This window comes from Rhipicephalus microplus, unplaced genomic scaffold (assembly GCF_043290135.1).
Source record: "Rhipicephalus microplus isolate Deutch F79 unplaced genomic scaffold, USDA_Rmic scaffold_72, whole genome shotgun sequence".
In the NCBI taxonomy this organism is placed as follows: Eukaryota; Metazoa; Arthropoda; class Arachnida; order Ixodida; family Ixodidae; genus Rhipicephalus; species Rhipicephalus microplus.
The window spans coordinates 518,639-642,272 of record NW_027464645.1 but is presented as its reverse complement, the minus strand read 5'-3'; the positions used below and the strand labels follow the sequence as shown (position 1 = coordinate 642,272).

Genomic DNA, 123,634 nt, shown 5'->3' with positions numbered 1-123,634 from the left:
AAAGCTATAGCGGTGTGCCTTTTCCAAGGATAAATATTGTGTGCACACAGAATTTTCTCAAGTGTGTCTCATCTCGTCAGTGAAGGCTTCTACCTTCTTGAAAAGGTATCTCCATCCATAACCACACATAAAGCCAATAAATGAAAAAAAGGAATAAATAAAAACAAGAGATCGACGACATTGTAACATCACTCACACTTTTCATTCACGTGTACTGCTTGTAGTGCAATAAAACTGTCCACCATTGCTGACCCCTTACGTGCCACGGTTGTGGTTTAGTGCCCACGTTTCTTGTCAAAACGACCAAGTGAAAACACAGTGCTTTGGTTAGGTTCTTTTCCCAGTAATTTTTCCAGTAATTCCAGGCATACGATTGGGGTATTATATGAATAAGGACTGGAAATGCTGTATAAATTGTCTTTCACGAAGAATGCCGCAGCAAAAAAGTAAACTTGCAAGAATTCACAACAAAACATGGCACACAAGGGGTTACAGAGAGGGCTACTTGTGGTCTGCAAAAAGAAAGTGTCCTTATGTACGCGTACATACGGAAAGAAGAGCAATAACGCTGCTATACCTTGTATACTACTGGCATTTAGAAAAATTTGTCTGCACAGGAATGCATCATACATAAAACAAGACATGTAACAGTTTCACCTCAAAAAAAGGTACATTGAAGGTCAGTGACCTCTCACTGGGAAATTCTACCGAGAAGCAAAACCATAAGTGGTATGCAGCCTTAAAAGCAGCAGCCACAAATGAAAAGCAATAATTTGAAAGCCAAGACTAGGTAAAGGCTCCACTGATTCGCCTTTATAGTGAGAGCTGGCATTCTTATAGTATGAGGCCAGAAAAGCCACACAAATATTAATCGCTACAGTACTGCATGAACAAAACATTTATTAACACACTTGGGTCGGCTACGGAAAATGCCAGTGTCTGAACTACGTGATACGTTGTAACAACATGCCTTAACTGTTCAAATCACACCCGTTTGCATTCAGCAAGATTGAGCGAATGCCACACTCATATGTGAGGTCTGTTCTGTCTGGAAAGAAGCATGTTTGTCTCAAGCAAACACCTCTGCTCAGGCACTTTGCAACTACAAAGAAGAAAAATTATAGGAGTGAGGAGCAGCAGTGATAACTCACACTTTCATGCTTGTGTACTTACTGGAAGCATGTAGAGCAGGAGAGGGGAGGGCACCGGATAGATTTTCGCTCAATGCAAACTGAAGCATGCATAGCTTGAAAGTACCGATGCAGCATGCCTGGCTAGAGTGGGTTGCAATGCAGTTTAGCCAATAGGCTTTTATAAACAGCACCAAATTTCACATGCAAGTAGACATGCAGCATTGAATTCACAAACAAGCAACTATTGCGAACTTCAAAACAAACCAGCAATTAGTTGCGAACGAAAAAAAAAAAAAATGCACACACACATGCACACACACACACACACACACACACAACAATAAATGTGCTTAGCGCAGTGCAGTCAATCTATGCACTCTTTGATGTTTATACTTAATAAAAATCAAAAAAAGAAAAAAGTAAGGGGACATATATTGAACTGAGCTCAATCTCGGAGGCATGCCAGAGCAAGCTTCTCAACAACCGGGTGCACATGTTAAATAAATTAAAATAGGTATTGAATGAATTGCATTCGTACCAACAGCAGTTCCCTCACACATGACATACACACAATTTTCTGAGCATGTCAAAGGGCAAAATGAGAGTGCTCATCAGCATTTAACATCTGCCAATGCAACCTCAAACTTAATCGCCAGCCCTACTGGTAAAGCTCTCCATAAGCACTACAAACAAGTACAGTGACATGCAAAACAAAAAAATATGACCAGAAAAGCAAGGGGGAAAAAAGTGTACAGAGATTTGTGCTACCAGCAGTTTTTGTGACATAATTGATGCACAAGGCAATAAAGGGTAGCTTGATCTCAAAGCCTTGCTTAATGTAACACACAGAACAATCACAATCCCAACACAAAACCACAATACAGATAAACAGAAAGAAACCTTCACATTTAACATTAGCAGAAAAGGTGTGCACGCAAACCGACAGTGGGAGTTGTCATCGAAGTGTCCACACCAGCAGTTTGTGATTACCTTGCGACGCTGTACAGTTGTTTTCAGTCATGCCTGGAGGTCATGATAGTGATGACAACAATAACACTTCCAAGTGATGGCTTAATGCATGTTTTGAAGCAGAGGTGTGCTCCTAGCCACAGCGTTTGTAATGAGCACATGTGACAATCCTAGTGCTCAACTTACACGCTCAACTCACACTCGCTGCTCACAACGAAGCAGCACACTCTCTAGCTTCCACCACAAAGGGGAACGAATGTTTCTGTTTTCCCTTATTTAGCAGGGAGAGCCAGGGCAACAGTCAAGCTATGCCCAGTCGCAATGGACACAGTTGCGCACAGAACATGACGCGAGCTGGTGCCCGACGAGAACACTGAAACCACCAATCCCATCAGAGCGCTCCAAGAAATGTCTCATCGAAGGTCCAATGTCCTGACAACCTTGGAACAGTCTTCGGCCCTCAAAGATTGGTGGCAGTCGTATGGAGGAGGCGTCGGTGAATCATGCAGGGGCTCTTCGTCCATGAGCGGGGTACCCGGGTCGTCGTATTCGTCGAATGTCGCTTGTTCCGGCTCGGGTGCCGCTGCAGGGACCGGAGGCGGCTGTGCAATCTGCTGGCAGTATGTTGGCATGCCCATCTGTGGCGGAACTGGGAAGGTAAGTGCCACAGAATATGGAACGGGGGCACCGCTGGGCATTGGCAGGTAATTCATCGGGGCTGCGTCATAGCGTGGTGGCGGATGGGCCATGGACGGCAGGTAGGCGGCAGGGACTTCTCCGAAGGGTCCCACGATAGTATGATGGGGCATGACAGTGGGAGCTAATAGCTGGGGGGCGACTGGAGCCATGGTTGATGGAACCATGACCGGAGGTGCGATGGGTGGCAATGAAGGGCTCAACAACGATGCCGGCGGCTTGGTTATGTCCCTGTACATGGGGTTCGATGAAGGCCCTAAGTGCCTTGTGAAATCGTCGTAGCACCTGATGGGAGCGACTGACGACGACAGCGACACTGAAGGAGGAGCCATTCTCATGTGCGCCACTGGTATGTGCGGTGCCATCGTTGTGCGCACGATACAAGATGGAAGAGAAGTTGGTATCATGGGCCTAGGAAGTGGTGGTGTACCAGAACGATGGCATGTCGGCACAGATCTGGACATAGCAGAGGGCGGGATTCGAGATGGAGGCAGAGAAGCTGACGTAATCATTGCAGGCCTTTGTGCACTGCACGTCAACAGGCTTGACACGGGCTGTGTGGAAAAGGACATCGAGACGACTTTACTGGCTGACGACGTTGAAGAGACTGCTGGCGATGATGACTTGGGTGCAGTTGTGCCTGTTGTGTGAGGGAGAAGAAGTTCTAGAGGAGAGACTGCGACAGATGATGTAACTATCGAACTGCTTTTTGGGGCCGAATGCATAACTGTAGAAATTGTGGAACCCATTCTGGAGAACGAGGAAGACGTAAGAGAACCAAGTTTAGATGTTGCATGGTGCGCTACGGTGGTCAAGCTGGAACTTGCTTTTGATGTCGCATGTACAGAGGCTGCAACCGATAAACTGCTTCCCTTTATGGCTGCTGTGTTTACCACACTACTTTTGGAGGTTGAGACAGCAGATGCACTGACAAAGTGACTGCTCTTCGGGCTGTGATGAGAAACTCCAGCTGAAGAACTACTCCTTGATGTTAATGTCATGGCCATTGATGAGGGATAGCTTTTGTTAGTGACAGAGTTCGACATGGTGGTGACACAATTGGCTTTGGGGGATGACAGCGCTGCCACAGTGGCAAACGTATCAGTTTTAGAAACTGAAGCAGCAATGTTAGCAGCCAGTGAGGTGCTAACTGTTGATGTTGTAGTGCTGATGGTAGAACTTATTTTTGATGTGGATTTTGAAGAAGGTGCCACACTCGTGATAGTACTGCACCTTGTACTTGATGCTGTATTGTTCTTAGTTGACAGAGTATTGCCGGCAATGGTGCAGGACTTTGAAGTAACTGCAGTGGACGCTGTAGAAGTGCTCTTGGAAGTAGCAATGCTGCTTCCAGTAGAGAAGCTTTTTGAAGAGGCAGCACTTGCCACAGAATTGCTCTTCGCAGATAAAGCAGCAGCCGCTGTTAAAGAATTGTTCTTCAAAGAAAATGTACTTGTAGTTGTTATTGAATTGTTTTTGGAAATGGCCGTGTATGTTGCTGCAGAAGAGGTTTTTAAAGCAGATGATGCTAACGACGAGCTAACCTTGGTTTCAGCTTCTGTAGACGTAGCGCAGCTAGCCTTGTCATTTTGTGTTACACCTGCAAGTACTGTCGAATCATTTTTTAAACATGAAGCTACAGTAGATACAGCTCCAGCATTTTTGACGGGAGGAGGTGACATCAATACAGTAGAACAGCCAGTTTTGGTTGATGCCGGCGATACCACAGCACTCGTCTTGAGTGCCGACAGGCTTGCAGTTACCACCGTGGAAGCGCTCAACAAGGAAGAAGCCACACTTGACACTTCAGCTGTCTGCACAGGTTTGACTACTGAAGTCTGTGGCTTCTCAGTGGATGATGCAGCGGGTGGCTCGCAAAGCGTCGACGGTGATGTCAACACCTGAGCATTGTTATCACAGGTACCAAAAGTTGCATCATTCTCTACAGGCTCTGCTTTTATTTGACCATCCACGTTATCTGACAAAACCAATGTCTGCTCGGGTGTTGTTTCAACTTTGGCCTCCTGCTCTTCTTTGACAGGAATCTTCAGGAGCTGCGGCTTAGGTCCGTGCGCTGAAGAATGAACCTTATGTGGCTGTTGCGATTTTGATTCGTGAGACGAGGCCTTAAAGTCTAGCTCCTTAGCCTTCTCTTTCTTCTCCTTGTGTGACTTGTGTTTGTCCCCGCTGTGTTTCTTCGGGGTCGATGACGACGATGACTGTACGGCAATTGTTGCTTCCTCCGGTTTTCTTTCACTCGAGAGTGCCTTTCCGGGCTCCAGCTTAATCTTTTTAATGGATGATTCTTTGTGCGGCTTTGAATCCGCTTCCCGCTTTCGGGGCTTGGAGTCCTCGGTTTTGACCTCTTTCACCGTTGTGTCTTCGGGACTTGAAGCCGCCGTGGCGGGAGATGTCGTCTCCTGCGGATAGTACTGGCGCAGGCGCACATGCCAGGCCACACTGGCCACGGCCGTCACAGTGCGAAACTGGTGCACAATGTTCCGCGGCAAGAAATAGATGTCATTGTCGCACAGTGAGATGCGAGAATACCGGATACCTTCCCTGCGCAGCTGGTTCAGCTTGGCGTCTTCGACCCATTGCACGCACTGCACCGAAAACAAATGAGAGTCAAAAACTTTTCTCCCTGACAAAGAAAACTGCACTGGTCTTAATTTTCTTCAAAAAAAAAAAAAAAAAAAATGGTATGGAATAGATGCATGTTAGGCCACGAGAATAAGGCCCCAGAAGAAAACTGCTTCCTCCAGAAACACATCTCTGTTATAAATATGGTTTACTTTGAACAACACCACTTGCAATAAAACAACAGGTCTATTCCCATTCCTGTAGAATCAACACATTAGGGTCTCTTTAAATTAATAGGAATTTATCATTACTACGAGGACGTACAGGACAAAAGCGGTATTCCTTAAAACAAAAATGCCTGGAGTGAAATGGATCTTATACGAGAAGTAGAAAACTCTGCAATCAATGACTTTCAGCCATAAGCACATTCTAAAGTTCTTGAATCACAAACTAGGGAGTTTCAATGGCTAGTACTCGCCTGCGAAACGGGCGGCTCGTGAAGGTCCAACTGAAGCTTTTCCACCAGCTGATTGAAGTCACCCGCATGGAATGCGACTACATCCTTGGTGATGCGATTGGTTTCTCCTCTGTTGTACAAAATTAAGAACACTCAGCATTACTCATTTTCTTTTACCCATACTTTCGAAAAAAAGCATCAAGGAAATCAGAGGAGAGGAGAAAACCTTGCATTTAGACTTGTATTCATCACAGAACACCTGGCAACTTTCAGAAACACTTGCTTTCATGCATGGCAAAATATGTAAGACTATTGTATCAGTGAAGCGAAAGATATTATACTTAAGGTGTGCCATCAATACCCGCTACTCCAATATTGGAAATGGCCTCCCTGATTAATCATGTCGGGACTGTCCTGACGAAGTAATTGAAAAGTAGATAAAATCTTCACAGTTCTTAACTCTGCTCATTTAAACACTCCATTTAAAGTTTAGCTTGAATATGAACGACTAGTCAAATGGATTTGGTGACCGTGACAGCCACAACGTTCCTCACCCTGTGTTGCAATGGACAGCCTTGAGAACGCCCACAGCAGCAGTGGTGAGTCTATCGAAGCCCTGCCCAACGTGGTCCGCGTGGCACTTGGTGCGGTCCTCGAAGAGCATCTCCCGTGGCTCCGAGGCGCGAGGAAGATACTGCAACTTGCGCAGTTCGTCTCGGCGCCTAGCGCCTGACCCAGACACGCTGTTACGCTTGTTTGGCGATCGAGTCAGGTCGGCGGTGGGGACGAGCTGTTCGCCGGGACGCACCCACAGAATGGGACCATCGTTGCTCTCCTGTGTGACAAAAGAGAGACGGTCAGCTTGAAGCCAGTGATCTTCTGATCTTCAGTAGGTGTGGAAATATATTCAAGAATTTCTAATAAGAAATAGAATAGCACATATTCAAACCGCCGAATATTTTTTTAACTATTAGCACAGGCGAAAAAACACCAGAGGAACATAAGTTGGAAAAACAAAGAATCATATTTCTTGTTTCAATAACTGAATTATGAATATGCATGCAATTCAAGCTTTTACAAGACTAGCAAAAACTTGCTCATCCCCGGAAAAGGAATTTTTGTTTTGAAGGGCCCCCAAACTACCCAGAGGACAAAATTTAGTTGTGTTGTTGCAGTCCTGCATGAGCCTACAGTGAACACACGTAGCCACGAGAATGTTTCGAAACAGTGCTAGAACAGCAGTTACACGCATCTAATGATACAATAGAGGCCCTCGCTCATTTCGCTCTTTCCTTAACTATGATCCCTTTGTCTGCTCCTCTCGCCTCCAGGCCGAATGCTCCTCCTCAACGTGCGAAGAGGAAGAGCGGTGAGCACACGTACCTGCGAGCAGAAAAAAATGTTGGCATCGCGGCAGACACTGAGGGGCTGAACACTGCCAAAAAGCCCAGAAAGGGGAAGGGATCATTTCTTAGAATTCGTGGGTCGCCTGCTCGTAGCACTGCCGCGCTTGACATTGTTGCTTGTGAAAGCATTTTGAACTCAACGTGTGTGTTTACTTGATACAATTAAAAAATTATCGGAGGTGGTTTAGAGGCCCTTCAGACTCATGTGTTGGCCAAGCGAATGCGTCCTCAATGCACTATCACCATCGTGAAATTCATTCACGAAACATGATGCAACATAATGCTCTAAGAGTTATTTAAAAGCTGGTGACCAAGTACCACCTCGAATACTCAAGTAACAGCTGTGCTCAGCCTACAATTAAAAAGTACCATGAAGGCTGTAGTCGCTGCAGTATGTGGGCTTATCTTAGTTCATGTAACTGCAATAGATCTTGCCGGCTTGATGTAACAGTAACATTTACTTATTAACGTTCGTGAATATTTGTTTCATCACAATGTTATGAATTTTTAGGGCTATTTTAAAAACGGTTGCCTTTCTATTAAAAAACTACTGCGTTTGAATTAGTATGATTGCTATTCAATTCATATTTGATTTGGTTCTAAATTTAACTATTTGCAAGCCCCTAACCATTGGCACTCATTTAATAGCAAAATTTAGTCGATACTGTGAGTAATCTGAACCCACAGATGGCATGGACAAAAATGACAAGCTCACTGGCTTATATTTCTTGGTCCGTGACAGTTTTTCACTAGTTAACTAATGTAACAAATTTACTGCTAAATGCAAGGCTTGCAAATCTTTTTAAACGTTGTCCAAACAATGATCAGACTGCACATGCTACAGAAAGAGTGGTACACGTTTTAGAATTTATTCGAGTGCACGTAATGGTGTTGGAAAGTACAATGATGCAAATTTCGATGACTATGCTAACTGCTATTGTTACGCTGTGTGGGGTACTTGCTCTGCTATGCTGAAGTTTGTGAAATAAAAGTTCAATCCTGTATTCCTCACAGTCTCAACGTGAGTAGAAGTCCGATTCCCTGCAGTAGTGTTCATGTATCGTTCTAACAGTTCTTGTGTTCTTCTGCACTCTACACTCTAAAATGTTTTGCCAGAGGCTTAATAAACAGCACTGAGTAAAGGTGCCTGAACGATTTGAAAAACTGTTTGTTACGTCACCTGAAAAATTATATCTAACAGACCTAATAATGGTGATGTCCCTTCTTACCTGCGGAGACTCCATATGAACTTGAGAGAGGGGACCCCAAGGCATGGTGAGGTACAGGAAAGGGCACTTCTCGAGTATTTCCAGAAACTCGGGAAAGTAGCCACCGACTTCCTCATGCACAGTGCCTACCAGGCTCATCTGGTGCAGGGGGCCAGCGCGGTACGTGCCACTGCTGTATGTCCGCCCAACCTGCGCACAATGGAGACGACATTGCTGTGGTGACATGCATCACCGGGTGAAATGGCTTGCTCCCGAGGATGACGAATTGTCGAACAGAGAATGTCACCAGAGCCAATATTTTGATGTCGGGGCCGCAATGGATTAGGTGAAAATGCATGTATGTAAGCTTTCCTGTAATATACTTATCTGCGTGATGCTTATGTAATTTAGCCAAAACTGCTTGTTACATATATACGACTGTCTTCTATCACAAACTTAAATTATTAAGCTCAAAAGTAATTTCATAACTACTTTTGCATAGGCATGCAACTTTTACAGTGCTGGTTGCTAAAGCCATGCAGTTTCAAGTAAAAAAGTAAACGGATCTTTCACACACTTCTTTTCTGATAAGCAGGGCCCAGAGGTTGCCTGCAAGTTACAGTCATATAAGAAACCAATACGTCAGTGACAGTGATGACACCCTACCGTCAAAGGAATTAGACTCAGCGTTACCACAGTCCGAAACAGTGACAGCGCACATCTCGTTTCCAGTGGCTACAAAGCAGGCAATTTCGATCGACTGACCTCACCTTGTGAACTGCTTGTATCTAAGCCAAAACTATACTTATTTTTTAATGTGGTTTCGTGCAGTTTATCACAAGCTCTCCTTGTTAAGAATGAAAAATACTCAAATCAAGACTGCTTATTTGTGTCTATTCTTACATTCTGTGTCATCTGTATCCATAATGCACGCGCTTGCACTGTCTTAAGCTATCGTGACTAATCAACAAATCCACCATTACATATTGACCAATATCCCTTGCCACACTGTTGAAATTTTAGCTCTAGCGACATTTTCTGTTCAATGATATATAGCATCAAGCCTCTTCAACTTACATTTAATCTTGTTTAGAGAGTCACCACGAAGTGGCACTACAGACAGTGTAGAGAATGAAAGAAGACATACAAAGTGCTCTTATGGTACTAGAAGAAATGGTACAGTAAGGACATTGATTGATTTGCGGTGTTTAACGTCCCTAAACTACCATATGATTATGAGAGTTGCCGTAGTGGAGGGCTCCGGAAATTTCGACCACCTGGGGTTCTTTAACGTGCACCCAAATCTGAGCACACGGGCCTACAACATTTCCGCCTCCATCGGAAATGCAGCCGCCGCAGCCGGGATTCGATCCCGCGACCTGCGGGTCAGCAGCGGAGTACCTTAGCCACTAGACCACCGCGGCGGGGCGGTACAGTAAGGACAGAGACAAGCTAAGTGCCCAAATATCACAATTTTATAGATGCTGCATGGCAAATTTTGTATGGCTTTTAGGCTTCGCTATAGCGGGGGTGGAAGTGGGCTTCAGTCTTTTGGAGCAGCTTTGGAGCAGTAAAAGGGAAGTTTTGAATCAGCTCTGGAGCACCAAAAGGTGTGTTTTGGAACTATGCAAGTTAGTTTCGGAGCACATTTCTAGGGTCACACATCACTGTTAACTAAAATGTTGTTCATGAAAAAAAAAAAAAAAAAACCGAAAAATTCCAGTGATTGTTCCTAATATTCAATACTGATGAAGCAACCAGACATACCACAAATTATATATATCCATGAGTGACAAGCTGCAAGCGCCATGCATGAACAGAAATACAAGGTGACCGAACCGCTCGGAATATTAATGACTGCATGCGAATGCGTCCTTCGTGAATCCAATGCGTGTTGCTCGGTCGATGATTAAACTTGGCTAAATTAGGCATTGTACGCACAAAATACCGTTTATGCACAGCTTGGTGCAGCAAGACAGATTGGCGCAAGATGGCACAGCACTTTCACCCCTGCTATAAACATTGGTGCATACTACCTCCTTCTCTCTATTTCTGTCGCCTCCAGGAGGGTGTTACAAGCTCGTATGATGTTGAATCCAATGGGCTCAAACATCCATAATATATTTAAATGCTAATCATAATCAGTCCAACAGTGCTCTCTATGTGGGCTGCGTTGCTTAACTTGATGTACTTGAAGGTACATCAGCTACGTCAGGTACAAGTCAGTCAGAGGGTTTTGTTTCGTGCTTCAACACTTTTCCAATTCTTTAGTCCTGGCAAGCAAAACTCTACGAAGGTAAATTTTGCTTGCGTCAATTTTTCGATAGTCGATAAAGTGGCCCGCCACATATTTCTCTAGAAAGTGCGATTCAAGTGCACTCTCATTTTTGACATTCTGAAGTCACGAAAACTGGTACTGCATTACCTTTCTGGCCACAGCAGAACAGTGAAATATTAAAACTAACCCCAGCTGCATAATCTTATTGCAGGAAGGCAGACAGATCCCCATTAAAATAAACATTAAAATAAAAAAATAACAGTGTTTGTGAAAACCTACAGCTCAGCAAAGTGTTAACACATAATGATGACTAAATTACTTTTTTTCGGTAATTAGACTTTTGTGGCATTATCGCTTTTAGTGCCAATTATTGTTGTTTTTGGGCATGGATAATTGGTTAACCATAAGAAGCGTTACCATTTAGAGTGGTATGTTGTCTTCGGGGCGTCCTTGAAGAACACAAGACGTTGTAGTAGAAGAATAATTTACTAAACTCACAAAAAACTCTGAAAGGCCAGACAGGCTACAAACGCCACACAGGCCAAAGTGCACAAGCATCCATCTGTCCACGTCATCTTTCACACTAGCAACAAAAGGGCACGTGCATTTCCAGCAGGTATGAATCCGTTGTGTTAAAGATTATTACAGTTCTTCGGAGTTTCATATTAGCTGGCAGTCTACTGTATTTTCATAACACTGTACTATGAAATCGGCAGAACTAAAACGGCATTCCCCAAACAGCACCTACCATTTCCTGAAACTTGAGCATGGAGGTAGTCTCGATGTCCGAATGCCGACACAAAACGCCGCACTTGACCACCAGGTTGGGATGGTGCTCGGCAAAGTAGTCGACAAAATCAGGCATACCATGCGCTGCACCGTGAACAATGCCCATGACATAGCGAGCCACACCTGGTGGATCTTCATAGAAAGTTTCCTGCAAAGAACGAACACAAATTGAATCTTCGTAAAATGTCAACATAACTTGTGGAGGAAAAAAAAAATTTTACAGTTTTACCACAAGGGCGGAGCACTGAATAGGACAGCAAGAAATCGGGGTATCATAAGACAAAAGGCTGGCAGCTAACTCTATCCGCAAACACGCTCGCCATGTTCTATGCCTTACACACTAACTGCAGTGAAAGTACATCATGCTCAAACCCCCCTCTTTAGGGGATGAGAATGTGAGCACGGGTGACCAAACCATGTAGGTCAAAGTTCTGGGTGGACGCACGCATCCCACCTCCGGCAAGCAAAAGATGAGCAGGACATTTAAAGTGAACCCTTCTTAGCCCCATCTTGAGAGTAATGGTGAACAAGCCTCTGCCAAACATAAGCACCTGAGAGCTCTGCATACCACTAGCAGTAAATATGAATAGCTGGCCACAACTGTGATGGAGAAAGTATGCTCTATGGCAGCATGATTTAAAAAGTTGCATGACGGAGTGAGGGGTAGTTAATTCAAATTCCTGGTCGTGCATTTCAAGAAAAGTTTTTTCTAGACTAGTGAATTTTATACATACATATACACACACACAGAAGGCACAGTGGTGTTGATGGCAAAGACCCACCAAGGAGTGTTGATATTAACTGCCATCACATAAAAACAAGTGTCAGAAGTGACCAAGTGAGCAGTGGTAATTTGCGACACCACTGCCATGTCGGGTAGGTTATGCAAACTATCCTCAATTAATGCTGTTGTTCTTGATATTACGATAGCTTGCTTACATTTTTTGAAGTTTCTATCAGGCCTTAAAGGGCCAGTAAACAACACCGAGGTTCAAAAATTTTGATGAAGAGAAATATGCACCCTTTTGCTATGTTAACATGCTGCCACAAGATTGTTGCGAACACGTGCTATAAAAATGATCTTACGGGGGTTAGAACATCAGTTTCGGCCGGTTTCAAATTTTCACACGGCTGCTCTCCACCCTTCTCAGCGAAGAACAGCCTGTCACCGTGACTATGTCTACTTTGGCAACGTGACACGACGTCCGTGATAAGTCATCGGCGTGGCAAACAACCGAGCCGCTTCCCCCACATGAGCACATGTCATAGAGGTGTAAGCAGAAAACTGAGAGTGAGGAGCACTTTATCCCTTGCGGTGAAGTAGTCATGACGCCTTCGAAACTTTCGTTCTGGCAATATTGCTTCGCCCTGATTCTCGGGCTCTACAAAAATGGCATCGCCACAGTTTCAGCCGCACAGAACAAATCAACGTGCTCATGACAAAGAACGAATCGACGAGCTTAGCGGTGCGCAAGTTGAGCATGGGCAAGCCTTAGTCAGACTGTGTGTATGAAGTCGATTGGTCAGGCGACAGAAACAGGCATGGGATTGTTTTCCAAATAGAGGGTCTGTGCGGCACACACGTGCTATAATATTCGGCAAATGTGATCACCGCGGTCTACTACAGTGTCCACTGCTACAACTTTTTAAACTAGCCTGCACAAATAAGTCTTACCATTAGAAAACTGCCCCTAAATGGTTCCTTTTGTGTTTGGCCAAATAATTTCCTGTAAGCAAAAACGAGTATACCCTAAATAGAACTATGCAGTACTTTGCACTTCTACGTACGTGTGTGCGAATATAAAAAAGAACAAATATTTTAATATTTTTTCAATAATCAGCACCAACAGGAAAGCCTCAGAGGAACTAAACCCTCAGAGGAACTAAACGATAGAACAATGGGAGGTCATTTTTCGAGTTTTAATAATTGAACTACTATAACAAATGCAGCCCCAAGTGTTACGGCACTACTGACACTATAGTGATTACCGGATAAAGGCATTATTGCTTAAAAACGCAGTGTAACCGAAGCGAAGAGTCATCACTAAACTATCACCTTGACATAACTTCGGTCATTATTACGAGAAGGTGGGAACTACGACTGCATGCAGCCACAAAAGCGCACCTTTGTCCATGCTAACATGAAAAATTCAGCAGATTCCACATACCATGGGAATCGATGTTAAGCAAAGCATCTGGGCAGAAAGTGACCGTGTTGCAATTTTTCATTGAGCGACACGTCAAGAAAGTACGCTAAATATATGTATAAATATTGCACACACAGATATGTTGAAGAGTTGCAGATGTTTATACAACAAGCTTCACTAACACAAGCCATTTTGAACTCAGTACACACTAGGCACAGGACATGGCTATCGCATTCAACTCTTATTAAAGACGACGCTTTAGGGTCCCCAATTTTTTTTTTTTTTTCAGAGCACATGGCCAAAGATTCTAAATACCTCCCAGAGTCTAAAGCATCATTCGGGCACCTCATAAATACATTATATTTATTACTAACATATTGTTATGTAATAATATTTAACCTGCAATAATCACTTCAAACTTCAAAAAATAAATAATTGAAAAGATGAATGGTTATTGAATGCAAAGTAAGATGAGCAACACATATTTAAAATGCCAGCACTTGTGGCAAAGGCGATATAAATGAGGTGAAGCCAAGTGCCAAATTACAAAAGCAGCCACAATCACATGTAACTATTGCCAAAGCCACAGGCTATAATTGGCACAAGTTTGGTGTGCTATTTTCTTACTGCGCTAATATAACCCCACTGAAACTTTAAAAATAAAACAAGCTAAATGACCTATACACTTAGTATGCCACTGTGGCATAAATGAGGTCAAAGTTAATAAAGTGGTAAATGTAATCAGTCACAAATCGAAGTATAATAAAATAATCTCACATTTTACAAAGCAGTCCATCATGTACAAATATGCATTAACAATCCTAGAATAACCCCCCCCCCTTCCATCAGCTAGTATACAAGCTATATACTAGATAACAATACACACTTGCTATTTTTCATACTCGCTAAGCAGTCACACGATTAAAGTTACTGTTTTCAGTTTCCCAGTCCCATTTTAGAGCAGTTACTAACAAATATTACACTTTGGAGAAGCATTTATCTTTTGGAGGAGTTTGGAGCGATTGCAGCAGCACTTCCATCACTAACAGCCAGCTTATGAATATTAGCCTAAAATCACTGAACAATGCTTTAAGGAGGGCTACACTTTTTCTTTCACCCACTCTTTCAGATGGCCTGTATCTCATACAGGGTTGCAATCTCAATATATGAGTGTTTGTCATCCTTATCAAGTGCTTTAGATAAACTGCAAACAGCTTAGACCAAAAAAAGTACAGCTCCGCCTCTGATAGTGACAATACACAAGGTCAGGCAAGCCAATGAACAGTGCTTGCTTTGAAACCACTAGCGTTTGTTCATAAATCAGATGTTGCTTCGAACGAAATAATAGTAATACAATTGTTAGGATTTTATGTTCTACGACCATGATATAGATATGAGGAATGGTGTAGAAGAGGGCTCCGCAAATTTAGCTGATCTGGTGCTCTTTAGAGAGGATAAAATGTAAATAATTCACCCAACTTCTGTAATTGTAATTTGACAATGGGGGTGAGGGCAAGATACTTTGTTCAATGCATAGAGTTTCAAGCACTTTCTTTAAAACGATGCCAAGAAGAAAAAGAAGTTGGAATGACATCTGCTGCTCTTCTTTTAAAAATAATGGAGACCAGCACGGTATCTGCAAAGATTTAGAGCCTGATTCTGACTGGTTCATGGATAATCTTTTCATTCTACTGCAACTGCTACTTTATCAACTGTCTCGGGTCAACTCAGGTACCGGTGTTCTGTTCGTATTTTCTTGAACAACACATTCACACACGCATACTATACTCAAGAAGCACACCACACACACAGTGCACATACACCTGCTTATTGCATGTGCAATGATCCACCAAGTGGTGCCAAACCCAGCCCCCCCCCCCCTAACAAGCAACAAAGAATAAAGAAAACAATAGACCAGCTAGAAGCACTAACTGATCTAGCATTGCTTGGTAAATCACTGCACATGCAGATCACTCGATAAGTATATATGATGATAATTGATTGATATATGGGGTTTAACATGCCAAAACCACTATATAATTATGAGAGACGCTGTAGTGGAAGGCTCCAGAAATTTCGACCACCTGGGGTTCTTTAACGCACACCCAAATATGAGGAGACGGGCCTACAGCATTTTCGCCTCCATCGAAAATGCAGTCGCCTCAGCCAGGATTCGATCGCACGACCTGCGGGTTAGCAGGCGAGTACCTTAGCCACTAGGTCACCACAGCGGGGCATATATGATTATCAGTCATGCACAATAAGCAGATGGTAGTGAGCCCTGTGCGTGAGGTGTGTTCCTTGAGTAGATGTATGGGTGAATATGGGAGTGTTTTTCGAGCGAATATGACGAGTTACCAACTAACCCAAGTTCTAATAAGCATTCTCGGCGACACTGTACTCGAAATTTTGCCATCGACATTTTTAATGATCTAGCTTTTCCCCCCACCTCCCCTCCCAAAAAAACCTTCATCACAGACAGTAAAAATCCCCTAGTGAACACGCAATGAGATTAGAAGCAGAAATCTTGTCAATTTGAGAGGCAAAGTGCGATGCAGTGAGCTGACTTTACAACTTCTGGGTTCTTTTAAATCTCATAAGGCCTTAATTGTATTGTAGATACCAGAGACTTTTTCAAAAAAGAATTTGTAACGTTTGAGCGCCACAGGTGTTTGTGACAGCCATCCAACGAACTCTAGCCAATAGCAAAGACAAAATAGAAACTTTTCACGATGAGGTGAAATCTTGTTAAGCAGTATGAGGTCAATAAGCACACACTGTTATTCAATAAAATACATCGCTGTGATAGAAGCTGTGGCTTTTTTTTTCTTTTTCTACAACAGTGAAGCTCTTAAAAAAAAAAAAAAAAGACTGAATGCGACCTGCAATTCAAGTACTACAGCCTATCTCTAGTACCCTCCGCCATTACGTACCCAGAGGCTGTAAACACTTCATGAAGCAGCAGCTCCAAGTAAATTCAACATCAACAGATGACCAGATGCGATGATAAAATTCTGGAAAGCTCAACGTGCGAAGCTTTTTTCTTCATTAAAGGAGAATTCAAACAGTTCTGCACTCCACAGCACATAATGTATCGCACGTGAAACAAGCTAAGCCCTTTATAGTGCAAGGTCTACATACAGTACATGTGCCTGTGAATCCTTGAGGCATAGGTTTTGTAAGTGAAAGATCCATGCTTTACTGTCTGTTCCTGTAATCGTAAATTTCGTGCCATACTTATAAAGTAAATAAATAAAAATTATGAGGTGGTGAGACTTGCAAAGCCAGAAATGAAAGAACTAACACTGCAAGAGTTGCAGCTGCCCTAAAACATGAAGACAAGCAGATTGTGCGAGTTGGTGAGGTTCCATGATGAAAATAAAACAGCGCTTACTTAAACACAGGACGCAGGGAAGAAAGGGGACACACACAGCGCTGAACACCTTGTGTTTAAGAGCTGTTTTATTATTTTTTTTTGTAATAATACATAACGCAAACCCTAGTTTGCACACAGTTTGCAAAGCCTGAAAGCTATCGCAGCAGTTTCCAGATATCATAGACGTTAGGACTACTGTCGATTAAACTTTGGAATGCAGTGCTATTTCGACCTAAAAGACAGATCCACATAAACCTCCACTAATAAGCGTGTAGTCTAGACTGACTTGACGAGCCAGACGGCAGGTGATCTTGCCGGGAGACGAAGGACAAAGCAGTGCTCAAAATGGGACAAGATAAAGACACAGATGCAGCGCTGAACAACTAAGGTTTATTGCAAATCAACTGCAATAAATAAGAAGAAGGTATCTACAAAGAGATACCTGCTCGCAGTTAGCAATAAGCCTTGCTTGTTAGTTCAGCACTGTGTCTGTGTCTTCATATCGTTCAGTCTTAAATGCTGTTTTATTCTTCCTCTACTATGCACCATCCAGCCCCAAACACACTGCCCAATATCATGCCGGGAGAGAATGTGGTCAAAGACAAGTGTGGAACTCTTTAGTGACAGATGTATCCTTCATTTCTGAACGGAACAGAGGTTAAGTCTTCTACTATGAAAAAACACAGTTCACTCAGAACTCCACGATATGAATTGTGATCTCATACGCCAATAAGGCGGTAATTGTATAATGAAAACTTCTGCCATCACTTTGATATGATAAAGCTAGTGACTACCGAAGTGCAACGCAGTGAATACACTGCCGACTCTAGTCTATGCAGATGTGCAAGCCAATCATGTTAGTGCACTTCTACAACCTTCTGGAACACCACAAACTCAATTTCCTGATGTTCTTTAAGAAATTATTACATTTTATAGTGCAAAGAGACAGTCAATAAATGTGCTGCATATTTTTCAGAGCTGCTTTCACAGGGACGTTTGTTTCTTTTTTCAGCCAAGTGCAGTGATCAATCTTCTTCGACCAAACAAATGCAAATAAGAGTATTGAAGCAACATTGGGGACGAGTAAATACTCTGAACATTCAAATACTAACACAATACTGGCTCATCCGTAATCAATCACTATTACAGACTACAAGTATTTATAGCTATAACTATGTGTTGTATTGAAGCAAAAGCATAATTTAGTTTTTTTTTTTTTTTCGTGGGGTCAATGCTAGACTTCTAAACATAAGAAATGATGAAGCTCATTTCACTGAACTGCTAGTCAGCCCAACTTTCCATACTCTGCTGTAGCAATTAATTTGCCAATGAACAGTTTACATGGCCCTGATACTCAAATTGAGCAGATAACATTTCACTATATACAATTTAACAGCAAATTTGACTAAAGTTCAGAATACTAAAGATGTAAATTCAATCTCCTGTCAATAACGTGAAACTTCCAAAAAGATATTTGATACCATATACAATTTAGTTATATATTGCTCTTTGCATATACATAAGAAATATGTCATATTCCAAATCTTGACATTACCATCATACTGTACAGGTGAAGCAGCACATTTTGTTGAGGACAAAAGGAACAAAAATGACAAGATGCTCAATCATTCTTGTCCCCTTTATCCTCATTGAAGTGCACTACTTTGCCTATACGGTACGGCGATCGATCATCAACTAACCCAACTTTCAAACTTGTTAAAGTTGATATTGGAGTACTATCAGTTTACAGCTCACCTTGAGAAAATCCTTTGCCAACCGCATCATGTCAGTTGGCTCGAGGTGGCAGATCTCGTCCCAATACAAGTGCAGCACTTCCCCGCCTCCGTTGGGGTGCACTTCTCGGCGCACAAAGCGTCCCAGGCGCATGTGTCCAAACTCCAGAGAAGCAGGCATTCTCGGGACAAGAGACAGTGCACCGACGACCACAGATGGAGGGCCCAGAGGGGCAGAAGAAGAAGAAGCCGAGTGGGCATTGCCATGGCGCTCCTTTTTGCACTGAATGCCCACATTTCGCTGCGAAGCACACTTGCGTTTACACCGACAGCACATGCTACCGCTGCTGCAGTTCTTGACAGGTGAAATCGTCAGCGGGGATGACAAAGGTACTGAGGATGGTGGCGTTGACGATGGGGGTTGATGATGCGAGTGCGGATGCGGCGGTGCGATGGTGATGCAAGGTGTTGTCGTCGGTGGTGGAGCAGGAGGAGGTTTCGTCTTGTGCGGGAGCTGATCCTTCTTGCTGCTGCTATGTCCGGACGACTGGAGTGGGAAGGAAAGGTAACAGCATGTGAGGAAACACGAATTAACACAGACTTCTTGTCATTCTCAGCTATTGCCACGTGTTTTGGCTTCAGATAAGCCAACCTCATTTAGAGTAAATCACCAAAAAATTTGAAAAAGATGTCATCAGAGAGCGGTTTTCAATTCTATGCACAGATTTCCTATTATTTAAGAAATAAGCAATGGCACGAGAAGCAGATGAAGAAGCATATATGCAACAGAATAAAAGCATGACATGTGAGCCACAGAATGTCTCGCATATCTAACATCAAACACAGAGTGTCAGTTTAGCACACCAATAACAGAAGGGCAGTAGCGAAAATATCAAAGGGCTCCTGCAACAGTTCTAAAAAACAAACGGTACTTTGAATTTAGGTTTCCGTAAACACGCAAGCCAAATATTACCACACTACATGCAGCAGGGTTTTTACATATGAGTGTCCAAGACAATGAAATACCACTTGCCCTCTAGTTCACAAAACCCAATTGAAAGGCTAGCAATCAAACGCAGGAGCTTCGGAGGCTACATGATAGTGGTCTCTTCCAAATATTTGACCAAAAAGAAAACAATGCTGCAGAAGATGCTTGGGAGGTGAGTAAGACCCCAAAACGGTCATTGCACTAGCTATACGATTATATTGTTTTGAACATCTCTTCCAGCCCATATTGATAAAAATAGAGAACATTGTATTCTATCAACATAAAAGAGCCGTAGGTCAAGACTTGAAAATTGTCAAGAACTTTTTACCAGGTCATCGCTACTGAGCACAATAAAAAATATTCATATGTATGCTTTGAAATCCACTTCATCGTGATAGCACTTTCACTGGGACTTTGTCACAGAATTAGAGAAAGAAATCTTTGTGCTCCATTTTTTTTTTCTTTTAACAATCAATTGACCATAACTAGATCAAGAAATATGAGCTTTGAAAGGCAACACTGCAAGTCTAAAAAAATTTGGTGTTTCTGTCGAGAGTTCCTTCAAAACGCATGGCTGAGTTTCTTGTTTAAAGGGGCCCTGCAACACTTTATGAGCATGGTCATAGAATGCTGGTGATCTGTAGATGAGGCTCCCAAGAACACACGAGCCAAATATTATAGTGCATATATATATGTCACAATAAATTTGCAAAGTCGGCTAAAAATTGCTCCCTTTTCTTTCGACAAATGATGCTACACGCTCAAAAATCACTCATCACAGCGCATAGGCATACCAGCCAGAGGGAAAGGGAGCGCGAGCCCCCCATTTCCGACAGTGGTCACTCTTGGCTGCACGCTGGAGAAACGAACAAGTATGCTGCAGTTTTCCATCACAACCGTAATTACTCAATTATGTTTTTACGGGGGAATGATATTGTTATGAGGCTATGTTACAACATAGTGAAATTTTGGCAGCATTGCTGCTTTGATAATTTTCCTTGTGTGTGTGTGTGTGCGTGAGTCCCAGCTGACGAGTGAGGTAGGCTCGGCCCACCACACTGTCATAGCGATTGGCTGATTTGAGCATGCTCGTTACTGGGGCAGCCATGAGAGGCAATGACTTGTCTATGCATGCAATTGCACTGAAAAACTGCGTACTCGAAGAACAAAAAGAGAGAAAAAGTGCTCAAGGCCACGAAGTGCACATGCCATATTTTCTTTCCTCCTGCCATCTCTTCACGCATAGCTTCCAGCGATCTTATAGGAATGAGAGATGAGAATGCAATTGCAGTGTGTGACAAATCTTCATAACTTCACTCATACTGAGCAGATTCTAAAAATCTTTACAACAGTCAATAAGCTCCTTTACTGAATCCATTCTATCGCTACTTGAAAAAGTGTTGTAGGGCCCTTTAAAGGACCCCTGGCAGCGAAAGTCTCATTTGCGATATTTTTTTTTTACTGTAATTTGTAGCTTTGTGTCTGGTAATCCCAATATTGAATTGTGAATGGTCCAATGTACTGTATAATTATTGCTAGCACCATTGAGACCAATTTTGTGTCACTTCAAAACCCCCTCCTTAATTGTGCACTCAGACTTTGATGCCGTTGAAGCCGCAGTTTCCAAATCGGATCCCTACTCACCGTAAAGAGTGAAACTACGCACGTTCAAAAATGTTAAATATGCCCCCTCCCCCTTCCCACCCAAGAAAAATAAAGCATTCCTGGCCGAACCTGCCAGATCTACGTGGAGAGTGGTTCAACAGCAGAGGGAAAGAAGTGAGGAACAATAGTCCCCCCTCGGGGGCCAGACAAGGTATAGTGTGCATCCTGCAAATTATCTCCGATGTTAGCAATACTTGCTTTACTCATAGAACGTCACATGGGGCTTAATCTCCGAACCCAGACGAGTGCTCATGCTTATAAATTAGGAAATTACACCATCTCCCACTAAAGCTAACAGTGAGTAGCATGTGAAGCAGCGAATGGGTCGATTTTGTTTCGATCATCAAGGGCACCTTGCTCTATGTTAACGCATCCTTACAAGTGGAGCACACTATGACTTCACTGTAGTTTCTGTTGCTGTTACTCGTTCCAAATTCTTACCGAACGACGTCACACGAGTTCACTGCTATGCCATGTGGGAGCACGTGGGTTCATCGCGCATCTGCAGAATCTTGTTTCTGTGATGCCATCATGTGATTGCTGATAGGATGTATGGGGAGAGGCCACAGCTTCTTACACAGCCACTTACGATGGCCCGAACGCACTAGCGTGTACCAGCGCGTTCTGACTAGAGTACAATGCGTTGGTTCATCACGCGCCTGCAGGATATCATTCTCCGATGCCATCACACGACTGCTCAGCTTGAGTCAATAGCCTTAGTGAGTTGAGGCCAATCATATTTTGGTGAACTTGAGTCCGGATGAAGAAAACTTCGGCGAGCCTATGTCTGAGTGAGCCAACATTATCGCCGGCCCATGGCCATGTACACTGAACTTCAGCACTGCTAACAGCCTTATATCAGCTCACCTTTGTACTCACATTGAGGGTGCTGACACCCCCTGTAAAGTTGTTTGCACGGCGTGGTGTACGTGTCCCGCACATTGGCCGCATTTCGGGTTCACAACTATAAAGCGGTAGGTGGCGTTATGCTCGCGAGCATTTATCACCACCACCATTATCATCATGGTCAGAGCGGTAGTGCCGGCAGTGACGCCTGGCAGCACAGGAGAGATGAGCAGGCATCTTTGGCACGTAGCGCTTGGCGCAAAAGGTTGATTGATATGTGGGGTTTAACGTCCCAAAACCACCATATGATTATGAGAGACGCTGTAGTGGAGGGCTCCGGACATTTCGACCACCTGGGGTTGTTTAACGTGCACCTAAATCTGAGCACACGAGCCTACAACATTTCCGCCTACACCAGAAATGCAGCTACCGCAGCCGGGATACGATCCTGCGACCTGCGGGTCAGCAGTCGAGTACCTTAGCCACTAGAGCACCGCGGCGGGGCTTGACGCAAACAGTTCTCTATAGCGCTGGGTCTACCATAGGCCCTCGTGGTGAGTCAGGCCTTGGCGAAGCCGCCTTGTGGGTGTCCTTGTGTTTGTCATGTTGAGTGTTGTGTAATTTTGTGTAAGATTATTTTAGTGTGTTGATCACGATTGATGTATGATAAATCGGCTGACGATATCATCAATCTAAAAGTAGTTAAATTATTGTGCGTTGTTTGGTTCGGTCCGACCATGTCTACTCTGTGTCCATTCACTGTAAGAGCATGGCGCTTTCCACTTCGCGACCCCACAACGTCTACTAACATACTTCAACACACTAGCTCAATCTTTATTGATCAAAGACGGAAATTAGGGAGGGAAAAAGTACCTTAACCATTCCCCTCAGCAAACACCTTCATGAAAATGCTTTTACTGGATTGCAACTACTGATAACTCACATTTTAATAAATATGAGATCAAAAGGTGCCAAGTGGATTACTGATTATGTGAGATATTGGTGTTAAAGAGCATTGAGCATTGGTCCAAAAGGCTAATCATAAACTAACTGATTGATCAGTCGACTCACTCAGACTATGATTGAGCTGTGAGTTATACTTTTGGAGAGTACGAGTGAGCCCCATGGGCAATACATATATCATGAGTAAGTCTGAGTAAGCCCCCCCATTTTCCGGCCACTTACTGTAAGCCAAATCCACTAAGAAGACTTGATAACAAAGCCTGCACTTCAGCCCATTGCATTAACGTAATTAGCAATTTACACCAGCACAATCATTATGTCCATGCTGCAGCTCTTCAACACAGCACCAGAAACTCCCACTGTTCAATCAATAGTTGCATCTACTGTAGACCATCCTACCAAGTTTCTACGCCTAAAAAACACGCAATTGAAACAATTAATAGGGTTACAGTCAAATTTTACTCACAAAGACGTAGTTTTAAAGGGGCCCTGAAACACTTTTTCGAATAACCATGAAATAAATTCACTGGAAGAGCATATTACCTCACGAATTCAACGCCACAAAAATTTTTTAAATCTGTCCGGAGCAAGTGAAGTTACGAAGGTTTTTGTCACATGCTGCAATTGCATTCTCTCTCCTCTCATCCCGACAAAAGCGCTGGAAGCTAAGCAGGGAGGGATGGCAGGGCCAAAAGAAAAAAGTAACGCGCGCCTGGTGACCTTGAGCACTTTTTTCTTCTTCTTCTTTTCAATTTGAATGTGCTGCTTTTTGAGTGCAATCGGGCGCGCACACGTAGACAAGCAGCGGCCTCTTGCGGCGATCTCTGTAACGAACGAGCGCACCATGTTCAACTAGCCAATGGCTGATAGATGGGCTAGCTACATGTAATTTGTGGGCATATTACGTGATTTGTTGAGGAGAGAGAAAGCAATTTTTAGCCGACTTTGATAATTTATTGTGATTTCCAGGCTACGTGGTGCGCTATAACATTTGGCTCGCGTGTTGTCAGGAGCCTCTACTACCGATCGGCAGCATTTTCTGACCATGCTCAAAACATGTTGTAGGGCCCCTTTAATTTCACAATCACAGCTATAATAATGGAGAACAAAAGCAGGACCAAAGTATCATTTTTAAATTTCACGATAAAATCTCTGCATGCGCCATTAGAGATTTCTATGTTCATTTTTTATATCTCGGTGAAAATAGTCCAATGAACTTTTCTGTAACCAGCTGTGTTCAGTCTGTGGCCCCATTAGAGGACAGCATACTTTATTTTTACAAATTAGGAATAATCCAGGTCCCCGTAAACACTGCCAATATCACTGACGCCATGGTACACAATTGGTGCAGGAACTTATAAGATGCCACCAGCATTTTTCCCTCATATGTTTTTTCGCTTACCAAACATCATCTCGCGGAAAGACCAACAATTCTGGTATTGTGGGAGAATTAAACTACTAAAAAGAAAAAGAATCTGTTTTCTATATAGAATCTCGTCAAAGGTACCCAGTAACACCTTTAAAAGTAATGATTGGATGTTTCATTAAAGGAGTTTATTGCCTCAAGCTTCAACTGCAGCACAAAATTTTGGAATCTGTCAAGCATGATCAGAGTTCAAGGAATTCGCGGCACGCTTTAAATGCTTTATCTCTCCTTTCATACCAACAAGCGTGCGCTGGAAGCAACGCACAGAAAACGTGAAAAGGGGGTACATTTGTTAGCAAGTGTCATTGTCTTCAGCATCTTCCTTTTTCAAATGAGCAACTTACTTTACATGTGATCTCATGGCAGCGGCAGCAATTATACAGCTAAAAATCCTCAATTCAGCAAATGGCAGTAGACTTTAAATTCATGGCATCATATGTAAGCCCAAGAGGGAACAACATCTAGTCAACTTTGAGGATTCATTGTAATTTCTTAGATGCTGAGCTATAATGTTTGGCTCACATACTCTCAGGAGCCTTGGCTACAGATCGGCACCGATTTATAACCACACACAAAGTTTTGCAGGGCCCCTTTAGAGGGTACAGACACCATTTTTTGGAAGTGTGTTCAAACTGCCATACAAATCACCTGTATCCAGAGACATTTCTGAGTAAGAGCGAGGCTTAGCAAATGCTGGCAAGATATTTCATTTCGATATTAAAGTCAGTTTTCCCATGGCGCACATACCGGCATCGGGACTAACTTGACGTCAAATTACAGTACGAACTCTTGTAGCTTCACGCAGCAGTGTCGTTATATGTGATGTCAAGCACCAAAACTTTGAAAATGGCTGCATGCGCATCACCAACAAAGCCACGGTGTAGAGCAACCGTGGAAAAATCACATCTCACGTGAGCATGTGGTGAGAAGCTCATGCAGTGTCCTGATGTCTGGGTACAGTAGGGACCGAAACTAGCTTCCAAGAACACCCTCTATTAACTTTGATCTGATATGTTGGGTTTAACGTCCCAAAACCACCATACGATTATCAGAGACGCAGTAGTGGTGGGCTCCAGAAATTTCGACCACCTGGGGTTCAACGCACTCTATTAACTTTTTGTTTTTTTAAGGGTGCATTCATGTTTAGCAGTACATTTACTGGGCTCTTGAGGCCTTCGCCTTTCATTTGAAGGGGGAAAAAAATGCTACGACTGATAATTTTTGTATCAGTGCAGTCTTAAGAATGCCCAAGAAACGCTGCTCTGCTGAGCCAAAACTGAACGCAAATTTTTAGCAATTTCAGTTCCTCTCTGCACACATTTAAAATGCGCAAAAACAGGGGCACTTCAGAAGAGCAGCTGTGCTTTTTTTTGCAGGTGCACTCAATGCGGACTAAAAAATAAAAAAAGTTCACCAACATATCATGAAGCTTTTTGAAGTAAAAGGCCGTAGCATTTTGTTTGCTTCTACTTTACCGTTAAGAAGCACCATGCGAGGAATGCTGACAGGCTAGCAAAAGCCTTGACATGAACGGCAACACAAAATGCATTGTGGCACTGTACTTATTGCTGAAAGTATTTTTTCCCAGCAATGGCATAAATTAAGAATAAGAACATGGACAAGCTGGTTTACATGCATGGTAAAAATGAGCAGTGCGAAGAACTGTGTAAATACAGGTAAGGCAGGCCCGAGGAAGCAAAAGAATGACGAACGTGAGCACCGACAGATGCATGCGTATACAGAAGATAACCTGAAAGTCAAACACCGCATCAGAAACACGTGTCGCATATGTTAGAAGGTTTAAGGCTGTCAAAACATAGTGTCGGAGAGTAGTCACATCAGCAAAACGTCACATCAGCAAAACAACAAACCAGCATTAAACAGCGTTTCAGGACTATCACTCTCCCCTGACTGGACACAGTGCTCCCCATTAGGTCTTCAAACAGGCCATTAAATGGTTCTTTGCACAAAAACAAAGGCAACTGCAGGCAGGATATGCATACATTAAATATTAAGTCTTTAAACTCCATTACCTAAAAATGTAAAGTGACCAAGCAGACTGCATGACAGTCATGTATCGAGAAGAACAACAATTTCATTGTTCGACTTGACTGCACCTAAACACAAGGATAATCTGTAGTAAGGACAAGAAGCCAGAATTCTGCCTGCATAAGTGTTCAATCAAGGTAGCACAATCCTACTGTGGAAGAATTTTTGTACAGATGTAAGTGGATCACCGCCGTGGTAGATCAGTGGTTACGGTGCCCGGCTGCAGCGGCTTCGATCCCTGCCATGGTGGTCGCATTTCGGTGTCCACTATGACGTCCCTCATAACCCCATTGTGCTTTCGAGTCATAAAACACCAGATCTTATTGTTCGAAACAAGTGAATTTTCTAACTTCTATGGGCCAAGAGCTTGCACAATCAAATGAATGCCTCAATATATCTGGCAAACTTAGTGCTGCAGTCAGTAAGTACAACTCCCCGTTTCTTCACTTTATACTACATTGGTAGCAGCGGCCCTTTCATTCTATAAAGAGCAACAGTAATTCAGATTCAAAGAAATCATACAAGAAAAAAAGAAAAGAAACAGTAGCGTAAGTAGTGCTCAAACAACATGCTTGTTGGAAAGACTAATGTGCATCTGGAAAATTTTCAGATTTGTTGTCGCACACACATGGAAAGAAGAATCGCTGCACATCAGTCAAAAGTAGATGAAACCAACACAGGACGAACCTTAAAAAGCTTAATGAACACCGTTCCCTTTAATAAACCAAAGCAAACCCAGCTAGAAGAGCGCACAATGGTTTCTTTGATTATTTCAATGACTGGTGTGGCTGACGGCAAAAGCTTTGATAAAAAAGAAATGGAGAGAAGCTACTACTAAGTACACTAAAAATCACGTGTACTTAAGTGTTTTTATGTGACACCTCCTGAAGTGCTTTAATTGCATGTGACGCTTACTCACTTAAGGTGACATCGAATTTACTCTCAGGACACAGGTATAAACAGACACACACAATGCTCACCTTGGCTGCCGTATTGCTCGAAATCTTCAATTTTTTCTCTGGAGGTTCCGTGTGTTTGCTTCCCTCCTTGGAGGTACACTTGGCGCTGTGCAACTCCTCGTCCTCACGGTGCTTGTGTTTCTTGCGCCGCTCCTTGCGATCAGTGCGGTCAGAAGAGTCAGCCTTTTTTCGACTCTTCTCGGACTTCGAGGCAGCTTCCCCGCTGTTCGATGAGTGGGACTTGGAACCGGACTTTGAAGAATTGGATGACTTCGTCGACCGCTTCTTCTTTTCGCCGTCTTTTTTGACCTTCGGAAGCACAGCAGTCTGTTCTGATGCTGGCAGGCACAGTGCTAAAGAAGAAGTTGAGAGAAGAGCCTGCTGCGGCAGACACACAGGCGATGCCGCTGCAGTGAGCACCGCAGTTGACGGGGGCCCAGGGCCAGGCATTGGCTGTGGCACAGTCGGCACCACGCAACCGTTCGACAGCACTGCAGCATCTTTGCTGGGCAAAATAGAAGGCTGCGCAACCGTGCTGCCATTGAGCCGCACTTCGCAAACCTTTATGGACTGCAGCGTCTTAGGGATGGTGGCAGACGCGGGGGAAGCCACCTCTGCAGTCTGGGGCACCGGGAGAAGTTCAGCTGACGGCATCGTCTGTGAAACTGCTTCTTTTCCTGGGAAAGATTTGAGAAACAAAACTTACTGGAATGCGCATGAGCAGTGTTGAAAGCAGGAGCACTCCACTACAATTGCAAATCACGAAGCTGTGTCGGGCAACACTTCATGTTTAAGGATGTTTTTCATCTCTTTAAGCCTCCATCTACACCTGACCATCTCGAACCGCATCTCTTATTATGTAGACTATGTGTAAAGTTGGGACAATGTTAACCTGGAGCATTATAAACGTCTCTTTCAAAAAATTACACATGCAACCTGGCATTCAAACCTTTTAAAAGCTCACCTTGAGCCAGTGAAGAAAATTTGATGTTCCAAACGGTAATAGAGGCAAACACTCGCTTGAGATAAATTATGCCTTCGCATAAAGTGCTTCCTAGAGCTATAATGCCAAATATCTGAGAGCTACGCCATATACTACGGCCCAAAGGCATAATAAAGTTTCTATGCGCAGCTTCTAGCCAGGAGAACAATCACCAAAATACCCCATCCATCGCTTTTCCTGCGTTCTGGTTAAACAACTACTACCGTTTCCAAACAACTACTGTTTCGGCGAAACACTAACCGAAACCCGAAATACGCGCACACTATTGCCGTCGCCTCACAGTCGAAGTTCACAAGACGGGCCCAGATTGCTGCAGCCATATCCACTTTCGCGGTAACTAAGATATGCTGAGGGTCTCAATTTTCAGCGCAGTGCGCACGACCCCAAAAGGTCACCGTGACGACGATGAGCGAAAAGCCTACGCTCGGCGCTTCCCAGGATTGCCGCCACGCTACACATACTACTCAAGATTAAGGCAGTCATAACAAGTCCAGCCACGTGGGTGATAGGCGCTTCAGGAAACGCCAGGCGCGCAGTCCGCCCGCCAAGGGGGCACGCATGGCGCGTATGGGGAAAACGTTTCCGAAATAGCAACGCGGAATTTGAAAGGACGCCTCGCTTGGGCGGGAGTTTGCGTACCGCGTGCCATGGTCAGCCGTGATCGCGACTGTGCGCACCTGAAATCAGACGACGCGCAGGGCTGTGTTCCAAAAGTACGAAACCTGAAAAGGTGCTGCGAGACGAAACTGCACGCTGTGAAACCGACCCCGTTTTAACGCCCACAGAGACGGGAGAGAACAAAAATCGAATCGATCGTTTCACCTACAAAGCTGTCATCTGCCCCCGATCCCGACCGAGTGGGACAATTTACCGTTGGTTTCTTTTTTCTTCCAGCCTCCAAATAAGTGTGAACTCGCGTGTGGGCGGAGCGAGGAATCGGGACTTCTTTGTCGAAATGAAAACAGTTCATGTTCAAAAGGCTACCTTCGGCCACGAAAACACACAACCAGCGAATCGCACATCGTCAGTCTCGGGATCGGAACCACGACACAGGATATACAGCTATAAAGGATGCGAACCACAACAGTGCAAAATGCCCAACGCCCGCCGAAAAATATATAAAGAAAATAAGCGATAACAACACCAGCGTGACTTGGGTCAACACAATAAGCCGCGATCTCGCTCGTAATCCCGTTTGTCTGCGCAGATATTGCTACGATGCGTGCAACTCGGTGCGAGCGATTAGTGCGATCGGGGAATAGATGTGGAAAACCAGCGGTCGCTCGCAGACTATCCCAAGGTTGAAGCTTTTCACGCCTGTAGGGCTAACGTCGCCCAGTAGACGGGCGCACGGATGTCCCGTCCAGGGCGCCTGCGCGATTAGCCAGCTCGCGAGAGTCTACGCTTTCAACGGTACCTTGTGCGCTTTCCATGTCGCACTCAGAAGCGTGAGCTGCTACTGCGTCAGTTTCGTCGTCATACTCGGACGGCGAAGAGTCTGTGGTGAGGTCCGTGCCGTACGCCTCACTCGGGGGCAGTCCAGGCAGATTTCGGCAGCTGTGCTGCTCTCGCTTCTTCAAATGGCTGCCGCCGCTCGGGTCGGTGTCGTCAGCCCTCTCCAACGATGGCTCGGACGTGTGGTTTTCGCGGTTGGCACAACGTTTAACACAATCGTCGATGACGTTGTGGCAGCTTGAAGCCATTTTGCGTGGCCTGCTGCCTCTGCAACAAAACGCATCCAGCGGGACGGAATACGAACGGGTTTCGTCGTGTCTCGTACCATTGGACGATGCGAACGGCTGAAAGTCATGTGACGTGGCTAGACAGCCGCGCAACCAATCGCGCACGGCGTACCAGGCGTACTACTGTTTGCTTCCAAAGAGCAGCAACGTCGGGCAACGTTGGTTTCTGTTTTGTGCGCTTTTGCACGCATGCGCGTGGTTTACATCAGAGGGCGCCCGTGTCGCATGGCTTTGAATTGCCATTATTTTTCTTCGGTGGATTCGTGTAAACAACAGTGACAGCAGTAATATTTTTCAAGGAGAGATGACTGGCTATCCGAGCCGCAGTTCTTGCCCATATCGCTAATAAATGCCAAGAAAACACTCCGCTTTGACGGCTTCCGCACGAGTCGTGAGCGGCGGACAGCGCGGTTTTTGTACACCGTACTTTACAGCAGCTACATTAAATGGTGGGGACAGAACACAGCGTAAACTGGACGCCACACTGCTCGCTATATGTTTGAAAATTATGTGCACTCTAAACACACTCGCAAGCACAGTGGATGTTTTCGCTAAATTAATAAAACTTACCCCAAATGAGAAATGCGATAAAGAAACGTCCACCCCACACAAAAATGAAACTAACCTGTGAATTTTATGGCAACAACGAGCTGCATATTATTAATTGAATAGCTGGCTATTAAAATAGTTAAACGGCCGCCTGTAACAAGCTACACGAAATAGCAAAATCGCCGCGCGTTTGGTATATAATGATATGTTGCCTTCAGCTCCTTCGGCGCCATTACGTTTACTGAGCGAGCCAATGAGATTCCTGGTTAGATGGGCACAGGTAACGAATAGGAACGCGTCTTGCATGCCGGGCGCCATTTGACTTGCGCATGCGTATTGGGAATCCAAGTCAGGCCAAGTCTTCTCTTGCGAGTCTCGGCGAAGGCAAGCAGTGTGGAGCCCGTATTTGTGTGATTTGTCGAAGTCGCGGGCCACCGTTCACGATGTCTACCAGCGCGCCTGCACCGAAGAAAGCGAAGAAAGCCGAAGGGTCCGCGGCGTCGGGCGACGGCGATGAGAGCAGAGATTACGATGCTGAGACTCAGAAGGCGCTGGAAGAAATCGACGCCTGTCAGAATGAGATAGACGCGCTCAACGAGAAGGCCAGCGAGGAGATCCTGAAGGTGGAACAGAAGTACAACAAGTTGAGGAAACCGTTCTTCGAGAAGAGGAATGACTTAATCAAGAAGATTCCAAATTTCTGGGTGACAGCCGTATCCTTTCCTGGTAAATGTTTCGTTGCATGAGAGTTTTGTTCTCGAGTTAAGCCTAATATGGTGCACCCGGTGGCTGGCTGCGCTGGCACATGCTTTGTTCGATGCACATTTTCGCGCGCGAGGCTCTATAATGTGCTCGCGAGAGTGTTATTTTCTTTGGGATGTGTCTGTGTGGTTTTGCTGCACGCGAGGCGTTTAAGCGCTGTTCGTGTTTGAGTCCAACTTGTATTTGCATGAAACGTGTTACTTGTCTTCCCGCCAATGCCTTGCGATGCCCGGTAGCCGGCACGGAGACGCGAAAGGGCGCTTGATTTGCCGGGCTTCTGATAGTAAAATGCGTAGCCATTCATGCTTTGCTTGTCCGTAGCTGTCTGAAAACATTCTTTCCGGGACTCGGTAGTCGCGTTGCTGCACCGGGGCGGTATTTCGTGGTGGATTCGTTTGTTTTCAGGCACTAAGCCTAACGCGCTAGCGACGTCCATGTTTTTCTACGGGGGCTGCATGCTTTGGCGTGCTGGCACCATGCATTGCTTTGCGCACTTGCCTGTAACGCTGCGCTGGCGCGATCCCCGTGCCCCAAGGATGTGTTAAGCGTGAGCTTAGTTCAGCGTGATGCCGATTCCAGGTTTTTCGGCCAGTTTCTCGGCGAAAAGTGGCCCGATTTTGGAGTTGTGACGATCGCGATTCAGGGGGGTGGTTGACGCTGTCTAGAAGAGCGGCAAGCGCTTCTGCGTGCTATTCACCGGTGCCACCCTTCGAATTGAACGATCTTTTCGCGGTTTTTATTTATTTGCTGTCCGCCGCCGCAGAGACGGCGTTTGTTGTTTAGCGCCACCGCACCGGCTGGGAACGCGTGGTAGGCTTCGGCCGCGTGCTGTACCGCTTGTGTTCAAAAATGCCTGCTCACCCTCGCCGAGGCGGCTAGCACGCCGTGACCACGTTGTGTGGCGCGATTTAGTGATGTGATCGGTTCGCACCTTTTTCGTTGTCATCTGTATTCCTGCACAGTTCTGTTACTTCTGTACGATATTTCATGTGCGCGACTGTTTATTTCTCTCATGATTGCGACAAATTCGAGCGTCGCCAAAGGGGCAGAGCGAAAAACTCGTGACCAACGCGTGGCTGCCGGTCCCAACGTTGCCAGACAGTCTAATCGAACTGTTCCGTTTCGGGGCGAAGTGCGGCTGATACGCGAAAACAAACACAGAAAAGGAAGTGGCGCGACCTTCGGATGAAGTATAGAACAGCGACTTTTGTTTAAACTGACCGAAAGCGAGTTTTGGAGGCTTCAAGCGTGAAACACTTCCATCTTATTGTGTCGTATTTGCGTGATAACATTGGGTAAAATCTCAGATTACTTGTGGACTGCTCAGCCATTGATTCCTTGACGGAGCATTGTGCACGTGCAGTTTGTGAACCATCCACAGATCTCGGCAATCCTCGATGAAGAGGAGGAAGAGAGCTTGCACTTCCTTTCCAAGCTGGAGGTGGAAGAGTTTGAGGACATCAAGTCTGGCTACAGGATCAAGTTTTACTTCGACGAGAATCCTTACTTCGAGAATGATGTTCTCATCAAGGAGTTCCACCTTGGCTCTTCTGGTAAGTGCCTCTGCCTCATTATTTAAAGAAAGAGACTTGTATACAAGTTAATTGGGCCTAGCGGTTTGGTTATTACGTGTCTGCCTCTGCCTAAACGACAGACAGTAGCCCTTGTACGCTAGCAGTTTTCTGCCAGCCAGCTGGCCCAGAGTTGTTTGCCACTTCTAAGTTAATATTGCCTCCCATTGCTCAATTGCTTTTTTTTTTTTGGCCCTGTTAAGACGCTTGAAAGAGCAAGCCCAGAGGATTTGCTTCAGATATGCAGCTGCACAGTTGGGCCACTATATTGGTCTGGGTAATTACGGCTTTAGTCCAATAGATTTGGATTAGTGTTTGTTTGGAGGCACTGGACCGCTGTCTGCAACCTATTGAATGCTGGATGCGCGAAGGGATATCAAGCCCTCACAAATGTATAATGCTTAATTTCATTGCAACTGTAATACGGTAGCAACTGGGGCGCCTTGAAAATACTTGAAAAAATTACACAGGTGCAAACAACTGCTAGTTCATTAGAAAGAATACTCAAGATGTCTGGGTAACAATGAGGTTATCACCTTAATGGCATTCCCCTTTGAGTAAAACAAGAAACACTGCAGTATTATCATGTACGATCTCAAGTGCACACATTTTGGGAAAGGTGACAGCTCCTGTGTAATTTATTATTAGTGTTCCATTTGTGGGGGTCATCTTGTCATTGTAGCCAACTCTGCGTTTTGCTGTCATTTCTGGTTGAGACAGCTCGATTAGTGTGTTCTCGAGACTGTGTGAACCACCCAGCCTGTTTTGGAAGGTGTGTGCGGATTTTCAAACTGCTTACATTATAAAGTACCACTCGACAAGTGTGTTGAATCTTCCCATCAACCCCAGTTTTTAGAGGAGCTTCTGTAGGGTTGTTGTAGATGCGTCTATATTTGTTGATGTGCTTGCCTGGCAGTTAGTACATGTTCTTGCTATAAGTTTTTATAGATAAAAATGTGCTCACCTACACTACATGCTAGGTTGCCATGTTCATACCTGCCAAGTCCTGTCTCCTGGATTGCCTGTGAGAATCCCAGATTTTGACCGCAATTTTTTTTTTTTGTATGGTTGTCATGAAAATATCCCGGAAATGCAATTTCTGTGTATGATCTGGCTGCGTTGACAAAAATTCAGGTCAATCTACTCCAGGCTTTTTGCAAACCCACTTCATCTTATAATAAACGAGCTTGGGAGGCGTTCATCTAAACGTATATTTGCATCTCGGTGATGTGAAACTGCCGCAGATACGAGCGAGTGGGGCATGCGTGTAATTGTCGTTGCCACAATTTGTCGACAAAAGGCGGCCGTTCTAGCCGTGATAATGTATAACGACGACGTAACTAACAGAACTCCAAAAGTGTTTGCGCGTCCACCACTCACCCAGTCAAAGCAACACTGCTTATCGCAAACTTTGTGGACAAAACCGCAGCAGATGCGATTATAGATAATTTTGTGTGCGTTGCCGCGCGTCATCTTGTGCGCATCACCGCACATAAAGCTGCGGCCGCGGTGACGCGATAGCAATATATGAGCTCCAAGGGTACACTGCTAACGCAACGGTAAATAAAAGCAGTGAAGACTTTAAAGGGGCTAGAAGCGTTTTGGCGTTCCTGTCCAAAAATATCTAGTAGTGAGCAAGATATTGACCCACCCTTTCGCGGCAGCCAGCTGCGCTCCCTCCCGGTGCCCGTTGCGAAAATCTCCTGGATTCAGAATCGTTGAACTTGGCAAGTATGCATGATGGATCTCCATAGGTCGTGGCAGCCACATTAGCTTGCAACCAAAGCACTCAGTGCCAAGGCAAAAAGCCTTGGCCCTATTACAGTGTTGCATACAGTAATGGGAATCCGCAGCCATCCTCTTGGATTTTGTACCCTGTGCTGGTGCCTGATCCTCATTTGTGTTGCCACATGTCTGATGGGCTTGTTTCTCAAGACAAGTCTCTTTTGTACAAAGTGGAGACTGGTTGAAGGCTTCAAGATGCATGTTAGAGACTCGAGTGAAGCTAGTTAGTATAAATTATTGGTTTGAGATATACATAATTGGCTTAGGGAGAGACAATCTGCAAGGCAAAGAGACAGAACCTAATGCAAACATGGCAGAGAGGGATTCGATTAACACCATTTTAGGTGTGCAACTGTTGTGCAATATCTGAAAAAATCGTGGTGAAGGGTCATTGCTCCAAAAGCTTGAATACGATCTTACAAATGGTGCTGGTATAAAGTCGCATACCTGCCAACTCCTCCAATTATCCAGTAAATTGTACGAATTTAGATTGCAGTTACGATTTTACAAATCTTGTCTGAAATTTTACGAGAAATATTTCATTTTCAATTTTAAAAATTGAAATTAATAATATAGCGTAGCCTCTGCGATTGGCTACGCCGCCTTGCCGTAGCTAGTCGCGGAAGCCACAAAAATGGCGATTTGCTATATTCCGCGACCAGGAGAGAATATGTATTGGTGTTAGCATCACATACCTGCAGAGTTTCCCGCATTGCAGACTCCCGGATTTCAACCGTTAGTTCTGTTTGTACAGTTGCCATGAAAATCTCCGAGAAATTGAAATTCGTACGAATGCGAGATCTGGCCGCATTGACAAATATGCAGGTCAGTCCGTCTCGGGCTTTTTGCGAGTCTAGCGTGTTTTATTATAAACAAATTTGAGAGGCGGTCATCTAGACATACAGTGGAGTCTCAACGATACAAAACTGCACAGATACCAATTCGTGAAATTTCCCAGCCAAATTCATGTGCTCATTGGGCCGAAGTTTGAATGTTCTGAACACTTTTCCTAATCATGGCATGTGATATGAATTTTAGTATCGAAACCGTCGAACAAAGGCCGATCGAGAGCGGCGAGCTCATAGCTTCGAAAGTACGCGTGCAGCCAACGCTCAACCAGTCAAAGCAACGCTGCTTTCTACAAACTCTGTGGACAAAATTGCCGTAGTAGTGATCGTGCAAAGCAAACGACTTGGTTTAGAAGATACGCGGATTGAGAACAGAACTACCGTTTGCTGCAACCCCTGCGCACAAAACCACGGTCGCGGCGATGCAATAGCGATCTACGAGCTCCAAGGGCACGTGGCTGACGCAGTGGTTGAATACAGGCGGTAAAGACGTAAAAAATAAAGGCTAAAAGCGTTTAGGCGTTCCTGTGCAAGGCATCTATACTCCGTTTCATACATCATGTGCAACGCTGTGAAGGCTAGGCAAGTAGTCCGTAAAGAAAACACGAGGTGTTGCTCCGCGCGGTTTCGTAGCCGAGTGGTCTGACGCGTCGCTCTGGAGAGGGAAACGCATCCTGGTACGGGCGTACACATTTGCAATTACTTGCTTGGCGTGCTTTGACAGCTTTGATGTGCGAAGCTTCGAAAAAATTCGCGCAGGAGAGGTGGTCGAGGACGCAGAGCTGGACGCCATTTTTTCGAAGCTGCCACAAGAAGTAAAAGAAAAAACGACGGCGCGGGTCACGCGGAGAGCGAAAACCTGATACGAAAGCGACAAACATAAATTACCAACTCGCATATTTGGATTGTTTATCCGACAACACAGGCGTTTGTTTTTTAACCTGATGACAAATATGTATGCTTAGAAGTTTCCCGAGAAGCATTTATTGATTCTCGTACACCCCAAGCGACGCACTACTTGATGCACATGATGCACATGCACATGATGTATGAAACGGAGTATAGTAGCGGCCAAAGCTGTGACCTGCGCTTTCGCTGCAGCCAGCTGGGCCGTCCCGTCCATTCACGTGTGAATACGTGCGCCAGTTGATTCGACGGAGATCCTTTTTTTTTTTTTTCTTAGTTGTTTTGAGGAACCGAAATTTCGGGAGCATTTGCACTCCCCCTTTGAGACTCAACGTAGTGGGAAAATGACACTGCAATGCCGATGTTTCCGCTTGCGTTTTTTGAAGCCCCCCCCACTCTCTTCTTTTTCGTAATGTTTTTTTTTTTTTTTTTTTGCCAAAAATGGGGGATTCATTCAGCACATCAATTTGACTTGTGGGGGCAAAACATGATTATGCTTGTTGTTAAAGGCAAATCCATCACAGCTAGCAACGTTTTTAAAATCGGTAGCCCCCTCTCGCTCGGGCATTTTACGAATGTCTCTGTTTCTAGGTTGACAGGTATGCAGTTGTCAAAAGGCATGTCCAAAGAATTTGTTTTGAATTTGTTTGGAACTGGTGGAAGGGTAGACAGGGGGGATGCTGCTGTGGTGATGTGTTGCAATGTGTTCACCCTAGGGGACCCAGCCTCCCAGTCCACACCCATCAAATGGAAGGAGGACATGGACTTGACCAAGCGGCACAAGCAGCGGCAGTCGCAGATGAAGAGCAGTCGCAAGAGGGCGCACGAGCAGCCGCGCACCTTCTTCAACTGGTTCACCGATCACGGGGATGCGTCTGCCGATGACATTGCTGAGGTACAACTCCCTTAATCCATACTGCCAGCAATAACAGTGCTTGCCTGCAGTGCTTGAAATCCTAACTTGCTATGCAGTGTTCTCTAAGGTAGATAAGTCTGGTGTAAACCTTGCCTTGCTTGTACCTTGATAGTTACAATACTGCTTTCATTGCAAAGCGGTGCAGTTGGTAATATAGTCGAGCCCGCTTATAACGAACCTAAGCCTGGCGCGGCATTCATTCGCTGTATCCCGAATTCGTAGTGAATGAAACACAGCTTTTAAAAAGTTGCAAGTGAGAACACAAATATTTGCCCAAAAAAGTCTGTGATGCACGCATTTCGAAGAGCAGAAGCGATAAGGGCGGTCTTGAGTTTATTTTAAACTCCAGCGTGCTCTTGGCTGAGGCCCGTGGCATAAGCTGCTTAAAGCGCTGGCTCCAAAGCTTCGTCCGTCTCGCAGTCCGGTTCTTCCAAATCGCTCTTGCCGCGTACTTGATTAATAATGCCCTAATCCGTGGACGTTCCGCGGTGTAGGCATCGTCATCGGCTATAATTAAACCATCGCAACTGATGTCCCACCCGCTCTGCCAGGTCGGAGTCGACCTGGCAGAGTTTCACGTGCATGTAGCCATCACCGCCACCCACGAAATATTCACCATCTCCACAGCTGAATACCGGAACGCCCGAAGCGGCAAGTTGGCTGCCAGGGGGTCAACGGCTATGGGTGAGCGCTCTGCAACGCCGCACCTAACGTGCAGATTACGCCCAAGCCAAGCCGTCACACTCTCGACGTTTTGTTGAGCGGCAGGAAAACGTGTGCAAGGCCTCCTGTCCGCCATCCTGACCACACACGCACATTGAGAGCGAGCAAAACGCTCACACGCAACACACATGCAAGAATGCATGGCACAACTCTGGGCCCGTTTCTAGTCGAAAAACAAAACTTGAATTCGAGTCAGCGTGGCTGGCGTTGCGGAGCGGTGGAGATGGCCGAAGGAACTGTGTCAAGAGAGGAGAGCCGATTTGCGAGAGAAGGGCATGGAGTTGCGATAGTGACGAGAATGGAGGATACGGCGAGAAGGAGGCAGGTCAGGCAGCTTGCTTGAAAGTTCAACGACCATGGGAATGATGGGTTGTACACACATTTGCTTAGTCTTCGTAGTTGCGGGCGGCAAATCGTACTTGCGGCTTTGTTTATTGCTGTGTTTCGGTTTTGTTTTGAAAAGAAGCTTCAACCCTTTTGAACTTCTTGATCAGATTTGGAAAGGCAAGTCTAAAAGAATAAGATGGTGAAGCGCAACAGCTGAACATTTGCTAATGTTTTTTTCGTAAGTAAACAGCTCTAAGCCACACGGAGCCAAAAGCAGGCCAGAAGTACGAATATTAGACAAATGTGTGTACTACCCATGTCACACGTCCCGTTAATTAGGTCCGGGCTAATTCCAAGGGCCGAAGTATCGGCCCCCCGAACTGCACCACGAAAGCGTAGACAATTTAGAAGTGGTCCTATTTGACGCGCCAGCAGATGCCCGCTGTGGCCCAAAGAACAAGTCAGAGCCTAGAGTTGATAAACAAAACAAAAATACCGTATTTACTCGATTCTACCGCACCCTCGATTGTAACGCGCACCCGATTTCCACAGCGGAAAAAAAAAAAAAAAACTTAAGACATCGATTGCAACGCGCACCCATTTTCCTCGCTGGCCAGCACGATCACACCACTCGAAAAAAACGACTCCTTTCGGGAGCGTCTTCCATTTAAATATGAGGTACGGGCGAAGCTTGTGCCCATCTGACGTGTAACAGAGCATTGCCGTCACTGTAGTTTTACCGTGGACCGATGCCAGCACGCGAACTTGCTTCGCCCCCTTCTCGCCGGTTGTGGAGCCAGGCATGTCGAAGTAAAGAGGCGTCTGATCGGCATTCCCGATTTGCCCAAGCAGGTAGCCGTTGTTGCGCTGCAAGTATAGGACGAACCTCTGAAAACTGTGAAGCTTTTCATCGTACTCCTCCGCAAAACTTTTCGCATATGCATGTTCCCCTTCGGAGGGAAAAGCCTTTCCTCTTCATAAAGCTAGTTAGCCAGCACCTGCTCGCTTTAAACTGGCTCCGCATCAGACCTGTTTCTAAGACTAATTGCATAGCCCGCACTTGGAGCAGTTCTGTCGTACGGGCCGCTGTGCCGCTCGCTGCTCAAGCACATACTCGCCGAGCAGCTCTTTAATTTGCGGAAACCGACCCTGCTGTGGTCCACTGAAGCATTTGCGTGAAGCTTTGCTGTCGACAATCTTCTGCTTTTGTTTCCGCCGGTCCCGCACGCACGTTTCGGGAACTCCGAACGACCGCGATGCGGCCCGATTTCCATCCGTTTCTGCACACGCGATGACTTTTCTTTTAAAAGCGGCATCGTGGTGCGCTCGAGTTTTTGGAGTCAGCCCTTCCACGCCGTCGATGCTAATGCATTACTAGATGACGAACTCCTCAGCACACGTACGAAGTGCCGCACATGGGAAACACGTAGGCAGAAATGGCTGACTCGCCATGCCGACGCACGTAGGGGGCGGCCATTTTGGATTTGCCAATGGCAATAGATTGACCGTAATTTTTTCGTTCGTACTCGATTCTAACGCGCATGCGATTTATGAACTCGCTTAACCGGAAAAAAGGTGTGCGTTAGATTCGAGTATTTATGGTATATTCTCAATTATGGCATAAAACGATGCACAAATATGCACACTCGACAATAGTTGAATACGATATGTCACCAATCAAGGTACTACACAGTACAATTAGCCACACTCTAAACAACGGACACAAGCAACAATATGCAATACAATGCAATCGCATGCATCGAACAATCAAGACACTTAAATACTATAGAGTTCGAAAACTTATTCAGTCCTAAGTCCTTGGAACTAAAGTGATTGATACTCTTCCGAGAACCACTCACTCAAAGTCCAGCGCTGTTGTCGTTCTGCTGCCTCCGAAGTTTCTCCTCCAGGAAGACTCGCGTCTTCAATTGGCTGCTCTTCAAGCACCAATCTTCGCCGGTAACACGTCGGCTTCCCACGCGTCGAGATTGCAGGACGCGTCTTCGCTCTCTGGCGGTATCTTCTGCTTGTAGCACGATTCTTCACTCCTCAGGTGGAAATCCTCTTCATTACCTTCTTTGTCGCTAAGGACAAAACCTTCGCCGACGACACGGCGGAACACCCTACGCACACTGGCACTAACTTTCTTCTCCTGATCTCCCATCTCTGCTGCTCATCGTTTCTGTCGGCGCGATGCGCAACGAAGGCTGGGGAAAGCGCGAGATTTTTCAAGGGCCGCTCGCAACACATGACACAGCTCTGCATCACCACGCCCCTTTACCTCGAGAACCTTCCAGGGCTTGCTCGGCCGCCGATGTGGGGAGGGCGAACTACGCTTCCGGAGGGTAGAGAGAGATCGTATGTAGACGATGTTGGCATATAGTCTGGTCACTCCGAGCCGGCGATGTCAATAGCAGTCATCATCATCAGCCTGACTACGTCCACTGCAGGACAAAGGCCTCTCCCATGTTCCGTCAGTTAAGTCGGTCCTGTGCTTGCTGCTGCCAATTCATACCCGCAAACTTCTTAATTTCATCTGCCCACCTAACCTTCTGTCTCCCCCTAACCCGCTTGCCTTATCTGGGAATCCAGTTAGTTACCCTTAATGACCAGCGGAAATCCTGTCTATGCGCTACATGCCCTGCCCATGTCCGTTTCCACTTCTTGATTTCAACTATGATATCCTTAACCCACGTTTGTTCCTTAATCCACTCTGCTCTCTTCTTGTCTCTGAAGTTTACACCTACCATTTTTCTTTCCATTGCTCGCTGCGTTGTCCTCGATTTAAGCTGAACCTCTTTGTAAGTCTCCAGGTTTCTGCTCCGTAGCTAAGTACCGGCAAGATATAGCTGTTACATACCTTCCTTTTGAGGGATAGTGGCAATATACCTGTCATAATTTGAGAGTGCTTGCCAAATGTGCTCCACCCCATTCTTATTCTTCTAGTTGCTTCAATCTCGTGGTTCGGCTCCGCGGTTATTACCTGCCCTAAGTAGACATAGTCTTTTGCAATTTGAAGTGCCCTATTACCTATCTCAGAAGCGCTGCTCTCCTTGTCTAACTCTGTAATCATGAGTTGCAATTCGTCCCCTGAGTAACTCGGCAATGCAATGTCATCCACGAAGCGCAGGTTACTAAGGTACTCTCCATTAATTCTTATCCGTAACTGTTCCCATTCTAGGCTTTTGAAAACCTCCTGTAAGCACGCGGTAAATAGCATTGTACCCCCCTGCCTTACACCTTTCTTTATTGGTATTCTGTTGTTTTCTTTACGAAGCACTATGGTAGCAGTTGATCCTCTGCAGATTTCTTCCAGGATGTTTATATATCCTTCATCGACGCCCCGATTCCGCAGTTTCTGCATGACTGCTGATATTTCTGCTGACACTACCAGAGATCAAAAACAGTGGAGATGGTCGACCGGTCTTGGAAAGATGGGTGGCAGTGTGAAACTGAAACACCGGGGGGGGGGGGGGGGGGCAAAAGACCAAAGGGTGTGTAACACAGAGTGGTAGGAGAGAGCGTCAACTAAAGCAGTGGGCGCGGAGGCAGGGTCCGCGTTTAACAATAAGAATCTATGGGCACCTCGCCGATGCCTCATCCATAATCGAAAGTGGTTTCCCGGGAAGTCTGCAGAGCGCAGACTCTGTTCGCTATAACCGATCGTAAGTGCGATTTTGTGTCACTGAAACAATTTATATTTTCACGGTCATGCAAATATTGTTCGTTTTAAGCGAAGGCTTTTTTTAAGTGGGTTGTTATATGTAGGCTTAATTGTAATTACTCTGTGTATACATGTCATTTTGGCATAAGGTCCGGCACCATCTCGAGGTTCAAGCGTCTGTACGCTGCGCCTCCTGTGCAAATCGGAGCTCAAAGTGCACTTGTTTATTTAATAGAATTGGCACATACTTTAATCAGCCCGATCCGGTCACTCATGGTCTAGTTGGAATCTCTAGTTGTGAGGTGCGATTGAAGGATTACCCCCCTCTCATAGCGCGTCGTCCTTAGTGCTGTTAAACGTATGCTACTGCCCCATTTTCTTGAAGCTCTTCTCGACAATGCTGAGAGAAACCAGGTCCCACAACATGGTGATACCAGAGAACCTAATCTTCGACGTATAGTTGAAAAATTTTGTGGTGGGAAACCTGCGCAAACTGGAAATTATGCACTTATGTGCATACGGTTTCACATCGGGGGGGGGGGGGGGTTGAAGGTTGTTCAAAGGGTCCCCTTTCCTAGTATGTCAATGTACAGGGCTTGCTTTGCTTCTCGCCCCTCGCCCCCTCTTCTCCATGTGCACGCACATTTGAGTGAGCGTGCGTGCTGTTGGGACTTCATGCTGCAGCTAGCTTGTTGGTATAACATCCTTGCTGTTTTATGTCACTACTTCTGAAGAGGATCCTGTGTTGTTTATTTTGGGCTTATTTTGTAGGCTTGTTGCAATTGTAAGAGGGATTATGTAAACTGAGGGAAAATTGAAGAGCTAAATTTTCTTTCTCTGTATGTACCATGAGAAGCCCATGTGTGCTAAAAAACAGAGGTATCTGATCCAAAAGCAGAATTTGCCTGCTTCATTGGCTGCTCCAAAATGCTGGCAGGCATTCCCACCACTTGAAAAGGTCCTTTCAATGGCACGAAACCGTTAAAAGATTTTCGAGATAGTAATAGTATATTTTTTTAAGAGGGCTTTGAATATCTTTTCATAGGTCCTTGAAAGTTTTTGAATCTATATGAACCCTGGTTGGGGAAATGGCAGCAACTGCTGAAAACAAGTGTGGAGGTCCTAAACCCCACTGTGCGCTTGTGGTTGCTGTGTACCGAAACAACCGACAGTGTCTGAAATGTCTGTCTCAGTCATGTTAGATATGTGGGAGGGTGAGGAATCGCCCCTCCCCCAGATGCCATCTCCCGAATTTCCATCCTGCTAGGCTGGCAGCTACGAGCACACATTATTTTTTAATAAGTACATCATGAGTACACATTTCATTTTAATAAATACAATATTTTCTTCCTGGATGTGAAATTTTGTCCTGTTATGATGGTTTTTAATACTAATTTTATGAGCGTTTTCCTAAGACCTGACAAATAAGGACTGGCGCATATCTGTGGGAAATCATGTTTTTGAGGCTCCACTTCATAGTTTTGTGAAGCTGCAGCTAGCACTCTGTGTCAAGGCCCCATGCCTTGGTCACTTTTTTCATGCTGCAAAAGCATTCTGTTGCAGCCACCTCTTGGATTGTGCCATGTGGTGCTGTCCTCATAATGGGCTGCTACATTTACATTTTCTGAATGGCTGGTGCGGTCGAATCTCATTAATATTCGAACTCACGATGAGGTCCCGTCAAAGCTATATTCCAATGGGCGAAACCGCCCGGTAGTTCGGACGTGTGCAAGCACTCGCGGCGGGTAACTCGGATGTACCGCGCTTCGAAAATGCTCTCAGCTCAACGCTGCGTGCAAAGGAAAGATGGGGGGGGGGGGGGGGGGGAAGGCTGTGGTAAAATGTTTGCTCTTTCTCAAATGCCGATCTGCGACGCGCCTGTGCCACGCTTCTCCCTTTTCCGCCCCTGCCGCGTTAAGACCCTTCTCCTTCCAACGCGTGCGCAAAGAAAAGGGAGATAATAAAGCTGTCACGGAGTGTGGCTTTCTCTCATGCGCCGTGGCCACGCTTCCTGCTTTCCTGTCCCTGCCATGTAACCATTTTCCCTTCAACAATGTGTGCGAAGAGAGCAAAAAAAAAAAAGCTGCCGTAGAGTGTTGGTTTTCTCTCAAATGCCAATTGACCAATTTGAGAGAGAAATGTCTTTATTCACAAAGGCATGAAGAAGGAGGGCGTGCGAGGAACCCCTAGTCTGGAGTCCCTAGGACGACTCCAGTGACAAGTCAGTCCCACTGTATCAGAGCTAATTCAAACTTGTATTAATTCGAACAAATTTCCGGGCCCCTTCGAGTTCGAATTATCGAGATTCAACTGTATCTTCAAAACTCACCTTGATTTCATGCATGTGTCCGCATTGGGATGGGGGGGTGTTTTGGTCCCCCAGCAACCCTAGGGACTGGAAGCCTGTGTTCAAGAAGCCTTCATCATTAACATTATTTAGGAGTATCTCACTGCTGCCAGCCTTGTAATTATCGTACAGTACCTGCTACAATCGACATGGTCAGTGGTCAGGGTGACTGTTAGTTGACGTTATCAACTGAATCAGTCAGTCACGACTAGATCAAAATAACATAAAGCAAAAGTCAATGCTCTGTGATACCACTTCTGCATCTCTTTGTTGTAGATACCTTGTTGACTGTGGATAGCTGCTAGTGATTGCGTGTCAGAGCAACTCTGCAGTTTTGTTGCAAGTCTGTGCCTCTGTTTGGTGCACCGAAATCTTGGCAAGGGGAGATGCGGGTAGAAAAATTACGTATCTCCAAAAATTCTACTTTTGAGGTATCGTTTTTAAAATTATATTTAATCATTCAACTATCATTTTCCCAAATGTGCCAGCTCAATTCTAACAAGGAAATGGTAAACAATCTATCTGCTTCGGCAAAGGTAGCTCGTGAAGTGACGAATTCACGCATGCAACGGCTATTTTTGAAGATCCGCCACTCAACGTGTTTTTGTCCGCCATCACGATTTGTTTTGTGACGTAGATCAAGCCTTCTAGTGTACAGGCGTCCTCCTAGTTTTGTATTTTGGCACGAAATTAAAGAAAATGGTTTCAAGTCTGTTTTTAGCCAAGCTGCAGCAGCTCTGAACATCTCTATTGGTCACATGCTGCCCTACCGAGGCCGCCATTGGCTACATCTGATTGACCACGCTCGTGGAACGCTTGTCATGTGTTATATATTTTTTCTGAGTTCACTATGGATCACTCAATGCAAGACTTCAAGCACAGAAGTTTGGAAGCAAGAACCAGTACCGAGGTTGTCGCCGTAAGCCGATGCGCAAAGCACACCCAGGGGAAATCGGCAGTCGCCTTTTCCTATCTCTCTCTCCCTACATCTTCGTCTTTCTTACTTTTTTAGCTTCTGTTTACTTCCAATTTTCCTGGCGGCAAGGGTTAACCCTGTGCAAATAGCCTACCTTGGTCTAGGCGCATTGGGTTATGGCAGTGTTGTACGGCTGGCGTCTGCAGTTTTCAGCATCTGTAAACTTGTAGCGTCCCCTCGTTGGGCTCTGTGGTGGGTGGCCGCCAACGCTGCTGAACAAAAATAAGACAGGCATGCACAGAGCATTCCCCTTACTATCTGATCGTACCGGCTTAAAGCGGGTACGCACCGATGATATAAACTTTTTTAACCAGCCCAAAGAAACATATCCTCACTATCATGTTATCCACTGTGAAAAAACTGAAAAGCAAGCCAGAACCGTCTCTCCTTTCCTGGTTTCTAGGTGTCTTACCGAAACTCTTGGCACAGGATACAAGGTAACCAAAATGGCTAGTGGAGACCTTCTCCTCGAAATCCGTGACAAAGAACAGTTTGAAAAGCTAGACCGTCTTTCAGATTTCGGTGGCATACCAATAACCATAACACCACATAGATCGATGAACACAACTCGCGGAGTGGTATCTGACATGGACTTACTTGACTTGACTGAGACTGAACTTTTGGAGGGGTGGAAGAGCCAAAATGTCACTAATGTGCAGAGAATCATTATTAGAAGAGATAATAAGGAAACACCGACGAAACACCTAGTACTCACATTTGCATCCAGTAAACTACCGGAATCTATTCAAACAGGGTACACAAAGACATCTATCAGGCCGTACATACCAAACCCTCGTCGTTGCTTCCAATGCCAGAGGTATGGCCATGGCTCTAAAACCTGTCGTGGTCGCCAGACTTGTGCGCAATGTGGAGTCCTAGGCCACGTGTCTGAGAACTGCAAACAACCGCCACACTGTGTAAACTGCGAAGGAAACCATGCCGCATACTCGTGCTCCTGCACATACTGGAAAAAAGAAAAAGAAATAATTACGTTGAAGGTGAAGGAGAACATTACATTTAAGGAAGCACGGCGAAGAGTCGCTCCATTCTATGGAGCTACATACGCTGATGCGGCGCGTCAGGGGGCACCGCCGCACCAGCCCTCGCCACTCCTTCGGCCCGCACATACCGAGCCGGAGGTTGTGGCACCTGCCCCCAAGGCGGTTGTAGCCCAGGCTACACCGCCTACTCCCAAACAGAGACCGGAGACTCCAGAGTCCTCGGGTCTCAAGGCCTCACCTCACCAGGCGAGGCCCGAAATTCGAACTAGCAGCCCGTACGTGCGGGCATCCAGTGCCTCCGAGGAGGCAATGGATACGTCGGTACCCGTGGTGCCGAAAGAGCGGCGTGGCTCCTTGGAGCGCGCCAAGAAAACAAAAAAGCCGATAACAGGGCCTGGTGACGGCCCTGTTAAGTGAACTCAAACTACCTGTCTAAACAGCCACTCGCTTTTCGTACACACAGCACTATTTTACATTCACCATGAACACTCAAATTATACAATGGAACGTCAGGGGCCTTCTCAGAAACCTTGACGACATCCAAGAGCTCTTACACGAACACTCTCCAAAAGTGCTGTGTGTACAAGAAACACACCTTAACTCAAAACACACAAACTTTCTTCGTAAATACGTTATTTTCCGAAAGGACTGTGTTGATGCTATGACATCATCCGGAGGTGTTGCCATCATAGTGAATCAAGGAATTGCATGCACACACTTACAACTCCAAACATCCCTTGAGGCAGTGGCTGTTCGAGCAGTTCTTTTTGACAAACTGATCACAATCTGCACTATCTACATCCCTCCTAGCTATCAGCTGCAAAAACGTGATTTACACTCTTTAATTGATGAACTTCCGGAGCCCTATGTTCTCCTTAGAGACTTTAATGCGCATAGCAGGCTATGGGGTGACTCTCGGTATGATGCGCAAGGTCGACTGATTGAACAGTTCCTTCTCTCCTCGAGCGCGTGTCTCCTAAATCGAAAAGAACCAACCTATTATAATCTCGCCAATAACACCTACTCCTCCATAGACCTAAGCATAGTATCTCCATCTCTTGTGCCTCTACTCCAGTGGAAAGTCGTCAGTAATCTGTACGGAAGTGACCACTTCCCCATAGTTTTGAGCACAAATACAGTAACTGAGTGTCCATCACGTGTTCCCAAGTGGCTCACAAACAGGGCCGACTGGGAACACTTTTATACCATCGCTCGTCTAGGTTGGAATGACATAAGTACTTTGAACATTGATGCTGCTGTCAAATACTTCACAGCATTTTTAATTGATGCTGCAACAAAATGCATCCCACAAACAAATGGACACCCTGGAAAACGGCGTGTGCCATGGTGGAACTCTGAATGCCGAAACGCGCGCAAACAGCAAAACAGAGCTTGGAGGCTGCTTCGGAACTCAGCGACAGCCGAAAATCTTGACACCTTCAAGAAAATAAAGTCTCAAGGCAGGAGAACGCGTCGGCAGGCCAGAAGAGAAAGCTGGCAGAAGTTTTTGTCAGGGATCAATTCATACACACAGGAAGCTAAAGTCTGGAACATGGTCGGTAGGATAGCAGGAAAACAAGTACACACACTTCCACTCGTAAACACTCAGGGTGACACCTTGGAAGATCAGGCAAACTTCCTCGGTGCACACTTCGAACAGGTGTCCAGCTCATCCCACTATACTGATACTTTCCAAAAATACAGAACAAGAATAGAAAAGCAGAAACTCGAACACAAATGCACTAGATACGAGGCATATAATCAAGCGTTCAGTCTAGCTGAGCTGCGAATGTCTCTAAACTCCTGCAGTACTTCTGCTCCAGGTTCTGACCGTGTCGTTTATGAAATGTTAAAAAACCTACTGATCGAAACACGAAAAACCTTACTTTGTTTGTACAATGCTATCTGGTTTTCTGGCACTATCCCTAACTCCTGGAAAGAGGCTATTATAATTCCCATTTTGAAAGAGGGCAAGGATCCTTCTTTACCTTCGAGTTATAGGCCTATTGCACTCACAAGCTGCTTGTGCAAAATCTTCGAAAAAATGATAAACTGCAGACTTGTACATTTCCTTGAAACAAACAATTTGCTCGACCCATTTCAGTGCGGGTTTCGAGAAAGTAGATCCACCACAGACCACCTTGTTCGTATCGAGGCACAGATCAGCGACGCCTTCGTCCATAAACAATATTTTCTCTCTGTATTCCTCGATATCGAAAAGGCTTATGATACTACATGGCGTTTCGGAATTCTAAGAGACCTGTCCCACCTTGGCGTGCGCGGAAGAATGTTCCACATAATCGAAAGTTACCTGTCAAACCGGACATTCCGTGTCCGAGTGGGCACGGCTCTTTCCCAAACATTCGTCCAGGAAACAGGCGTGCCACAAGGTGGTGTACTTAGCTGCACACTTTTTCTCATCAAGATGAATTCCTTGCACTTGTCCATCCCTCGCAATATGTTTTATTGTACATATGTCGACGACGTCTAGCTTGGCTTTAGATCTTGCAACCTGGTAATGTGTGAGCGACAGGTTCAGTTAGGTTTAAACAAGGTCTCCAAATGGGCAGAGGAAAACGGATTCCGACTGAACCCACTAAAGAGCACGTGTGTCTTGTTCTCCCGAAAGAGAGGCATGCACTCAGAACCTGACATTGAATTGAACGGTCAACGTCTGTCTGTCAATGTGGAGCATAAATTCTTAGGATTAATCTTGGACAACAAGTTGACCTTCGTACCGCACATCAAGTATCTAAAAACAAAATGTTTAAAAGCCATGAATGTTTTAAAAGTGTTGTCACGTACTACGTGGGGTAGTGACAGGCAATGTCTCATGAATCTGTATCGAAGCCTCATTCGCACCCGCTTAGATTATGGGGCCATTGTTTATCAGTCTGCAACACAAAGTGCTTTGAAGATGCTGGACCCCGTGCACCATTTGGGCATCCGCCTTTCTACGGGTGCTTTTCGCACCAGCCCCGTAGAAAGCCTTTATGTTGAGTCAAATGAGTGGTCGCTTCATCTGCAGAGAACTTACATGTCCTTTGTTTATTTCCTTAAGGTGAAAGCAGATAAGAAGCACCCCTCATACTCCACTATTATTGATTTGTCGAGCTCCATTCTGTTTCAAAACAGGCCTTCGATGAGGCAGCCCTTCTCAGTTCGCCTGAAAAGTCTAGCTGAGGAAACTGGAGTCTCACTTGAACATAGTTTAATGGCTCCTGTAGCATATCTGCCACCGTGGCAATGGCAGACTATAGACTGTGATGTGTCCTTTCTTGAAGTTACAAAACATGCGCCTATTGCCCATATCCGAACATACTTCCTGGAACTTCAACACAAATACACACGTCCTGAGTTCTTTACAGATGCCTCCAAGTCTAACTCCTCTGTGTCCTACGCTGCTGTCGGCCCATCCTTTTCGGATGCTGGCCGTCTACATCCAGACACAAGTATCTTCACAGCAGAAGCCTACGCGATACTTGTGGCGGCTAAACACATCAAGCAATTACAAATACAAAAAGCAGTAATTTATACAGACTCCCTCAGTGTAGTAACGGCTCTGCACACTCTTAAAAAACACAAAAACCCAGTCCTTGTCTCACTTTACTCCATTTTATGCACACTATACACACTCAAACAACATGTTGTAGTGTGCTGGGTGCCAGGGCACCGTGAGATTCAAGGCAACGTGAGGGCGGATCAGCTCGCTGCATCCGTCCACAAAAGCACTGCCCCTACACCCATATCAATCCCGGCCGTTGATCTTAAGCCGTCTCTCAAACGAAACCTCAGAGTATACTGGCAGAGCAAGTGGGATACACACACACAAAACAAACTACACGTTATTAAGCCACACCTTGGTCATTGGCTGCCCGTATCGAAATCGCGTCATACAGAGGTAATACTAACGAGACTCAGGATAGGACACACATACACGACACACACACACACCTTTTGTCCGGTGGCGATCCACCATTGTGTGACAGATGTGGTGAAGTATTGACAGTCCTTCACATTTTAATTGAGTGCAAACAATTGGACACTGTAAGAAAACAACACTTTCCATTACCCTACCGACAACATATACCTTTACACCCTGCAATGTTCGTCGCTAGGGAACTGCTTTTTAGTCACAAATCATTGTTAGCGTTTTTTAAAGAAATTCATAGTTTTCACATCATATACCCGGGCATCCCGTAGCATGACCTCCCCAGAGAGGTTTTTGCTGCGGTGGTTACACAAGAAAGCACTTGCCTCACGGCCCTTGGACGCAAGGGTATGAACGAGTGAGGCACTTGTGCTAATGCCATACATATCCACCATCGTATTTTATTATCACCAACTTTTGTCATCTATTCACACTGCACACACCTTTCACGACATGGTCATGATTTTATTACTTGTATGTTTTTACCCGCCTTACCGCGAGGAATTTTATGGCCCTTATACAGCCGCTTATCACAATCATTGTCCATGTTTTTAGTAAGATGAACTGGCGCTCTTTGGCCGTGAAATGGCCCTTGCGCCATAAAACATCAAACATCATCATCATCGATGCGCAAAGCAGCGGTTGAAGAATGCGAGTCACCGGCTGCTAGGCCCAGTCAATGTAGCGGGGATACACGCCAGCTTGCGGGAACTTTCTCAACCTTTGCCGCTGATTGCTCGTTTTTCCTATGTAAGCCAATGTGTGGTGCGCTGGATACCGGACCATCCAACGTCTCACAGTGGGGAAAATCGTGCAGTCTGTCTCACGCTTGACAGTGGTTCCAGGAATGGCAAGAAAATGGAGAGGATAGCACCAGGCTTTGCGGACTGCCGTTTCAGTAACACACCAAGCTTTAGCAATATTGCATAGCTCGTCTCAGTCGCTATTCTCGAAATGCTTAGAGCACACAAAGTCGCCCTTTGAAAGTACCCAGGTTGGCTGCGATGGGCACGCAGCTCGAATCTATATACTTTGAAGCTTCAGCTCTGTCGTAAAAGCATGACATGGTTTGTCTCTGCCGATGCTACTTCTTGCACACCCTAGCGCAGAGCAACGTTGAGGCATTCTGTGTTGTGCAAGATGTTTCACCGTTCACGTTGCACAGTGGCACACAACACAAACTGCACATTCTCAAACATGGACTCAAGCTCCACTTGAGAAAACAAGTACACATCTGAGAGTTACAGCGCGGCTATGGAATCCTTGGCTGCTGGTCATCAGCTGCATGAAAAGCGTTTTGAGAGAGTCGCGCAGAAGAAGATGGCTGGGCCAGTTGCAGTGGATGCTTGTGATGTCAGTCGGTAGCAGATTTTTCATTTGAGCATGGTTGGTGTGTTAGCATCTGGTGGGTCTCGCATAACTTCCTGTCTAGTTCATGGTGCGACTGCAAGGCACGCCAATTTGCGAAAAGCTTATATCTTGGCGGCGAAAATTTTCTTAGTATTTTTTTAAAGGAATCAACAACTACTCAGAACATGATTCGAGATTGTCCCTCATAACGACTCAAAGCAACCCTGCTTTTCTCTGGAAAAGTGAAGTTGTATTTCTATTTCTTCATTGAAAAATTTCAAAAGTAGCCTGTGGCACCACCTAGTGGCAGAAGCTTCATTTATTCGATGTGCCCTGTCATGTGAGCTTAAACTAGTTACTCTGTCAACAATTTTCCTGTTAGTATTGAAATATTGTTTGGTTCTTTATCCCCTTCAGGCGCGAATTAAATCTGACGTAGCGAAAAAAAAATTTTGTTCAGATTATGAATACATAACGCTATTAAAGAAGGAATCCACAAGAAATTCAGAAAAAAATTCATTGGTTCAATTTTTCAATGGCGTCCACATATGTGGACATTGCGCCTCAAAGCAGTCATATTGTCACGTGACCGTTACCCAAGCGCGCGCACGAAGACGCAGGGAAAGGAAGACGACGAAGGTGCGCCATGGCTTGTGCGTGGGTTTTTCGCCATACTGCCTGTTGTATAGGCTCTAGTAAATACATATTTTACATCTCGCTTTCCTTGTTGCAATACCCATGAACGGTGGAGAAGAAGAAAACAAACGCTTTTATTTCGGAGGCTCGCAAATAATCATTGCAGGAACACTGCTTAGGAAGTCTTTTCCGCAAAAATAATCAGAAAGAGTCTATTTGGTATGAAACAAATAAAAACAGTCGTTCTGAGATGTCAGACAAAGGAAAATGTTGCATTTCCTGCAGCGGACACGGCTTTTGGATGTGCATTCCTCTCTCCGGCAGCGTTGTGCGTTAGCCATGTTTACTTGCTGCGGCCAATGATTAATCCCATCATAGCGAACAGTGCTGACTGGTAGTGGTGAAGCATTGGGTACCTTCTTTTTCACTGTTCGGGAGTTGTCATTGCTCGGACGTCCACGCTTCTTTTGTGGCTTATTGCTGTTCAGCAGGCAATTCGCGACGTCTGTTTGGAACGCCATCATGTCCAGTGTCTCTTTTCTTAGTAGCCCTGCTTTATTGGCATCCCTTAAGTATTCAAGCCAACTGTTGGAGAGCGCAAAAGATGCAAAATGGGAAATCACTCTCACAGGCCACTTTTTCGTTCGCGTCCGCATTGGGTAGAGGGACATGATGAAGTCTAGTTTGTCTACTCCACCCATGTATTTGTTGTAGTCCAGGACTACCTCTGGACAGTCAATGTCAACGTGGACCTTTTGGGATTCGCTCCATCTTCTCACGGTGCCAATATTTCCAACTCCAAGGTGGGTAGAAGCCATGTTGACGGTCCCGTTGTCTTGCCAACGAACAAGGACAACTTCGTCGTTCTGGGAAACCCGCTCATCATAGCTTCCCCGTCCTTCTTTCTTCATTTCCTTGTCTGTTTTCATGACGCATCCTGCCAAGCGGTTTCCCCTAATTGTGCCACTAGCCAAAATGCCGATCTTTTTTAACTCAAGAAAGAGCTTCACGGACGTAAAATAATTGTCCATGTAGCACTTGATGTTCTGTGCCTTCGGGAGGCTTTCAACAAGGCGCATTACGACGGAGCCACCAAGGCCAAGATGTGCATGTTCTTTGCTCACTCCCGTTCCCTTCCCTTGGTAAAACTCAAAGTCATGTGCAAGACCGTCAAAACTGCAGCGTACAAAAACCTTCACGCCTTCTGGGTTCGGTTTTCCTTTCACAAATTGCTTTGCAGCAATGCGTCCTGTGAACGGCACCATCTGTTCATCGATGCTATTCTGTTCCAAGGGAACAAGCTGTAAGCAGCGGCTTCTGACAGCTTCTAGCAACGGCCTAACTTTCCAAAATTTGTCTTGGCTGTTCGGGTCCCGTTCTTCATTAGCGTCGCTTATGTGGAGAGCGCCTCTGATTTTGAAGAATCGCTTCACGCCCATCGAATCGGCTATTGCGGGAATCCTCGTTGCAGTTTGCCAATACATTCTGACGCGTGGGTATTTCAGAACACCCATCAGCATGAGCATTCCAAAAAATATTTTGATCTCTTCTTTTGTAGTGGCTAATACGGCACCGTCTCTTTGCAGGACATACCTGTTTGTGAATTCAGCAAGGTCTTCAAATATCTGTTCGGTGAAATACTTGCTAAAATACACAAGTGGCTGCTGGCATGTCGAGGCTACTTCAGGATTGTAGTGGCAGTCAACATCACTTGGAGCAAAATCTTTCTTCACCCATTTGAACTCAGCCTTCGTAGATGCCGCAGGTGCGTTCGAGCTGACCGTGGCGTCTGGTCGTGCAGGCAGTGCAGCTGTGGTCGTGGATGCGGTCACCTGACCATTGGCAGGCTGAAACAAACAGCGTAAATTAGGGTCAAAGTACCTTTAGACAGTTTGGTGCCATATGTTTCCCGAGAACACAAAATAATGTCTCACAATCTCGAGCAAACTTACTATGTTTTCTTCATTTTCTGCTTCCAATTCGTCATCTGAAAAGTCGCCATCTGAGATATCTCCATTTGATATTCTCATGAGGATTTCTTCTGCTGTCGCATCATCAACTTTCTGACGTTTTGAAGCATGATCTTCAAGTCCTGGAGACAAAAAATCACACATAACCATCATATCTGCGCACACGGTGCGAAATGGCTGCCCTGCAACAAAGGCAGCACTAAGGCGCAATGTCCACGATCGTGGACGCGGTATTTTACGCACCCTTTTTGACGTTATAAATAGTTTCTAGTTGCAAAAGTCTTGTTTATTGGCATGAGGTATCTCTTAGCTCTTACTGACAAGTGCATAATTTCATGCCACCTCGAATGAAACATAGCAAGGGCTTGAAAAGTGAGAGCCACTTACGTGCGCCGCCGTAAAACGTGGAGGCGTCCATCTTTGAGAGTTGTTTTTGTAGTTATTTTGTGTCAGCTGCGGCAGATGGCGCCACGGGTCGCTGCAGCAACATGTAGTGATAGAGAGAGCACTGGTTGCGCGCGAGATTCAAAGTAAATTTCGAGATATTGAGCTGTGAAGTTGGCGTCCACAAATGTGGACGCTGCGCCTGAAGGGGTTATAGTTCATATAGGCCTGCGTTCATATGTTCATATAGGCCTGCGTTAGTAGTACGCATTGAGGTGGTGCTGCCTTCGCATGGCGTAATAATCCCATGCTTGTCAGTGCGTCTTAAGCAACTTTTCTGCGGGCTCATGAAACTATTTTAGAGATTTTGGAGCGATGTGGTTTTTATAACTACAATTTGTCTCAGAAATTATGTATAGTGCTAGTCTGCACAGTTGTGCAGTGACATTTTCAGTGACTTGACTTTGGGGTCCGCTGCCGATGCATGAAATGCCCGTGTACACAGTTGTGAGGGGCTAGCTAGCAATGTGCTTTGTTGATTGCGAAGAAGCGCGTTGCCACGAGTGCGCTAGTGCGTCGTTCTTGTCCGCAGTCTCGCTGTCAGCAGAGTTGGGCTTGAAACAGACTCCGATGACGCGCCGCGCTTGTAGACAGAGCGCCCCCTCGTTGTAATCTGATGGTGCATTCGCTTACAGCTTCGTTGCTTGCAAAGAAGCACGTTGCTACGAGTGTGCTAGCGCGTCGTTCTTGCACGCAGACTCGCTGTCAGCGGAGTTAGGACTAAAGACAACTCCGATAACGCGGCGCGCTCGTAGTAATCTGATTGTGCATTCGCTTACAGCTCCTAACTAAACGCAATTTTATCCTAAGTGATCGTCAAGCCCAGAACACGTAACGAAGTTGAGATTTTCAAGGGCCATGTCCGCGCGACGCACAAGTAGAAGACTATCTCGGGGAGCTAGCATCGGGCCAATGGCGAGGCGAGCTGAGGCAACATGGCGGCCACAGCCAATCAAAGGCCTTGAAACGATGTTCAAGCATTCGATTTTTGTGCACGTGTTTTCAAAGGGAGGGGCCAAATGAGGCGGGAAACTTATACATGAAGAAATGCTCTTTTCGATGAGCCTAAGAAGCCAGGTCCCGGTCACGCCATCGCAAAGCTATAAAAATTTTTTGAGAATCACTGTTTTCTCGCGACTTCCAGGAAAAAGTTTGCTACCTAGGGGGGTGAAACAGATTTTCTGAAGCACTTCAGCGCCGTTTTCAGTTTATATATTTTGGAAACAGAGAAGGGGTTCCAGAAACTGAAAACTTGATTTTCAAAAAATATCTATATATTTTTGCCATTTCTTTGCGATCCCAAAGCTGCGTCTGCCCTCAAGCTCGAAAGAGAAAGAGAAATAACTTTATTGGGTTGAAAAAAAAAAAAAGCAGGGGTTTAGGAGCTAGATGGGTGGGGCCTTATGTCCAAGGCTCCACTGGCTTACGCCGCCTGCCGGACGTGGTCCAGGAGTGCTAGTTGCACCTCCGGGCCGAGCTAGCGAGGAGTGCCTCCCACTGCTCCAAAGAGTTTTCCATTCTATACATACGCTGTAAGTGATCGAGTTCATTTGGCCGTTTAGCACAACTCCACAAAATATGGTGAAGGGTCGGTGGCGAGTTGCGACACCACGGCCAATCGCGCCCATACGAAGTTGGATGAATTTTGTGCAGTCGTAATAAATTTGGATAAACTCCCATTTGAATTTTACGGAGGTCTATGGCGTATTCCCCTTAATGAGACTTGTGGGGGGTGCCATATTTCTGCCGCGTGCATCGCTGGTGAGCAAGTAGCTCCTGCGGAGCCATCGGAGCCGGGTCGGTTTCCTCCTCCTCGTGAAAGCAGTCGTGCGTAGTGCTGGGTAGTGATAACAGCGAGAAAGGCTGCTGCTCCGCTATGTTCGTGAGTGCTCGAGCTAGAGCGTCCGCCCTCTCGTTACCCTCCTGGCCTGCATGTCCCGGGCACCAGACCAACCTATAACGGTTGCTCAATGCGCCGCCTAAAAATTTGCAAATGTTTATTGGGAGGCGGCCTTTCGTGAATAGCCGGCACACCTCTTGCGAATCTGAGAGTATGGTGATGTACGTCTGGCCGTCGTTGCGCTCGCAACTTTTAATCGCCAATGCGATGGTGAAACACTCGGCTTTAGTGATCGATGTAGTGTACAGTAATGCGCTGGGCTCCATGCTTCTCGTGTCGCTGCTTACCATTGTGACAACGCAGCGCTTCCAATTATACCTGGAAGCGTCAACGAATAACATGTTCTCATTGCCTCTTTTTCTGATCCATTTTACACGCTCCTCTCACCTTTCATGATGCCGCTCCTTGGTCATGTTCCTGGGGATAGGGGCGATCGAAATATGTTGTCAGACTGGGTCTGGTACGTCTACCAGCTCCTCGTCCGAGTTATGGGGTTGCAATGGTATACCCACCCTCATCAGTATCTCTCTTCCCGACTTCGTCTGGCTGAGACGGTTGCGCTAAGAGATCAATGTTGTTGCTTTCAGTTCAGCGTACGTGTTATGCAGGCTGATCTTGAGCCCCGCCGCGGTGGTCTAGTTGCTCAGGTACTCGGCTGCTGACCTGCAGGTCGTGGGTTCGCATCCTGTGTGCTCAGATTTGGGTGCACGTTAAAAAACCTGAGGTTGTTGAAATTTCCAGAGTCCTCTACTACGGCGTCTCTCATAATCATATGGTGGTTTTGGGATGTTAAACCCCACATATCAATTAATCTAGGCCAATCTCGAGAAGCCTGTGTTGGAGTGCTTATCTGTAAGCCTAATGCTGCCTTGTAAGCCCCTCTGATGATAGAATCTACTTGCCCTTCCTTGCTCTTGTTCATTGTGTGGAAAGGCAAGCTGTATGTCAATTTGCTCATTACGAGCACCTGCACTAAACGGACAGTCACTTTCCTTCATGCCCTTTTTGTGGAAGGTGATCCTCTAATTCATCCTGGCCACTTGTTTAGTTGCCGATTTAAGAAGACCGATAGTGTGATTTTCCCTACCATTGCTTTGAACCCAGGATCCGGGCGACGGTGACTTTTTAATTTTCCCGTTTTTCGATTTCTATTCTTCCATTACATTTGTAGCGTTTGCGGTGTAGTTTGATCACCTCCGATATTTCGGGTGCGCAGCTGAGACCACTGGTTCTGGCAAAATTTTCTACAGCCAGTGCCACTTCTTGCAGTCTGCTCTTTGCTGGCCAGGGACCCCCATGAGGCCCACAGACTAATGTCGTCCGCGTAGAGGGTATAACTTAGCCGTGGTACACAGTCCAAAACCCGAGAAAGTCTATGCATGGCGATATTAAACAACAGAGGGGATGTTATGGCTCCTTGATACGTTCCCTTGTTTGGCATTCGGAATGGCTCAGACCTAACGCTTGAGTTACCAATTGTCGCCTCCCGATCGGCGAAAAAATCCTTTATGTGGTTATATATTTTTATCCGCAATCAATTATATTTAGCTCTGAGAGTATAGCATCATGAGATATTGTCAAAAGCTCCCTTTACGTCAAGAGCAAGCAGCAAATGCTCTCCACCTTTGGGAACGCCTTTGAGGACCTCTTCTTGTATCAGGAGGAAAGCGTCCTGTGTTGAGAGACCATTGCGGAAGCCCAGCATGATGGCCGAAAACAGCCCCCTGTCCTCTATGAAATTCTGAAGTCTGGTGTGAACGACCCATTCGAAAAGCTTCCCCATACATGACGTAGGTGATATAGGTCTGAGCGCCTGCAGGGAGGGCTTTTTTGCGGGTTTCGGAATGGTTATAATTTTGGCAGTTTTCCCATTCTGCAGAGACCTTTTCTTTGAGCCAAAAAGCTCGGAATTACGCTGTCTAAAGTAGTTACAGAAACTCCTGCAAAATCAGAACGACAACAGTGGCATCACTTTTGAGATTAACTATTGCAGCTATGAGCACTACGAAGGGTAAACTTTGTCACACTGGCAAAGACTTTGTTGGGGAAAAATCTGTTGTAGGTCCGTTTAATAACGGCCAGTTTGTTGGCATTCATGGTGTTTTTTGGCTTGAGTGTGGAACTGCGGCATTGAGCGCCAAACTCTCTTACCTGCACCCTCCTGCACCGCTGCGACAGAATTCGGCCGCGAAATGTGAAAGCCTTCAAGCACCGTGCCTGAAAACGTGACTGAAACAGTCTATTTGGTTTGATCGAAACGGTTATAGTTTTCGGTTTTGTAAAGGCTGTGATCGCTCCAAGAGCAGCTGTAAACTTAGGTCCTAAGGGCGTTGTCTCGATCGCTATGTGCTCACGCTAGGCATCAGCGCGATTAGCTTGTAAACCCTTCCACGTGCTGCACTCTCAATGCGGAGAGACTGTGAGAGGAGCGTCTCTCCCAGTGTTGTTGAGTTGGGCGATATCGGGTTGTAAGAATAGTTGGCTGCCAGCCCTACGATTTGTAATCAAATTCGATGCTTCGCTATTCCAGTGAAACTGTTATTTTATATATATATATTTATCTGATGGCAGCGTTCGGAAAAGAAATCAAGGATGGCAGTCACGGCGCTCAAAAGGAGGAGGTTGGTGTTTGTTTCCCGGAACAGCTTAGGAAAGCCAGGTACACAGTGCGCATGACTGCTCATAGAGCTTATGTGCGGATTCTCATTAATTTGGCCTCTGCCCTTATGGACAATCGCGCGTTCAGGTGGAAAACTTAAATAATTGGCCTCTGCCCTTATGGACAATCGCGCGTTCAGGTGTAAAACTTAAATAAACATGGGCAGCTGTACATAACTAAGAGAGTCTCAGTTGCACTGCATGTGTGGAGCTATGAATGGGATAGCAGCAAATTGTAAGGTTATACGAAGTGAGACTGGCAGCGAACTGATTTGAAATCGGTGGTCTACGAATATACGACCACTTTAAGAACAGAGCTACACTTTTGCACATTCTCTTCGCAATGAGAGGGCAGCACGTAGAAGTGAATGAGGGTAGCCCGCTGATGGCTGCCAAGCTAGCGTCCCTTAGAAGCAAAAACTAAAAGTGCATAGTTATTGCTGAAACGACCCTTACCCCCTTCCCTCAACCGTTTTTTATAATGCTCGTTGAAGGCAGGCAGAGTGCTTCTTTTCCGCTTCAACTACAGGCTATATCCAAGCAGTGGAGATGGGCTACATTGTTTGCCTTCTGTCTCAGCCGCGTTGTCACCCCTGCTCTCTTCCTTTTACTCAGCGACAGAACTTACGATTCCTCAGAGTATGTTTTCAATTTGGAATTTTACGGAACATGACGGTCCATATAATTTCACAATAATGAGGCTATTGCACAATTTAGCTGAGTGTTTAAAAAAATGCAGCTCTAAACAGGACTAAATCTGCTCTGAATGTTCTTACTGCTCTAAACTTGCTCGAATAGGCCCACCTAGCTGCTCCACGCCAGGAATGTAAAAACAGCACAAAAAATATAGATAAGGACTTCCGCTGTTTTTACATCCCAAGCATGAACCAGCAACTAGCCCAACTTTCGCTATTATTGCTCCAAGCATGCTGCAAAAGGCACTTTTGCCTGCTCCCAATCCCATGTACCCTGTTCCACCCCTGTTAGCCAGAAAATGTGTTTATTGAAGCTTCAAATATTAGTTTTGGGAATAAGCGTTACAGGCAAGAACTATGCGAGCAGTACAAGCCTGCAAATAGCTGGGATAACCGCCAGTCTGAGGTCCACATACATTGTGATTTCTGTCACTGCCCTTTACTATTTCTATATTCTCAGAGAGAATGGGCAAATCAAGGCCCGCAAATGGTACAGTGAAGCACGTCTGCTTTTCTGTAGGTGCACATATTACCGTATTTACGTGCACAATTTGCGCGCCCGCACCCCTAATATTTTGCCAGCTTTTCAGAAACAATATATTTATTTGCATATTTCGCGCTCCCCGACCCGCCCGGGCCAGCTCGCCGGTGCGTGCCTCTACAAAATAAGAAAAAAAAAGGTCCGCAAATTATGCGAGTAAATATGGTAACTGATGAGTCATTCTTGCACTGGCAGCAGCGAAACTGGGGTGCTTCACGGGTCACTCGTGCATTGATTGCCTTGTGGTTTCTATGGGCTGTCGTTTCCGCTTACAGTAGGCTCTCGCTAAATACCTGAAGGGACTAGACAAATGGGTTCGATTTAACGGGAGTTTCATTAACTCTGAGATGAACGGCGGTGGAAAATTCAACTGCAAAACCAAATATGCTAAAGGCAGCTGTTCCATTTAAGCAGCAATTCCGTTTGGATTTCTGTTTACGGAGCGTCTATTGTACTTGTGGCGAAATCGGCATTGGGAGTCTGCGCATGGTGCCGCAATTTTTCTAGTTGAGCAGCATTTCGAACTAAGTTTGAATTATAGGGGTTATACTTTATGGTCATGGAAACCCTTGTTTCAGTGTGCTTTTTAAAATGCAAATAAAATGAACTCTCCAGCTACTTTTAGTCAAAAGCAGAACCTACTACAGCACTATCACAGTGAAAGCTGCAAGACTGGCTTTCCAGTGCCCCCCCCCCCCCCTTTTTTTTTTTCACATTCTTTGGGTAACTTCTGCTTCTGGGTGCATACTATCAGGGTACCCACTAGCTCAAAAATTATAACTTCGGTGTTGTAGGGATGCATTCACTGCGCCATCCTTCGGAGAAGCATAGTACCCGCTGCATGCTTGCAAGAATTTTTCGATTTTCTTGTTTGTTTGTTTGTTTTTTTTTTCATTTTTTCCTTTGCTGTGGCCGATAGATTAAGAATTCTGCCTGAAGCTTTCCTGTAATGGGGTTAGAGCATTCGATGACCCATTTGTGATGCGATTCGCATTTTGTTATGCCCCTTTTTTTTTTTGCTTTTCTAAAAAGTTTTAGTGCTCGTGCTAATGTGATTCTTTTCCTGACATCAAGCCTGCCTAAGGCCAATTTGTCCCGGAGTTCAAGCACAGCCATGGCTCAGTGGTAGAGCGCTGGCCTGGCACGCAGGGGACCCGGTTTTGAACCCCATTTTGTCCCTGTTGTCTTTTGTTTAGTTGGTTTTTTTTATTACCATATAAACCGGAATATAAGTCGAGATATTTTCAATGAAATAATAAGCTAAAGTCGCCCCTCGTCTTATATAGCGGTGTCTAGCCAAAAGTGCGACGCTCTCTGGCAACATGTGGCTTGCATGTGCTTGTGAAGCCTGACGCAGCCATATCCGCATCCAAATCCAATCTCCGTCTGTTTTCTTTGTGTTTGTGATTTGCTTCCGAGTTTTCGCTCCGCTTGACATTGCGCTGCATTTTTAGTGGCCTTTTTTTTTAGTTCACTGAATATGTCTAGCGGTGCGTGGAGGCAGTACTCAGCGGCGTTTAAACTAGATGTTGAGTTCGCAGAAGCGAACGGGAATATGGCTGCTCATCGCTGCTTTACTGTATCGGAAAAAAGCGTGCGCTATCGGAGGGCGCAGAAAGGAAAGCTGCAGGTGTGCAATCCTCGAAAATTGTCGTTTCGTGGACGAAGTGCCGTTCATCCTCAGCTGGAGGATAAGCTAGCGGACTTTGTGCGAGAAGTTCGTGCGCACTCGCTGCCAGTGACCGTGGATACCATTCGCAAGAAAGCCGTGGAACTTGCTCGATAAGCTGGGCTCACGAGAGAAGAGTTTCGTGCACCGAACTCTTGGGTGCGTCGATTTATGCGACGCAAAGGATTTTCTCTCCGGTGCCGCACATCCATCTGTCAAAAGTTGCCGGAGGAGTTCGAGGACAAGCTCATAAATTTTCAGCGCTTAGTGAACCGGCTTCGGGAGCAGAGCGACTACATTATGGGGCAGATTGGCAACGCCGATGAGGCCCCCGTGTGGATCACGCAGCGCGGCGCCAAGGATGTGAAGCTGCTGTCTACTGGCAACGAGCACTCACGCTTCACCGTCATGCTGGCATGCACGGCAGATGGTAGAAAGCTTCCGCCCTTCATCATTTTCAAACGCAAGACAATGCCGAAGGAAGTGTTCCCGCCCGGTGTTGTGGTTTGCGTCAACAAAAAGGAATACATGGACGAGGCCATGATGCTCGAATGGATACGAGTGGTGTGGAACTGTCGGCCAGGTGCACTGCTGAGTCTTCGCAGCATGCTGGTGTTGGATGCGTTTGGTGGCCACTTAACCGACGCAGTGAAACGCACACTCGGCGACGGGAAAACGGACCTCGCCGTGATACCAGGTGGTATGACGTCCACCCTCCAGCCGCTCGACATTGTGCTAAACAAGCCGTTCAAGAACCGAGTGCGGCTGAAATATCAAGAGTGGATGTCCGGCGACCACCCCAAGACACCGACGGGCCGCCTACAGGGGCCTCGGCTTGCGTCTATTTGTGGCTGGGTGCTTTCCACATGGCGCTCCTTGCCGGATTCTATGGTGGAAAATGCTTTCATAAAATGTTGCATCAGCAACTCTCTGGATGGCACTGAAGGTGACGCACTGTGGGAGGCGGCCAGCGACAAACTCTCGTCTTCAGAAGACAGTGGTGCTTCGTCGAACGAATAGGAGCAGTTGCGATGGTGGTTGAGGGAAGCTCCGACGATCGGGGGGCGGTGCGCCCAATTTGCAAATAAATGTGGTTCGGCAGTTTCGGTTTGTTTTCCTTTTTTTTTTTTTTCGGTGACCTGAACTTGGGGGGTCGACCCTTATTCCCACTCGACCTATAGTCCGGTTTATACAGTATTTCACGCAATAGTGGGTATGAACAAAGGCACCAGACAACTGTAGCACATGCGACTCTTCTGATCTCTTAACAGCTTTCACTGTAAAGATGTAAAAACTCATGGTTTCAGACCGATTCGGTGCCTTCTTCAAGGGTGACAGTTTTGGCCAGCTCCATAGCTAGCAGAATGGCATTGCTATCGGTGTGTGAGAATCCCGTGGCATTGCTCAGAAAGAAAAGGAAGCAGCTGACACCTCATGATTTTTTGAGAAACAAGTCTCTTTCTTCTACTAGCTCAGATCAGCTATATATTTCGCGATGTGGTTATAAAATTTTTGCTCTGAAAAAAATTTTTCCATGCACGGTCGATTCCATAGTTTCTGTGTTCGTCTGTTATAGTTATTCGTCTGTTTTAGTGTTCGTCTGTGTCAGTTATAGAACTGCGAGTTAACTCAAATTCAAGTGGACCTCTCAATGTTGCTTTCAAAAAAGAAATGCTGTTATTTCATAATGGAAGTTGTAGTTGCGGGACTTGCCTCTTGTGTGCTCTAGTTATCATTGAGCCAGCTCTTTTCATGAACTTCTGTTCCCAAGTTCTGCGGGGCCTAGACATGTGTCCTCAGTATTCCTATTTCCAAAGTAAGGACATGTGTTAGAAAAGTCCTGCAAGCAATTTACACTCGGGGCAATTGTAATGAGTGCATGCTATATCCCCCACCTCATCTTACATGCGCATATGCATCTCTTACAGGTCATCAAGGACGATATGTGGCCGAACCCCCTCCAGTACTTCCTTGTCCCAGACATTGAAGTGGAGAACGGACTCGAAGGCGACGAGGACGAAAGGTGCGTGATCTTCTCGGGTCATATTGTAGCTAATTTTTACAGTGTTTTAGTTGGCTGATCATATCCCAATTCTGATTGCCCTTGCGTTGCGTGAAGTTGGTGGTGCAATTCATCATTCACGATCGCTACCCAAAACTTCACATTCTGTCTGTCACTTCACAGGGTTATTTTCACTCGGTCTTAACTTGACATGCACTGCTGTGATCTACATCAGCTGTTGGCACTGTTTGATGGTTATTTGTTGCTTTTTTGCAGTGATGAAGAGGAGGGTGGGGATGCAGTAGTTGTCGTAGAAGAGGAGGGTGAAGGCGATGAGGATGATGAAGATGACGATGGGGAAGATGATGGTGGTGAGAATCCTGATTTGTCCTACCTGCTGCTTATGTGTAATCTACTCGAGGAAGCCGTAGCAGCTAATGTGCACTGATAATCTCTTCTTCGTTTACACTGCCATTGAACCAGCGTTGAGAGCACCGTGAAGTTTGTGGAAAACGTTCTGTGGATACGGTACGCATACCTACGAAGTCTGCCCGATGGCCAGGCGACTCCCGGATTTGGACCGTTTCTTCCTTTTTTACGGTTGTCATGAAAATCTCCCGGAAATCGAAATTTCTGTGCGTGATCTGGCCGCATCGACAAAAAAGCAGCTGAATCCGCTCAAGGCTTTTCGAACCTACCCCATTTTATTATGACTGAGTTTAAGAGGCGTTCATCTAAACGAACAGTAGAATCTCAGTGATGCGAAATCGCGGCAGATAAGACTGTGAGATTTTCCAGCCAAATTCTACTATATGTCTATTGAGCCTAAATTCGAATGTTTTGAACACATTTCTTAATCACAGCGGGTGATACGAACTTTAGTGTGGAAATCGTCGAACGAAGGCCAAGAGCAGCGTACTCAAAGCTTCGGAAGTATGCGTGCGACCAACGCACGCGCTGTCTTCTACAGTGCATGTGATTGTTGTTGCCACAACTACAGTACCCCAACTGCTGTGGACGAAACCACGGTCGCTCTTGACGCGATCATGTATGGCGACGACGTAACTGGCAGAGCCCCGAAAGTGTGAGCTCGACCAGTCAACACTTCTTTCCGCAAACTCTGCGGACAAAACTGCAGATGTGATCCTGGATGACATAAAACGAGTAAGCTTTGAAGGCGCGTGTGCAGCCAAGCGCACGGGGATTGTAAAAGGAACTACCGTTTTCAGGAACCGCCGCGCACAGAACCACGGTTGCGGCAATGTGATAGCAATCTACGAGCTCCAAGGGCCGCAGAGGTAGATTAAAGGCAGTAAATACGTAAAAAAAAGTCACAGTTTCGCCGCAAGGGCAAAGCAATGAATGCGACAGCAACAACTTGGAATGTCACGCTGAGAACGGCAAGCAGATCGAAACATGCAGTGCGCTGCTCACGCACAAAAAAGATACACACTGGACGAGAGCGAACTAACTACGTTTCCCGCTCTACACATAACGTGCTGTTTAAACAACTATGCACGCTACATAACCACAGGTATAGATGAGTACAAACTAACAATTGTCCCAGTTATACTTAGCTGTTTATGAAAAGCATGCTCCTTTTGCAAACAAGACCTGAGCAGAGACTGAAGTGACCTGTGTGGGCCCGGCAACTAACGCAATCGTTCCTGTGAAAGCCGAAGGCACACGATTCTTCCCACCAAAGGATAAGCGCGCGCACACAAGCATCTACCCCCTCCCACCCACCCGTCCGCGGGGCAAAGTACGCGTGAGAGAAAAGCGCACATCCTAGAGTGTCTACATAATTGCTATCACAATAAAAAGAGGCCAGACTCCTTCTGGAGTTCCTGTCAAAAGAATCTAGTAGTAATCAAAGCTTTGATCTGCGCTTTTGTGGCAGCCAGCTGCGCTGTCCCGTCTGTTCACGGGTGTCCCAGGAAGACATACGCGAGCTGTTTTGTAGGAAGTAGATTGTATGAGTTGTGTTTTCTTTGAGACTCTCACCTTAGTGGGAAGCCCTACCCTCGTGTGTTCGGCCACTCCAAGCCACTATAGGAATGCAACGCTGATGTTGCCACTTGCGATTGAGACCCTTCCCCTCCTCCACACACCCTATTGTTTTTTTTTTTTTTTGCAATGTTTTTTGTTTGTTTTTGATTGTCCATGTTTTTTGTGTGTGTGTGTTCCGAGGGGGGGGGGGGGGGGCAAATAATTGCACGAAGTGTTTACGATTTCCGGTAGAATCCGCTGATTTTTATGCAGCAGACAAAGTTCCGTAAAGTGGATTTCATTGCGGAGCTGCCCTGATATGCCATTGGAGCAGACTTGCTCCTTATGGAGCAGGAAAAAAAAAGCATTACCGGGAGTGCTCGAAATGTGCCAACGGATGACACAATATGTTGTAAAGCATGTGCTCTAGACTGGTGTACCAAATGGCATCCCACATTTCTCGCTTACAAAAGAACTGCGCTGTTAAAAGGGCCCTTAAATACTTTTTCATGTGACCATAAATGAATTCACTGGAAGGGCTTATTTTCTTACGAATTTAATGCTGCAAATATTTTAAGAATTCGTCCGGTGCGAGTGGAGTTAAAGGTTTGTCACATGCTGCAATTGCATTCTCTTGTTCCGACGAAAGAGCTGGAAGCAGGGAGGGATGGCAGTGCCACGGGGACACATCACGCGCGCCTCGTGACCTTGAGCACTTTTTCTTCAAATGCACGGCTTTTACGGTGTGATTGCGCGCGGACATGTAGCCGCGTCCCGCGGCGATCTGTAATGATTGAGCGCGCCATGTTCCGTGATTTGTCAAGAGAAGAGAAAGTAATTTTAGCGGACTTTGATAATTTGTGAATTCCAGGCCGCATGCTGCGCTATAATATTTGGCTCGCGTGTTGTGGGGAAGCCTCTACTACCGATCGGTAGAGTTTTCTGACCATGCTCAAAAAGTGTTGTAGGGCCCCTTTAATATACACACTCCAACCTTGATAGAATGAAATATTGGTTATAATGAAGTAATATAGATGCAGTGTTGGGAATATACCTTTATAACAAATTTTCGGTGTTATTTAACACATTTTCGTGTTAGATGCAACTTTGTTACAATAAGGTATGATTGAACTTTTTAGACATTCTCAAGAATTGATCTTTTATTCTGGCATGAAACTTTGTTTGCCTTCAGTGTACCTTTAAGGGGAGACGCGGGTCGAAAAGTCGCGTTTTTTTTCCAAATTTCACCTTTTCTGTTTTTTGTTGCTTTATCATCTTTATACATTATATTTTGACATCTGAAAATATCACAGCGAAATAAGCATCAGAAGTCAGTGAAAAACGCGTCTGAGTGAGCGGCAGTGACGCGCGGCATCACGAAATTTACACAAAACGGGCTGCTGTTCGCGTGCTCGCGGGGCCGCGAAGAGAGCTGTCCGCCATATTGCGGCCGCTGGCTCGTGTAGAGTTGTCCTTACTCTCCACGATCCCGGTTCTTGAAGTCTCGTACGTTCACGAAAAATCTAAAAAAAAAGCAACAAAAACAGTCTTTTCCCGCCGTTTCAAACCGCGCGCCACTAACGCAGGGCCGCCATTGGCTGACAGCACCCGTGTTTTCTTGCCGTAGTTCGCTTCACTGTTTTCCGGAGTTATTTTTCGCTGTTTTCGTGCGATGGCAAGCCCGAAAAAGGCCGTTGCCGACCATCGGAAATACAGAAGTAAGAACAAGTTCAGAGGGAAGCGGCGGAGGACGTACAAGAAAGCCACCGCCAACGAAAATGTCCGCGACGGGCCAGCGGCCGGTAGGCCTAACATCGACCACGGCAACGTCGACCATGGCAACTGCGACGACGAGATCAACGCTGCAGTGAATTTTGTGAGTGCATCGCAGAAAAAGATCGCGTTATTCGAAAACGACGTCAGGCCGAATGCCGATCGTGCCGAAAGCGTAGTGCTGTGCGAGTTGGGTGCATTGACGGCCGTCGTCGCAGGCGCGGCATGCCCCGTTTGTCACGAGAGTAAACTCGCAGTTCGGGCACCGAATAAAAAGCGGAAAGGCCTTTCGGCGTTTCTGGAGCTACACTGCGAGAATGCGGAGTGCTCGGAGAGCATCCTTTCGTCCGCGTACTCGTCGAAGCGGGTCGCGTCAGATGGCGGCCGCGGTGCAAGCAGAAGCTACGACAGCGGGAGTTCGCGTGACGCCTTTGCCGTGAACCTGAAAGTGGTGCTTGCAGCGCGTGCCGTCGGTATCGGGCATGAGCAACTTTCACGATTTTGTGCAGTAGTTGGATTGCCAAACCCTATGCACCATAAGACCTTCCATGCTATCGGCAAAAAGATTCACAGTGCGGCAGTGAAGGCTGTCTGTGAAAACATGCAAAGGGCACGCAGCGTCACCAAAGAGGTGGCTGGTAACAGTGACGTGCCAGTCATGTTTGACGGCACATGGCAAAAAAGAGGCCACAAAAGCCACAATGGTGTGGGAACTGTAGTGTCCTTGGACACTGGTTTGTGCCTGGACTATGAAGTGCTTTCCAACTTCTGCCTGGCGTGCAGTTTGCATAACGACATGGGAGGCGATGAAGAAACATGGCAGGCGTTTCATCATCCCGTTTGTGAGAAGAATTGCGACTGTTCTTCGCATGCCATGGAGGCCGAAGCTGCAGTGCGCATTTGGCAGAGGACTGTGGACTATGAGACACCCCTGCGGTTCACCATCTTCCTAAGCGATGGAGACAGCAAGGCCTACAACGGGGTCTGTGATGCCAACGTGTACCCTGACACTCCAATTGAAAAAGAGGAGTGCACCAACCACGTGGCGAAACGTCTGGGCACCGGCCTGCGGAAGCTGCCAACGCCACTTCCACGAGGGGAGAAGCTGAAGGAGACCACCATCCAGAAGCTTCAAACTTACTTTCAGGTGGCCATTGTGAACAATCGGGGAAATGTCCACAAGATGTACACTGCCATATGGGCCTCATGTTTGCACTCGTGCTCAACAGACGGTGCTGGAAGTCACAAGTTCTGTCCTGCAGGCCCAGACTCGTGGTGCAAGCACCGACGTGCTGAGGCGCAGGGCCAGCCTGCACCGTGCCACACCCCCCTCCTGACCAAGGCCCAGGGTTTGGCAGTCCTCCCAATCTACAAGCGTCTCACAGATGCGAAGCTGCTTGCCCGGTGCCTCCACGGCAAGACACAGAACGCGGCCGAGTCCCTGAACAGCAAAATATGGCTGCTGTGTCCAAAGACCCGGTTTGCTTCCCGGACTGCTGTGGAAACAGCCACAGCCATTGCAGTCCTGTGGTTCAACCGGGGCCACGCGAGCTTTGAAAAGGTGCTGGAAGAGCTTGGGGTGCTTCCTTCGGAGGCCCTGGTTACCCTCAGCGACCGCCGAGACAGCATGCGCATGCACAAGATGAATGTGCGTCAGACCGCTGAGGCGAGGGCACACCGTCGCAGTGCAGCCAAGAGGGCCCGGGTGGAAGAGTCCTGCCGCACCAGCCGGGAAGGGAAAACCTACGGTGCTGGAGAGTTTTAGACAACTGATATTCCCTCTGGACATGTGTGTATGTGTTCAGCACAAGTTTCGTGCTACTGCGTTTTTCATTTTTGTAAATACAGACTTTCAAACTTTCAAACGCGTTTTTCTCATTTCGCAATTTTGGCCAATTTGCATTTTTTGCGGGAAGTGTTTCGGGCACTTAGAATGGTCATACGACGACGAAATTTGGCACACACATTGAGGAGAGTGCGTAGGGTGCCGATATCTACTTGAATCAGCACAACCTATCAGCTGTAAATATCTATTAATAAATTTAATGGTGGTCGAGTGGAAAAAAAAGGGTAGTTTGCTACACAGATGTTTTTTTCATAGTTTCAAAGTTGGAGCACAATTTCTAGCTAGATATCGGCACTCTATGGCTAATAGGGAGCAAAAGGAGCCATTGAACAACTCTCTGCATGAACATTTAGTATGCGCGAAAGTTCCCGGAAAACTTATCAAGTTTCACCATTACTTGAAACACAACTCCCAAACTATTGCACTTATGTAAAAACTGATTACAGATTTGGAATCAGGAGGAAAAACTGCATCAGTGGTCCAATTTCTGAAGCTCTAAGTTGAATAACAAAAAAAAAGTGCTTTCGAGGAGCGTCTCCCCTTAAAAACACTCCTTGTGCTTGAAATGATCCATAGCCTTCCATTTTGAGGTCATAGCCAAAGTCTCTTTGAAATGTTGAATGTTCATAAACCCAACCAACCAACCAAGTGCTCTTTTGCTTTGTTGCAGGGGACCTGGAAGGGGAAGGTGGTGACGGGGATGACTGAGCCTGGGAAGAGTGCGCATCGGGGTCGATGGGGGCAGGAAGGGGAGGACAGCTGTGCTGCCATCTGGTTTGTGGAGGGGGAAGGACAGCCCTCTCCTTCATTCATTGAGTCATTCATCTCTTCACCCTGTGGGGAAGGGGGGCCTGACACATACATACGGAAAACAGTTGCCGTTACAAGGTGGGCATATGCTGATGTATTGAAAACATACACAAACACACACACACCATACTCCAGTGACACCTGCATGCATTACCTTCTTTTTCGCGACCACCACCACCAAAACCACCGCTGCCAGTCCTCTCTTCTCTACAACACCAAGTCCCCGGAAAGAGCATTTGTTGTTTTCTTTGTTGCCTTTATACTCTCCCCCCCCTCCTTTTTTTCTACCACATGTGCATAGAATTCAATAACTTTGTTTCAGCTTTTTTTTTTTTAATAATGTGTTTGTTGTAGCTCTTTCCTTCCTGGACAATGAGTTGCTCTTTCTGGTCTGCCATATTATACAAGAAAGGAAAGGCAGAATTGTGCCACTTAGTTTTGGTTTGGTAGCATCAGCAGGCCTGCCTGCCTGCCTGGACAAAGGCAAGTGAGCGTGTATAGCTTGCTACTTATTTTTGTAGGCAGTCAGCAGCAGGTGCGCAAAGCATCGCTTGCTGTGGCTGACAACACTATTGGCTTGTTCTCGCTTTTTATTTTTTGGGGAGGATTCACTATCGCTACATCAGCTTTTAACTGGGAAGCGTGTGGCTGTATGCAGTACCTGCAAGGCGGGCTTTTTTCATTCCATGTGTTGCAACTGACGGAGCAGGCTTGCCTGCTACCAAACCAAGACGAGAGCAGGGCACCGTGCACAAGGTTTGCTGGGGGAGTGTACGTATATAATAGCGCTACAAAGCTACTCTCTCGAGTAGTGCTGAATGGGAAGAGGTTTTCGTTCGCTTGCTATTTCACTGGCCTATCCCTCTGTGAGAACTGAAGCACTGGTCCCCCGCAACTTGTCACGGAACAGTATCATTATTTGTCTCATTATAATGTAAATGTGACTACTGATATTTCGCCTTGCACATTTGTATGGATGGAACAAGTGGCATTTCTGTATTCCTGATGTCCTTTCTTTCCCATTGTTTTGTTTGGTTTATATAAAATACTGAGAAAGAAATGACCTCTTCCTTTTCACAGTGTGAATTTTATATTGGTGTAATGGTCATTAGTATAAAAATAAAAGCTTTCCATCCCATCTCTTTTCTGATTTTTGGCTACGGTAGCTGGTTCAAAGGTGCCCTCTTGGCCGAACATCTCTTGTGTAAACATTCCAAAAGAATGTTTTCTCCTTGATAAGGATTTAGTAAAGGATTTCACATTGTTTTTTTAGCCCAGCTACAACTACAGAGGATTATTGTGAAACTATCTGGAAAGTAGTGTACATGGCAATCTTGGTAAACCTGCATATGCGTAGCGCTGCTTTTTTGGTTATTAAAAGATATTTTCTAACTTGCTGAACATTTTCCTTTACGAGTGCAACTGATGTCTTGCATCATAGCTTCATTTTGTAAGTCCGCTGAAGTGTTTATATGCTATAGGGGTTGGGTCAGCTTATGAAGGCAGTAGACTATTTTACACTATTGACATTTCACAAAGCATCCAACAAATATAAATTAGTGAGTGGAATTTTCAGTCATGTCCAGGCTTACATTGTCCTTACCTCTATACGATCTGGCCTACAGACACAATTTATTTCTTGCCACATGCGCGGGGGTGGAAGTGCTGCTCCGTTCTGCACCAATCTGACCTGCTGCGCCAAGCCCCTAAACGGTAATTTGAGCGTTCAACGCCGAATTCAGTCGAGTTTTATCAACCGAACAACACAAAGGGCGCAACGCCGTCCATATCAAATTAGTTCGGTGGCATATTTCGGTTCATGCACGAATTTTGCAAATGTGGTGTTTGTGTGTATACCTCATTTTGCGACTCCATGGTTTAACAGCTAAGCTGTTAGCCAAACCATATAAACTGAAAAAATAAGTCACCGGTGAAGTGATTATGGCAATAGCAATAATTTGTGAAGGTAATGCAGCACGCGCTTTCTATTTTTGCTATCGCACCATTACGCATGTAAGGCTACCTTGTGCAATCCCCTCCCGAATAACTGGGAACCATCTAGATAATTTTAGAACCTTCTGATGAGATTAAGTGCACAACGCGTACATTAGAGTTTGTTCTGGAAGTTACGCACGTGCTAGCGATAATACAGGAATCTTCGATGGCACGAGTAAATGCCGATGCACTTTGCTGCTTGGCAGATTATCGATGGCCGACGCTCTGGTTTGCAGCTATCACAGGTTTTTTTTTTTTTTTTTTTTTCGCCCAAATAAGGTTCACTTGTGAAAACAGTGGCTGCTGCATTCGTCAACCTCGCGACCCCATGACAATACGAAGGTTGAAAGCTAGCACTTTTGAATCCGAAATCGCGACACTGTGCAAAACGTTGGTGTAAGAAGGGCCGTACGGCAACTTTAGGGAGAAGTGCTCTTATCGCACTATCTCCCTAGAGAGTGCACCATGTCGAATGGTTAACTAGCCAAGCGCTGATGCTTGTGGATAGTGGGTGCGCCAGCTTATCACAACCACACCCTTAGAATCTAAGTTCACCGTTGCTGCTCGAGCGACCCTCCCCCATTTCCTCCGCATATTTTTTCATGCTCGTTAAAGACGGGCAGAGCGTTTGCTCTGTGCTTGAGCATCCGACAGCAGGTCTAACACATGGTGAGATAGTAGACACTTTAAGTTGGCCGTATGTAACTAGCCTACGTACGCAGCGTGGCTAAAAGAGAGGTGCACATGCGTGGTATTTAAGTATCTATTCCATAGATACGTCGTACGGCGGGGAAAAAAACGTGGCGTGCGTAAACAGGACGAAGCGATATCTCGAATGAAGTTGGAACCAGATCGCAAAATGGCAGCGGTAGCATGGAATGCAGAGAGCAAAAGCCGGCCTAAATCGGGTATATTTTACTTTGAGGGAATGTTGCGCTGCTATCGGAAGTACAAACTAGCGATCAGTTTTGGCATCCGGAATAAACCGACGTATACCACTATTCCAAATGATTTGCCTTGGCTTTGATGCTACTGGCCATTGTGACGGCCGCCGCACGAGTGTGCTAAAAAGCACCCAAAAGCTGTTTTTTTTTTTCTACTAGCATACGTCTTGTTGAATCAAATGTATCTCGGTACGGTCAATACGGTGAACTAAAAGTGTCGTTGGGCGCTTCGCATGCACCATATCGTGCCGCGTACGTGGGCTTGTTACGTACGCCCAACTAAAGGTGTCTTGTATCGCGTGCGCCGTCGCTTTTAAACGATGTAGATCGGCCGCCGCCTCATTTAATCTCTGCTTGGGCAACGCTCACTACACCAACTTGCACAATTTTACGTGCGGGTAGAATGTATGATGTGCGGGGTACCAACTTGTAGTTTATGCGGAACATGGCGGCGACGGGAAAACCCGTCGAGTGCCCATGTAGTTCCTACCCTAATAAAAAAAAATCTATAGCTTAGCAGTGGCGTGGCAAGCCTATCTAAATTTATTCGCGGTTCTCGCGTCGGCTGTAGCACTTCAATGACCGGAACTAAAGTTATTTATATTTATTTTTATAAAGCCCTGTTGGTTTAGTATGAAAATAACTTTTATTAGTTAATCTCTAGTCTTGGGTTGCTGTTCATGTTATATGCGGTCTCTTAATCACATTTTGAACATTGCAACATTTTAACAATTAATTCTTTTTTATCTGTCTGAGTAGCTGTTCAGAGCGCCGCTTATGTTTTCTTCTTCAAGTTGATGTGCTTTCAACTTTATTGTTGTAAGGATTAGGGGGGGAGGCTAAGTATGGCTAAGAAAGCACAGAGAAAACAAAAATTCTAATTAACAGTGATGTGTGACCCAAGAAATCTGCTCCAAAACTAAATTTTGATGCTCCAAAGCGCGCATTTTGGTGCTCAAGAGCTGCTCCAAAACTGTGTTATTCCTGCTCCCAAAGCTGCTCGAAAAGACTGAAACCCGCTTCCAACCCTGCATGCTTTGCTGTTTTGTTTGGCTGATAATCACAGGGTGGTGGTATGCTAGAAAGACTTGGACACAAGACAAGTTGCAAAGAAGAATTTGTTGCGGCACCTTCAATACAGGCGTGCAAGAAACTGCAAACGGCCGCCATTGTGATTGAGCAGTCCCATGTGCTTGGCCGACATGCATACCACCTGCATCTTATAAAATGTTCGCATAGAAACGAAACGCCCATCTCTCGTTGCTCTTTTCACTCGTGACAACTGCCACGTTCTTGCATTTTCTTTTTTCCTTTATGCACACTGATATAATCCCAGTCTTCCTTGAACATTTTGGAGCTCGTCATTGAAGGTCACTGCCGATCAACGGCGTTTTCGGTCCAAGTTGGGCAAGAGTTGCATTGCCTGTTTAAGCTTGTCGGTCAAATTCCGACTACTGTACCAGGAGAGCTTTTTCTTTCCTTGTGCAATCTTGCTGTGAGAGCTTTCCAATGGCTGTTCGCTTGCGCAGAACAGCGTGGCAGTCTTGAGGGCGTTAAGTTCGTAAAGTGCACAAACATGTTCGCTGGTCAACACATATACCTGTCCTGATCGGCTGCTCTCTGTTGTAGTTTAACTTAGCAGGTAAAGCAATGCTCGAGGGCACAGGTTTTATACAGTGTGTACGAAGATTCAGGAGCTTGTTGTACCTATTGTGATGCATCTTGCAGTTACATGCTTAGGTCGGCAAAAGGATGTACAACTCGCTCGTACCTACAAAAATGTTTTTCCGACTCTCAGACTTACCAAAATATTATTTACTCGGACAGGCTCGCACTTCAATGCGAGTGTGGCCCTGTATTCACAAACGTAACAAACTTATCCTTAAGTCAACCTTAGCCATAAGTCTGCCCTTAAAGCGTTTCGACAACCTACCTTGTGTTTATCGCAGAACTTTCCTTTTACTTCTGTGAGGCTCAGTTGGTAGCCTATGACCTACCTTCGTCAAACAATATGGCAGGGGACGTCGACTTTGCGTATTCTGTTTATTATGTCGACCCCAAAGAAATATTGAACAGCTCAGCGTAAGCATGCACGTCACCGCCGCGGCAAGTTCTGAACCATCAACGCAACCTGATGGAAACCTGCGACAGGCAGGAATTTTTGTGGTGCCCCCGCTTCACAAAAATGTAATGTGACTTCAGAAAAATGAGGTATCTAATAATTTGCTAATTACCAATAAGTGCTGAAACAATGCATTCATTATTTTGAAATGCGATATTGAGTGCTTTCGAACAATGGTATGTGAATTCGTCATATGTGTGTAAAGTGCATCATAATACGTGCCACCCGTGCCTGAAGAGCTTGTTATCAAGTTCTTAGTTGCTTCTTCAGCAACGAGGCTCCCCTCCCCAACCGGCACCCTGATCATGTTCCTTCGCCCTATGGAAGGCTGTTTGAGGCGCACATGTGGCAATGCTTCGATGTATGGCTCGATACCCAGACCAATGCCACTCCCTATGCCAACTTTGCGACAAACCAGGAGCTATCCCCCACATCCTCCTCGCATACCACATTCGGGCGACGGAGCTGGCTGGCCCGTTTCTTCTCTCCAGCCGCGTTCGTCTTGATCATTCGCGCGTAGATGGGATGCCTAGACGGATGTCATCGATTTGTACTTAATACGGAACTTGACGATGACGTCAAAAACCCGCTGAGTGCCCATATATCACTGTCGCAATAACACGATATTGGTGGATACGAAAGCAGTGATGAGATTCGTTGAACAAGAGTTGCCAAGTACATAAAACAAGACGTGTGAAGAGCGAAAGTTGCGGTGGATTGTTGGAATCTTTTATGCGAAGCATTCGGTGAGTAGGTGCTTACGGCCTTTTTTTTTTTTTTTCTGTTGTGCTTCCAGGTCCGACATGACGTCGCTGACCTTACAGCACTGATGCCGTTACATCAAAACAATGCGCACTGCGATGCGACGATGTGCATGTCAAGTATGTTGGCGTGTACCTTCGTGGTCGAGCAACTGTTGATTAGCTGGCTAAGTCATTGTAGTACACTTGTTGCGTTATAAAAGCTGATAGCGAACATTGCAATCACGATTGATGTCCCGACATGGCACATGTGTACGTGTTGGTGCAAAGAACTAGAGCCAACTAACTGTTTTATTAAAAAGAGCACAGCATCCTAGCCAACTTGCAAGCGCATACACAAGTCTCATTGATAATTACCGTAACATGCGACCTTCAGCTATCAATATTTATCTGTATAAATTATAAAGTCGTATATACGCTCGTGTAGGGTCTTTCTCTGGAGCTACTTGACTGCCACGCATAATGCAGGGGTTGATTCATCCTCCCCATTTACGTATCAATGCTTGCGTGTGTTTGTACAGTCGTAATCGGACTTGTCTGGTGTGGTCGAGCTCGCGGCTCTGAACGCTGGCGCCGTATGCAACGTCTACTTCGCGTTGTCTACAAGCTCACGTTCATGCTTTAATTATAGTTCAATGGCGTAGCATGCAGCATGACTGTTTTGTTTTTATTTTAAAAATATGGCTGACTGGCCGCTCTAGACAAGTGCGTGCACGTGTACTACATCCATCTGAGGTGAATGCGGAGCCCTTCACGACTCTGATAAAAGTAACAGCGCTAACACACATGACGTCCCACAAGAAAGACAACACACACTAGCGCTGACGCCTGATTTATTGCTCCAACCAAGAAAAAGGCAGATCCCTCATGCCTTGGGAATCTACTTTGTGCGAAGCATGCGGAGGAAAGGTGACCGTATTGTAATTTTTGTTTATTGAGGGACACGTTATGAAATGTATTTACAAATTTTGCACGTACAGGCATATGTTGAAGGGTTGCAGATATTTGTATAACCAGTGTTGTAACTTGCGCAATGATGCCAACAGCGACATGAGTATTAGCAACACCAAAAGCGATAGGCTGATGTGAAGCGTCCGTACTAGCGAGGATGGTGGCCCTGAACACTGCTATATAAATCAACGCGCATGGCACCTAACTACCATTGATGCTCGCCCGACGTGACGGCTGAATGATAGGACCACATATTTAATGTTTATAAAACTTGATAGCCAGCACTGCAACCACAGTCGACGTTTAACCAACATTAGAGTGTATTTGAAAAGTAGTTCCGAGACCTGGCGTGGCTCTGGGGCAAAATGCTTGAATGTCATGCAGAATGCTTGGGCTCGATTCCTGCTGGGACCCTGACATTTATTGTTTGTATTTGCCGCGTCGACGTTTCCGACGTCAGGTTTTTCTTAACACCCACGTGGGTTCTCGTCGTTCTTGCATAGATATCAAGTGACAATCTGTGGTACATACCTGCGGGTGGCCATGTGTTTGACGACGTACGCGACGGGATTGACATTATTGACGTTTTGACCAGCGCGTCATGTTCGTTAAACCATCTTGCCCTCCCATACTAATTTTGGTTCACGCGAAGTCATGGGGGTGATCACGAAAGCACACATACGTAAGCGGCTCTATAGATAGATGCGCAGATAGACGCCAAAAGTACTTGCAGTACGCAAAGAAATTTATTGATTGATATGTGGGGTTTAACGTCTCAAATCCACCATATGATTATGAGAGACGCCTTAGTGGAGGGCTCCGGAATGTTTGACCACCTGGGGTTCTTTAACGTGCACCCAAATCTGAGCACACGGGCCCACATTTCCGCCTCCATCGGAAATGCAGCCGCCGCAGCCAGGATTCGATCCCGCGACCTGCGGGTCAGCAGCCGAGTACCTTAGGCACTAGACCACTGCGGCGGGGAGCTTTAAGGAGGATTTTCTAACTATTAACAACTTTTAGAAAGTAAGGGTGTATAGGGTTATCGAAACACCTACGGCCCATACCACAGTCTACCAGATCATAACTGGGACTCGCTGGTTAAAATGTCATTGTATCTTATGTGAGTTCAGAAGATATGCATCTTTTTGGGCTATCGACAAGCGTACCATAACTTTACGCCTCTCAATTTTTTTTTATATGGGATAACAATATCCTCAACGGCGCTGAATGGAAGCTTAAGGTACTATGTCTGTATATACCAGATGTACAGAGTGTAAGGGCGCGAGAGCGCACAAGAGAAACAAACAAAAAACAAAGCGGGTGCTCCATCCATGGTGATACACTCCATTGCGAGTGTGTCGTTTGGCGCCCTATGCTGATGTGCAAATGTATCATGTTTGACTAGTATATCGTATATTTCACTTTTGTTTTTTCCTGTAGTAAAGGTATTTGGGCCATTAGAAACACCCTATAGTATGGGAGTTCTTATACATGAAAAACGCCCTATTCCTGTAGTGTATGGGATGTTATAGACAGGTGTAAACTGTTTTATTGTGTAATAGTGTTCTTTCGGCTTTCGATGCATATATGCATCGACAACCGAAGGAATAAAGCAGCTGATAATCTGTGCTCGTGTATGCCGTGTCTTTTTTATCTATAGAAAATGCACTACATACGTACATTTATATCTATAGTTAAATGTGATATGTGGGACGCGTTTGCGCTGTTACTTTCACTTCAGAAATACGTATACAAATCAGGCCCAAATGAATTCATATTTATTGAAGGTGCTACATGGCATGCATATCCAAACTAAATGTTTGTGGGAACGAGTGAAGCCCCCTGTCTAGCCGCTGAGACATAGTAAGGATGGAGAGCGCGACAGGTAGACAGCGAGACGCCTCTACGAATGAGCGCGGCCACGCCGGCACCTTTCTTTCACCTCCAAGCGCACTCAGGCGGCGGTAGCCCTTGAACTACGTGTAATTTGCAAACCGCAGCACGCTTCTACGCAGGAGATGTATTCGCACGCGCCGGTTTGCGCTCGTGGAGTAATTGAAAGTGTATATGCACACGCACGCACTCGCAGCCCGAGCCTCGCCACACGTGGCGGGTATAATACACATGCGCGCCGCCCTATTCGCGGAGCCACGCTGTTCGGACCGACAGCCCTACCTAACAAGCGGTCTGGACAGCCAGCCTGCGCAAGAGAGGGCAGCCAGGACAGATGAGCGCGCGCGGTTGAAACAAGCGCGAGCGGCTGCGGCGCTGCCTGCCGTTGAGGGCCCCCTTGTTCCTTCCGGAGCAGCGCGCGCGAACTCCCGCTATCGAAACACCTGCTGCTGTTGTGGCGGCAGGCCCTCTCGCTTGTGCCCGTGCGGTGAGCGCAGGAAACCGCGCAGTGTCTGTGTGGTACGTGCCGCTGTTAGGACGACCACGTCTTGAAGTCCGGCGAGCCGCGTCTTACGCGCGGCTCAATGCGTCGACCGGGCCAGCGTTCCTCGCCGGCTGTTGGTGCCAGGCAGGCAACAACGCCAGGATGTGCGACGGCGAATCGTCGCCTCCGGCGCACAAGCCGCCGCCGCTGTCGCGAGCGCAGTCCATTGTGGACGAACTGCTGGACGAGATAAACGTGGGTCTCCACAAGCAGAAGCCCACGCGCCGCTTCAGCGCCGACAGTGACGCTTGTGCCACCGACTGTTCCGTACTCAGTGCGGCCAGCATTAGGGCCGAAGTCAGGTGTTACTCGAAGCAGCAGCTCGCGGCCAAAGGTACGTACTTGTGTCCAGTATGACGCTAGCATCGTCCCACGTGGTGTCTTACGTAAGCGATCGTGCCTGTGACAGTTGGCGATTTGACTGAAGTGTCGTATGACAATGTTGCCGATATGTGCTTGTTGGTTTATCGTAAGCTGGCTTGTAGCGTAACATAAAAACAAAACAAAGATGAAGGTACAAACGTACGCCAGCGATATGCCCGTTTGTTACTTCGTATTTGTCTTAATTTGTTTCCGCCCTATGCTACAAGGCAATCATATTGTCCCGGAGTCGTGAGGTCGACGAAGGCAGAGACTATAGGTCGAAGATGAAACCGTTTATTTTGGTCGGACTTGTGACCAGTTAACGAAAAGTCAGATTAGAGCGATACACACTGGTATCGATAGCGGTGAACAAGCCGTCGGCCGTCGATCATCTGACAAGCGGTGAAGCGCTTCGGCATTTATACACGTGCCATCGAATATTCTAACGTTATCGCTAGCGGCCACGTAGGTTCCAGAATGAGCTGTAATGTTCGCGAAGTGGGCGTAATCTTAACAAAATGATCTCCAGTTGTCCCGAAGCTTCTAAAACACTACATGCGGGTTTTACGCTGAGAATTACTGACAGTGAAACGGGGCGATAACAAAACTAGAGGAGGGAATGTGGCAATATGACAACCGCGCAGGTTGATTGCCTCTTCTGGTCTGGTCACCTGCGCCTTCATACTGTCTGCGGCGTATGCCAGATGGTGACAAGTGCGTTCTCCGCGTGTATCGAACCGGCTGGAGAAACAACACGAACGACCTTGCATGCGGTCCGTGTACACGCCGCAATCTGGTGTCTACACTGCGTACTTCCGTCCACGTTGTTGTGAACCTCGTGTCTGCTAGACTTCGAGGCGGCCGATTTCCGCCGGAAATGTGGAGCGCAGCAATCTTTTCCGTGCCTTGCCCCCCCAACCTCCCTCTTCCTACTACCTTTTCGCGCATACACGTATCGAAGAGCTCTGTCGCACTCCTGTCAAGACTTCTTTCGCATAGTGTATAAGTTCTTGCGTTGCAAAGCTGCGCTTGTCTGCTTGTGCTGTTAGCAGGACAATTTTTTTTTTCTCAGGCGCTGCTGTGTATGCTTGCCTTTTTGCCGCAGACCATGTCCGGGGAAATCGTTGCGGCGCTGTGCCACAGCTGTCGTACGATATGTTTGTTGGTGTTACTTTCGTATAGGCTGTTTCTTTTCGCGTGATAAATAAGGCTTTTCAGTCGGCGTTTGTGGTCGCAATGCGTGCAGAGAGGATCCGGATAGCACACTTGTGACTGTGAGGGCGCGTGACGTCCGTACCGGAGTCGGGGAAAGGTAGATTGAAACAGGGTCGAAGGACGTCGCTCATTTCTGTACTGCGGTGTCGCCGATGTGCCAGGGCGCGCGAGCTCGTCGCGAGTGTTGGTTCGCGTTCTCAGGCTAAATGGGGGCCTTGGTAAAAACATTTATTGTAACAACAAGGGATGTATGCAGGCACACCACCTTTGGAGTACGGGAACTTATTGGCGTCGGCTGCTGCCTGGGCTCGCCGGACCCAGGCATCCCGGGTTTGGCTGGGGAGAGAGGGTATTGCAGTATTGGAAGGGTACGCCCGCGCAGTGTGGTACACTGAGACGTTACGGCTTATGTCTCAGCCAAGTCTGTGAAGGTATGTTCCATCGTACCATAGAGACTCGTTTAGGAAAGGCTTGTCCTTAGCCGTATGTTCGAGAAGGTGAAAGGGAAAGATCTATGGACGGTGGCACGACAGAAAGTATTGATTCCTCGATGACCGTTTGATAAATTGATTGATTTTACTAAATTGGGTTAAAACACCTCGAAGTTTTCAGGGCGCTTACGAGAATACATCATGCAAGATGGTCTCTCACTATGCACTCCTCATTCATCTTTTGTTGCCTGGGACAGTGGTTCAAGTGAGGATTTTATTTTCAGTGGGAGAATCGTCCAAGGCCTATGCATTCCAGCTCGAGCGTGTGCTTGTATGTCAATATAAAAACCGCAAAGAATATCGGGGGTCTGAACCACCACCTCTTAGAGGCTACGCGTATGTCCTAAGGCTGTTTAATGAAGGCGCAACCAAATGAATACGTAAGGCACTTAAGCAAAGGAAAGCATAGAGGACATTTTTTTTGTTGCTTTTAACTCTAATAACATAATAATACTTGTTGGGGTCTAACGTCCCACAACTACGATACGATTACGAGAAACGCCGTATAGTGGAGGGCTATTGAAATTGCGACCACCCGGGGTTCGTTGTGCACGGGCCTAACCTAAGTGCACGAGCCTCAAGCATTTTCGATCTATCGAATCTATCGGCCGCGGCGGTTGGGATTCGATCCCGCTACCTGCGCGCCGACTCAGCAGCTGAGCACCACAACCACCGTGGCGGGTCTGTGTTTAAGAGCAGCGCAGTAATTATGACAAATATACAACTTTTCGGTGGATGGCATGTGAACCGATAATCATCGGTCACCATCCACAGTTTTTTTTTTTTTTTGTTCACTTTAATGGATTTCGTACATTACCGTTAAAGACGGCAAATAGTCTCCCCCATGCTTTCATTGATTTACAGTTGTCTGTTGTTCTCATTCGGTTGTGTCTAACGAACAAACAAGCACTTTGAATAATAGCTTTTGTGTGTTTGTTGAGAATGACTCCTCTAGAATGCTGGCGTCGCGGTTGAGCCCACGATACAGGTGTTCAGCGACAGGGCGTCATAACCTCTCAGCCGCTGTGACGATTCTGGCATCGGTCACAGAGAGACGTAGATAGGTGTAAAGGCGTCGGTTGCTAATGGAGCGAGTAATTAATTGCTCGCACGGAATCATACATTCTACACCTTCACCAATGTGCAAAGTTCCGTTTCTATAAGGCAAACGTGCGCAACGCGGGGAAATGTGCGGCTGGATTCCCGGCCACACCTGCTGCATTTCGATCAGTGTAAAACGGAATAATAAACGTCTTTGTGCCTCAATTTAGGTACACGTTGAAGAACTCCAGGTGCTCAAAGTTAATACGAAGGGCCGCACAGTGCGTTTATTTTGGATTCGCACTCGAAGTATCGAATGCCGGCACAGCCTCGTAATTGAGCTTTTATTCTGCTAGACAAACTCCATGTGCATTGGACAATTCATTCTTTGTTTGTAAATGATTAAAAAAACTTGTTGCGGCGACCCAGTGGTCATGGTGCCCGGCAGCTGACTCGAAGGTCATGGGATCGAATCCCTGCCGCGGAGGCAGCATTTTGATGGAGGCGAAATTCTAGATTAAGGAATCCCAGGCGGTTGAAATTTCTGTAGTCTCTGGAGCTATGACGTCTCTTATAATCATGTCGTGGTTTTGGAACGTAATACCCCAGAAATTTAACACTAAATAAGAAAAAAAAACAGTACGCTTGCTATTCTAGAGCGGTTTTTCTTTTTAATGTTTACATTTCATGGACACCTGGCTTTCCACAACAAACACGTTTACGCGGAGATAAATGCCAACAAAAGGAGGGGGCCGGCGACAATGTCGTGCGACAACCTTTACTATATTGGAGCCATTTACAATCGCAAGTGCGATCATCCGAGCGGCTCGTAAATGCGATGCAAACGTGCGATCCCGGACGGCGCATGTGCGAGATTGCGACAGTTCACAATATATGCCGTGCTGCAAATGCGCTATAATGCATGTGCACGTCGGAAGTTCACGTATACGTACGCCACATGCTTCGAGTTGGAGCAGCTATGACTGTCTGTGGTGGCAGCGCGCCGCAGTAAATAAATAGGTACCTGTACCCCTGTTTGCTGAAATGCGTGGATTTGAAAAAAAATTTTTTTTCTTGCTGTTTTACTTTGTTTTTCTGGTACGTAAACACATCAGAGATGGCTGTATGACAACTAGACAGTTTTTTTTTTAATGCAAACGTGCACATTTCCCCGTAAACATATTGGCACTGGGAGCGGCGATGGCGTAGTGGTTAGAGCATCCGCCTCGCATGCAAGAGGTCCGTGGTTCAAATCCCGGTACCGCGCAGTTCCCAACCGGATTAAAAAAAAAAATCCGCGTGTTGATGGAACTGCATTAAAAGGCCTGGGGTGCGGCCTCACCGGCAAACACCGCCGAGAACGCACTCCCTCACCAGAGAAGGATTGGCCACCCTGGTGCAGTATCTGGCCACTACCTCCCACATGCTTACGTCAAATAACTCACGGCCCTCAGTCCCCAGCAGCTGCGAAGCAACTGACCACGGCGGCGGTCAGATCTGCAACGCAGCAGAGGGAGCTAAGAATCTCTGGATCCGGACAGGCCGCCATTGGAACCTGAACTTGGCAACGTTTAACGCTAGAACCTTATCTAGTGAGGGAAGTCTAGCTGTACTATTCGAGGAGCTAGAGGGTGTTAAATGGGATATAATAGGGCTCAGTGAGGTTAGGAGGACAGATGAGGCCTATACGGTGCCACAGAATGGGCACGTACTTTGCTACAGGGGCTTGGCAGACAGAAGAGTACTGGGAGTGGGGTTCCTAATTCACAGAAACATTGCTGGCAACATAGAGGAATACTATAGCATTAATGAAAGGGTGGTAGGTATCGTAATTAAACTGAATAAAAGATACAAGATGAAGGTAGTACAGGCTTACGCGCCTACATCCAGCCATGATGACGCTTCAGTTGAAAGCTTCTATGAAGACGTGGAATCGGCAATGAGTAAGGTAAAAACACAGTATACTATAGTGATGGGCGACTTTAATGCAAAGGTAGGGAAGAAGCAGGCTGGAGACCAGGCAGTAGGAGATTATGGCATCGGTACTAGAAACGCCAGAGGAGAGCTACTAGTAGAATTCGCAGAACGCAATAATTTACGAATTTTGAATACCTTCTACCGAAAACGAGAAAACCGCAAGTGGACATGGAGGAGCCCTAATGGCGAAAACAAGAACGAAATAGACTTTATAATGAGTGCACACCCTGGAATCGTGCAGGATGTGGAAGTGATTGACAAGGTACGATGCAGTGACCATAGAATGGTACGGTCTCGAATTCGCCTAGACTTGAAGAAGGAACGACAGAAACTGATACGCAAGAAGCCAATCAATCAGCTAGCACTGAGAGGGAAAGTACAGGAATTCAGAGTGTCACTGCAGAACAGGTACTCGGCTCTTAGTGAGGAAACCAACCTTAGCGTAGACACAATGAATGATAATCTGACGAGTATCATTATGGAGTGTGCAGTGGAAGTTGGAGGCAGGGTAGTTAGACAGGACACTGGCAAGCTTTCCCAGGAAACGAAGAACCTAATTAAGAAGCGACAAATCATGAAAGTGTCAAGTACAACAGACAAAATAGAACTGGCAGAGCTTTCGAAGTTGATTAATAGACGTAAAGTATGCGATGTAAGAAGGTATAACATGGAGAGAATTGAACACGCTCTGAAAAACGGAGGAAGTGTCAAAGCATTGAAGAGGAAACTTGGGATAGGCAAAAGTCGGATGTATGCACTAAGGGACAAAGAAGGCAAAATAACTACCAATATGGATAGGATAGTTAAGATAGCGGAGGAGTTTTACAGGGATCTGTACAGTAGCCGAGACAACCACGACCTTAATACTATAAGAACTAGCAGTAACCCAGATTACACCCCACCAGTAATGATAGAAGAAGTCAGAAAAGCTTTGGAGAGCATGCAAAGGGGCAAAGCTGCTGGTGAGGATCAGGTAACATCAGATCTGCTGAAAGATGGAGGACAGATTGTGTTAGAAAAACTAGCCACCCTGTTTACGAGGTGTCTCCTGACGGGAAGAGTACCAGAGTCTTGGAAGAACGCTAACATCATCTTAATACATAAGAAAGGAGATGACAAGGACTTGAAGAATTACAGGCCAATCAGCTTGCTCTCTGTAGTATACAAGCTATTTACAAAGGTAATTGCTAACAGAGTAAAGAAAACATTAGAATTCAATCAACCAAAGGAACAAGCAGGATTTCGAACAGGCTACTCAACAATTGACCACATTCATACTATCAATCAGGTAATAGAGAAATGCTCAGAGTATAACCAACCACTATACATAGCCTTCATAGATTACGAGAAGGCGTTTGATTCAGTAGAAATATCAGCCGTCATGCAAACACTGCGGAATCAGGGCGTAGATGAAGTATATATAAACATTCTGAAAGAAATCTACAGGGGATCAACTGCTACCATAGTGCTTCATAGAGAAAGCAACAGAATACCAATCAAGAAGGGTGTAAGGCAGGGGGACACAATTTCCCCAATGCTATTTACCGCGTGCTTACAGGAGGTTTTCAGAAGCCTAGAATGGGAACAGTTGGGGATAAGAGTCAATGGAGAATACCTTAGTAACCTGCGCTTCGCCGATGACATTGCATTGCTGAGTAACTCGGGGGACGAATTGCAACTCATGATTACGGAGTTAGACAAGGAGAGCAGAAAAGTGGGTCTTATAATTAATCTGCAGAAAACGAAAGTAATGTACAACAACCTCGGCAAAGAGCAGCGCTTCGAGATAGGTAATGGTGCACTTGAAGTTGTAAAAGACTATGTCTACTTAGGGCAGGTAATAACCGCAGAGCCGAACCACGAGATTGAAGTAACTAGAAGAATAAGAATGGGGTGGAGCACATTCGGCAAGCACTCTCAAGTTATGACAGGTAGATTGCCACTATCCCTCAAGAGGAAGGTATATAACAGCTGTATCTTGCCGGTACTTAGCTACGGAGCAGAAACCTGGAGACTTACAAAGAGGGTTCAGCTTAAATTGAGGACGACGCAGCGAGCAATGGAAAGAAAAATGGTAGGTGTAACCTTAAGAGACAAGAAGAGAGCAGAGTGGATTAGGGAACAAACGGGGGTTAAGGATATCATAGCTGAAATCAAGAAGAAGAAATGGACATGGGCAGGGCATGTAGCGCGTAGACAGGATAACCGCTGGTCATTAAGGGTAGCTGACTGGATTCCCAGAGAAGGGAAGCGGGTTAGGGGGAGACAGAAGGTTAGGTGGGCAGATGAGATTAAGAAGTTTGCGGGTATAAATTGGAAGCAGCAAGCACAGGACCGGGTTAACTGGCGGAACATGGGAGAGGCCTTTGTCCTGCAGTGGACGTAGTCAGGCTGATGATGATATTGGCACTTGCTCACCAGGTACTATAAAATATAAAATCTGAGCGCTAGTCAGACACCTGTTGGAATGGAAGATGTTCTGGAACAGTGAAAGCACTCGCTTGTTTTTGTATGGACAGCCATCTTGCTAGTCTTGTGTGCGTCCCTCCGCCGGCTCAGTTCTTTCTAGTTGAAGACATTTTGTAGCACGTGAAAACTGGGGGGAGGTGCTGGGTGACCCCCTGCCGATGTCCCAAACACCTCCTGGTAGCCCTGTACATGCAGTTATTACACCTGTTCACCGCGCAAACTTCAGAATTTGAAGATTGTATACGTGGAACACTCGAACAATTAAAGTTTGCAGATAAATAAACTAATACGACTACTGAAACCGAGGAACAGTTTAGCCAATGAAACCTTAGCAGACATAATTTGTGGTTTCTCAACTGTACTGCAACGTTTTCCATATAAATTGAAAGAAATCAAAGCGTACGAAAAATCACCTTTTCCGTCGGTTGAATCGGAACCTTCGAAATAACCTGCAATAAATGTGGACGGCTTAGGACCCTTTGTTCTAGCTCAATTTTCTTAGAGCATCGGACGCGTCATTCGAAGCTTATAGGTTCGGATCCCACTGAAGGAGGTTTGTTGTACACTTCAATTCCTTTCAATTGAAGTGTGGATCATTACCACGAATGATGTCAATGTATGCTTTGACTGGCTGAGTTGTCGGTTTCGTTAGTGGCGCATACAGAGAAGTAACTAGCCGTTCGGGCGACTCCTATGCACGTACTTTCGTATTAAACAAACACGGTATACCTTTAGCATGCGCCAGACAGTCGCAGGCGAACGCCATCCAGTACGACTATATATGAAACAGAATCGGAGGGCGATCGGCGCCCTACGGACTAGATTCCTATGCTGAGAAAGGGGGCTCATGGGCTTGCTGGTCAGGTCATTTCTCAACCTTCGTTGTCCATTTCCAGGAGCTCTGCGCAAGATGGCGTTAAAAGAGGCTTAAGGGAGATAATCAAGGAGAGCATTACGGAGTTTGCAACAAGTACTTTAGAATAATAATAATAATAATAATAATAATAATAATAATAATAATAATAATAATAATAATAATAATAATAATAATAATAATAATAATAATAAGGCGCCTTCGCACTAATGGTGGCAAGCCAGAAGGAAGTAACTGGGCAGCCTTCTTTGTTTCTCTTTCTCTCTATTTTTTCTGTCCTTTATGTCTCCATTAATCTCCATTTCTTCCTCTCTCTACACATTTCTTTGTCCGAAGAAACGAATCCGAAACTAGGATGTATGGATGCATGGATGTATTGATATACGGCTGTACCCTTTAGATCGGGAGACGTAATACTTATTGGACCAAAAACTATATTTATCTTTATTTTTTCCCTTCAAATGGTGAAGTTGAGGACTGGTACTTTGCAGTGAATGATTTAATTTTCACTCGTGCCTTGATTTTAGCCACAAATCAGATAACCTCCTTCTAGTTATTTCTACCCGCTTGTAATCTATTTTTCCCTCCCTGTCCCTAAACCCCATTGCTTTGAGAAACTCTGCGCCATCATCCTGAACTATAGGGTGAAGACCTTTACAGAACATTATCAAGTGTTCGGCAGTTTCATCCTCCTCTCCACACGCACCGCATACCGTGTCCATGCCTTCGTATTTGGCCCAATAAGTCTTGGTTCGCAATCCTCCCGTCCTGGCCTCATAGAGTAGAGAGCTACCCCGATGATTACCATAGATCCTTTCCTTGGCAATTTCCTGCTTAAAGGTTCGATATATCTCTAGTGCGGACTTCTTATAATCATGCCAATTCTCCACATGTCGATCTCCGTTTCCTTCACCTTCTTCTTAACCGATAGTTCTTTTTGGTTTGGCCCCCTGCTCTTTTTCAAGTATTTGATATATGGTATACACTGCTTGATATATGGGCGCCGTCTGTGGGAGTCTGTGCAGAACCCGGAGCTACTGGTAGGTGGCAGCAACGTATTGTCCTAGCTAAGGTCCCTAGATGAAACTTGTTTCTTCTAGGGACCTTAGTCTTAGCGAAGCGTAGGAAACACCCACTCTCAGTTTGTGCACAGCGTCGCATTGTCAGCGCGGCGTCTTCAGAATTACGTATCCATGCACTTTCTAGTAATGGAAGACACCACCTAATAATTACGCAGTCTTGTTGTGCCTCAGATATGCGTAATATTTGCTTTTTGATTGACAGTGTTGACATGTGTATACATGCACGCAGCCACCAGATCAAGATGGCTGAGCGTTAAGGAAGCGCTTAATTTCGTCCTTATTCCGCTTTAATAAAGAGAGAAATCCAGTTTAGCGGCTAAAGAAGAAACAACGAATACAGCAACAAATATGGGCACGGGCGTCCTCCCTTCGTATTGACATCATTTCAAAACGAAACGGGTTCAAGGACGCTGGTCGACACAGAAGCGATCTTGCGCACACGTACCGCTGGTTCTGAATGGAGCGCGATTCAGTGACAGGTCGTAGTATGACCGTTATGCCACGCTCCGACCGTTTACATGTGCCGTACGCATTTTCCCCTTCACTTATTACATGTTTGTTTCTTTTTTTCTATCCAGTCGCTGACCCGACTGAGTGACAGTTGTAGAAATAGCAGACGCAACGCAGATCACGTGATGTTCCAGGTTTTCGCAGCCAAGCTGCATATGGTTAGGCGAAACCATAGAGTTTCGTACAATAATTGTATGAAACTCAATATAGTTTATTTAACTCTATATAGTTTGATACAGTAATTGCGTGAAACTATACGTACGAAACTGGATTCCAAGAGAAAGCAAACACGTGAGAGGGAGACAGAAAATTAAGTGGGCGGATGAGATCAAGCAGTTTGGAGGTATAACGCGGCTGTAGATGGCACAGTGCAGGGCTGATTGGCGGAACATGGGAGAGGCCTTTGCCCTGCAGCGTGTGTAGTTAGGCTGATCGTCAATGAATGATTGACGATCAAAATACGATGGCATGTTCGCGTGGCGTTATGATGACGTCACAATATTTTGCGATCCGTGACGTCATCACACCACGCTATCTTGCATCATTCGTGTTGACGCCGACGCTTGACGCCGGTCAATAAACATGCTTGGGAAACACGAACATGCGTTAATTGTACTTGTAGTGAACAAACAAAGGTGTAGCAAGGTAATACACTCCGTTGAATTTCGTGGAAGTGAAATAAAGCCCTCTGCGGGACAAGATGTAAGATGCAAAACCGGTATGGAGGACTGTACATACATGGGAAAATTTCAAGCTACGAGAAATTTTGATACCGATGTGCGTTTCCGTAATTACGGAATCAGCGTACCACCACAAAGTTTCACACTAACAAGCCCACATCGCCACTCTTGTTACCACAAAGTGTTCGAGACGTTGTTTCTCTTTCTTTCTTTCTTTCTTTTTTTCTTTCTTTCTTTCTTATTTTCTTTCTTTCTTTCTCTTAGACGTTTGCTGCACTTCTCGAAGCAGTGCAGCAAACACGTAAGAGAAAGAAAGAAAGAAAACATGTTCGACGCCTTCGTGTCACGATCTCGTGTCGTGTTGAACGCTAAAAGAAGCGCGCGCGCGCCACCGTCGAGAGTCATCTCATTTGCCCACTGTCAGCAACGAGGGACGGGGAGCGCGCCGTTCGTGTTAGCACAGCTGCCGACTGCTGCGAGGAGTTGCCCGGCGCTCTTCTTCGAACTGCGAAAGGTGCGGAATACACACTCAGCGCATCAAAGGCTAGACGTATGAGAGAGAGAGTGAGAACCCGCTATGTAAACGCTTTCTCAAGGACTGGACCGCACGCGTGTTCTCTCCTCCTCGTCCATTTCTCTCCTTTCGCAACCTCCTTCGCAGCCTCTTTAGTGTGTCTCCGGCATTTTAGGGCCTCGTCCGGCCTCCGCAGACGACAGCGCCTCTCAATGAGGGACTCATGAGTTTCCCTGTCTGCTGTGTTTCTTTGAAGTGCGATTCTTCGGTCGGCCGGTGCATACGCGAAAGAGGGGTGTATAGGCGAAAGCATGACCGGGATCTTGATAGCAGCGACGATATAATCATGACTGCGATTTTGTGCCTATCGAAGTTCATCCGTAATAAGTGAATCCTTAAGTCTTGTCCATTCTAAAACACCGGTCATTGTACGAGGCCATTAGGAAGTTCGCAACGTATACATGCGCGAAATAAAAGGTTAGTTCCGCAGTAAGGACAAAGCAGTGAAACTATACCTACAAATTGGAATGTTATGCGAATTAAAGCAAAGTAAGTACATTTCACTCCAAGTGGCCTGGCCGCAGGTGCAGCCAGAAACTTTTTTGAGGCTGGGACGCTGGGTTCTGCTACTATTTATGCATGTTACGGCGTGCGTTTGTATGTGTGCGCGTATATATTCACGTGCGGAACTGGACAATATCAGGGGGGGGGGGGGGTAATCTCTACCCTCCGCCTGCGTCAGTGGACCTGGCGTAACTCAAGCATAAACGCGACCGAGAAGCGAGTGAAACGCCACCCGGGCTATATATATAAATTTTAACGACCAACAGGCACAAAGGTATTAGAACGATACTTTTGTATGTTTTGCGTTGTAATACATGTTTGTACGATGCCTACTTTGACAGGCTAAAATGGGCATTTTTCTCGCATGATCTGCAGACACCGCTCAGCCTTTTCGCGGTTCCCCTCCGGCTCGGGCCATCGCACGCTTTCACTCGCATAGAACGACGCGGGTGGCGATGTTATTGATTTGTATTTACATGAAACATCACGTCGACGGGAAAAATGCGCCTGGAGTGTTTATATAGTTGCAATCTTATCAGAACATTGCCAGCGCTCAAGCTTTGCTCCCAAAACAAAAGTAACCAGGCTGTTCTGTCGATGACGAGTCCTATTGCCGAAAGGTTGGCTCCAGCGCTATTTCCCGTTAAGCGATTCCTCATCCCTTGCTCAATATCTCAACATCAGTTCCAGAGTTCAGGACAAAAGGGAAGCCGTGGTCGCCCGGTTTTCGTTGCTTGCGCGCACGTCGCATATCTTCGGCACTGCCTCCTAGCATAACTTTCGAGATATGGCGACGTGCGCGGCATACAGCGCGCGCCAGAAAAATTCCAAGTGGCGCCCGACCTTGGAAGCATTGTTCATCTACATTCAAGAAAGTTTCACATTCTAGACGTCGAATGTTTTTAGAAAAATATTCGACGTCTGCCCTCCACAAGATAGGAGGAACACTACTGAAGTGCTAATTTGCCAGTCTAAACTGATTTAACGTTTCGTTTTATCAAGTACGTACGTTACCTTACATTAACATTTTCCTTCCCTTGAAGCAAAATAGTTGATGCAAATATCGAAATGTGGTCGCCGAGACCGAAGGTGCCGTTGGACATTGTAAAATTGCGCAATGTTGTCGAATACGTCATACTAGTCGATTCTGATTGGCCTACAGGGCTGCTTCGACCTCTATGATTGGCTGGAAATGCCGCCATTACGAAATATGACAAGATGACGGCATTTTACGGCGTTCCGAAATAGCACACCGGCCCATAACACTGTGGGAATCGAACGCGCGACCATGTACGTGCAACGCAGGACGATAGCTGCGTCTAGTCGCTGGACGAACAGGCGCTCAAGTATACCGCGGAGGGAGAGACGGAGGAAATGAGGTCAAAGCCGAATAAATGTGATCTCACCTGTTCAACATGACAATGGGCACGTCGGTGCGGGCGTCGGCATCATTCATGTGCAGTTGCGAAATTCACGCCGGTGCTGCAGCTGCAAGCTGTCTCCGGCCGCGCTCACGGTATGGCCCTTCTTTCGCAAGCAACGTAAAAGAGAGCCCATATATAACACTCCGCAAGTGTCGTCAGTAGGCGAAGTGCTCCTTGCCTTTTTTTTTTTTTAAATTTCCAGCTGCTTCCATATACAGCTCAAACGTGCAATATTATCGCGCTGCGATTTTTCCGCGGTGTTATGTATGCTTTCGAAATTTCGTTTTTTATTGACCAGCAGAGGAAATATTTCGAGGTGACGGTGACGAGCTGGGCATGATGCGATGCCATTCATACGCGCGCACATGCGACTCGTTCCCACCAGCAGGATGTGCTTGCGCAAAACCACCATGTGATAGCTTTCAAGTTTATAAATGAACATAAACAAGTAAAATTTTTTTTTGATGTAGAATGACGCTCTCTATAACGAAACTCGAAGGATATACAAGTGGAAATACGCTTCGACCCAATGTCCGTGCACGCGCAGTTTCGGGGACAAACAGGGCATTAGCCGAACGTGCTCTATCGGGTATCTTTCTACGGACGTCCCGAGTAGAGTGCCTCGATGCCCCCCCCCCCCCCCGCTTAGAGTGGTGTCAGCCTTTGTAAGGGCAGGTGCCGCCTCCTCGGCCTTAGCGGCGGCATGCCGCCATTTTGACTCCACTCAGTCACTTCTGCGTGTTCGCTGCGCCCGAATAATTGTGCTGGCGCTCGCTACCGTCACCGTAGCGTGTATTGCGTGCCGCAGGGCACTAATCATTGCAGAAACTCTGGAAGCTGTATCGTTTCCTAAGAGACCCGAAATGAAGGCCTTTTCAACAGTGAAAATCAAACATGACAAGTGGCATCCGACAAAAAGATCATCCATTCACAGCGTAAGTTTCCAGCCGGTATTCCGCATGCATAATTTGTACCGGCACCAATTTCGTGTAAGCAACAGACACGCTGAGGGCTGTATGCTTGATTCTCGTGTGCATGAATCGCGTATTTCACTTCGTAAACATTGCTTGCTGCTCTTGGTTGGTACTGTATCTGCCCTTCATTCTTGGTTTCACTATGTGCGATGAGAACTTTATCATTAAATATACGTTACACGCGTTTCTTTGCAGATGATATCCTTGTTTTTTTTTCGTAATATTCATTTGTGGGAATAAAGCTTTGCGCAGCGGTGGTGTCGTACCCAGTGAAGTTTGAAGAGAGTGTGTACGTTCCGGAATCACCATATGATCACGAGAGACGCGGTATACATTGGAGGACTTCGGAAATTTTGAACAGGTGTTTTTATGTAACTTGCACCTAAGTTTAAGAACTCTGGCATTTCATCTCCATCGAAGTGGGGCCACTGCGGCCGGAATTCGATTACCGACCGTTCGAGCGCCCGAACCATTACAAAGCCACGCAGGTTCTTTCTTTCTACGATCTTTTCCTCGGTTTAGGTACGCCTTCTATGCTGGTGTGATGACCCTTGTAAGAATGTGTGCAGTTCAATTTTTTTTTCATTGTTCCTGTACTTCAAGTTTTCTTTTCATCCTGTCTCGAATCATTACGCAATTGATGTTGTTTTTTTAATCATTTACGGCCACTGCGAAGCAACTAGTGACAGTACTCAGTGAATTCTGCCATGGAGCGTATAATTTGAATTGCTTCTGGCAGCGCTGCATTAATGCGGAAAAATAAATTATTTCTACACTGGATGATAATAGGGGAAACGGCAGGCGTGTACACACGCACACACACTCACCGTCAGTATTTAAACTCTTTCAGCACGCATTATTATTTAAGAAAATAATTTATTTATTAATACTGTGAGCTATCAGGGATCATACGCAAGTGCTTATGCAAACTGTACTCGCGAAGGGTCCATACAAAGAAGATGCATGAAGACAAGACGGGGCACCGCTGTGTAGAATGAACACGCTATGTCACAACAAAAAAAAAAAAAACAAGTCAAGTTGTGCGATGAGAAGATCGTGGAGAAATAGTTAATGCAATAAGAAAGGCGTCCGCCTCAGTGGTACCGTGGGCACGGTGCTCGGTTGCTGACGCGAGGCTCGCGCTTTCGATCTAGGCCACGGCGGTCTCAATTTGAATAACGTAAAACACCAGAGGACACCCATGTACTGTGTCAGTGCAGGCAAAAAAAAAAAACTGATTGTCAAAATTGCTGCAGTCCTGCAATCAGGCGTCATTTTAGAACGTAAAAGCCTCAGATAATAATTAACACTAACAAAGAAAGCATATAAACGACACCACCGATATAGATTTAGAATCCCCTCTGTGGTAACCAGCGTAGGGATTTGTTTTCAACATGAAAGAGTCAGCGTCTGCCTCTGGCGCATAAATCATGCGCAAGCCGTCAGCTTACATGAAATATGCGCTCCCTGCATCCATTCAGGCAAAATTAACTCTAAAAGATGTCCAAGCTTCAATAAGAAGAAAAGCTCGCTAGCTTGCACATGTTTTCGGGCGTATCAGGGCACCACACGCGCGTTGCGTAGCGGGCTTCGCATACGGTCGAGTTGTGGTGGGGAGGCGCAATGGCGGCGGTCGTAGCAGACGACGCGGGTGTCCTCACCCTCAGCGGAGCGCGCGGGCATCAAGGCACCCTAGTCCCGAGTATACATTATTTGTGGTCTTTCTTTAGCTTCCGTTTAAGTAGTTGTTCTCCAGGAGGCTCAGCTACGAAGAAAATTTCATTCCTCGTGTAGAAACTGTGCTTTTCTCTTGTCTTCGACATATATAAAAGATAACGCTGACATGTCTACACATTTCTTGCGTGCGTAATTTTATAACACAGCTTGAAAAAAAATCAGTTCATTGATATGTTCCTTCTAGTCGGTCGAAGGCCTTAAAGAGAATAGAGGGCAGTGTTTATTGCACTTCAACGCGCGTGGTAAACAGACGCAATTTATTTAACCTTCCCAGCTGCGTCGGCAGTATATGTACGTTCGCTGTGTCAGATATGTAGGTCTCGAACTGTGGACATACAAGTTTTATCTAATTGAATATTCTAAAGACGTCGTGGTCAAAAGTGCCGTGAATTATTCGTTTCGAGTGATGGTCGCCAAATCTCGCCGCTCTCCCGTACAGCTGGCTTATCATGCGCCAGTATACGCTAGCATGCGCGCACATGTCCATTTGCGAGAGCTATATGGATGGCTCCTCCAGCAGTTCGTTTTAGTTGCGACATATACCACTGCACGTTACATATAATGCCAGCATCGTTCTCATCCGCATAAGTCAACGTCAGCCTTCTACGCAGTCTTACCGCCGGAAACTGTCGGTAAAAAAAAAAAAAATATGGGCCATCTCCCCGAAGGGAACCCTCATGCATGGGATGCGAAGCAGCAGCGGTGCGCATAGCGTTGGCACGGCTGAAACGGGCGTCGACGCGGGTGCTGGAACAACGGTCTGAAGCGAAACTTGCTGTAGCCTTTACTCGAGTAAACGTTTGTTTGAAAGGCAAGGGCACGGGAGGCGGGTTGGCTTTGTGTAAGTTTCATAGCAGATAAATGAGCCGTAAGAGTGTTTCCACTCGACGTACGGTCGAGCGTTGCGGGTAGTGGAGAGGGTGAAGTGAGAGAGAAGTCTGTTGCAAGCGCGCGGAGGAGCCGGCGGCTGCAAGTGAGGGAGAGAGTGACGTCAGCGCGCAGTTGCGGCGTGACCTACTTGGCACCGCTCCAACACCTGCGGCGAGGGGGACGCGTTGGGGCACGTCCGTACGGACACACGTAGGTACGGCATTACACACGTTAGTCAAATAGCTTCTTCACATCTAAAAGGTTTTCAGCTTTACATTGAAGAGAAATATTCTGCATTATACGCGTGGAGGGAAGGGAGTAGGAACCAAATATTGAGGGAGGGTGTGAAGGCCCATACCATTACTCAGCGTGAGCTGTCCTGTGATGTGCTGGATTACCACCATCACTTTTTACGATATCATCCTGGTTCTTTCAGCTTCTGTACAGCTCTCTGTAGAACTCCTCTGCCATTTCAACTATCCTTCCCATATTGGTTATGACATTTCCTTTTTTGTCCCGTAATGCATACATTTAATTTCTGCCTGTGCACAAGTTCGCCTTCACAGCTTTTAGGTTTCTGCCACTTTTTACAGCCGGCTCACTTCTTTCCATGTTGTACCTTGTGACATCGGCTACGTTACGCCAATTGATCAACTTCGAAAGCTCCACTAACCCTATTTTGTTGGTTCCATTTGATGCTTTTATGGTTTGTCGTGTTCAGTTACGTTATAGCTATGGAAACTTCTGTGCTTTTGGAATGCAAGTGGCTCTTATAATAAGGTTTAATGAATTTTTCCAAGGGCTAACTAAACCTCAATAAAGTCAACTTAGTCTGCATTATCCAATATGACTAACTAGAACCAGTAATTGTCCTAACAACGGGAGCAGTTCAAGCTTGGAGAAAGTTCGTTAGTTGCAAATAAACATCGTTAACTGACACAGGCCCTCCTTGTCCTCTTGATGTTCTGTTTCGCTCTCATAGAGCACGTGCATAGACTTGTCCATCGCGAGATCTGATAATTCTGATGGGTGAGAGAATGAGTTCAGAAAGAGAAGAAATACAGAGACACAAGAAATGTAGAAGATGAACAAGGGATCCAGTGAAAGATACAGGAGTAAATACAGATGAAAAGAGATAGAAAAAACAGAGAAATAAAATAAAGAGGAAGACTACCTAGTTTCGTAGTTCCTTCAGGCTTCGCACTGCTAGTGCAAAGCCGCCTTAATTTTTGTCTTCGTATATTTTCCAGACTTTCGTAACACCTTTCTTTAGTCACACGAGGTTAGCCTCTCCACTATAGCCTTGTATCGTTAGCAGCTAGGGCCTTAAAGTATCGTCACTTTGAAGAAATGTTTCAATAATCTTCATGGTCAACTTTGTGGCTTCTGCTGCCCAGTGAGCTCATACGTCGTTTGGTATTGGTAGGTTGCCCTGCCGCGGTGGTCTAGTGGCTAAGCTACTCGGCTGCTGACCCGCAGGTCGCGGGTTTCAATCCCGGCTGCAGCGGCTGCATTTCCGATGGAGGCGGAAAGGTTGTAGGCCCGTGTGCTCAGATTTGGGTGCACGTTAAAGAACCCCAGGTGGTCAAAATTTCCGGAGCCTTCCACTACGGCGTCTCTCATAATCATACGGCGGTTTTGGGACGTTAAACCCCACACATTAATTAATCAATTAATGGTATTGGTAGGTTCACTCAAATGCCAGGACCAACCTGCTGAATTCTGGAATGTTGGAAACCCCAGTAAAAACTCGCAAATGGGGTTTACCATTGAACCAGGATCATGTATGTTGACCAGTTGAGACCTATTCGGCAAGTTCATATATCAATGCAGAAGAAATATTTTAATACTGGCCAGTATGAAATTATCTTTAGATGAAGTGATGAATGCTGTAAATATTGAAACTAAGTTTCAGTAGCTCAGTCCAGAGCATCTTTACCTAACATGCCTTTGTGCACCGCAACAGTTTAATAAGAAGGCCTGAAACAAGGAAGGCTCAAGGTCAAATCTTTTCGTCTTTTATTTGTCATGAGTCAGACTCTAATGACACACCTTCTTTTGCATGTGTATATGTAAAAAATGTACAAGAGACTCAAGTGCACTGGCAAAGCAAAAAGACTCGATCACAAATGCCTGCTCAGAATAGACACGCTATCCAGCAGCACACAATTCGCATGCAGCCCACAACAAAAGGGTTGCAGGCTGCTCACCGACAGACATGTCATCACCATGTGCCGAGTATATATGGCTTACAATGCAAATAAATAAAACGAGTGTTCCTTGAACACTTGCAGACACACACACACGTAGCGGGAAAACAGTACAAACACATGAAGAAGTGGGAGCATCGCGCATTGTCGATGAGCCTCAAGCACACAGAACAACAAAAATGTGGTGCAGTAATATAACATCGTTTCACAGGAATGACGCAGCTTCACATCCAACCAATTCCCACATGTGCAATCATGAGTTCTGTCACTTTGTGTACTTATTATGGTCAGGTTGTTGTACCCCTAGAGAGTGGCCATCCAGTTGTATGTTGTACACTCAAACCTCGTTATAACAAAGTTACACCTTATATGAAAAGTCAGTTCTATCCAAAAATTTGTTATAAAGGGTTATTCCTAACACTATATCTAGTGCAAGAACATTTTTTGTTTACTTCGTTATAACCAGTGTTTCGTTATATCGAGGTTTGAGGATAACTTGTTGTGTAGGCATGGACAAAAATCAGGATGAAAGTTCTAAGCTCCAGGAATCAAATACAGTGTTTGCCGATTTTGATCAAGCCCAGCTTGAAACAAGTGATCTCACTAAATGCAAGTCCAAATGATTCATTGCAAAAGCGCTGAAAAAGTAGGCTGCAATGTTAGCTGAGAAGTATTCTACACAGGTTTGCTTTTCTACTCGAATACAAAGCGCAAGTTTTCTGGTGCTGTGAAAATGACGTTTTGTCCCTGCTTCCCTCGCGAAACTTTGTCCATTCCGGCGAAGTCTCTGTGAAGCTAAGCTTTGCTGGCACCTGCAGCTGTATTGAAGCTTGCATCGTGGAATGGTTAAAAAAAGTATATTCTAATAGTGAACGTTAAAAATCAACATAAATGCATGTGTACCCCTCTGTTTGGCAGAATTTTGGACATAAGTTGCACTTATATCAAGAAAACCTGCAACTTGGCAGGACTTGGTACAGCTAATATCAAGGTGGCACAAATTCACACGTGGAGCACTACTACGATAACGATGACTGATGGCTTCGATATTTCCTATAGCTTTGATACCATTTTTTACATGCATGACCAACACCTTGCAGAAAGTGGTCATACAGACTGTTAAATGAAGGCATCAGATTAAAACTGCTTGCTACCTTCTGGCATATGGTGACTTAGTAGCCCACTGTCATAAAGCTTCACAACAAAATGCTCTTGAAAATCTTTTGTCTGTAATACGTATTGGTATACTGCCCAAACACCTACTTCTTCTTTGGGAATTCATCCAGCATATTAAAGGCAGCATAGCCAAGTAAACTTAGGTTAACAAATGGTTAGATCAATAAGTACACATTAAATTAGCCCTCATATCGATCATTGAAGATGAAGAAAAAGCCCGAAATAACTTTTAAAAATTCCAATTCAGGATTAGCATGCTTTACTCGAAAAAATTAAATTTCCATGCATCCTCTTGGTAGATGCCTAGATGTGTTACAAGATTACTTAGGTAAGATATTGAAAATCGGTCATCACAGAAACATTTGCCCTCACACTAAGGAATGACTGCAATAGCTATTTCGTTGCTCTTGTTCTTGACAAAGGGGCTTCAGACAAATATTTAGCCATGTCAAGTAGTCCACAGAAGTGAAAAAACATGCGCCCAATGATCTAGCTGACAAAAGGAGAGAGGGAGAAAAAAACTTTGAATTTCAATACGCCCCCAGCAAGCCTAAAGAAACTGCTACAAATGGTACGAAAGATGACAGGCGACAAATACAGCCATTCCTTAAATTCGTCAGGCTGACATTTCAATCAGAGCACTAAATGAGGATTGATGCCCAAGGAAGTCTTGACGCAATGTCGGCATAACAAATGTCACATCTTCTAATGAACGTATGTGCTTAATACAGCCTTTTGATCTCTCTGAAAATGCCCACAGTCGAAGCTCTTGATATCAAAACATTCCCTCCGCAGCTACAAAAGAGGCGAATGTTGAAAAACAACAACAACAACAATAACAAAACCGAATCTGAAGAATCACAAGCGTAAGACAACAAAAGACACAATCTTTTGAAAACAAACAATCATTATTTCCAAGTGTCCTGACTTTAATGACAGATTCTCAGTTTAGGCTCTTCTTACCACCGAACGCAATATAAACAAGTGTGCGCAGGCATTCAGTCTGAATTATGGCACCTGTCTTGGGGATCCAAAGGGTCTTTTGTATCTCTCTTCCCCTCTGATTGTTTATGTTTTTATTGCCAAGTGCTGTGATAGGAAACAAAAGCATGGGTCCCTTCGTTCTGTCACCATCAGCTGCAGGTGGCTGGAGGCGATGCACCTCAGCGCACTATTTTTTTCAAGCATGAATACAGCTAGTTTGCGTAACTAAAGGACCGGTACTTCAAGCTGCACCCATTTGCTAGGGAGTGAAAGTTTTTTTCTTTCAGAATGAAGGTGGCACTACTACAGGCGACTTTTCTAAGAGCAAGTGGACAAGAGTTATGGTGGCACCAACAAATGAAAGAAAATGAGGGCTAGTCACGAGGCACTAAGCCTGAAAAGAAATTTTAGCCCAGTTCTTGAAAAGTTTATTTCTTTTTGGCGTGTGCATGAAAACAATAGTCTCGGTCAATAGTATGCTGTCCGCTTTTACGTGCAACTAGTGCAGTACTTCAATGTCAAACCCAATTCTGACCAAATTCTGAGCTGTGCAAAAAGCTTTTTCATATTGGTCAATAAATCATAAAAAAAAGGGGGGGGGTGGAGGTGGAGTTAAACTGCAAGTCCTGTGTCTTCACAAACATTGCTTTGTTGTAGCCGGCTCTTTAAGCTGTGAGACCAGGTTACCGAAAATGCTTCAGCTGGCATCTATCAGTTAGAACCATTACCAAAAATACAAATACTCACAATTTGGAGCTTTTATTTGGCTTAATTTCCGAAAGAGAGATCATGTCATGAAGAGTTAGGTGTGGTACTAAGATTTTTCTGTTTGGTGAGGACGATCCCACGATTATATATTTTTAAACACCAATTGCGTACTTGGGTGATATAGAAATATTTGCCTAGCTTCTATTAATGTTTTATGACTTCCAAATTAGATCCGCAATTAAATATCAAACTCAATGTAGGCACAAGTGATATATGAGCACAGTGTCATGACTGCAGTGATAACACTTGTTCCTTTAAAGCGTGCCGGTTTTCCTTCACTACAAAGAAGCAAACCATTTCCATTTGGCAGTGTTACACAATCTACGTTTACTTTTAGTGAAGTAGAGGAATATGCATATATGGATATTATTGATATTTTGATAGAGAAAGCAGCAGAATTGGGACACAAGCTGTTGATAAGGAAAAATTGGCAAATCAAGAGAAAAACTGTGAAATTTAGGATGTAGCACACACACTGTAACATACAGCATTTTCTTACAACCAAAGCTCCTTTGTTTGTTATCCGCAACTACCCTGCAGATAGATTTGTCTTCAGCTGTGATGCGGCTCATCTAGACAAAAATCTCCAAGAGACATTTGAAGGTGCTATCAAAGTGGTGAGGAGAGAAAAAAAAGGAAAAAAAAAAAAACTGACAACTTGCAACATGCCACCAGGGTCACAACACACACGAAACAAAGAGTTCAATCAATGAATCTTAAAAACGGCACAGTTATGCATTAAAAGAGTTTCCTGGGGGGGTGATCGATGCATACGCTGGTGTGCTATTTACAGGATGTGATAAATGACGTGACAATAGTAAGAGATGCATCTTTGATACCATCTAACAGCTTCACCCGCACAACAGCCACCGGAGAGCTCATTCCTTTTGTGAATAATTTCAGAGGGCTTTGAAACCAACCAGCACTAAAATACACTATCTTGATCAGCTCAGCGGCGACAACTCACAAGCGGAGTCAGCTGGCCTTGCAGATTTATATTATCCCTCGTTTCAGCTGTTGTTATTTCAATCCAATTTCAATTTATTTACCAGAAAAACAATCTAGAGGGACACCTGGGCGAAAAGCTGTCACAACAGCTTGACGAAGGCCCGGAGTCCCTTAAATGGCAATTGCACATATGTGACGCATGTCACCAAGTGTTCTTACATAGCATTCGCATCGAAAGCATTATACACAGAGATCACCACACATCACACGTACGCATAAAATGTAACAATGACACTTCGTACAAGAATACAGGGTAATGAGTTTTATCTTATAAAGATAAAAAGTAGTCGTGCAGATGTTTTTTATTTATGGCGGTTGTGTGTTTGTACCAGTTGACTATGGTTCAAATATTATGAGTTAGTGATTGCAAGCTGTAGTTATTCTGGGACCAAGGTACCTTCCATACTTCAGGGTTTCGTGTGTGTTTCGTGTTGTGCGGTTCTAGCTTAGCAAGTGGCATAAAGTAATTTTAAAAATTTTTGGATGAGAAATACATTTTTTATAATAATGTATATTCATATAACCTGTCAAAGTGGTGTAATTTGCGTTTGAGAAATATACCACGAACTCTGAAATATCCTGTGCCCAAGTCATGATATGATAATGAGGCATGTTGTGGTATGGGACTTGGGATCGAAAGATCATGCAAACATCATGAAACACCACCAAACGACGTGAAATCGCGGATTACAACATTTTGTAAGAGTTTGCTTGCGTGAACATTAAGTCTGAATACTCAGACGTTCTTGCATCGACTGATGTGGCCACAAATTAAACCCGAGCCCTCATGTTCAAAAACTCAATCTTACAGCTAATCTCACAGCCAGCGTGCACGCAATCGTTAATAAACATACAGTAGACTCTCAGTAAACGGAACCTGAAGGAACCGCAAAAATATGTTCCATTTACTGAGCGATGAACATAAGTGCAGAATACAAGCTCGTAACCAAGCATTGCAAAGGCAATAGTTCCGTTGAACCAGTAGTTCCGTTTAACAGATTTCCGTTTACTGAGATATTACTGTACATTGCAATCAACACAGGCATTACACTGTGCTGCACGAAGACTCGGTCCAGGATATGTTTTTTTTTTTTTGTCCGACCTCAATCAAGCTTGGTCAATGTTTCCTGGCAAGAAAAGTTTGCAAAACAGCTGCACAAATGTTTTCTTCCTCTCTCTCTTTGATCTCTGAAATCACTTGAAATGCATGCTTATATCAAGTAGTTTTCTGGTGGCTATTGTACGACTGAAGCCGAACATGCTGTTTTTAGGCAGCAGATTCATTTTTCCCCGTGTGTCTCTATATGTACAAGAGTGCCGCCACATGGTGCATTGCGCACTTATACATGTAGTTTCAATACTGACTTTGGGAGGAAAAAAGAAAGGTATGCATAAAAAGGCGCAACCTTCACATCTCGCAGTATACTTATGAATGCATTCGGTTTCTTGCATCAGTTGCCTTTGGCATCGGTTTCATAGGGAAGCTCATAACAGCGCTGTGCTTCTCGCATCACTGCAAAAGCTTGTGGCACTTGATACTCTTTCACCCAACTCACGTCTCATCGTCATCATCTTTCTTCGAAGTAAAAATCCCAGCACAATATTCACAGGGTCCCAAATACACACGCGAAGAAGGAGAGCTATCCACCTCTCTGGAAGTCCAGGAAATCTCAACGAAAATCAGCCTCCTCCTCTTCTCTTTGCAAGCCCACTTGTTCCCTCTAATTGACTGTCGAGAGAAAGCATTAATCGTAGTGCAATGGCAATAACGAAAAGCACCAAGAAGAATCAACAAGTAAACATTAAAACCTACGAGTTGGGCATCAGAAAACCATTACTGGGGAAGGTGGTGACAACCCAGAAAATACAATGGCAATTTGTGCGGCTGCGACAGCTAGTTATGTTAGCTAATTATTGCAATGCCACAAACGAGGCAAATAGCACCATACTTCCTGGGCTGTGCAGGCATAAACAATGAAAAGTTTTCCAATAATAATCGCATGACAAAATCAGCTCTGCAATAATTGCTGCTGCTCACAAGCAACGTTACCAGCTTGTACTTATAGCAGGTGACTTGAAGCTGAATGCTGGCTGAGAAAGTTAGGCTGGCTGCTTTTAAATGCCTTGATTGGCGAGCCCAAAAATCTGATAGGCTTGCCTTTTGACCTTAAGGGGAGATGCGGGTCGAAAAATCGCGTTTTTTGCGAAAATTTCCACTTTTGAGATATTGCTTCTAAAATCACTTTTGATCATTCAACTATCATTTCCCCAAAGGTCATAGCTGAATTCAAACGAGAAAGTGGTAAAAAGTCGATCTGCGCTAGTGAAGGTAGCTGCCGAAGTCGCGAATTCAGGCATCCGACGGCTATTTTTGAAAATCCGCCACTCGGCAACACGATGACGTCCGCCATCGGGGTTTGTTCGGTGGTGTAGATCAAGGCTCCTTCTAGTGTACAGGCGTCCCCCTAGTTTCGTATTTTAGTGAGGAATTTCACAAAACAGTCGTTTCCAAGTCGGTTTGCAGCCAAGCTGCAGCCGCTTCGCGCATCTCTACCGGTCACATGGTACGCTACCGAGGCCGCCATTGGCTACATCTGATCGGCCTCGCTCGCTGAGCGCTTGCGACGATCGGCACTTGCCGTGCGTTTCTACGTTTTTCCGAGTTCACCATGGATAACTCGAAGAAGCGAGACTTCCGAGCACGAAAGTTTGCAAGCAAGAACAAGTACCAAGGGCGTCGACGTAAACCGAAGCGCAAAGCAGCGGTAGAAGAATGCGAGCCGCGGGCCACTAGGCCTAATCAAGGCAGCGGGGATACGGCGGCTTGCGGGAACTTTGACGAAATCGACGCCGCGATCAAGTTCATCAGCGCATCAGAAAAAAAGATTGAACAGTTCGAAAGCGAAAGAACGAAGAGTGTTTGTGGCTCTGTGAGCGGAGTATTTTGTGACATCGGCGCACTGACATCGATGGTAAGCCGTGCTGTTTGTCCAACATGCCACACCGCTGGACTCGTCGTTCGCGACACCGCAAGTAAACGTAAGGGCCTCTCTTCGTTCCTCGAGCTGCACTGTGATAACAGTGAGTGTCCTGAGTCAGTGGTTTCTGCCGCGCATAGTTCGCGGCGTGTTCTGCCGGAAAGACAGCCCACCGATGCCGGTGATGACTGGAGCTACCGAAGCGGCAGCTCGCGTGACAGCTTCGCTGTCAATGTGAAGGTAGTTGTGGCTGCGCGTGCAATAGGCATTGGGCATGAACAGCTGTCGCGTTTTTGCGCTATTCTTGGACTGCCAATACCTATGCATCATAAGACTTTTATTGCAATTGGCAAAAAAGTTCATGCTGCAGCTACCAAAGCTGTGCAAGAAAACCTGGCGAAAGCGCGGATGATAACTTAAGAGAAAGTGGATGGGGCTGATGTTGCTGTCATGTATGATGGCACATGGCAAAAAAGAGGGCACAAGAGCCACAATGGCATCGGCACTGCTGTGTCTGTGGACACTGGTTTGTGCCTAGATTTTGAAGTGCTATCGAATTACTGCCTTGCCTGTAGCCGGCACCAGGACTTGGGTGATGAGGAAGAAATATGGCAAGCATTCCACACACCTGTCTGCGAAAAAAATACAGAGTGCTCCTCTCATGCCATGGAGACTGAGGCAGCTTTGCGCATATGGGGCAGGACATCCTCATACACAACACCATTGCGCTTCACCAAGTTCCTCAGTGATGGGGACAGCAAAGCTTATACCGCTGTCGCTGAGGCCAAGGTATATGGTGAAGCTGTTGTGGACAAGGAGGAGTGCACAAACCATGTGGCCAAGCATCTAGGCACTGCACTTCGGAAACTGCCAACAAGACTTCCACGAGGGGAAAAGCTGACAGATGGCACAATTCAGAAGCTGCAGAACTATTACCGTATTGCAATCACAAACAACAGAGGTGATATTCTGAAAATGCATCGTGCCATCTGGGCCTCATATTTCCATTCATCATCGAGCAACACAGCAGGCAGCCACCGATACTGTCCAGAAGGGGCGACTTCCTGATGCAAGCATAGGCGAGCTGAAGCGCTTGGGGAGGCCCCACCCGACCACACACCAATCTTGACCAAGGCTCAAGGATTGGCTGTGCTTCCCATTTACAAGCGGCTCACAGATGAAAAGTTGCTGGTGCGTTGTATCCAAGGGAAGACCCAAAACGCTGCAGAATCTTTGAACAGCAAAATCTGGTTGTTGTGTCCGAAGACTAAGTTTGCCTCCCGGACAACAGTGGAAACTGCAGCTGCTATGGCCGTGTTGTGGTTCAATAAAGGACATTCAAGCTTTGAACACGTGCTAGAGGAGCTTGGTGTAGTCCCACCGGATCAACTGATCACCCTGGGCCAATCCCGCGACCAGAGGAGAATCGAAAGAATGTCTGCGTGTGAAACAGCCGAGGCAAGGGCCCATCGGCGGAACGTGGCAAAGAAAGCGCGCCTTGATGACTCCCTTCTCAAGCGGCGAGAAGGATCCACATATGGAGCAGGACAATTTTAGGTGCTCTAGCTGTGTCCCTTCTATGATATCACCAAGTTTTGTGCAAATCGCACTGTGTAATCATGAGTAAACATATTTACAACTTTCAAATGCATTTTTCTCGATTTCCATTTTGAGGTAATTCTCTCATCTTGTGCACAATCTTTTTTAGGCATAAAATAGTCCTATCTTGATGAAATTTTGCACAGAGCTTAATCAGCCACTCTAGAATACAAGTATCTACTTTAGGTTGCATTATACATCACAGATTTTTTGTTACACAACTTGATACACTGATAGAGAGATGTAAAATATGCATTTAGTACTTTTAATTTTTTTTTTTTAATGTAGCAAATAAATTTTCTGTTTGAGGTACTTTTCTGTATTGTACTGCTCAAGTGCAGCAGAATGAGCCATTTTGCAATTCTGTGTGAAAATTTTTAGTAAGCTTTATTATGTGCACAAAAAACACTATATTTTGATATCAAAGTTGTAGTAACTCCGGAACTACTATAGCTATCAAACAAATAATTGCAGTTATGAAATCAGCACTGCAAGCTTTACTAACACCTAAAATTTCAAGGAGCTGGGTTATGAAATAAAAAAAAACCTTTTTCGAGTAGCATCTCCCCTTAAGAGCCTCAGTGATAGCGGTTCTAAGAGGCTTCACGACCAACATATATGCAGCCAAGCAAAAAAGATGGACACTTTCATTTTTGCTAGCCTACTGTGTACTGGTTCCAAATGACGTAGAAGAAACAATTTGAAGTCGAAAGCTCTCCTTACTGCCTAGTGTCGCAAATTTGCAACATACCCAAAAACTTGGAGCGAGCAAGTCAGGGAATGCGTGCCGTCTTTATTGCAGGCTGCCAATTACACCCGGGGAATGTAGCTTTCAGCATGAAAAATCTAGCTCTGTCTCGTGTAATGTATTTTATGCTAAACTCAATTGTTTTGCAGCTGATGGCCGAGAGCGCGAGCACTTCTCTGTGCAAGCACGCTCGTGTGCTTGTGCAAGCACGCTCACTTCTCTGTTCTTTTTCGCCTGGCTGACACAAGCTTTATCTTCATAGTTTTAGCACCACGTCTGAGTGAGGCATGTAGTAAAATGATGTCAAAATACAGTTTTACCTTGAGGGGAGTTTTCTATCATGTATTTTTTAACCTGCGCTTCAGAGTTTATTTTGTTTATTTGGTGTGTACGTGCTCAAGATGTGGTACACACTACATGTTGCGTAGTTTTGAAGTATATTTTTCATTGCAAGGTCCTCGCTTTTGTGGCATGTGGTGAATTTGCGACATACATAAAAGTACACATTTAAGGTGCATTTTAGATAACTGTGGAATCATTTTAAGGGTGCTATTTAAAGCTGGAAAATGAAAACAATTTTTATTTTTCTTCAGTAGTTCCATAATTCAGGCATTAAAGGGTTAAAAAGCATTTTTGCTTTCAAGTTAAAATTGGCTTCTGCAGGCGCATAGCACAATAGGTGCTGACACTAGTCCAGGAAGTATGGTACTTTCAATATTGGAACATCTCGGAAACTATCTTTTGGAAAGAATAGGCTAGCGGAATTTAGTGCATTGCCGTTTTGTGAGCAGCCGCTTGTACTAAATTGCTGGTCTGCTACCTTGTGGAGTAGGTACTTTGCTACTCTCGGGGGGACACGGGTTTTAAAAGCCGAAAAATCGTCAAAAAGTTGATTTTTTGGAAATGGCAGTTTTGCTATTTCCATCCAATATTCTACCATTTCGCCAAGTTTTATGCAGTTTGAAACGATATCTTAGCCGTAATATCAATTTTAGCACCAGTGCCAGCTAAATATGAGCCAAGAATTTGGTAAATAAAGCGCCTTTTCCGTGACACGCGACGGCCGTCATATTTGTCCGACAGCCGCGAATCATATATCGTTTGAAAGCGCAGCCTCTCGTCTTGATTTTCGCGCCATTTTCGGCTCCGAGCGCGCGTTGGCTGTGAAGATATCCCGATTCAAAAAGAAGTCCCAACACGCGCAGTAATTGGCCAGTTACGGCACGTGACCCGCAGCGGGTCACGCCATTGGCCTGACAGGCATCGTCTGCATCACTCCGCGGCGACTGTGCGCACACCGTACGCGTCAACTGGTTTTCGCACGTGAGCAACGATGTCGACGCCGTCGCCGAAGTTCGCTACGAAGTACAAATTCGGAACAAAAAGGAAGAGGAAGACTCCGTACAACTTCCAGAAATGCGCTGCTGTGCCACCACCAGTTCCTGACCATGCGGAGAACGGCGTGCTTCCCGAGTCGAGCGGCGCCGATGCGGGCGTGTTAGGCCTAGTCCCCCAAAGCGCTCTTGACAACCGCCGCGGGTCTTCGTCGTCGTTTCGGCACGACACTGCAATGTTGCAGCCAGAAGATTTGCGGCGTATAGAGAGTGAAGCTCAAGAAAAACTTAATGTACTTGCTTCAACTCCTGCTACTGCCCGAAAATCTGACTTTTTGGATCGTGATGACGCTGCCACACAAGCTAGCAACGATCTCGCTACAAGTTTTTTCATCGCTAGTTACGACTCGATGAACGCGCTGCTGGCGTCTACCAGTTGCAAGTGTACAATTTGTGGTGGTAACCTCACGGTGCGAAAAGGTGAGCGGGATTTTGGCCTTGCTGTGAAGTTTGTTGCCGAATGTGCGATCTGCGGCGATAATGTGCAGGGATGGAGCTCGCCGCGCGTGAGCGGCAAAGCAAAGCTCAGGCCTTTTGTCATAAACATCCTTGCGGAGCGTGCAATGCAGAGCACCGGAAACGGGCAAACCGCAATGAACGACATTTTTGCGGCGATGAACATTTCGGAGAGAGGAATGCACAATAAAACATGGCAGGGACACTTGAAAACGAAACTCGTCCCCGCGGCAACCGATGGGGCAGAAAAGTTGATGGGGACATGTGCACAATTAGTGCGCGATTTGTACCGTGACCTAAATATAAACAGCCCGGACAACATCGCTATATCGTTCGATGGCACATGGATGACGCGCGGCCACTCGTCTCATATCGGCGTCGGCACCGTAATTGAGCTCTACACAGGATTTGTGCTCGATTATGTAGTGCTCAGCAATTTCTGTGCTGGGTGCGCACGGGCACCAAAAGAAGTTGACCCTGCCTACCAGGCTTGGAAGGAGGCACACGCATGCCAGAAAAACACGGACAAAAAAGCTGGGGAGATGGAGGTGGAAGCGGCACTGATCCTCTTCCAAAGATCGCTGCAGAAGCATAAGCTGCGGTACACGACCTTGTTGTCGGATGGTGACAGCCGCGCTTACCTTGCTCTTCAAGATGCGAAAGTCTATGGATACATACCCGTGGACAAGGAAGATTGTGTTAACCACATTCACAAGAGAATGGGCACAGCACTGCGAAATCTAGTTTCCAAGCAGAAGTCCTCTGGTACAGAGAGTCTCGGTGGGAAAGGAAAGCTGACTGGTGAGCTTATCACCAAGCTCAGCAGCTACTATGGCTGGGCCTTGAAATCGCACAAAGGTGATGTCAAGGCCATGCATAAAGCAGTCATGGCCACATACTACCACATCACCTCAAACGATGTCACTTCTAACCACACTCTCTGTCCAGAGGGCCCAGATTCATGGTGCCGCCAAAACGCAGCAAAGGCCAAAGGTGAGCCTGCTCCAAAACACCGCCACAATCTGCCACCCCATGTATGTGAGGCGCTTCTTCCAGTTTACAGACGTTTGTCTGATGAATCGCTTCTTCGGCGATGCCTAAGAGGGAAGACCCAAAATAACAACGAGTGTCTCCACTCAATTATTTGGGCACTGGCGCCGAAGGAGAAACATGCATCATTGTTTGCTGTGCAAGCTGCTGTGGCAGAGGCTGTAATGAAGTTCAATTCTGGGTATGAAAAAGCTTCTACAGCCATACTTCAAGAACTTCAGCTAAACCCTGGCCAACAGTTGACCAAGCGCATGAGTGAAAAAGATCGCCACCGTGCTGAAGCATGCGCACGCAAGCATGCTTCTGCAGAAAACTTGCAGCGTGTGCTACGAAAACAACACCGAAATGACTCTAAACAGACAGACTATGTTCCTGGAGGGTACTGATGCTAGGCCATTTGTGAACATTGTAAATAGTTTGTGATTTTCTGTATTAAATATGAGCCTATTTTGTTTTTTGACGTTTTCTCAGAATGTCATTTTCGATGTTTTTGAAACTTGCCAAAGCGATATCTTGGTCTTGAGGTCACATAGAGCCACAATTCTTGTGGTGGCATGTAGCTACATATGTCTCCTACACAAATGTAGGAACAGATTTTTCAATCTAGTCTTTCTAAATTTTTATTCTTGGTACTAATTTAATCGCTTGATAGAGATATCTGGAGATTAAACTTCAAATTGCTATAAAATTGGTAATACTTGTAATATTAAAAAAGTAATCCTACATTTGTGTTAATTACACTTCATAGTATCTAGCCATATGTCAATATTAATATTCTGGCCAATAATTGCCTTTCCATTGTTCTGATAAACAATATAGGATTAATTTTAATTATCTCTGCAACTGGCCAACCAATTTCAAAAGCAATTATATTTTTGAAATCAGCTTGAAAAACTCTGTCTGGGTTACAATTTTCATTGAATTTGGTCAAGAAATATAAAAAAAAATTTAAAACCCTCTTCCCCCCTTAAGACACTTGTCGTGACAGCAGTTCATGGCTCATGCAATGCACAACTTGCGAGTGAGGAAGGCAGAGGAGCACTGTTCAAGACTAGCATGACAGGAAAGAAGGAGAGGCGACAGCAGCTAGGCCACAAAGAGAAAGGCGTGCGTTCAGACAGAGGCACTGTACAAGCCATATAGCTGCTGCTACAGTGCAGTGTTGCTAGGAATGCCATTTGCAGTCGGCTGAAACGGTTGGGCAAATAAAATCTCAGCACTGAAAGGACACATAGGAAGGCTAGCAGGACCTGATACACAAGGCTGTCGTAGCGTCCTGTGTTTATGCTCAATAACCACACTGCAAACATGGCTTTGTAATGTTCGGAATCGTCAGTGTAACATCCCAATAAAAGACAAGGGCCTAAACACTACACTTCACCTCCTATCAACCCACATGTGCATCAAAGCGTTGTATAAAATAATGCATTTCCCATTGTAAACATATACAACTTTCATCTCTACCTTGCATATGAAGACCAACCACAGGACTCGCGCAGTTGACATAGCTCTATCACTCCCATTGGCTCAGCACCGAAATGAAAGCAGGCCAAGTGGACTGTGAAATAATGACTGGATCTTGGACTGCAGTCGATAACATGGATGCCAGACACCAATACTTGGCATACACCGGTTTCAAGCAATGGGGCACTCAAAAACAGCAATGATGGGTTCGACTACCTGAGACCCTGGTTGCATTTGATAAACATCAGGTTTTCAAATGTGACTCCATTAAGCCGGAAGTCAGCGGGGTTGGCAACCTTGCCACCCACGCGGCACATGCGGAGAATGTGAGCTGCTGTGGCTGGCACGCTCAGCAGCCGAGAGGCCAGCTGAGCCAGCTTTGGGTACTGACCCTGGTGCTGGCGCCAAAAGTCAAGGGGGCACCCGGTCTCGGGCAAGCACGGCGTTGCCAGGTAGCTGCTCACCTCCCAGCACTGCGGAGCGGCTTGGTGCTGAGGTCCTTCGGTGGAGGACCCTCCCCCCGGGCTCATGTAGCGGAACAACTTGCTTTGGCGACGCTCACATGGGGGCTCCTCGCACTCGGGCGGCGATGCTGTGTCTCGATCTCCGTCAGCCTCCTGCACCTTGGTGCTCAGCAGTGCTGCTAACCTCTGCCGTTCCTCCCCCTCCTGTGCGCACCAGCGGAGCTTGAACCGGGGATCTAACATGGAGCACAGTACGAAGGTCTCGCTCCCTTCGAACTTGGCTAGGTGGGTGGTCAATGCCGCGACGAGCTGGCCTGCGGCCGATACCAGCCGAAAAGGTCGGGCTGCTTCGAGGTGGGCGCGCAGCCCGCGGATGCAAGGCACAACATAACTTGCCGTCACACGGCCTTCACCACGGCTGAGGTGAAAGGCCTCCTCGAAGGGCTCCATTAGCTCGGAGAGCTCCCGGAGGGTCTCGAGGTCGTCGGGTGTGAAGCCCAGGGCAGGTGCAGCGCCCTGCAGCATTTCGAGGGGTGATCCAGCAGTGGCCCGAACCACCCGCAGCTGCCCGTGCCAGGTGGAGCAGCCGGATTCAACAGCTTGGCGGACTGAGTCCAAAGTTCCTTGTGGCAGGCCTCGAGCCAACTCAACGAGTCCACTGACCTGGAAATGTGTGAAACCCATGAACGTACGCTGTGCAGCAGGCATAATTTTCTGAAAAGACTTCTACCAGAATCAAAATGATTATTTACATACCTAGGTTTCAGAAGGGAAACCAGACAAAACCCGACAACCAGTAGCTTGACTAGGTCTAGAAACCCCGAGCACACATAAGGTGTGCTTTACGAGGCTGTGCAGTTGCGCATCAGTAAAGCAAATTAAGCTTTGTGGCTGATTTTATGTTGACGAATATGCTACAATATCAAAGCTACGACCAATAAAAAAAGAAAGAGACATGCTGAACTTACGCTTCAAAACAGCAGTACAGTGCCGGACTTAACCAGGAAATGCGTACAGATAATGTTACATGGAGTGAACACGAGAAGCTACATTTACAAGTTTGTATACACATGGATGCACAGGAATTCGGCCAGTAAGCAACAGTCCAAGCTAGTCTGTTGTCTTTCTCGCAACTGGCCTTTTAGTCGTCGTACGCGCTGCTACCAGCATTACAGTCAGTCAACACAATAAAGGGTGTTAGTGTGCTCAGCACATGGAGTAATTTGCACCTTGCGAGAATATGACGAACTGTTACCATTCTCGTATTTATAAAGACCACAGATGGCCTCGGCTGACGTGAAAATGCATGGCTAGTGTGCCAAATAAGTGTGCAATCAATAAAGAAATGCATTCATTGTGCACAATGAACAACGCAATGCCTGCAGCAAACCAACCTTGTTAACTGCTGCCTCTAGATGAAGGTCATCATGCAGGCCATCAGCCACACAAGTCTGCAACGCTTCTGCAAAGCAGCCCAAACCATCTACAAAAAGTGGCCCAAGGTCTTTGGAGTCCAGGCTCAGCAAGTTGCCAGGCAAGGGTCTCCAGTCCCCGTCGCTGGCTCCCGGCAGAGCCCCTGCCGACCCTGGAAGAGCGGCGCCTTCTTCGCATGCTGAGAAGCCGGGAAGGCACGTCTGGAAGCTGCGAACGACACTCGCCGCAGTGTACACGGCAGCATGTGCCACTTTTTCGCCCAGTCCGTACTGTGCCAGTGCTTCAGCCATCAGCTGCTGCACGCTTTCAGCAGGGTCTGTATCTACAAAGTAGCGCCCGGCAAGGAACACTGTGCGCAGGCGCCAGTTGAGGATGAAGTGTGCTGACACACTCACGCAGGATGTGGATCCGAGCCAAACATCCTGTGGAAAATGTACAGAGACGTCATTTGAATAAAATTATTACTCGTCTCGATTTGCCACTACTGAGCTAACCAGAAATAAACATATTTGCACAGATTTCACAATTTGCACTGATTTCAAGAAAAACTGATTTTGAGAGGTTTCTTCTATTACAACTCCCGAGACAGTGCGCTGCCTTTATATTTGTACCATATGTTGAAGTGCCATTTTACTAAACATAGGAATCAATGTGTGGAACAATACAGCCTTTTATACAACCTATTGGTAGGCATGTGCCAACATGAGAAAATTTTGAACATTAAGTCTACCAAACTTCATCAAATGCACCCCTCTTGCTCCAATTTTGGAAAAATAACAGAGCGAAAAGTTCATATTTCTTGTTTCCCATCTCTGGACTGCCTGAACCAAATGCACAAACCAATAAAAAAAATTTTGTTGCCATTCTTGGCAAAGTTATGATGATGAGATGATGTTGCTACTCAATGTTCACAACATAATACGTCACAAAGTTGTCTATAGCATACATGTTCTTGATGGTACTCCAATACTCCTACTCTGCACCAAAATGGCTATTTTCTTGAACATTTGGTTTAATTTTCATATAATGGCTAAATCTTGTAAAACAGATGATAAAAAAGTAACATGTTAAATATACTATAATTGAATATACAATAAGCAGCCATCGGTCGGCAAGCTCACACGAGTTGGCTTGCGCACACTCACTCAGACTCTGGGAGATGATTTAGACTCCAACCAAAAGTTTTGAAGAAACCCCAATACGAAAATACTAAAATGCCAATCAACGAAAATATGAAAACCTCAATCAACCTTAATTGGCAGCCCCCCGAAATGCGTACCGGTTCCATACGTTTAGGAAACGAGCGAGATGCTGACGCGGATCTTCAAGAAGGAAGGAGTTCGCATCGCGCACGTGTCTTCTTCCGTGCACCGAGTGCCCTTCTTTGTATACCGGGGAGACGAAAACCTACCGGAACGACTGAAGCAACACGCCAACGATGTGCGGAAGCTCTACAAAGAGCGCAGCGCAGTGGCCGAACATGCGGAGACGTTGGATCACGGGATAAATTTCGAAGCGACGGCCATCCTTGAAAGCGAGCCGAACTGGAGGACAAGGTTATTACTCGAGTCGCGGCACATACAGGCGACAGCCCATAATATTAACCGCTCTCTCAGAACCCGTCCCCCAGTGTATACACATGGACTGCGCTCCACGGCAAAATGAAAGAGAGGGGGGGGGGGGTCATTATCCACCCCCCCCCCCCCCGGGTGCTTTGAAAACGCCGCTCCTACGTAGCTCAGCAGTCACCCCTGAGGAAGGAACCAAGTCGGTTTCGAAACGTCGGGTTTCTTCAAAACCTTTGGTTGGAGTCTAAATCATCTTCCAGTTTCATACCCAACCAGACAGGCTTCTGTCGAATGTTTACATTCAAGTCACTCAGACTCGGGTCGAGCTGCAAGTCCGAGCGAGTCCGGTTGAGCTAAAATATTCATGAGTTTTCAGTCCGTGTGAGCCTCAAGTGCAACCTACATTTCTTGAGTGAGTTTGGGAGAGCTCAACTTCCCATTGCCGACCTATGATCTTATCTACTCACTTATCAGCATTAGTATTAGCCTTATATTGGTTTACATTTGTACTTAAGTCTGTTCACACATATCTTAACACACTAGTGCTCATGCGCCACATACTGTATTTACTCGCGTAATGAAACCACTTTTTTTTTTTTCAGAAAAGTTGACGCGAATGTGGGAGGAGGGTTCATTACGCGAGAGAAAAAAGTCACAGGAGTTTGAAAATTTTGTGAAAATTTGCATGATTGCAGTGAAAATTTTGCATGATTGTTTTGGCCCACAAAATGCGTGACAGATCTTTCTTGTAGCCCAAAGCTCTTCCTGTTTTTCCCTGTAACGAACACGGGCAAATCGACGCAGAAGTGTTGCCTAGCCGCTTGGTTCTCATGCTTCAGTGCATGCAGCCATGTAGTTAGCATACTGGCTGAACACGCCGCTTCGCAGGAGGTGTCCAACTAAATTTACTATGACAAACCAGATAACAAAAACGCAGCGTCGAATGGCGGCGCACAAACGCTGCGGGCGCCTAAACTGCCATCAGTGCAGTGGCCGCGGCTGTGCTTTGCCTGGCCTTTGAGATGGGGGTTGGGCGGCGTAAAAACACACCATGCACCCGTCATCAGATCACTTTGAAGGAATATAGTCCTCAATAGACTTTTTCCGACTCTTCCTCACGCGAATGACTGCTTTTTCAGCTGCAGCAGCTATTTCGAGTTCGTCCTCGCCGTCATCGTAAGCACCAAAGAAGCAGCACAGCAGATCCGTCACATCCAGCGCTTGCGCAGGCGTCGATACGTCGGGCTCGCAAACATTCGGCTTCGGGGTGTTGACACATATGTTACTGTCGTCATGGACGCTCGTCGCCACGGGCACGATTTCCGCATCTTAGAACTCTTCGGTTGTCATCGCGTCAGCATCGGCACCGACGTACATGCAGAAAGCGTTGCACTCAGGCACAATGCCAGCGTCAAAGAGAGCGCCCCACAACGTCTCGGTCTGGTCGCTCGCGGCACCCACACATCGCCGAAATTTTCGGCCACTTTTTTTTCCCTTCATGCCAGACTAAAGGGCTTTCAACATTGCCGCTTTCTGCTCGATTGTTATATTTTTGCGCTTACGTTGGCCCCTGCCATTGTCCATCTCGTGTCTAGCGGCATAAATTGATAAAGGTGGTGTTGCTCTTCCACAGCAAATGACAAAGAAGAAAGCCACAATTTCCGCTGCCCCGAAGGTTAGTGAGGCCCCAGCGCAGAGCTGAAGGGGAGAAGGAGGTCAGATGTGTGGGCGGGTCAACGAGTTCTACAGCAGAGGGGAAGCTGGCTGATGTGCACGCTCGAGTGAGTTGCTGCGCGGGCGAGTCTATTAGTTCTGGAAAAAAAGGGAAGCAGGGAGACTTGCTCCCACATGCGTGTTGGCAAGCGGCTCCTGGGAAGCGCAAGGCGCGAGTTTTGAATGACCGCGGCCGTGATGAGAGGTAAACCGTCCTGCACTATAAGATATTGAGAATCGACGTATGTCAAAATGATCAGTAAATGCTCATTGTGAACAAGGAGTGGTCCGTTATATCCATTGTGGGGAAATTTTCGCTTCATTAAAACAAGGTTTTAAATACAAGGACATCTATAGGAATTTCAAGGGAAATTACAATTGCTTCATTATATTCATTAGTTTATCATATTCCACTTCGTTATAACGATGTTTTACTGCATCACTCATGCGTGCTGCTGGTGGTGGTTCATTGCTACTGCTGTCGTTCATCGAAGCATCTCTCCCCGGCACTACTTGATAGGGGTCTGAATTTCGCGCACGCATGCAAGCCAAAATTCATTCCTTTAACCCGCTCGAGTAGTCAAGCGATAACATTTTGAAGCCGTCCAACTATGGCAGCATGTGAAGTACCATGCGTGAAGTGTCGACCACATGTAAACACGTCGTTTCGTTTTTGAAAACATGGCTTAGCTCGACTTGGCCTAAGTCGAAAAAACAGCCCCGAGAAAGTGCTGGAACTCCTGTAAAATAATTTAGCACACTAGAAAGCAGTGATCGCAGAACTGCAGGCTTGACAAACACAACAACACGTGTGTGTACTTAGGGTTTCACTTTTCAACACTGCTGGCGTTACACTGGCATATAATCGCTTTCGCGATCACATCCACTGTTTGCAGCCCCCCCCCAAGCTCCTTCATGGGAAATTATTTATAGCAATATCACACGTGAGTCGCATATTTCATAAAAACGTCCTTACTGAATTACTACTACTAATAACTCATATCTGATGCTGCAAGATCAAAAGACGTATCATAGAGCACCAGTTAGGCAAGATATTGGCATTAAAAAGCATATGCACCATGATAGGAAAAGCTCATTTTATACTAGCGGACTCGTGATCTGACTCACTCACGGCGAGTCTGAGTGAGTCCGGTAGAGCAATATGTTGGTGAGATTGAGTCTCAGTGTGTTTGGATGAGAAAAACTTTAGTGAGTCTGAGTCCGAGTCAGTTAAATATTAAAGAATTTCAGAGTCAGACTTCGAGCGAGCTCTTGGAGAAAATGTGTTTTGTGAGTGAGTCTGAGCGGGTTTCAATGTCTTTGTTGACCTGTGTAAACAGCTGATGCACGCGTAACATCATTTAAAGAGGCCCTGCAACATGGTCAGAAAACGCTGTTGATCGGTAGTAGAGGCTCCCGACAACATGCGAGCCAAATACTACAGTGCAGCACGTGGCCTGGAATTCACTATAAATTATCAGTCAGCTAAAAATGGCTTTCTCTTCTCTCGACAAATCACGGAAAAGAATCTCAGTAAGCCCATCTATCAGCCATTAGCTGATTTGAACATGGTGCGCTCAGTTGTTACAGAGGTCGCCGCGAGAGGCCGTCACTTGTCCACGCGCGCGCGCGCGACTGCACCGAAAAAGTTGCATATTCGAAGAAAAAAAAAATGCTCAAGGCGATGGAGGCGCGAGTGACGTTTTTTGTTTGCCCCTCCCATCCCTCCCTACTCAGCTTGCAGCGCTTTTGTCGGGACGAGAGAAAAGAGAATATGATTGCAGCGTGTGACAAATTTTTGTAACTCTGCTCGTACTGGATGGATTCTTAAAATTTTTGTGGCGTTCAATTTGTGAAATAATATGCTTTTCCAGTGAATTAATTTCATAGTTACTGAGAAAAGTGTTTCAGGGCCCCTTTAACTGGCACTCAGCTTATAAGACACTGAAGTGCCCATGTTAGGCAGTTGTAATTACAAATGATGGTGCATTTGACTGGTTGTTTCCGAGCATTCCAGAGTGCTCTGGCATTGTGTGTCATGCTTGGCTGGTGAAAATTGAGGGCTCTGGATATGTTCAGCTGGTTCCTTCATAGCATCACGCTCAACTCTGAGCACTCTGAAGCAGTCTCGCCTTGACCTCAGGAGGGAAACTGGTATTGCATCAAGACTCCATGCTTTATCTGTTTGCAATGTTTCATCTGTTTGCAACAGAAGCAGTGATAACGTGTATTCTCTGGCTTGGATCAAGTGTGAGCTCTATATTCTAGCAATCCTAGTGAAAGTGCCACAGTGCCCAGATGAATATACCTCAAGTTCCACTGCCGTACATCTCGAAGGCAGCTGAAAGTGCGTGGTGTTACAGCGACTTCTGAAGTGCTACAAATGACAATGACACGTATGTATAAAATCTCATGGCATATTTCATTGGAAGGTTAAGAGTGGCCGCCAAAACCCTGTAGTGAGCACTCCGAATGCATCAAGGTAAATCTACCAGTGGATCATGGAAGTTCTCCACATGTGATTACACCATAAGGTAGTTACAAACACGTCATGTGAATCGGTTCTGTAAATTATTCTTGCTACCTCTTTGTATGTTTCCACAGCAACCACTGTTGCCACTTAAAAGTGTGAACATGGTAGCTGGCGGAATGACAGAACTGACGTCTGCTGCTCATCCTATTTTTGCCCAAATCTGCGACTTTGCAGCAGAGAAGCGAGAGCAGCCTGGCGTGACACAAGCTTTTCTGAAGCGACCAGTTAAATGCACGAGCCCACTCTAGACCGCCATGCGGATTCGTTGCCGCAAAACATGAAGTCCTGCTCAGATTGACCAGTGAAAAGTGACACTGGGCTCCAAACCTGTGTGAGGGCGACGCTCTGAGCCGTCTCGAGCAGTAGCATGGCACGCTGCTGCAGCCCCCAGCGGCGGCCAGGCAGCAGACCGTAGACCAGCTGCGATGCCGTGGGCGGCTCGTAGCTCGTGTCAAGCAGGCTCAGCAACCGTCGGAACTCGCGCGTGTCCACAATGCCTGGGTCAAGCAGGCTGCCTGCCAGCAGGCTGACCAGTGCGTCCGTCACCTGCTGCTGCCGCTGGTCTACGTACTGCTGCACTGAGCCTAGCTGGCTGCTTCCACTGCTGCCCATCAACTGGGGCATGCTGGCCACCTCCATCATTCGGCCAGCGCTGCCATTGTCATGGTACACGCCAGGGTGCTTGCGCTGCATAGGAATGAAAAACTTGTCAATGTACTATTCACGCAGAGGGGTTTGGCTGGTGTGGTTTAGTGCACTAGCATTTATTTATTTATTGTACACTCAAGGCTCGAAGGTATTACAGAGGGGAGTGGTAAACTAGAAATTGTAAAAGAATTGGGTAGTAATATAATACAAGAAAATAACATAATAGTGCAAAAAAAAAACATACGAGTAATAGCAGTACATACAGCGAAGTTAGGAAATGCTTGCCTAATGCTAACATGAACACGAGGTAAGATTACATTATTTCTATGTATACAATTTCAGCTAATTTATGATTAATTACTGAACTGCAAAAGGGACACCAAAGAGGAAAATAATTTTGCTCACATTATACTACACTTCGTACATCCGGTCAACGCTATGAAAGCTAGCAAGACTTCTTGCAGTATACTATGTGTACGAAATCATTTTTTTTGTTATTCCTTTAAGACAGTAATAAATGGTGGTGCTTTGTGCCTTGGAAATACACAAACCCCATTATTTATACTGTTTTCAGTAGGTCGTCTTGGGTCGTTAGCATCTTTTTGTTCTTGTATCATCACCTTTGCAATCAGTTCTTGTAATGCATAGCTAGAGGAGCCAATCACAGAAGCCACATTTACAATGACCAAATCAAGGTGTGAGACAGGCAACTCGCACATTTTGCTGGTTGAACACCTTGCATAGCTTTTCTAGCACCTTGCTTTTACAGCACCTTGCTTTTACACATTGCTTTTACAGTACTGCATCTGATGTATGAAATGAACTATAACAAGCTAACCTTTCCCCAATATGAAAATAGTATAAAAAGGTATACAAGTGGCACTGCTATAACGAGATATCTGCACATACCTGCAAATTACATTGTGGCTGATGAAAGCCAGACACTTAACATGGCAAGTCTCAGAAAATTTTATAAAGCTATTGTGACAAAAATACAAAAAAAGAAAATAATTTTTACAACCCTATAATGACATTGACATCAGGAAGTTTCCGAGCGAAATTCAGAAATGCACCATTGACCTTCACCTCATATTCTAATAATCAAACTATAATGGTGAAAATCAATGTGATAGTGTTCTCAAAGAATAATGTATCTGTCTAACGTATAATGTCAGCTGCCAGCTAGTAAAAAGATCATGTGCTACGTGATGCCTACAGGCAAAAAAATGAGTCCCATACTCGCTGCAGTGGCAACAGGTGGCATTGACTGACGCTCCCACGTTTATATGCACATACATATGCCATAAAGTGGATGGGGCTGGATAGCCGCCTTGGTAACTCAATTGGTAGAGTATCGGACGCGTTATTCGAAGGTCGTAGGCTCGGTCCCTGCCCCCAGCAAGTTATCTTTTCATCCACTTTTCTTTCATCACATATACATTACAACTACTTCTAATAACATCCTCTATACTTTCCTTGGGATAACGGTCTGTCAGTCCTCATTAATACTGTTTCTGAGAAAGAAAACGAGCCCTTAAATTTACCTTTCTTTCCTAAATTGATTTTGTGCTTCATGTTGGTACCCTTTTAAAAATGCACTCAGAATCATACAATGCTTTGCCTGCTACAGCATGTGGTGAACGTTAGCTCAATTTGAAGAGTGACTCGTGGCAGCTCCCAGTAGCAAATGATAAGGGCAGTAAGCACTTGTTCTTGGCTTTACGGCCTGCCTTTTCTTTCATTTTGCAATGCACCACTTGGTACATGGAAGAGTTATCCAGCCTAACTTTCTACTGTTACAAGTTGCAGTTCTAATTCCTATAAATTGTAAGCCTGCCACTATTAGGATAATACATTAAAACAATACTCATGAAGCAACAGATATGTTAAATTAGAAACTTGTTGCTGAAGTAGGCGCACAAAAAGTTTTATCATCACAACTTCTTTCGTGTTCGGGCTAATGCATCTGTGTTTGTTATTTACGGAAGGCAGGGGAGCGTGCTCAGTTATCTACCTCAGCCTGGCACCCTATGCAACATCAGATCAAAATTGAAACAATTGTGCTGGCGCCATGTGTTGCTGTCATAAAAAAAAAATCGTATTCAGATGCGCAATTGTAAAAGCTCCTCAAATGCACACTCACACAGTTTGACCACGCTGTCTATGTAAGGTATTGAACTTCATCAGTCACCATTACTACAACTAATAATCGTGCTGTTCTCACGAAAAATGTAAGAATGCTAGTACTACATAGCGCTAATGACCGTAAGTGCGCATATAGTGCGGGTACATAGACAACAGCAATACATGATTACATATGTCATGGCTCAAAGTTGAATATTCTAATTTTATTAATTCAACAGCTCGGCTTGAGTCGAAATCAAAGGCAGCTAAATAAAACGAGCCGGCGGGGGAAATTACTTTCATTACAGCAGG

The 123,634-nt window shown here is 45.8% G+C and overlaps 4 protein-coding genes across 4 annotated transcripts in view; 2 read left to right on the top strand and 2 right to left on the bottom strand.

Annotated features, from left to right (window-relative positions):
* Positions 1-2,190: 2,190 nt before the first annotated feature.
* Positions 2,191-30,496, bottom strand: LOC119174693 (uncharacterized). The gene is made up of 8 exons (XM_037425726.2): positions 30,092-30,496; positions 27,693-28,348; positions 18,798-19,322; positions 11,479-11,667; positions 8,474-8,662; positions 6,393-6,673; positions 5,860-5,968; positions 2,191-5,404 (listed from the first exon to the last, which is right to left on the bottom strand). The coding sequence occupies exons 1-8, from the start codon at positions 30,375-30,377 to the stop codon at positions 2,516-2,518; spliced, it is 5,124 nt and encodes a 1,707-aa protein (XP_037281623.2). The 5' UTR covers positions 30,378-30,496; the 3' UTR covers positions 2,191-2,515.
* Positions 30,497-31,305: 809 nt separating this feature from the next.
* On the top strand, positions 31,306-71,353 carry LOC119174695 (NAP domain-containing protein SET). Its single transcript, XM_037425728.2, has 6 exons — positions 31,306-31,678; positions 33,091-33,280; positions 37,554-37,732; positions 64,514-64,608; positions 64,864-64,958; positions 70,866-71,353. The coding sequence occupies exons 1-6, from the start codon at positions 31,409-31,411 to the stop codon at positions 70,901-70,903; spliced, it is 867 nt and encodes a 288-aa protein (XP_037281625.1). The 5' UTR covers positions 31,306-31,408; the 3' UTR covers positions 70,904-71,353.
* Positions 71,354-80,033: 8,680 nt separating this feature from the next.
* LOC119173912 (uncharacterized) overlaps positions 80,034-123,634 on the top strand; it is a 228,424-nt gene continuing 184,823 nt past the window's right edge. The window contains exon 1 of the mRNA XM_075885122.1: positions 80,034-80,552. Within this exon, the coding sequence (XP_075741237.1) occupies positions 80,321-80,552 (232 nt within the window). The 5' untranslated portion in view covers positions 80,034-80,320. The remainder of the gene's footprint in view (positions 80,553-123,634) is intronic.
* The window catches only part of LOC142790144 (uncharacterized), a 26,068-nt gene continuing 1,433 nt past the window's right edge, over positions 99,000-123,634 (bottom strand). The window contains exons 2-4 of the mRNA XM_075885124.1: positions 120,878-121,237; positions 114,697-115,158; positions 99,000-113,965 (exon numbers count right to left, since the gene is read on the bottom strand). Of these exons, the coding sequence (XP_075741239.1) occupies positions 113,051-113,965; positions 114,697-115,158; positions 120,878-121,237 (1,737 nt within the window). The 3' untranslated portion in view covers positions 99,000-113,050. The remainder of the gene's footprint in view (positions 113,966-114,696; positions 115,159-120,877; positions 121,238-123,634) is intronic.

Coding starts and splice junctions, on each gene's coding strand:
- LOC119174693 (XM_037425726.2), bottom strand. CDS start 30,377: ATGGCTTCAAGCTGCCACAACGTCATCGACGATTGTGTTAAACGTTGT. Junction 8,663..11,478: donor TGCTCAAGTTTCAGGAAATG/GTAGGTGCTGTT, acceptor CATTGTGCGCAG/GTTGGGCGGACATACAGCAG. Junction 6,674..8,473: donor TTCATATGGAGTCTCCGCAG/GTAAGAAGGGAC, acceptor TTTGTCACACAG/GAGAGCAACGATGGTCCCAT.
- LOC119174695 (XM_037425728.2), top strand. CDS start 31,409: ATGTCTACCAGCGCGCCTGCACCGAAGAAAGCGAAGAAAGCCGAAGGG. Junction 33,281..37,553: donor GTTCCACCTTGGCTCTTCTG/GTAAGTGCCTCT, acceptor TGTTCACCCTAG/GGGACCCAGCCTCCCAGTCC. Junction 37,733..64,513: donor CTGCCGATGACATTGCTGAG/GTACAACTCCCT, acceptor CATCTCTTACAG/GTCATCAAGGACGATATGTG.